We start from the raw sequence: 141,512 nt of genomic DNA on the forward strand, positions 1-141,512 counted from the left end.
AGGGTTAGGGTGAGGGATAGGGTGAAGTTGAGGGTTAGGGTTAGGGTTTGGGTGAGGTTTAGGTTTAAGGTGATGGTTAGCGGTAGTGTGAGGGATAGTGTTAGGGTTAGTGTTAGTTTTAGGGTTATCTTAAGTGTTAGGGTAAGGTATAGTTTTAGGGTGAGGTTTAGGATTAGGGTTAGGGTTTGGGTTATGGTGAGGGTGAGGTTTAGGGTTAGAGTTAAGTTTAGGGTGAGGGTTAGGGTTAGGGTTAGGTTTAGGTTACTGTTAGGTTAGGGATAAGGTGAGGTTTATTGTGGGGGTGAGGGTTAGTGTTAGGGTTAGGATTAGGTTTAGGGTTAAGGTGAGGGTGAGTGTGAGTGTTAGGGTTAGGGTTAGGATTAGGATTAGAGTTAGGGTGAGGGTGAAGGTTACGGTTAGGGTGAGTGTTGGGGTTAGGTTTAGTGTGAGGTTAGGGTGAGGGTTAATCTTAGACTTAGGATTTGGGTGTGGGCTAGGGTGAGGGTGAGGGTGAGGGTTAGGGTTGGGGTGAGGGTTAGGGTGAGGGTTAGTTTCGTGTTAGGTTTAGGGTTGGGATTAGGGTTAGGCAAAATGTTAGGCTGAGGGTGAGGTTGAGGGTGAGGGTTATGGTAAGGGTGAGGGTTAGGGTTAGGGTTAGGGTGAAATTTAGTGTTAGGGTTAGGGTTAGTGTTAATCTTAGGGTTAAGTTGAGAGTTTGGGGGAGGTTTAGGGTTAGGGTGAGACTTAGGTTTAGCATTAGGGTTAGGGTGAGGTTGAGGTTTAGGGATAAATTAGGGTTAGGGTGAAGCTGAGGGTGAGAGTTAATGTTAGGGTTAGTGTTAGGGTTAGGGTTAGGGTGAGGGTGAGGATTAGGGTTAGGGTTAGGATTAGGATTAGCGTTAGGGTTAGTGTGAGAGTTAGGGTTAGGGTTAGCCTTAGGTTTAGGTTGAATGTGAGGGTGAGGGTTAGGGTTAGGTTTAGGTTGAGGGTTAGGTTTAGGGTTAGGGTGAGGTTTAGTGTTAGGGTTAGGGTTAGAATTAGGGTTAGGGTGAGGGTGAAGTTTAAAGGTAGAGTAAGGGATAGGGTGAGGGTTAGGGTGAAGTTTAGGGTTAGGGTGAGGTTTAGGGTGTGGCTGACGGTAAGGGTAAACATGAGGGTTAGGCTGAGGGTGAGAGTTATTGTAAGGGTGAGGGTTAGGTTTAGGGTGAAGTTTAGGATGAGGATGAGTGTAAGGGTTAGGGTGAGTGGTAGGGTGAGGGTGAGGGTTAGGGTTAGGGTTAGGGTGAGGGTGTTAGGTTGAGGGTTGCGGTAAGGTTGAGGGTTATGGTTTGGGTGAGGGATAGGATTAGGGTTAGTGTTATTGTTATGTTTAGGGTTAGGGTTTAGGTTACGGTGAGGGTGAGTGTGAAGGTTAGGGTTAGGCTTAGGTTTAGGCTTAGGGTTAGGGTGAGGTTTAGGGTTACGGTTATGGGGAGGGTTAGGATGAAGGTTAGGGTTAGGATTAGGGTTAGGGTGAGGGCTAGAGTGAGGGTGAGGTTTAGGGTTAGGGTTATGGTGAGGTGTAGGGTTAGGTTTAGGGTTAGGGTTAGGGTGAGGTTGAGATTTTGGGGTTAGAGTTAGGGTTAGGTTGAGCCTGAGGGTGAGGGTTAGGGTTAGGGTTAGTGTTAGGGTGAGGATTAGGTTGAGGGTTAGTGTGAGGGTGAGGGTAAGGGTTAGGTTTAGGATTAGGATTAGGGTTAGTGTCAGGGTTAGGGTTAGGATTAGGGCTAGGGTGAGTTTGAGTGTTACAATTAGGGTTAGGTTTAGGGTTAGGGTTAGGTTTAGGGTTAGGATTAGTGTTATTGTTAGGGTTAGGTTTAGGGTTAGGCTGACCCTTAGGCTGAGTGTGAGGTTTAGGGTGAGGATGAGCGTTAGGGTTAGGGTGAGGGCTAGGTTGAGGGTGAGGGTTAGGATGAGGTTTAGGATTAGGGTGATAGTTAGGGTTAGTGTGAGGGTTAGTGTTAGGGTTAGGGTTCGTGTTAGGTTGAGGGTTAGGGTTAGGGTGAGTGTTATGGTTATGGTTAGTGTGAGTGTTAGGATTAAGGTTAGGGTTATTGTTAGTGTTAGGGTTATGGTTATGTTTAAGGTGAGGGTAAGGGTGTGAGTTAGGTTTGGGGATAGGATGAGGTTTAGGTTTAAGCTTAGAGTTAGAATTAGGGTTAGGGTGAGGGTGAAGTTTAGGGTTAGAGTTAGGTTTAGTGTTAGGGTTAGGGTTAGGGTTAGGGTTAGGCTTAGACTTAAGCTTAGGCTTAGGCCGAGCATGAGGGTGAGGGTTAGAGTTAGGGTTAGGATGAGGGTTAGGGTTAGGGTTAGGATGAGGTTTACGTTTAGGATTAGGGTTGGGGTGAGGGCTAGGGTGAGGCTTAGCGTGAGGGCTTAGGGTTAGGGATAGGGTTAGTTTTAGGATTAGGTTTAGGTTGAGGGTGAGTGTGAGTGTTAGGGTTAGGGTTAGGCTTAGGCTTAGGGATAGGGCTTGGGTTAGTGTGAGGTTGCGGCTGAGGGTTATGGTTAGGTTTAGGGTTAGGGTTAGTGTTAAGTTGAGGGTTACAATGAGGATTAGGGTTACGCCTAGGTTTAGGCTTAGGGTTAGGCTGAGGGTGGGGGTGGGGGTTAGGATTAGGGTTAGGGTTCGGGTTAAAATTAGTGTTATTGTCAGTGTTATGGTTTTGGTTAAGTTTGCGGTGAGGGTGAGGCTGAGGGTGAGGGTTATGGTTAAGTTTAGGCTTAGGCTTAGGGTTAGGCTGAGGGTTAGGTTGGGGGTGAGGAATAGGTTTTGGGTGATGGTTAGGGTTCGGTTTAGGGTGAGGGTTAGGATGAGGGTAAGGGTTAGGATTAGGTTTAGGGTGAGGGCTAGGGTGAGGTTGAGTGTTAGGGTTAGGCTTAGGCTTAGGCTTAGGTTTAGGCTGAGTGTGAGGGTGCGGGTGAGGGTTAGGGTTAGGGTGAGTGTTAGAATGAGGGTTAGGGTTAGTGGGACTGTTAGGGTGAGCGTGATGGTCAGAGTAAAGATGAGTGTTAGGCTGAGGGTGAATGTTCCCCTAAGGGTGAGGGTTAGGATTAGGGTGATTGTTAGGGTAAGGATTAGGGTGAGGGTGAGGGATAGATTGAGGATTAGGGTTAGGGTTAGTGTGAGGTTTAGGGTGAGGATGAGGGTTAGTGTTAGGGTGAGGGTTAGGGTTAGAATTAAGGTTAGGGTGGGGGCTAGGGTGACACTGAGGGTTAGGGTTAGGGTTAAGGTGAGGTTTAGGGTTAGGGTGAGAGTTAGGGTTACTGTGAGGGTTAGTGTGAGAGTTAGGGTTAGTGTTAGGGTGAGGGTAAGTGTTAGGGTGAGGGTTAAGGTTAGGTTAAGGCTTAGGTTTAGGGTGAGGGTTAGGGTTAAGGTTTGGGTTAGGGTGTGGGTGAGGCTGAGGATTAGGGTTAGGTTTAGGGTTAGGGTTAGGGTTGGGTTTAGGGTTAAGTTTAGGATTATGGTGAGGGTTAGGGTTAGGGTTAGGCTTAGGCTAAGGGTTAGGCTGAGGGTGAGGGTGAGGGTGGGGGTGCGGATTAGGTTTAGGGTTACGGTTAGGTTTAGGTTTATTGTTAGTGTTAAGGTTCGGGTTAAGTTTGCGGTGAGGGTGAGGCTGAGGGTGAGGGTTATGGTTATGGTTAGGGTCAGGGTTAGGGTTAGGGTTAGGGTTAGACTTATTGTTAGGGTTAGGGTTAGAGTTACGGTGAGGTTGAGGGTGAGAGTGAGGGTTTTGTTTAGGGTGAGGGTGAAGTTTAGGGTTAGAGTTAGGGTGAGGGGGAGGGTTAGGGTGAGGGTTAGGGTTAGGTTTAGTGTTAGGGTTTGGGGGAGGGGGAGGGTTAGGTTGATGTTTAGGGATAGGGTTAGGTTTAGGATTAGGGTTAGGGTGAGGGTGAGTATGAGGGTTAGTGTGAGGGTGAGGCTTAAGCTGAGGGTTAGGCTGGGGGTGAGGTTGGGTGTGAGGATTAGGGTTAGGGTGATGGTTCAGGTTTGGGTTAGTGTTATTGTTAGGGTTAGGGTTACAGTTACGGTGAGGGTGTGGGTGCGGGTGAGGATTAGGGTTAGGGTTTGGGTGAGGGTTAGGATGAGGATTAGGGTTAGGATTAGGGTTAGGGTGAGTGCTAGGGTTTGGGTGAGGGTTAGAGTTAGTGTTAGGGTGAAGTTTAGGGTTAGGATTAGGGTTAGGGTGAGGGTGAGTGTTAGGATTAGGGTTGAGTTTAGGGTTAGGTTTAGGTTTAGGGTTAGGATTAGTGTTATTGTTAGGGTTAGGGTTAGAGTTATGGTGATGCTGAGGGTACGGGTGAGGGATTGGTTTAGGGTTATGGTGGGGTTTAAGGTTAGGGTTAGGGTTAGGGTTAAGGTGAGGGTGAAGTTTAGGGTTAGATAGAGTTTTAGTGGGAGGGTTAGGGTGAGGGTGAAGTTTAGGGTTAGTGTTAGGGTTAGTGTGAGGGTGAGAGTTAGGTTGAGGTTTAGGGTTGGGATTAGGGTTAGTGTGAGGGTTAGTGTTAAGGTTATGGGTAGTGTTAGGTTGAGGGTATTTTTTAGAGTGAGGGTTTGGGTTAGGGTGAGGGTTATGGTTCAGGTGAGGGTTCGGTTTAGGGTTAGGGTTATTGTTAGGGTTAGGGTTAGATTTACAGTTACGGTGATGGTGAGAGTGAGTGTTATATTTTGGGTTAGGATGAGGTTTAGGTTTAGGGTTAGGGTTAGAGTGAGAGTGAGGTTTAGGGTTAGAGTTAGCCTTAGTGTTACAGTTAGGGTTACGGTGAGGGTTAGGGTTAGGATTAGGCTTAGGCTTAGGCTTAGGCCGAGCATGAAGTTGAGGGTTAAGGCTGGGTTAGGGTGAGGGTTAGGGTTAGGGTTAGGGTGAGGGTGAGGGAGAGGTTTATGGTTAGAGTTAGGGTTAGGGGGAGGTTTAGGCTGAGGGTTAGGGTTAGGATTAGGCTTAGGTTTAGGGTGAGTGTGACAGTGGGGATGAGGATTAGGGTTAGGGTTAGGGTTAGAATTAGGCTTAGGTTTAGGGTGAGTGTGACAGTGGGGGTGAGGATTAGGGTTAGGGTTAGGGTTAGGGATAGGGTTATTGTTAGTGTTATGGTTTGGGTTAATTTTGCGTTGAGGGTGATGCTGATGGTGAGGTTTATGGTTAGGGTTAAGGTTAGGGTTAGGATTAGAGTTAGGTTTAGGATTAGGCTGAGGGTGATGGTGGGGGTGAGGATTAGAGTTAGGGTTAGGGTTATTTTTAGTGTTGTGGTTAGGGTTAAGTTTGCAGTGAGGGTGAGGCTGAGGGTGAGGGTTATGGTGAGGGTTAGGGTTAAGTTTAGGGTTAGTGTTATTGTTAGGGTAAAGGTTAGAGTTATGGTGAGGTTGAGGTTGAGGGTGAGGGTTAGGATTAGGGTTAGGGTGATGGTTAGGTTTAGGTTTAGGTTGAGGTTAGGATGAGGGTTAGGGTTAGGATTAAGGTTAGGGTGATGGCTAGGTTGAGGGTGAGGGTTAGGGTAAGGCTTAGGCTTAGGCTTAGGTTTTGGCTGAGTGTGAGGTTGAGGGTGAGGGTTAGGGTTAGGGTGATAGTTAGGTTTACGGTTGGGGTGAGAGGATGAGGTTTAGTGTTAGGTTGAGTGTTAGGGTGAGGATGATGGTAAAGGCAAAGGTGAGGTTTAGGCTGAGGGTGAGGGATTCGTTAAGGGTGAGGGTTAGGGTTAGTTTTAGGGTTAGGATAAGGGTTAGGGTTAGGGTTAGGATAAGGGTTAGATTGAGGATGAGGGTTAGAATTAGGGTTAGGTTGAGGGCTAGGGTGAGGGTAGGGGTGAGGGATATGCTTAGGGTTAGGCTGAGGTTTAGGGTTTGGGTTAGGGTTAGAGTTAGTTTTAGGATGAGGGTGAGGTTTAGGGTTAGAGTTAGGGTTAGTGTTAGGGTTAGGGTGAGGTTTAGGATTAGGGTGAGGGTTAGGGTTAGTGTGAGGGTGAGTGTTAGGTTTAGGGTTAGTGTTAGGGTGAGGGTAAGCTTTATGGTGAGGGTTAGGGGTAGGGTGAGGGTTCTGGTTAGGATGAGGTTTAGGGTTAGGGTTTTGTTGAGGGTGAGGGTGAGGTTTAGGGTTAGATATAGGTTTAGGGGAGGGTTAGGGTTAGGGGGAGGGTTAGGATTAGGATTAGGATAAGGGTTAAGCTGAGTGTGAGGGTTAGGGTTGGGGTTAGGCTTAGGGTTAGGCTGAGGGTGAGGGTGAGGGTTACGGTTAGGCTTAGGGTGAGAGTTAGGGTTCAGGTTAAGTTTAGGGTTAAGATGAGGGTTAGGGTTAGGTTGAGGGTTAGTGTTAGGGTTCGGGTTAAGGTGAGCGTTAGGGTTACGGTTAGTGTTATTGTTAGGGTTAGGGTTAGAGTTTCGGTGAGGGTGAGGTTGAGGGTGAGGGTTAGGGTCAGGTTTAGGGTGAGGTGTAGGTTTAGGGGTAGGATTAGGGTTAGGATGAGGGTGAGGTTTAGGGTTAGATTTAGGGTTAATGGGAGGGTTAGTTCATGGGTTACGGTTAGTGTTAGTGTTAAAGTTAGGGTGAGGGTTAGGTTGAGGTTAAGGTGTAGGGTTAGGTTTAGGGTTAGGATTAGGGTTAGGGTGAGGGTGAGTGTGAGGGTTAGGGTAGGCTTAGACTTAGGCTTAGGGGTAGTTTGAGGGTGAGGGTGGGGTTGAGGATTAGGATTAGGATGATGGTAGGGTTAGGATTAGGGTAAGGGTTAGGATGAGGGTTAGGGTTAGGATTAGTGTTAGGGTGAGGGCTAGGGTGAGGGTGAGGGTTAGGGTAAGGGTTAGGCTTAGGCTTAGGGTTAGGCTGAACATGAGGTTGAGGGTGAGGTTTAGGTTTAGGGTGATGTTTTGGTTTACCGTTAGGGTGAGGGTTAGAATGAGGTTTATGGTTAGGGGGAGGGTTAGGATGGGGATGATTGTAAGGGTAATGGTGAGGTTTAGGCTGAGGCTGAGGGTTAAAATAAGGGTGAGTGTTAGGGTTATGCTTAGGGTTAGGGTAAGGGTTAGGGTTAGGGTTAGGGTGAGGGTTAGATTGAGGATTAGGATTAGGCTTAGTGTGAGGTTTAGGGTGCGGATGAGGGTTAGGGTTAGGGTGAGCATGAGGGTTAGAATTAGGGTTAGTGTGAGGGCTAGGGTGAGGGTGAGGGTTAGGGTTAGTGTTAGGGTTAGGGTGAGGGTTAGGATTAGGGTGAGGGTTAGGATTAGTGTGAGGCTGAGTGTTTGGTTTAGGGTTAGTGTTAGGGTGTGGGGAAGTGTTATGGTGAGTGTTAGGGTGAGGGTTATGGTTAAGGTGAGGCTTAGGGTTAGGGTTAGGGTGAGGGTGAGGTTTAGGGTTAGATTTAGGGTTAGGGGGAGGGTTAGGGTGAGGTTTAGTGTTAGTGTTAGTGTTAGGGTTAGTGTTAGGGTGAGGGTAAGTGTTAGGGTGAGGGTTTGGGTTAGAGTGAGGTTTATGGTTAGGGTGAGGGTTAGGATTAGGTTTAGAATTATTGTTAGGTTTAGAGTTTTGGTTATGCTGAGGGCAAGGGTGAGGGTTAGGGTTAGGGTTAGGGTGAAGTTTAGTGTTTGCGTTAGGGTTAGTGTTAGGTTTAGGCTGAGGGTGAGGTTTAGGGTTAGAGTTAGGTTTAGAGTGAGAGTTAGGTTGAGGGTTAGGGTTAGGGTTAGTGTTAGGGTTAGGGTTAGGGTGAGATTTAGGGGGAGCATTAGGGTTAGGGATAGGTTTAGGATTAGGGTTAGGGTGAGGGTGAGTGTGTGTGTTAGGGTTAGGTTTAGGTTTAGGCTTAGGGTTAGGCTGAGAGTGAGTTTGAGGGTGAGGGTTAGCGTTAGGGTGAGGGTTAAGGTTAGGGTTAGTGGGAGGGTTAGGATCAGGGTTAGGTTTAGGATTAGGGTTAGGGTGAGGACTATGGTGAGGGTGAGGGTGAGGTTTAGGATTAGGTTTACGGTGAGTTTTAGGTTTAGGGTTAGGGTTAGGGTTAGGGTGAGTGTGAGATTTAGGGTTAGAGTTAGGGTTAGGATGAGGCTGAGAGTGAGGGTTAGAGTTAGGGTTAGTGTTAGGGGTAAGGTGAGGGTTAGGGTGCGGTGAGATTTAGGGTTAGAGTTAGGGTTAGGATTAGGGTTAAGGTTAGGCAGAGTGTAAGGGTTAGGGTTACAGTTAGGCTTAGGCTTAGGGTTAGGTTAGGCTTAGGCTTAGGCTGAGGGTGAGGTTGAGGTTGAAGGTTAGGGTTAGGGTGAGGTTTAGGGTTAGGGTTATGGTGAGAGTTAGGGTTCAGGTTAAGTTTAGGGTTAGGGTGAGGGTTAGGGTAAGGTCTATGTTGAGGGTGAGGGTTAGGATTAGGTTTAGTAATAGGTTTTGGGTTAGGATGAGGGTTAGGTTAGGGTGAGGGCTAGAGTGAGGGTGAGGCTTAGGTTTAGGGTGAGGGTGAGATTGAGATTTAGGTTTAGAGTTAGGTTTACGGTGAGGCTGACTGTGACATTTAGGGTTAGGGTTAGTGTTAGACTTAGGGTTAGGGTGAGGGTTAGGGTGAGGGTGAGGGTAAGGCTTAGGGTTCGGATTAGGATTAGGGTAAGGTTTAGGGTGAGTGTGAGGGTTAAGGTTATGTTTAAGCTTAGGGTTATGCTGAGGGTGAGGGTGAGGGTTAGGGTTAGGGTGAGTGTTAGGGTTAGGTTTAGTTTGAGAGTTAGGGTTCGGGTTAAGTTTAGGGTTAGCCTGAGGGTTAGGCTTATAGTTAGGGTGAGCATGAGGGTTAGGGTTAGATTGAGGTTTAGAGTTAGGTTTAGGGTTAGGGTGAGGGTTTGGGTTAGGGTTAGGGTGAGGGTTAGGTTGAGGATTAGGGTTAGGTTTAGGGTTGGGGTGAGGGCTAGGGTGAGGGTGAGGGTTAGGGTTAGTGTTAGGGTGAGGTTTAGGGTTCGGGTGAGGGTAAGGGTGAGGGTTTGGATGAGGGTTAGTGTTACAGTGAGGGTGAGGGTTAGGGTTCGGGTGAGGGATAGGGTTAGGTTTAGGCTTAGGTTTAGGCTGAGGGTGAGGATGGGAGTGAGGATTAGGGTTAGGGTTTGTGTGAGAGTTAGGGTTCGGGTTATGTTTAGGGTTTGGGTGAGGGTTAGGGTTAGGGTTACTGTGAGTGTGAGGGTTAGGGTTAGGTTGAGGGTTAGGGATAGGTTTAGGGTTAGGGTGTGGGTCAGTGTTAGGTTTAGGGCGAGGGTTAGTAGGAGAATTAGTGTTAGGATTAGGATTAGGTTTAGGGTGAGGGCTAGGGTGAGGGTTAGGGTTAGTGTTAGGGTGAGGTTTAGGGTTAGGGTTAGGGTTAGAATGAGGGTTTGGATGAGGGTTAAAATTATGGTGAGGGTGAGGGTGAGGGTTATGGTTAGGATTAGGGTTAGGGTGAGGGTGTATGTTAGGATTAGGGTTATGGTTAGGGTTAGGGTTATGTTTAGGGTTAGGATAAGTGTTATTGTTAGGGTTAGAGTTAGAGTTAAAGTGAGGGTTCGGGTGAGGGTTAGGGTTAGGATTAGTGTTAGGGTGAGGGTGAGTGTTAGGATTAGGGTTAGGGTTAGGGTTAGGTTTAGGATTAGGGTTAGGATTAGTGTTATTTTAGGGTTATGGTTAGAGTCATGCTGAGGTTAAGGGTGAGGGTGTGGGTTAGGTTTAGGGTTATGGTGAGGATTAGGGTTAGCGTTAGGATTAGGGTTAGGGTGAGGGTGAGGTTTAGGGTTAGATTTGTGTTAGGGGGAGGGTTAGTTCATGGGTTAGGGTTAGGGTTAGTGTTAGGGTTAAGGTTAGGGTGAGGGTTAGGTTGAGGTTAAGGGTTAGGGTTTGGGTTAGGATTAGGGTAAGCGTGAGGGTGAGTGTGAGGGTTAGGGTTAAGGTTAGGTTGAGGCTGACTGTGAGGGTTAGGGTTAGGGTTCGTGTTATAGTTAGGGTTAGGATGAGGGTTAGGTTGAGTGTGAGGGTTTGGATTAGGGTTAGGATTAGGATTAGGATAAGGATTAGGGTGATTGTGAGGGTTAGGGATAGGGTTAGGTTTAGGCTTAGGGTTAGGCTGAGGGTGAGTATGGGAGTGAGGATTAGGGTTAGGGTTATGGTGAGAGCTAATATTCGGGTTATGTTTGGGGTTTGGGTGAGGGTTAGGGTTAGGGTTACTGTGAGTGTGAGGGTTACTGTTAGGTTGAGGGTTAGGGATAGGTTTAGGGTTAGGGTGTGGGTTAGTGTTAGGTTTAGGGTGAGGGTTAGGAGGAGAATTAGGGTTAGGATTAGGGTTAGGGTGAGGGCTAGGGTGAGGGTGACATTTAGGGTTAGGGTTAGGGTTACGGTGAGGGTTAAGATTATGGTGAGGGTGAGGGTTAGGGTTATGGTTAGGATTAGGGTTAGGGTGAGGGTGTGTGTTAGGATTCGGGTTATGGTTAGGGTTAGCGTTAGATTTAGGGTTAGGATTAGTGTTATTGTTAGGGTTTGAGTTAGAGTTAAAGTGAGGGTGAGGGTTATGGTTAGGGTTAGGGTGAGGTTTAGGGATAGGGGTAGGATTAAGGTTAGGGTGAGGGTGAGGTTTATGGTTAGATTTATGGTTAGGGGGAGGGTTAGTTCGTGGGTTAGGGTTAGGGTTAGAGTTAGGGTTAGAGTGAGGCTGAGGGTGAGGGTTAGGGTTAGGGTTAGTGTTAGAATTAGGTTTAGGGTGAGGGTTAGGTTGAGCGTGAGGGTTAGGCTTATGGTTAGGATTAGGATTAGGGTGAGGGTTAGGTTGAGTGTGAGGGTTAGGGTTAAGGTGAGGATAAGCTTTAGGGTGTGGGTTAGGGTTAGGGTGAAGGATATGGTTAGGATGAGGTATAGGGTTTAGGTTAGGGTTATTGTAAGGGTTAGGGTTATGGTTACTGTGAGGGTGAGGGTGAGGGTTAGGATTAGGGTTAGGGTCAGGTTTAGGTTTAGGGTTAGGGTTAGGGTTAGGTTTAGGTTAAGGTTTAGGGTTAGGTTGAGGGTGAGGGTTAGGGTTATTGTTAGTGTTATGGTTTGGGTTAAGTTTGCTGTGAATGTGAGGCTGAGGGTGAGGGTTATGGTTAGGGTTAGGGTGAGGTTTAGGGTGAGGGTTAGGGTTAAGGTTAGGATTAGGTCTAGGGTTAAGGTGACTGTGTGTGTGAGGGTTAAGGTTAGGGTTCAGGTTAGGATTAGAGTTAGGCTGAGGGTGAGGTTGAGGGTTAGGGTTCGGTTGAGGTTTGGGGTTAGGGTGAGAGTGAGAGTTAGGGTGAGGGTTAGGCTTAGGCTTAGGTTTAGGGTGTGGGCTAGGGTGAGGTTTAGGGGTAGGGGTAGGATTAGGATTAGGGTGAGGGTTAGGGTTATTTTTAGTGTTACGGTTTGGGTTATGTTTGCTGTGAATGTGAGGCTGAGGTTGAGGGTTATGATTATGGTTATGGTTAGGGTTAGTGTTAGGGTAAGGGTGAGGGTTAGGGTTAGGGTGAGGGTACGGGTTAGATTGAGGATTAGTGTTAGGGTTAGTGTGAGGTTTAGGGTGAGGGTTTGTGCTATGGTTAGGATTAGGGTTAGGGTGAGGGTGTGTGGTAGGATTAGGTTTAGGGTTAGGGTTAGGGTTAGGTTTAGGTTTAGGATTAGTGTTATTGTTAGGGTTCGAGTTAGAGTTAAAGTGAGGGTGAGGGTGAGGGTGAGGGTTAGGAGTAGGGTTAGGGTGAGGGTTAGGATAAGGTTTAGGGTTAGGATTAGGGTTAGCGTGAGGGCTAGGCTGAGGGTTAATGTGAAGGATAGGTTTAGGGATAGGGTTAGGTTTAGGATTATGGTTATGGTGAGGGTGAGTGTGAGGGTTAGGGTTAGGGTTAGGTTTAGGGTTAGGGTGAGGGTTAGGGTTAGGGTTTGGGTTAGGGTGAGGGTGAGGCTGAGGATTAGGTTTTGGTTCAGGGTTAGGGTTTGGGTTAGGGTTAGGGTTAAGGTGATGGTTAGGGTTAGGGTTAGGGTTAGGCTTAGGGTTAGGCTGAGGGTGAGGGTGTGGGTGAGGATTAGGGTTTGAGTTAGGGTGAGGGTGAGGCTGAGGATTAGGGTGAGGTTTAGTGTTAGGGTTAGCTTTAGAATTACGGTGAGTGTGATGGTTAGGGTTAGGTTTAGGTTTAGGGTTATTGTTAGGTTTAGGGTTAGAGTTAAGTTGAGAGTAAGGGTGAGGGTGAGGATTCGGTTTAGGGTTAGGCTGAGGTTTAGGTTTAGGGTTAGGGTTAGTGTAAGGGTTAAGGTTAGGGTTAGGGTGAGTTTTAGGATGAGGTTTAGAGTTAGGATTAGGGTTAGTTTGAGGGCTAGGGTGAGGGTTAGGTTTAGGGATAGGATTAGGTTTAGGATTAGGGTTAGGGTGAGGGTGAGTGTGAAGGTTAGGGTTAGGGTTAGGCTCAGGGTTAGGGTGAGGGTTAGGGTTATTGTTTGGGTTAGGGTGACATTGAGGTTGAGGATTAGGGTTAGGGTTAGGGTAAGGGTTAGGGTTAGGTTTGGGGTTAGGGTTAGTGTTTCGGTTAGGGTTAGGGTTAAGGTTAGGGTTTGGGTTACGGTGAGGGTTAGGGTTAGTTTTAGGGTTAGGCTTAGATTTAGACTGAGGGTGAGGTTGGGGGTGAGGATTAGGTAAGGGTTAGGGTTAGGGTTAGGGTTAGTGTTAGGGTTAGGTTGAGTGTGAGGTTTAGGCTTAGGGTTAGGATTAGGATTAGGGTTAGGCTTAGGTGAGTGTGAGGGTGATGGTGAGGATTAGGGTTAGGGTGAGGGTTAGGGTTAGGTTTAGGGTGAGAGTTAGGGTTCGGGTTAAATTTAGGGTTAGGGTGAGGGTTAGGGTAAGGGCTATGGTGAGTGTGAGGGTTAGAGTTAGTTTGAGAGTTTGGGTTAGGTTTAGGGTGATGGTGAGGATGAGGTTAGGGTTAGTGATTGGGTGAGGTTTAGGATGAGGGTTAGGGTTGGGATGATCTTTAGGGTGAGGGCTAGGGGGAGGGTGAGCTTTAGGGTTAGGGTTGTGGTGAGTTTTAGGTTTAGGGTTATGGTTAGGTTTAGGGTGAGGGTGAGGTTTAGGTTTTGAGTTAGGGTTAGGTTGAAGCTGATTGTGAGGGTTAGTGTTAGGGTTAGTGTTAGGTTTAGGGTAAAGTTAGGAGGAGAATTAGGGTTAAGATTAGGGTTAGGGTGAGGGTTTGGATGAGGGTTAAGGTTATGGTGAGGGCGAGGGTTAGGGTAATGGTTAGGATTAGGGTTAGGGTGAGGGAGTCTTTTAGGATTAGGGTTAGGGTTAGGCTTAGGGTTAGATTTTGGTTTAGGATTAGTGTTATTGTTAGGGTTAGAGTTAGAGTTAAAGTGAGGGTGAGGGTGAGGGTGAGGGTTAGGGTTAGTGTTAGGGTGAGGTTTAGGGTTAGGGATAGGATTAGGGTTAGGGTGAGTGTCAGGTTTATGGTTATATTAAGGGTTATGGGGAGGGTTAGTTCGTGGTTTAGGTTTAGGGTAAGTGTTAGCGTTAAGGTTAGGGTGAGGGTTAGGTTGATGTTAAGGGTTAGGGGTAGTTTTAGGTTTATGATTAGTGTTAGGGTGAGGGTGAGTGTGAGTTTTCGGGTTATTCTTCGGCTTAGGGTTAGGTTGAGCTTGAGGTTGAGGGTGAGGGTTAGGGTTAGGGTGATGTTTAGGTTTCCGGTTAGGGTGAGGATTAGGATGAGGTTTATGGTTAGGGGGAGGGTTAGGTTGAGGATGATGGTAAGGGTAAAGGTGAGGTTTAGGCTGAGGGTGAGGGTTAAGATAAGGGTGTGGTTTAGGGTTAAGTTTAGGTTTAGGGTTAGGCTTAGAGTTAGGGTGAGGATTAGATTAGGTTGGGATTATCGTTAGGGTGAGGGCTAGGGGGAGGGTGAGCTTTACGGTTAGGGTTAGTGTGAGGTTTAGGGTGAGGATGAGGGTTAGGGTTAGGGTGAGGGTGAGGGTTAGAATTAGGTTTAGGGTGAAGGCTAGGGTGAGGGTGAGGGTTAGGCTTAGGGTGAGGTTTAGGATTAGGGTGATTGCTACGGTTAGTGTGAGGGTTAGTGCTAGTGTTAGGGTTAGGGTTAGTGTGAGGGTAAGTGTTAGTGTGAGGGTTAGGGTTAGAATGAGGGTTAGGGTTAGATTGAGTGTTAGGGTTAGGGTTATTGTTAGGTTAAGGTTAGTGTTACCTGTTCAGTGAGCGTGAAGTTTAGAGTTAGGTTGAGGGGGAGGTTTAGGTTTAGAGTTAGGGTTAGGGTGAGGCTGAGGGTGAGGGTGAGGGTTAGGTTTAGGGTTAGTGTTAGGGTTAGGGTGAGGGTGAGGGTGAGGGTTAGGCTTAGGCTTAGGCTTAGGCTTAGGCTTAGCCTTAGGCTGAGTATGAGGGTGTGGGTTAGGGTTAGGGTGAGGGTTAGGGTTAGGCTGATTGTTAGCATAATGTTTAGGGTTAGGATTAGGATTAGGGTGAGGGCTAGGCTGACGGTTAATGTGAGGGTTAGGTTTAGGGATTGGGTTAGGTTTGGGATTAGGTTTAGGGTGAGTGTGAGTGTGAGGGTTAGATTTAGTGTTTGGGTTAGGGTGAGGGGGAGGCTGAGGATTAGGGTTTGGTTAAAGGTTTGGGTTAGGGTTAGTGTTAGGTTTAAGGTGATGGTTAGGGTTAGGTTTAGGGTTAGGCTTAGGGTTAGGCTGAGGGTGAGGGTGTTGGTTAGGGTTAGGGTTTGGGTTAGGGTAAGGGTGAGGCTGAGGATTAGGGTTACTTTTAGGGTTAGGGTTAGGCTTAGGCTTAGGGTTAGGGTTAGCGTGAGGTTTAGGTTTAGATATAGGTTTAGCAGGAGGGCTAGGGTAAGGGTTAGGAATAGGGTTAGTGTTAGGGTTAGGGTGAGGGTGAGGTTTAGGTTGAGGTTTAGGTTTAGATTTAGGGTTAGGTTTAGTGTGAGGGTTAGTGTTAGTGTTAGGGTTAGTGTTAGGGTGAGGGTAAGTTTAAGGGTGAGGGTTTGGTTTTGGGTGAGTGTTATGGTTAGGGTGAGGGTTAGGATTAGCTTTAGGGTTATTGTTAGGGTTAGGTTTAGGGTTACAGTTACTGTGAGGGTGAGTGTGAGGGTTGGGGTTAGGGTTAGGGTGAGGTTTAGTGTTTGGGTTAGGGTTAGAGTGAGGGTTAGGGTGAGGGTGAGATTTAGGGATAGAGTTAGGGTTAGGGTGAGGTTAGGTTGAGGTTTAGGGTTAGGGTTAGTGTTAGGGTTAGGGTGAGAGTTGGGGGGGTTTAGGGTTAGGGTTATAGTTAGGGTTAGCATTAGGGTTAGGGTGTGGGTGCGGTTCAGTGTTAGAATTAGGGTTAGGGTGAGGCTGAGTGTGAGTGTTAGGGTTAGGGTTAGCATTAGGGTTAGGGTGTGGGTGCAGTTCAGTGTTAGAATTAGGTTTAGGGTGAGGCTGAGTATGAGGGTTAGTTTTAGGTTTAGTGTTAGGGTTACGGTGAGTGTTAGGGTGAGGATGAGGGTTAGGGCTAGGGTTAGGATTAGGATTAGGTTTAGGGTTAGGGTGAGTGTGAGTGTTAGGGTTAGGGTTAGGGTTAGCCTTAGGTTTAGGCTGAGCATGAGGGTGAGGGTGAGGGTTAGGTTTAGGGTGAGGGTTAGCTTTAGGGTTAGGGTGAGTTTTAGTGTTAGGTTTAGGGTTAGGGTGAGGGTGAGGTTTAGGGGTAGAGTTAGGTTTAGGGTGAGGGTGAGTGTGAGGGTTAGGGTTAGGGTTAATGTTAGGCTTAGTTTTCGGCTGAGGCTGAGAGTGAGTGTTAGGTTAGGGTTAGGATGAGGTTTAGGTTTAGGATTAGGTTTAGAATTAGTGTTAGGGTGAGAGTGAGGTTTAGGGTTAGAGTTAGGGTTAGTGTTAGGGTTAGGGTTAGGGTGAGGGTTAGGGTTAGGGTTAGGTTTAGGCTTAGGCTTAGTCCGAGCATGAGCGTGAGGTTTAGGGTTAGGGTTAGGGTGATGGTTCGGGTTAGGGTTAGTGTTATTGATAGGGTTAGGGTTAGAGTTACGGTGAGGGTGAGAGTGTGGGTGAGGGTTAGCTTTAGGGTTAGGGTGAGGGTTAGAGTTAGGACTATGGTTAGGGTGAGGGCTAAGGTGAGTTTGAGGATTAGGTTTAGGTTTAGGCTTAGGCTTAGGGTTAGTCTGAGGGTGAGGTTTAGGGTCAGGGATAGGGTTAGGGTGATGGTTAGGGTTACGATTAGGGTGAGGGTTAGGATGAGGGTTAGGGTTAGGGTGAGGGTTAGCGTGAGGGTGATGGTAAGTGTAAAGGTGAGGATTAGGCTGAGGCCGAGGGTTAAGTTAAGGGAAAGTGTTAGGTTTAGGATGAATGTTAGGGTAAGGGTTACAGTTATTGTTAGGGTTAGGGTTAGGGTTAACCTTACAGTGAGGGTGAGAGTTAGGGTTAGGTTTAGGGTGAGGTTTAGGGTTAGGGTTAGGGTTAGAGTTTGGGTTAGGTTTAGGATTAGTGTTAGGGTGAATGCTAGGGTGACGTTGAGGTTTCAGGTTAGGGTTAGGGTTAGGGTTAGGATTAGGGTTATGGTGAGGGTGAGTGTGTGGGTTAGGGTTAGGTTTAGGGTTAGGCTTCGGGTTAGGCTAAGGATGAGGTTGAGGGTGAGGGTTAGGGTCAGGTTGAGGGTTAGGGTTAGGTTTAGGTTGAGGGTGAGTGTGTGGGTTAGGGTTAGTTTTAGGGTTAGGCTTAGGGTTAGGGTAAGGGTGAATTTAAGAGTGAGGGTTAGGGTTAGGGTGAGGGTTAGGTTCAAGGTTAGGGTAAGGGTTAGGGTGAAGGTTAGGTTGAGGGTTAGAGTTAGGGTTACGGTGAGTTTTAGGTTTTGGATTACTGTTAGAGTTATGTTTTGGGTGAGGTTTAGGTTTAGAGTAGAGTTAGGTTTAGGGTGAGGGTTATGTTGAGGGTTAGGTTTCGTGTTTGTGTTAAGGTTAGGGATAGGGTGAGAATTATGGGAGGGTTAGGGTTAGGGTTAGGATTAGAGTTAGGGTGAGTGTAAGGGTGAGGGTTATAGTTAAGGTGAGTTTTGGGGCTAGGGTTAGAGTGAGGGTTAGGGTGAGGGTTAGGCTTAGGCTTAGGGTTTGGTTATGGGGTAAGGTGAGCGTGAGGGTTAGGGTTAGTGTTAGGGTTAGGGTGAGGGTGAGGGTTAGATTGAGGATTAGTGTTAGGTTTAGTGTGAGGTTTATGGTGAGGATGAGGGTTAGGGTTAGGTTGACGGCTAGGTTGAGGGTGAGGGTTAGGGTTAAGCTGAGGTTTAGGGTTAGGGTTAGGTTTTGGGTTAGTGTGAGGGTTAGTGTTAGGATTAGGGTTAGTGTTAGGGTGAGAGTAAGTTTTAGGGTGATGGTTTGGGTTAGGGTGAGGGTTATGGTTAGGGTAAGGGTTAGGAATAGGTTTAGGGTTATTGTTAGGGTTAGGTTTATTGTTAAGGTTAAGGTGAGGATGAGGATGAGGGTTAGGGTTAGGGTAAGGGTGAGGTTTAGGGTTTGGCTTAGGGTTAGAGTTGGGGTTAGGGTGAGGGTTATGTTGAGGTTTAGGGTTAGTGTTCGTGCTAAGGTTAGGGCTAGGGTGAGAGTTAGGGGGAGGGTTAGGGTTAAGGTTAGGATTAGTGTTAGAGTAAGGGTGAGTGTGTGTTAGGGATAGGTTTAGGTTTAGGCTTAGGGTTAGGCTGACGGTGAGTTTGAGGATGAGTTTTAGGGTTATGGTGAGGGTTAGGGTTAGTGTTAGGGTGAGGTTTAGTGTTAGGGTTAGGGTTAGAGGTAGGGTTAGGGTGAGGTTGAGGTTTAGGGTTAGAGTTAGGGTTAGGGTGAGGGTTAGGGTTAGGATTAGGGTTAGGGTCAGGGCTAGGGTGAGGGTTACGTTGAGTTTTAGGTTTAGGGATACTGTTAGGTTTAGGATTAGGGTTAGGGTAGAGTGAGTGTGAAGGTTAGGGTTAGGGTTTGGGTTAGGCTTAGGGTTAGGGTGAGGGTTCGCGTTCGGGTTTGGGTTAGGGTGAGGGTGAATCTGAGGATTAGGGTTAGGTTTAGGATTATGGTTAGGTTTAGGGTTATGGTTATGGTTAGGGTTTCAGTGATGGTTATTCTGAGGTTTACGGTTAGGCTTAGGGTTAGGCTGAGGATGAGGGTGGGGGTGAGGATTAGGGTTAGGGTTAGGGTTATTGTTAGTGTTATCGTTAGGGTTAAGTTTGCGGTGAAGGTGAGGCTTAGTGTGGGGGTGAGGGTTAGGGTTAGGGTGATGGTTAGGGTTAGGGTTAGTGTTATTGTTAGGGTCAGGGTTAGAGTTATGGTGAGGTTGTGGGTTCGGGTGAGGATTAGGGTTAGGGTTAGAGTGGGGTTTAGGGTTAGGGTTAGGGTTAGGGTGAGGGTGAGGTTTAGGGTTAGTGTTTGGGTTAGGGTGAGTGTGCGGCTGAGGATTCGGGATAGCTTTAGGGTTAGGGTTAGGGTTAGGGTTAGGGTTGGGGTTAGGATTAGGGTTACAGTGAGGTTTAGGGTTAGGTTTAGGGTTAGTGTGAGGGTTAGTGTTAGTTTTAGGGTTAGGGTTAGGCTTAGGCTCAGGGTGAGGCTGAGGGTGAGGGTTAGGGTTAGGGTGAGGGTTAGGGTAAGGTTTAGGGTGAGAGTTAGTGTTCGGGTTAAGTTTAGGGTTAGGTTGAGGGTTAGGGTAAGGGTTATGTGAGGGTGAGGGTTAGGGTTAGGTTGAGGGTTAGGGTTAGGATTAGGGTTAGGGTGAGTGTGAGGGTGAGGTTTAGGATTAGTGTTAGGGTGAGGGTTAGGATGATGGTTAGGGTTAGGATTAGGGTAAGTTTTAGGGTGAGTGTGAGGGTTAGGGTTAGGGTTAGGCTTAGGCTTAGGGTTATTCTGAGGGTGAGGGTGAGGGTGAGGGTTAGTGTTAGGATGAGAGTTAGGGTTCGGGTTAAGTTCAGGGTTAGGTTGAGGGTTAGATTTAGGGTTAGGGTTAGGGTGAGGGTTAGGGTTAGGGTTAGAGTGAGGGTTAGGGTTAGGGTTAGGGAGAGGGTTAGGATGAGGATTAGGTTTAGGATTAGGGTTAGGGTGAGGGCTAGGGTGAGGGTGAGGGTTAGGGTTAGTGTTAGCATGAGGTTTAGGGTTTGGTTGAGGGCTAGGGTGAGGGTGAGGGTTAGTGTTAGGGTTGGGGTTAGTGTTAGGGTGAGGGTAAGTGTTAGGGTTTGGGTTAGTTTGAGAGTTACAGGGAGGTTTAGAGTTAGGATTAGGGTTAGGGTTAGGATTAGTGTTAGGGTTAGGGTGAGTGTGTGTGTTAGGTTTAGGTTTAGGGTTAGGCTTAGGGATAGACTGAGGTTGAGGTTGAGGTTGAGGGTGAGGGTTAGGGTTAGGGTGAGGGTTAGGTTGAGGGTTAGGGTGAGGGTTTGGATGAGCGTTAGGGTTACAGTGAGGGTTCGGGTTCGGGTTAGTGTGAGGTTTATGGTTAGGATTAGGTTTAGGGTGAGTTTAGGTGTTAGGATTAGGGTTAGGGTTAGGGGTAGGGGTAGGATTAGTGTTATTGTTAGGGTTAGGATTAGAGTTACTGTGAGGGTGAGGGTGAGGGTGAGGGTTAGGGTTAGGTTTAGGGTGAGGTTTAGTGTTAGGGTTAGGATTAGAGTTAGGGTAAAGGTGAGGTTTATGGTTAGAATTAGGGTTAGGGGGAAGGTTAGGTCGAGGGTTAGGGTTAGGGTTAGTGTTAGGGTTAGGGTTAGTGTTAGGGTTAGGGTTAAGGTGAGGGTTATGTTGAGGTTTAGGGTTAGGGTTAGTGTGAGGTTTTGGGTTAGTTTTAGGGTTAGGGTTAGGATGAGAGTGGGGTTTAGGTTTAGAGTTAGGGTTAGCGTGAGGCTGAGGGTGAGGTTTAGGGTTAGGGTTAGTGTTAGAGTTAGTGATAGGGTGAGGGTTAGGGTGAGGTTGAGGGTTAGGCTTAGGGTTAAGATTAGGTTTAGGATAAGGGATAGGGTGAGGTTTAGTGTAAGGGTTAGGGTTAGGGTTAGGTTTAGGATTAGGGTTAGGGTGAGGGTGAGTGTGACAGGGTTAGAGTTAGGGTTAGGGTTAGGGTTAGGGTGAGGGTTAGGGTTAGGGATTGGGTTAGGGTGAGGGTGAGGCTGAGGATTATGGTTAGGTTGAGGGTTATGGTTAGGTTTAGGTTTAGGGTTAGTGTTAGTGTTACTGTGAGGGTTAGGGTTAGGTTTAGGGTTAGGATTAGGCTTATGGTTAGGCTGAGTGTGACAGTGTGGGTGAGGATTAGGGTTAGGGTTAGGGGTAGGGGTAGGATTAGTGTTATTGTTAGGGTTAGGATTAGAGTTACTGTGAGGGTGAGGCTGAGGGTGAAGGTTATGGTTAGGGTTAAGTTTAGGATTAGGATTAGGGTTAGGCTTAGGGTTAGGCTGAGTGTGACAGTGGGGGTGAGGATTAGGTTTAGGGTTAGTGTTATTGTTAGTGTTATGGTTAGGTTTAAGTTTGCAGTGAGGGTGAGGGTTAGGGTTAGGGTTAGGGTTAGGGTTAGGGTTAGTGTTATTGTTAGGGTAAGGGTTAGAATTATGGTGAGGTTGAGGGTGAGTGTGAGGGTTAGGGTTAGGGTTACTGTTAGGGTGAAGGTGAGGTTTAGTGTTAGACTTAGGGTTAAGGGGAGAGTTAGTGTGAGGTTTAGGGCTAGGGTTAGTGTTAGGGTTAGGGTGAGGGAAAGGGGTAGGTTGAGGTTTAGGGATAGGGTTAGGTTTAGGATTAGGCTTAGGCTTAGGGTGAGGGTGATTGTGAGGGTTAGGGTGAGGGTTAGGCTTATGCTTAGGGTTAGGCTGAAGGTGAGGGTGGTGACTAGGGTTAGGGTTACGGTGATGGTTAGGTTTAGGGTTAGGTTGAGGGTTAGGATGAGGGTTAGGGTTAGGATTAGTGTTAGGGTGAGGGCTAGGGTGAGGGTGAGGTTTAGGGTAAGGCTTAGGCTTAGGCTTAGGTTTAGGCTGAGTGTGAGTTTTAGGGTGAGGTTTAGGGTTAGGGTGATGGTTAGGTTTATGGTTAGGGTGAGGGTTAGGATGAGGTTTAGGGTTAGGTTTAGGGTTAGGTTGAGGATGATGGTAAGGGTAAAGGTGAGGTTTAGGCTGAGGGTGAGGGTTTCGTTAAGGGTGAGGGTTAGGGTTAGGGTCAGGGTGAGGGTTAGATTGAGGATTAGGGTTAGGGTTAGTGTGAGGTTTAGGGTGAGAATGAGGGTTAGGGTTAGGGTGAGGGTGAAGGTTAGAATTAGCGTTAGGGATGGGGGCTAGGGTGAGGGTGAGGTGAGGGTTTGGTTTAGGGTTAGGGTTAGGTTTAGGGTTTGGGTTAGGGTTAGAGCTAGGGTGAGGGTGAGGTTTAGGGTTAGATTTAGGGATAGGGGGTGGGTTAGTTCATGGTTTAGGGTTAGGGTTAGTGTTAGGGTTAAGGTTAGGGTGACAGTTAGGTTGAGGTTAGGTTAAGGGTTAGGGATAGGGTTAGGTTTAGGATTATGGTTAGGGTGAGGGTGAGTGTGAGGGTTAGGCTTATGGTGAGGCTTAGCCTTAGGGTTAGGCTGAGGGTGATGGTGGGTGTAAGGGTTAGGCTTAGGATGATGGTTAGAGTTAGGTTTACGGTAAGGGTTAGGATGAGGGTTAGGGTTAGGATTAGGGTTAGGGTGAGGGCTAGGGTGAGGGTGAGGGTTAGGGTAAGGGATAGGCTTTGGCTTAGGGTTAGGGTGAGGGTTAGGATGAGTTTTAGGGTTAGGGGTGGGTTAGGGTGAAGATGATGGTAAGGGTAAGGGTGAGGTTTAGGCTGAGGCTGAGGGTTAAAATGAGGGTAAGTGTTAAGTTTAGGTTTAGGGTTAGGGTAAGAGTTAGGGTTAGGGTTATGGTGAGGGTTAGATTGAGGATTAGGGTTAGGGTTAGTGCGAGGTTTAGGGTGAAGATGAGGGTTAAGTTTAGGGTGAGCCTGAGGGTTAGATTTAGGGTTAGGGTGAGGGCTAGGGTGAGGGTGAGCGTTAGGGTTAGTGTTAGGGTTAGGGTGAGGGTTAGGATGAGGTTGAGAGGTAGGGTTAGTGTGGGGGTGAGTGTTAGGTTTAGGGTTACTGTTAGGGTGAGGGGAAGTGTTAAGGTGAGGCTTAGGGTTAGGGTGAGGGTTATGGTTAAGGTGAGGTTTAGGGTTAGTGTTAGGGTGAGGGTGAGGTTGAGGTTTATTGTTAGATATAGGGTTAGGGTGAGGTTTAGTGTTAGGGTTAGTGTTAGCGTTAAGGTGAGGGTTAGGCTTAGGTTGAGGTTTAGTGTTAGGGTTAGGGTTAGTGTGAGGGTTAGTGTTAGGGTTAGGGTTAGTGTTAGGGAGAGTGTATGTGTTAGGGTGAGGGTTTGGGTTAGGATGAGGGTTTTGGTTAGGGTGAGGGTTAGAATTAGAGTTAGGATTATTGTTAGGGTTAGGTTAAGGCTTTTGGCTATCATGAGGGTGAGGGTGAGGGTTAGGTTTAGGGTGAGGTTTAGTGTTTGGGTTAGGGTTAGTTTTAGGTTTAGGCTGAGGGTGAGGTTTAGGGTTAGAGTGAGGGTTAGGTTGAGGGTTAGGGTTAGGGATAGTGTTAGGGTTAGGGTTAGGGTGAGATTTAGGGGGAGTGTTAGGGTTAGGGATAGGGTTAGTATTAGGGTTAGGGTGAGGGTGAGTGTGTGTGTTAGGGTTAGGTTTAGGTTTAGCCTTAGGGTTAGGCTGAGGGTGAGGGTGAGGTTGAGGGTGAGGGTTAGGGTTAGGGTGAGAGCTAAGTTTAAGGTTAGGGGGAGGGTTAGGATGAGGGTTAGGTTTAGGGGTAGGGTGAGGGCTAGGGTGAGGGTGAGGGTTAGGGTTAGAGTTAGGGTTAGGGTGAGGGTTAGGATTAGGGTGAGGGTTAGAGTTATTGTGAGGGTGAGTGTTAGGTCTAGGGTTAGTGTTAGGGTGAGGGGAAGTGTTATGTTGAGGGTGAGGTTTAGGGTTAGGGTTATGGTTAGGGTGAGGTTTAGGGTTAGGGTTAGGGTGAGGGTGAGTTTGAGATTTAGTGTTAGATTTAGCGTTAGAGGGAGGGTTAGGGTGAGGTTTAGTGTTAGGGTTAGTGTTAGGGTTAGGGTGAGGGTTAGGTTTAGGTTGAAGTTTAGGGTTAGGGTTAGGGTTAGGGTTAGCGTTAGTGTGAGTGTTAGTGTTAGGGTTAGGGTTAGTGTTAGGGAGAGTGTATGTGTTAGCGTGAGGGTTTGCGTTAGGGTGAGGGATTCGGTTAGGGTGAGGGTTAGGATTAGGGTTAGGATTATTGTTAGGGTTAGGTTTAGGGTTTTGGTTATCATGAGGGTGAGGGTGAGGGTTAGGGTTAGGGTGAGGTTTAGTGTTTGGTTTAGGGTTAGTGTTAGGTTTAGGCTGAGGGTGAGGTTTAGGGTTAGAGTTAGGGTTAGAGTGAGCGTTAGGTTGAGGGTTAGGGTTAGGGATAGTGTTAGGATTAGGGTTAGGGTGAGATTTAGGGGGAGCGTTAGGGTTAGGGATAGGGTTAGGATTAGGGTTAGGGTGAAGGTGAGTGTGTGTGTTAGGGTTAGGTTTAGGGTTAGGCTTAGGGTTAGGCTGAGGGTGAGGTTGAGGGTGAGGGTTAGGTTTAGGGTGAGGGTTAAGTTTAAGGTTAGTGGGAGGGTTAGGATGAGGGTTAGGGTTAGAATTAGGGATAGGGTGATGTGTAGGGTGAGGTTGAGTTTTAGTGTTAGGGTTAGGGTGAGGTTTAGGGTTAGGGTTAGTGTTGGGGTTAGGGTGAGAGTAAGATTTATTGTTAGAGTTAGGGTTAGGATGAGGCTGAGGGTGAGCGCTAGGGTTAAGTTTAGGGTTAGGGTTAGGTTTAAGGTTAGGGTTAGGGTGAGGGTGAGTGTTAGGGTTAGGTTTAGGATTATGTTTAGGGTTAAGTTTCGGCTGAGTGTAAGGGTTAGGGGTACAGTTAGGGATAGGCTTAGCCTTAGCCTGAGGGTGAGGGTGAGGGTGAGGTTTAGGGTTAGGTTGAGAGTTAGGGTTCGGGTTAAATTTAGGGTTAGGGTGAGCATTAGGGTTATGTTTACGTTTAGGGTGAGAGTTAGGGTTAGGTTTACTGTTAGGGTGAGTGTTACGGTTAGGATTAGTGTTAGGGTGAGGGCTAGAGTGAGGGTGATGTTTAGGGTTAGGGTTAGGGTGAGGTTTAGCTTAGAGCTAGGGTTAGTGTTAGGGTGAGGGTGAGGTTTAGGGTTAGAGTTAAGGTTAGGGTGAGGCTGATTGTGAGGGTTATGGTTAGGGTTAGTGTTAGAGTTAGGGTTAGGTTGATGGTTAGGGTGAGGTTGACTGTTAGGCTTAGGGTTAGGATTAGGGTTAGGGTAAGTTTTGTGGTGAATGTGAGGATTAGGGTTATGGTTAGGCTTAGGGTTATGCTGAGGGTGAGAGTGAGGATTAGGGTTAGAGTGAGTGTTAGGGTTCGGTTTAGGGTTATGTTTAGGGTAAGGGTGAGGGTTTGGATGAGGGTTAGTGTTACGGTGAGGGTGAGGGTTAGGGTTTGGGTGGGGGTTAGGGTTAGGATTAGGGTTAGTGTGAGGGTGTGTTAGGATTAGGGTTAGGGTTAGGGTTAGGTTTAGGGTTAGGATTAGTGTTATTGTTAGGGTTATGGTTAGAGTTATTCTGAGGGTAAGGATGAGGGTGAGGGTTATGGTTAGGGTCAGGGTGAGGATTAGGGTTAGGTTTAGGATTAGGGTTAGGTTGAGGGTGAGGTTTAGGGTTAGATTTAGGGTTAGGGGGAGGGTTTGTTCGTGGGTAAGGGTTAGGGTTAGGGTTAGGGTTAAGGTTAGGGTGAGGGTTAGGTTGAGGTTAAGGGTTAGTGTTAGTGTTAGGATTAGGGTTAGGGTGAGGGTGAGTGTTAGGGTTAGGGCTAGGGTTAGGCTTAGGTTTAAGGTTAGGCTGAGGGTGAGGGTGGGGGTGAGGATTAGATTTAGGGTGTTGGTTAGTGTTAGGGTTAGGGTGATGGTTAGGGTTTGGGTTAGTGTTAGAGTTAGGTTTAGGGTGAGGGTGAGGTTTAAGGTTAGAGTTATGGTTAGGGTGAGGTTTAGGTTGAGGGTTTGGGTTAGGATTTTTGTTATTGTTAGGGTTAGGGTCAGATTTTGGGGGAGGGTTAGGGTTAGGGATAGGGTTAGGATTAGGGTTAGGGTGAGGGTGAGTGTGTGTGTTAGGGTTTGTTTTAGGGTTAGGCTTAGGGTTAGGCTGAGGTTGAGGTTGAGGGTGAGGGTTAGGGTTAACGTAAGGGTAAGGTTTAGGGTTAGGTTGAGAGTTAGGGTTCGGGTTTAATTTAGGGTTAGGGTGAGGGTTAGGGTACGGGTTACGTGAGGGTGAGGGTTAGGGTTAGGTTAGGGTTAGGGTTAGGGTTAGGATTAGGGTTAGGTTGAGGGCTAGGGTGAGGGTGAGGTTTTGGGTTAGGGTTGTGTTGAGGTTTAGGTTTAGGTTTATGGTTAGGTTTAGGGTGAGGGTGAGGTTTAGGGTTCGTTTTAGGGTTAGGGTGAAGCTGATTGTGAGGGTTAGGGTTAGGGATAGTGTTAGATTTAGGGTTAGTGTAAGGGTTAGAGTGAGGGTGAGGTTTAGGCTTAGGGTTAGGATTAGGATTAGGGTAAGGTTTAGGGTGAGTGTGAGGGTTAGTGTTAGGGTTAGGCTTAGGTTTAGTGTTAGGGTTAGGGTTAAGGTGATTGTTAGGGTTAGGCTTAGGGTTAGGCTGAGGGTGAGGGTTTGGTTTAGGGTTAGGGTTTGGGTTAGGGTGAGGGTGAGGCTGAGGATTAGGGTTACATTTAGGGTTAGGGTTCGGGTTAGGTTTAGGGTTAGGGTTAGGGTTAGGATTAGGCTTAGGGTTCGGGTTAGCCTGAGGTTTAGGGTTAGATGTAGGGTTAGGGGGAGGGTTATGGTAAGGATTAGGAATAGGGTTAGTGTTAGGGTTAGGGTGAGGGGGAGGGTTAGGTTGAGGTTTAGGATTAGGGTTAGAGTTAGGGTTAGTGTGAGGGTTAGTGTTAGGGTTAGGGTAAGTGTTAGGGTGAAGGTAAGTGTTAGGTTTAGGGTTTCGGTTAGGGTGAGGGTTATGGTTAGGGTGAGGGTTAGGATTAGCTTTAGGGTTAATGTTAGGGTTAGGTTTAGGGTTACGGTTGCTGTGAGGCGGAGTATGAGAGTAAGGGTTAGGGTGAGGTTTAGTGTTTTGGTTAGGGTTAGAGTGAGGGTTAGGGTGAGGGTGAGGTTTAGGTAGAGTTATGGTTAGGGTGAGGTTAGGTTGAGGTTTAGGGTTAGGGTTAGTGTTAGTGTTAGAGTTAGTGTGAGGGTTATGGGGAGGGTTAGGGTTAGGGTTAGCATTAGGGTTAGGGTGTGAGTGAGGTTTAGTGTTAGAATTAGGGTTAGGGTGAGGCTGAGTGTGATGGTAAATTTTAGGGTTGGTGTTAGGGTTAGTGTTAGGGTGAGGCTTAGGTTGAGGGTGAAGGTTAGGGCTAGGGTTAAGATTAGGATTAGGATTAGGCCTAAGGTGAGTGTGAGGTTTCAGGTTAGGGTGTTAGTCTTAGGTTTAGGCTGAGGGTGAGGATGAGGGTGGGGGTTAGGTTTAGGGAGAGATTTAGGGTTAGGGTTAGGGTGAGGTTTAGTGTTAGGTTTAGGGTTAGAGTTAGGGTTAGGTTGAGGGTGAGGTTTAGCGGTAGAGTTAGATTTAGGGTGAGGGTGAGTGTGAGGGTTAGGGTTAGGGTTAATGTTAGGCTTAGCTTTAGGCTAAGGGTGAGGGTGAGTGTTAGGTTTAGGGTTAGGATGAGGTTTAGGTTTAGGGTTAGGGTTAGAATTAGTGTTAGGGTGAGAGTGAGGTTTAGGATTAGAGTTAGGGTTAGTGTTAGAGTTAGGGTTGGGTGAGGGTGACGGTTAGGGTTAGTGTAAGGGTGATGGTTCGGGATAGGGTTAGTGTTATTGATAGGGTTAGGGTTAGAGTTACAGTGAGGGTGAGGGTGCGCGTGAGGGTTAGGGTTAGTTTTAGGGTGGGGTTTACGAGTAGGGTTAGGGTTAGGGTTAGGGTGAGAGTTAGGGTTAGGGTTTGGGTGAGGGTTAGGTTTAGGGTGAGGGGTAGGGGTAGGTTTAGGCTTAGGCTTAGGATTAGACTGAGGGTGAGGTTGAGAGTGAGGGATAGGGTTAGGTTGATGGTTAGGGTTACGCTTAGGGTGAGGATTAGGATGAGGGTTAGGGTTAGGGTGAGGTTTAGCATGAGGGTGATTGTAAGTGTAAAGGTGAGGATTAGGCTGAGGCTGCGAGTTAAGAAAAGGGTAAGGGTGAAGGTTAGGGTGAGGGTTAGGGCAAGGGTTATAGTTTGGGTTAGGGTGAGGGTGAGGGTTAGATTGAGAATTAGGGTTAGGTTAGTGTGAGGGTTAGGGTGAGGGTTAGGGTTACAATTAGGGTTAGCTTGAGGGTTAGGGTGAGGGTGAGGGTTAGGATTAGGGTTAGTGTGAGGTTTAGGGTTAGGTTGAGTGTTAAGATTAGTGTGAGGGTTAGTGTTAGGGTTAGGCTTACTGTAAGGGTGAGGGTAAGTGTTAGGGTGAGGGTTAGGGTTAGTGTGATTGTTATGGTTAGGGTGAGGGTTAGAGTTAGTTTTAGGGTTATTGTTAGTGTTAGGGTTAGGTTTACCCTTACAGTGAGGGTGAGGGTTAGGGTTAGGTTTAGGGTGAGGTTTAGGGTTAGGGATATGGTTAGAGTTTGGGTTCGGGTTAGGATTAGGGTTAAGGTGAAGGCTAGGGTGAGGGTGAGGGTTAGGGTTAGGTTTATGGTTAGGGTTAGGATTAGGTTTAGGCTGAGGGTGAGTTTGTGGGTTAGGGTTAGGTTTAGGGTTAGGCTTAGGGTTAGGCTAAGGGTGAGGTTGAGGGTGAGGGTTAGGGTTAGGTTGAGGGTTAGGGTAATGGTTAGGTTGAGGGTGAGTGTGTGGGTTAGGATTAGGTTTAGGGTTAGGCTTAGGGTAGGCTAACGGTGAGGTTAAGGGTGAGGGTTAGGGTTAGGGTGAGGGTTAGGTTTAGTGTTAGGGTGAGGGTTAGGATGAGGGTTAAATTTAGGATTAGGATTAGAGTGAGGGCTAGGGTGAGGGTGAGGTTTAGGGTTAGGGTTAGGGTTAGGGTGAGGGTGAGTTTTAGGTTTAGAGTTAAGGTTAGGGTGAGGGATACGGTTTAGTTTTAGGGTTAGGTTTAGTGTTAGGATTAGGGTTAGGGTGAGGGTTAGGGTTAGGATGAGGGTTAGGTTTAGGGTGAGGGTTAGGTTTAGGGTTACGGTAGGGTCAGGGTTAGGGTTAAGGTTGAGGGTTAGAATTAGGTTTACGGTTAGGTTGATGGTTAAGGTTAGGGTTAGGGTGAGGGTTTGGATGAGGGTTAGGGTTACAATTAGGTTTATGGCGAGGGCTAGGGTGAGGGTGAGGGTTATTGTTAGGGTTAGGGTGAGGTTTAGGGTTAGGGTTAGGGTTACGGTGAGGGTGAGGGTTAGGTTTAGGGTGAGGGTTAGGGTTAGGGTTATGGTGAGGTTGAGTGTTAGGATTAGGGTTAGGGTTAGAGTTACAGTGTGGGTGAGGGTGAGGGTGAGGGTTAGGATCAGGTTTAGGGTGAGGTTTAGGGTTAGGGTTATGGTTAGGATGAGGGTGAGGTTTAGGGTTAGAGTTAGGGTTATGGGGAGGGTTAGGGTGAGCGTTAGGGTTAGGGTTAGGCTTAGGTTTGGGGTTAGGCTGAGGGTTACGTTGAGGATTAATGTTAGGGTTAGGGTTATGTTTAGGATTAGGTTTACGGTAAGGGTGAGTGTGAGGGTTAGGGATAGGGTTCGGCTTAGGCTTAGGGTTATGCTGAGGGTATGGGTGTATATGAGGATTAGGTTTAGCAAGATGGTTAGGTTTATGGTTAAGTTAAGGGTTAGGATGAGACTTAGGGTTAGGATTAGGGTTAGGGTGAGGGCTAGGGTGAGGGTGAGGGTTAGGGTTAGTGTTAGGGCGAGGTTTAGGGTTAGGGTTAGGGTGAGAGTGAGGGTTAGGATGAGGGTTAATGTTAGGTTTAGGGTTATGTTTATGATTAGGGTTACGTTTAGGATTAGTTTTACGGTAAGGGTGAGTGTGAGGGTTAGGGTTAGGGTTCGGCTTAGGCTTAGGATTATGCTGAGTGTATGGGTGTATATGAGGATTAGGTTTAGAAAGATGGTTAGGTTTATGGTTAAGTTAAGTGTTAGGATGAGGCTTAGGGTTAGGATTAGGGTTAGGGTGAGGGTTAGGGTGAGGGTGAGGGTTAGGGTTAGGTTTAGTCTTAGGCTTAGTGTTAGGCTGAGGCTAAGGTTGAGGGTGAGGGTTAGGGTTAGGTTGATGGTTGGGGTTACTGTTAGGGTGAGGGTCAGGATGAGGATTAGTGTTAGGGTGAGAGTTAGGGTGAGGGTGACAGTAAGGGTAAAGGTTAGGCTGAGGGTGAGGGTTAGGGTAAGGGTGAGGGTTAGGGCTAGTGTGAGGGTGAGAGTTAGATTGAGGATTAGTGTTATGGTTAGTGTGAGGTTTAGGGTGAGGACGAGGGTTAGGGTTAGGGTGAGATATAGTGTTAGGGTGATGGTTAAGGTTAGTGTGAGGGTTAGTGTTAGGGTTAGCGTTAGTGTTAGGGTGAGGTAAGTGTTAGGGTGAGGCTTAGGGTTAGGGTGAAGGTTATGTTTAGGATGAGTGTTAGGGTTAGGGTTATTGTTAATGTTAGTGTTAGGGTAACGGTTACAGTGAGGGTGAGGGTGAGGGTGAGGGTGAGGTTTAGGGTTAGGATGAGGTTTACGTTTAGGGTTAGGGTTAGAGTTAGGGTTAGGGTGAGGGTGAGGTTTAGGGTTAATGTTAGGTTTAGTGTTATTGTTGGGGTTAGGGTGAGGTTTAGGGTTAGTTTTAGGCTTAGGCTTAGGCTTAGGACAAGCATGAGTGTGAGGGTTAGGGTTAGGGTTAGGGTTAGGGTTAGGGTCAAGTTTAAGGTTGGGGTGATGGTTAGGGTTAGTGTGAAGGTTAGTGTTATTGTTAGGGTTAGTGTTAAGGTGAAGGTAAGTGTTAGGGTGAGTTTTAGGGTTAGGGTGAGGGTTATGTTTAGGGTGAGGGTTAGGTTTAGGGTTAGGGTTATTTTTAGGGTTAGGGTATCGGTTATGGTCACAGTGAGGGTCAGTTTGATGGTTAGGGTTAGGGTTAGGGTGAGGTTTAGGTTTAGGGTTAGGGATAGAGTTAGGGTTAGGGTGAGAGTGAGGTTTAGGGTTAGAGTTAGGGTTAGTGTTTGGGTTAGGGTTAGGGTGAGGGTTACGGTTAGGGTTAGGCTTAGGCTTAGGCTTAGGCTTAGGCTTAGGCCTAGCAGGAAGGTGAGGATTAGGGTTAGGGTGATTTGTAGGTTTAGGCTTAGGGTGAGGGTTAGGATGAGGCTTAGTGTTAAGATTAGGGCTAGGGTGAGGGCTAGGGAGAGGGTGAGGTTTAGGGTAAGGGTTAGGCTTAGGCTTAGGGTTAGGCTGAGCTTGAGGTTGAGGGTGAGGGTTAGGGTTAGGGTGATGGTTAGGTTTACTGTTAGGGTGAGTTTTAGGATGAGGTTTAGGTTTAGGGGGAGGGTTAAGACAAGGGTGTGGTATAGGGTTAAGTTTAGGGTTAGGATAAGGGTTAGGTTTCGGGTTAGCGTGAGGGTTAGATTGAGGATTAGGGTTAGGGTTAGTGTGAGGTTTAGGGGGAAGATGAGGGTGAGGGTTAGGGTGAGGGTGAGGGTTAGAATTAGGGTTAGGGTGAGTGTGATGGTAAGCCTAAAGGTGAGGATTAGGCTAAGGCTGAGGGTTAAGATAAGCGTGAGGGTAAGTGTTAGGGTGAGGGTTAGGGTTAGGGTGAGTGTTAAGTTTAGGGTGAGGATTAGAGTTAGGGTTACGGTTATTGTTAGGGTTAGGGTTAGGGTTACCCTTACAGTGAGGGTGAGGGTTAGTATTAGGTTTAGGGTGAGGTTTAGGGTTAGGGTTATGGTTAGAGTTTGCGTTAGGGTTAGGATTAGGGTTAGGGTGAAGGCTAACGTGAGGGTGAGGGTTAGGGTTAGGGTTAGTTTTAGGTTTAGGTTTAGAGTGAGGGTGAGTGTGTGGGTTAGGGTTAGGTTTAGGGTTAGGCTTAGGGTTAGGCTAAGGGTGAGTTTGAGGTTGGGGGTTAGGGTTAGGGTGAGGGTTAGGGTTAGGGTTAGGTTGAGGGTGAATGTGTGGGTTAGGGTTAGGATTAGGGTTAGGCTTAGAGTTAGGCTAAGGTTGAGGTTAAGGGTGAGGGTTAGGGTTAGGGTGAGGGTTAGGTTTAGGGTTAGGGTGAGTGTTAGGATGAGGGTTAAGGTTAGCATTAGGGTTAGGTTGAGGGCTAGGGTGAGGGGGAGGTTTAAGTTTAGGGTTAGGGTGAGGGTGAGGTTTAGGGTTAGAGTTAGGGTTAGGGTGAGGGATAGTGTGAGGTTTAGGGTTAGGGTTAGTTTTAGGGTTAGGGTTAGGGTGAGGGTTAGGGTTTGGATGAAGGTTCGGGTTACAATTAAGTTTAGGGTGAGGGCTTGGGTGAGGGTGAGTCTTATTGTTAGGGTTAGGGTGAGGTTTAGGGTTAGGGTTAGTGTTAGGTTTACGGTGAGGGTGAGGGTTAGGGTTAGGGTGAGTGTTAGGGTTAGGGTGAGGGTGAGGGTGAAGGTTAGGATTAGGGTTATGTTTAGAGTTACTGTGAGAGTGAGGGTGAGGGTGAGGGTTAGGATCAGGTTTAGGGTGAGGTTTAGGGATAGGGTTATGTTTAGGGTGCGGGTGAGGTTTAGGGTTAGAGTTAGTGTTAGGGGGAGGGTTAGGGTAAGCGTTAGGGTTAGGGTCAGTGTTAGTGTTAGGGTTAGGGTGAAGGTTAAGTTAAGGTTTAATGTTAGGGTTAGCGTTACGTTTAGGATTAGGTTTACGGTGAGGGTGAGTGTGATGGTTAGGGTTAGGGTTCGGCTTAGGCTTAGGGTTTTGCTGAAGGTATGGTATGGGGATGAGGACTAGGTATAGAAAGTTGGTTAGGTTTATGGTTAGGTTAAGGGTAAGGATGAGGGTTAGGGTTAAGATTAGGGTTTGGGTGAGGGTGAGGGTTAGGGTTAGGTTTAGGCTTAGGCTTGGTGTTAGGCTGAGGCTGAGGCTGAGGGTGAGGGTTAGGGTTAGGGTGATGGTTGGGGTTACCGTTAGGGTGAGGGTTAGGATGAGGATTAGGGTTAGGGTACGGGTTATGGTGAGGGTTAGGTTGAGGGTGACGGTAAGGGTAAAGGTGAGGGTTAGGCTGAGGTTGAGGGGTAGGGTAAGGGTGAGGGTTAGGGTTAGCGTGTGGGTGAGGGTTAGATTGAGGATTAGTGTTAGGGTTAGTGTGAGGTTTAGGGTGAGGATGAGGGTTAGCATTAGGTTGAGGGCTAGGTTGAGGGTGAGGGTTAGGATTAGGGTGAGGTTTAGGATTAGTGTGATGGTTAGGGTTAGTGTGAGGGTTAGTGTTAGGGTTAGGGTTAGTGTTAGGGTGAGGGTAAATGTTAGGGTGAGGGTTATTGTTATGGTGAAAGTTATGGTTAGGATGAGGGTTATGGTTATGGTTACGGTTATTGTTAGGGTTAGGATTAGGGTTACGGTTACGGTGAGGGTGAGGGTGAGGGAGAGGTTTAGGGTTAGGGTGAGGTTTAGGTTTAGGGTTAGGGTTAGAGTTAGGGTTAAGGTAAGGGTGAGGATTAGGATTAGAGTTAGGTTTAGTGTTATTGTTGGGGTTAGGGTGAGGTTTAGGTTTAGTTTAGGCTTAGGCTTAGGGTTAGTCTTAGGCTGAGCAAAGGGTGAGGGTTAGCTTTAGGGTTAGGGTGAGGTTTAGTGTTAGGGTTAGGGTCAGAGTTAGGGTTAGGGTGAGGGTGAGGTTTAGGGGTAGAGTTAGGGTTAGGGTGAGGATTAGGGTGAGGGTGAGGGTTAGGGTGAGGGTTAGGATGGGGGTGACTGTAAGGGTAAACATGAGGTTTAGGCTGAGTGCGAGAGTTACGGTAATGGTGAGGGTTAGGGTTAGGGTGAGTGTTAGGGTTAGGGGTAGGGTGAGGGTGAGGGTTAGATTGAGTATTAGTGTTAGGGTTAGGGTGAGGTTTAGAGTGAGGATGAGGGTTAGGGTTAGGTTGAGGCCTGGGGTGAGGGTTCGGGTTAGGGTTAGGCTTAGGCTTAGGCTTAGGCTTGGTGTTAGGCTGAGGCTGAGGCTGAGGGTGAGGGTTAGGGTTAGGGTGATGGTTGGGGTTACCGTTAGGGTGAGGGTTAGGATGAGGATTAGGGTTAGGGTGAGGGTTACGGTGAGGGTTAGGTTGAGGGTGACGGTAAGGGTAAAGGTGAGGGTTAGGCTGAGGTTGAGGGGTAGGGTAAGGGTGAGGGTTAGGGTTAGCGTGTGGGTGAGGGTTAGATTGAGGATTAGTGTTAGGGTTAGTGTGAGGGCTAGGTTGAGAGTGAGGGTTAGGATTAGGGTGAGGTTTAGGATTAGTGTGATGTTTAGGTTTAGTGTGAGGTTTAGTGTTAGGGTTAGGGTTAGTGTTAGGGTGAGGGTAACTGTTAGGGTGAGGGTTATTGTTATGGTGAAAGTTATGGTTAGGATGAGGGTTATGGTTATGGTTACGGTTATTGTTAGGGTTAGGGTTAGGGTTACAGTTACGGTGAGGGTGAGGGTGAGAGTGAGGGTGAGGGTTAGGGTTAGGGTGAGGTTTAGGTTTAGGGTTAGGGTTAGAGTTAGGGTTAAGGTGAGGGTGAGGTTTAGGAATAGAGTTAGGTTTAGTGTTATTGTTGGGGTTAGGGTGAGGTTTAGGTTTAGTTTTAGGCGTAGGCTTAGGTTTAGTCTTAGGCCGAGCAAAGGGTGAGGGTTAGCTTTAGGGTTAGGGTGGGGTTTAGGGTAAGGGTTAGGGTGAGGGTGAGGTTGAGGGTTAGATATAGGGTTAGGGTGAGGGTTAGAGGGAGGGTTAGGGTTAGTGTTAGGGTGAGGGTAAGTGTTAGGGTGAGGAAAGAGTTAGGGTTATTCTTAGGTTTAGGTTTAGGGTTATGGTTACAGTGAGGTTGAGGATGAGGGTTAGGGTTAGGGTTAGGGTGAGTTTTAGGTTTTGGGTTAGTGTTAGAGTTAGGTTTAGGGTGAGGTTTTGGTTAGAGTTAGGGTTAGGGTGAGGGTTAGGTTGAGGGTTAGGGTTAATGTTCGTGTTAAGGTTAGGGTTAGGGTGAGAGTTAAGTTGAGGTTTAGGGTTAGGGTTAGGGTTAGGATTAGTGTTAAGGTGAGGGTGAGTGTGTGTGTTAGGGATATGTTTATGGTGAGGCTTAGGTTTAGGCTGAGGCTGAGGGTGAGGGTGAGGTTTAGGGTTAGGGTGAGGGTTAGGGTTAGGGTTTGGGTGAGGTTTAGTGTTAGTGTTAGGGTTAGAGTTAGGGTTAGGGTGAGGGTGAGGTTTAGGGGTAGAGTTAGGGTTAGGGTGAGGATTATGGTGAGGGTGAGGGTTAGGGTGAGGGTTAGGGTGGGGGTGACGGTAAGGGTAAACATGAGGTTTAGGCTGAGTGCGAGAGTTACGGTAATGGTAAGGGTTAGGGTTAGGGTGAGTGTTAGGGTTAGGGGTAGGGTGAGGGTGAGGGTTAGATTGAGTATTAGTGTTAGGGTTAGGGTGAGGTTTAGAGTGAGGATGAGGGTTAGGGTTAGGTTGAGGGCTGGGGTTAGGGTGAGGGTTCGGGTTAGGGTTAGGCTTAGGTTTAGGCTGAGGATGAGTATGGGGGTGAGGATTACGGTTAGGGTTAGGGTTATTGTTAGTGTTATGGTTAAGTTTGAGGTGAGGGTGAGGCTGAGGGTGGGGATGAGGATTAGGGTTAGAGTGATGGTTAGGGTTAGGGTTAGTGTTATTGGTATGGTTAGGGTTAGAGTTAAGGTGAGGTTGAGGGTGCGGGTGAGGATTAGGGTTATGGTTAGGGTGGGGTTTAGGATTAGGGTGAGGGTGAGGTTTACAGTTAGATATAGGGTTAAGGGGGGGTGACAGTGAGGTTTAGGGTTAGGGTTAGTGTTAGGGTTAGGGTGAGGGTGGGGGTTAGGTTGAAGTATAGGGTTAGGTTTAGGGTTAGGGGTAGTGTCAGGGTTAGTTTTAGTGTTAGGGTAAGTGTTAGGGTGAGGGTTTGGGTTAGGATGAGGTTTATGGTTAGAGTGAGGGTTAGGATTATGTTTAGGGTTATTGTTAGGGTTAGGTTTAGGGTTAAGGTTAAGGTGAGGGTGAGGGTGAGGGTTAGGTTTAGGGTTAAGTTGAGGTTTAGGGTTTCAGTTAGGGTTAGAGTTAGGTTTAGGGTGAGGGTGAGGTTTAGGATTAGAGTTAGGGTTAGGGGAGGGTTAGGTTGAGGGTTAGGGTTAGGGTTTGTGTTAGGGTTATGGTTAGGGTGATAGTTAGGGGGAGGCTTAGGGTTAGGGTTAGGTTTAGGGTTAGGATAAGGGTAAAGCTGAAGGTGATTGTGTGTGTTAGGGTTAGGTTTAGGGTTAGGCTTAGGGTTAGGCTGAGGGTGAGGTTGAGGAGGAGGGTTAGGGTTAGGGTGATGGTTAGGGTTAGGGTTAGGGGGAGGGTTAGGATGAGGGTTAGGTTTAGGATTAGGCTTAGGGTGAGGGCTAGGGTGAGGGTGAGGTTTAGGGTTAGGATTAGGACGAGGTTAAGGTTTATGGTTAGGGTTAGGATGAGCGTGAGGTTTAGGGTTAGAGTTAGGGTTAGGATGTGGCTGAGGGTGAGGGTTAGGGTTAGGTTTAGTGTTAGGGTTAGGGTTAAGGTGAGGGTTAGGGTGAGGTTGAGGCTTTGGGTTATGGTTACTATTAGGATTAAATTTAGGGTTAGGGTGAGGTTTAGGGTTAGGGTGAGGGTAATGTTTAGGGTTAGGGTTATGATTAGGCTGAGGGTGAGGGTTAGGGTTAGGATGAGGGTTAGGGTTAGGGTTAGTGTGAGGGTTAGGGTAAGGGTTTTGGTGAGGGTGACAGTTAGGGTTAGGTTGAGGGTTAGGGTTAGGTTTAGGGTTGGGGTGAAGGTGAGAGTGAGGGTTAAGGTTAGTGTTAGGGTCAGGGTTAGGATGAGGGTTAGGGTGAGAATTCGGTTTAGGGTTAGGGCTAGGGTGAGGGTGAGGTTTATGGTTAGTGTTAGGGTGAGCTTTAGAGTTATGGGTAGGGTTACGGTTATGGTGAGGGTGAGGTTTAGGGTAGAGTCAGGTTTAGGGTGAGGCTGAAGCCTAGCATTAGGGTGAGGGTTAGTGTGAGAGTTAGGGTTAGGGTGAGGGTTTAGGGTGAGGGTGAGGGTTAGGCTTAGGATTAGGATTAGGATTAGGGTAACAGTTAGGGTGAGTGTGAGGTTTAGAGTTTGGGTTAGGGTGAGGGTAAGTGTTAGGATGACGGTTAGGGTTAGGTTCAAGGATATGGTTAGGATGAGGGTTAGGGTTAGGTTAGGGTTATTGTAAGTGTTAGTGTTTGGGTTATGGTTACAGTGAGGGAGAGGGTGAGGGTTAGGATTAAGGATAGGGTGAGTTTTAGATTTAGGGTTAGGGTTGGAGTTAGGGTTTGGTTTAGGGTTAGGGTTAGTGTTAGGGTGAGGGTTACAGTTATTGTTTGTGTTATGGTTAGGGTTAAGTTTGCGGTGAGGTGAGGCTGGGGGTGAGAGTTATGGTTAGGTTTAGGGTTACTGTTAGGGTTAGTGTTAGGGTTAGTGTCAGGGTGAGATTTAGGGTGAAGGTGAGGGTAGGGTTAAGGTTAGGATTGGGACTAGGGTTAAGGTGAGGGTGAGTGTGAGGGTGAGGGTGAGGGTTAGGGTTAGGATTAGGGTTAGGGTGAGGTCTAGCATGAGGGTGAGAGTTAGGGTTAGGGTTAGATGAGGTTTAGTGTTAGGGTTAGGTTTAGGGATAGGGTGAGTGTTAGCGTTAGGGTTATGGTGAGGGTGAGGGTTAGGGTTAGGTTGAGGGTTAGGATTAGGGTTAGGTTTAGTGTGAGGGTTAGGGTTAGGGTGAGGGTTAGCATGAGGGTTAGGGTTAGGATTAGGTTTAGGATGAGGGCTAGGGTGAGGGTGAGGTTTAGGGTAAGGCTTAGGGTGAGGTTTAGTGTTCGGGATAGGTTTAGGGTTAGGGAGAGGGTTAGGGTCAGGTTACGGTGAGGGCTAGTGTTAGGGTTAGGTTGAGGGTTAGAATTAGGTTTAGGGTTAGGTTGAAGATTAAGGTTAGAGTTAGGGTGAGGGTTAGGATGAGGGTTAGGGTAAAAATTAGGTTTAGTGTGAGGGCTAGGTTCAGGGTGAGGGTTAGGGTTAGGGTTAAGGTGAGGTTTAGGTTTAGGGTTAGGCGTAGGGTTAGGGTGAGGGTTTAGGGTTCGTGTTTTGGTGAGGGTGAGGGTTAGGTTTGGGGTGAGGGTTAGGGTGAGGACTAAGGTGAGGGTGGGTGTTAGAGTTAGGGTTAGCATTAGGGTGAGGGTTAGGTTTAGGTTTAGGTTTAGGGTTAGGATTAAGGTTAGGGTGAGGGTGAGTGTGAGGGTTTGGCTTGGGGTTAGGTTTAGGCTTAGGGTTAGGCTGAGGGTGCGTGTGGGGATGAGGATTAGGTTTAGAGTGATGGTTCTGGTTAAGGTTCGGTTGAGGGTTAGGATGAGGGTTACGGTTAGGATTAGGGTTAGGGTGAGGGCTAGGGTGAGTGTGAGGTTTGGGGTTAGGTTTAGGCTTAGGGTTAGGTTTAGGCTGAGGCTGAAGTTGAGGGTGAGGGTTAGGGTTAGGGTGATGGTTAGGGTTACGGTTAGGGTGAGGGATAGGATGAGGGTTATGGTTTAGGGTGAGGGTTAGGATGAGGGTGACTGTAAGAGAAAAGGTGAGGGTTAGGCTGAGGGTGAGGGTTTTGGTAAGGGTGTGGTTTAGGGTTAGCGTGAGGGTGAGGGTTAGACTGAGGATTAGTGTTAGGGTTAGTGTGAGGTTTAGGGTGAGGATGAGGGTTAGGGGTAGTTGAGGGCTAGGGTGAAGTTGAGGGTTAGGGTTAGGGTTAGGGTGAGGTTTAGGTTTAGGGTGATGGTTAGCGTTAGTGTGAGGGTTAGTGTTAGGGTTAGTGTTAGTTTTAAGGTGAGGGTAAGTGTTAGGGTAAGGTTTAGGTTTAGGGTGAGGTTTAGGATTAGGGTTAGGGTTAGGGTTAGGGTGAGGGTGAGGTTTAGGGTTAGAGTTAGGTTTAGGGTGAGGGTTAGGGTTAGGGTTATGGTTAGGGTTAGTGTTAGGATTAGGATTAGGGTTAAGGTGAGGGTGAGTGTTAGGGTTAGGGTTAGGGTTAGGATTAGAGTTAGGGTGAGGGTGAGGGTGAGGGTTATGGTTAGCGTGAGCATTGGGGTTAGGGTTAGAGTGAGGGTTAGGGTGAGGGTTAGGCTTAGGCTTAGGTTTTGGCTATGGGCTATGGTGAGGGTGTGGGTTAGGGTTAGGGTTAGGGTGAGCGTTAGGGTGGGGGTTAGGGTTAGTATTAGGGTTAGTGTTTGGGTTAGGGTTAGGCTTAATGTTAGGCAGAGGGTGAAGGTGAGGGTGAGGTTTAGGGTTAGGGTGAGGGTGAGGTTTAGGGTTAGAGTTAGCATTCGGGTGAGGGTTAGTGTGAGGGTTAGGGTTACGGTTAGGGTTAGGTGACTGTGAGGGTCAGGGTTAGTCTTAGCCTTAGGCTTAGGCTTAGGCCGATCATGAAGGTGAGGGTGAGGTTTAGGGTTAGAATTAGGGTTATGGTGAAGGCTAGAGTGAGTATGAGGGTTAGGATTAGCGTTAAGGGTGAGGTTTAGGGTTAGGGTTACGGTGAGGGTGAGGGTTAGGGTTATGGTTAGGGTTAAGGTGAGGGTTTGGGTTAGGGTTAGGGTTAGGGTGAGGGTCAGGGTTCGGGTTAGGGTTAGTGTAATAGTTAGGGTTAGGGTTAGGGTTAAGGTGAGGGTGAGGGTGAGGGTTCTGATCAGGTTTGGGTGAGGTTTAGGGTTAGCATTAGGTTTAGGGTGAGGGCTAGAGTGAGGATGAGGGTTAGGTTTAGCATTAGGCTGAGGTTTAGTTTTAGGATTACCGTGAGGGTGAGGGTTAGGGTTAGGGTTAGGGTTAAGGTGAGGGTTTGGTTTAGGGTTAGGGTGAGGGTCAGCGTTAGGGTTAGGGTTAGGGTTACTGTAATAGTTAGGGTTAGGTTTAGAGTTACAGTGAGGGTCAGGATCAGCTTTGGGTGAGGTTTAGGGTAAGGGTTATGGTTAGGGTGAGGGTGAGGTTTAGGGTTAGAGTTAGGGTTTCGGGGAGGGTTAGGGTGAGGGTTAGGATTAGAGTTAGTGTTAGGCTTGGGGTTAGGTTGAGGGTTAGGTTGAGGTTAAATATTAAGTTTAGGGTTAGGTTTAGGATTAGGTTTTGGGTGAGGATGAGTGTGAGGGTTAGCGCTAGGGTTCGTTTAGGCTTAGGGTTAGGCTGAGTGTATGGGTGGGGATGAGGATTAGGTTTAGAATGATGGTTAGGGTTCTGGTTAGGTTAAGCGTTAGGATGAGGGTTAGGGTTAGGATTAGGGTTAGGGTGAGGGCTAGGGTGAGGCCTAGGTTGAGTGTGAGGGTTAGGGATAGGGTTAAGCTTAGGCTTAGTGTTAGGCTGAGGCTGAGGGTGAGGGTGAGGGTTAGGGATAGGATGAGGTTTAGGTTTAGGGTCAGTGTTAGAGTTAGGGTTAGGGTGAGGGTGAGGTTTAGGGTTAGAGTTAGGGTTAGTGTTAGTGTAAGGGTTAGGGTGAGGGTTAGGTTTAGGGTTAGGCTTAGGCTTAGGCTTAGGCCGAGCATGAAGGTGAGGGTTAGGGTTAGGGTTAGGGTGGGGTTTACTTTTAGGGTTAGGGTGAGGGTGAGGGTGAGGTTGAGGGTTAGATATAGGGTTAGGGTGAGGGTTAGGTTTAGTGTTAGTGTTAGTGTTAGGGTTCGGGTGAGGGTGTGGGTTAGGTTGAGGTTTAGGTTTAGGGTTAGGGTTTGCGTTAGTGTGAGGGTTAGTGTTAGAGTTAAGGTTAGTGTTAGGGTGAGGGTAAGTGTTAGGGTGAGTGTTTGAGTTAGGGTGAGTGTTATGGGTAGGGTGAGGGTTAGGAATAGGTTTAGGGTTATTGTTAGGGTTAGGTTTAGGTTTACGGTTACGGTGAGGGTGAGGATGAAGGTTAGGGTTAGGGTTAGTGTGAAGTTTAGGATTTGGCTTAGGGTTAGAGTTAGGGTTAAGGTGAGGGTGAGGTTTAGGATTTAGAGTTAGGTTTAGGGTGAGGGTTAGGTTGAGGGTTAGGGTTAGTGTTAGTGTTAGGGTTAGGGTTAGGGTGAGAGTTAGGGGGAGGGTTAGGATTAGGGTTAGTGTTAGGGTGAGGTTTAGGTTTCAGGTTAGGGTTAGGGTTAGTGTGATCGTTAGGGTGAGGGTAAGGTTTAGGTTTAGGGTTAGGGTTAGGCTTAGGGTTAGACTGAGTTTGAGGGTGAGGGTTAGGGTTAGGCTGATAGGGTTTGGGTTATGTTTAGGGTTAGGTTTAGGGTTAGGGTGAAGGTGAGGGTGAGGGTTAGGGTTAGTGTTAGGTTGAGGGTTAGGATGAGGGTTAGCGTTAGGGTTCGGGTTAGGGTGAGGGCTAGGGTGAGGGTGAGGTTTAGTGTTAATATTAGGGTGAGGTTTAGGGTTAGGGTTAGGGTTAGGGTGAGATTGAAGTTTAGGGTTAGAGTTAGGGTTAGGATGAGGCTGAGGGTGAGGGTTAGGGTTAGGGTGACAGTTAGGGTGAGGGTGAGGTTTAGGCTTAGGGTTAGGATTAGGATTAGGGTAAGGTTTAGGGTGAGTGTGACTGTTAGGGTTAGGGTTATGGTGAGGGTATGTGCTATGGTGAGGGTTAGGGTTAGGGTGAAGTATATGGTTAACATGAGAGTTAGGGTTAGGGTTAGGGTTATTGTAAGGGTTAGAGTTAGGGTTATGGTTACTCTGAGGTTGAGGGTGAGGGTTAGGATTAGGGTTAGGGTCTGGTTTAGGTTTAGGTTTAGGGTTAGGGTTAGAGTTAGGGTTAGGGTTAGGGTTATTGTTAGTGTTATGTTTAGGGTTAAGTTTGCGGTTCGGGTGAGGCTGAGGGTGAGGTTTATGTTTAGGGTTATGTTTAGGGTTAGGGTTAGTGTTAGTGTTAGGGTTAGGGTGAGGTTTAGGGTGAGGGTGAGGGTTAGGGTTAAGGTTAGGATTAGGGTTATGTTTACGGTGAGGGTGAGGGTGAGGTTTAGGGATAGCATGAGGGTTGGGGTTAGGGTTAGAGTGAAGATTAGGGTGAGGGTTAGGCTTAGGCTTAGGTTTAGGGTGTGGGCTAGGGTGAGGTTGAGGGTTAGGGTGAGTGTTAGGGTGAGGGTTTGGGTTAGGGTTAGTGTTAGGGTTAGGGTTGGAGTTAGGGTTAGGCTTTGTGTTAGGGGAGGGGGAGGGGGAGGGTTAGGGTTAAATGAGGGTGAGGTTTAGGGTTAGATTTAGCGTTAGGTTGAGGGCTAGTGTGAGGGTTAGTGTTAGGGTTAGTGTTACAGTTATGTTTAGGGTGAAGGTGACTGTGAGGGATAAGGTTAGTCTTAGGCTTAGGCTTAGGCTTAGGCCGAGCATGAGGGTGAGGGTGAGGGTTAAGGTTAGTGTGAGGGTTAGGGTTTTAGGGTTAGGGTGAGGGTTAGGATGAGGTTTAGGGTTAGGATTAGGGTTGAGGTGAGGGCTAGAGTGAGGGTGAGGCTTATGGTTAGCGTTAGGGTGTGGTTTAGGGTTAGGGTTAGGGTTAGAGTTACAGTGAGTTTGAGGGTTAGTCTTAGGTTTTGGGTTAGGGTTATTGTTTTGGTTAGAGTTAAGTTGAGGGTAGGGGTGAGGGTGCAGATTAGGTTTAGGGTTAGGGTGAGGTTTAGATTTATGGTTTGGGTTAGTTTGAGTGTTAAGGTTAGGGTTAGAGTGAGGTTTAGGATGAGGTTTAGGATTAGGATTAGGGTTAGGTTGAGGGGTTGGGTGAGGGTTAGGGTGAGGGTTAGGGTTAGGGATAGGGTTAGGTTTATGATTAGGATTAGGGTGAGGGTGAGTGTGAGGGTTAGGGTTAGGTTTAGGCTTAGGGTTAGGGTTAGGCTTAGGGTAAGGGTGAGGGTTAGGTTTGGGTAAGCATGAGGGTGAGGGTGAGGATTAGGGTTAGGGTTAGGGTTAGGGTTAGGTTTGGGGTTAGGGTTAGTGTTTCGGTTAGGGTTAGGGTTACGGTTAGGGTTTGGGTTACAGTGAGGGTTAGGGTTAGGTTTAGGGTTAGGATTAGGGTTAGGCTGAGGGTGAGGTTGGTGGTGAGGAGTAGATAAGGGTTAGAGTTAGGGTTAGGTTTAGAGTTACGGTTAGGGTTATTGTTAGTGTTATGGGAAGGGTTAAGTTTGCAGTCAGAGTGAAGCTGAGGGTGAGGGTTATGGTTAGTGTTAGGGTTAGGGTTAGGATTAGTGTTAGTCTTATTGTTGGGTTTGGGTTAGAGTTACAGTGAGATTGACGGTGAGGGTGAGGATGAGGGTTAGGGTGAGGTTTATGGTGAGGTTTAGGGTTAGGGTTAGGGTTAGGGTGAAGGTAAGGTTTAAGGTTAGAGTTAGGGTTAGGGGAAGGGTTAGGGTTAGGTTTAGTGTTAGGGTTAGGGTGAGGGTGAGGGTTAGGGCTAGGGTGAGGTTTAGGGTTAGGGTTAGGGTTAGGATGAGGGTGAGGTTTAGGGTTAGAGTTAGGGTTAGGGGAGGGTTAGGGTGAGGTTTACGGTTAGGGTTAATGTTAGGGTTATGGTGAGGCTTAGGATTAGAGTTAGGGTTATTGTTAGGGTAAGGTTTATGTTTACGGTTACTGTGAGAGTGTGGGTTAAGGTTAGGGTTAGGGTGAGGTTTAGGGTTTGGGTTAGGGCTAGAGTTAGGGTTAGGGTGAGCGTGAGGTTTAGGGTTAGAGTCAGGGTGAGGTTGAGGGTTAGGGTTAGGGTTAGTGTTAGGTTCAGGGTTAGGGTGAGAGTTAGGGGGAGGGATAGTGTTAGGGTTAGAGTTAGGATTAGGGTTAGGGTGAGGGTGAGTGTGTGGGTTAGGGTTAGATTTAGGTTTAGGCTTAGGGTTAGTCTGAGGGTGAGTGTGTGTGTTAGGGTTAGGTTTATGTTTAGGCTTAGGGTTAGGCTGAGGGTGAGGTTGAGGGTGAGAAAATTAGGGTTAGGGTGACGGTTAGGCTTAGGGTTAGGGGGAGGGTTAGGATGAGGTTTAGGGTTAGTATTATGGTTAGTGTGAGGGCTAGGGTGAGGGTGAGGGTTAGTGTTAGGGTTAGGGTGAGGTTTAGGGTTAGGGTTAGGGTTTGGGTCAGGGTGAGGTTTATTGTTAGAGTTAGGGTTAGGGTGAGGCTGAGGGTGTGGGTTAGGATTAGGGTTAATGTAAGGGTGAGGGTTAAGATGAGGGTTAGGGTGAGGGTGAGGGTTAGGGTTAGGCTTAGGATTAGGATTAGGGTTAGTGTAAGTGTGAAGGTTAGGGTTAGGGTTAGGCTTAGGCTTAGTTTTAGGCTGAGGGTGAGGGTGAGGGTGAGGGTTAGGGTAAGTGTTAGGGTTAGGTTTAGGGTGAGAGTTAATGTTGGGATAAAGTTTAGCGTTAGGGTGAGGGTTAGGGTAAGGGTTACTATGAGGGTGAGGGTTAGGGTTAGTTTGAGGGTTAGGGTTAGGCTTAGGGTTAGGGTGAGGATGAGGGTTAGGGTTAGGGTGAGGGTGAGTTTTAGAATTAGGATTAGGGTGAGGGCTAGGGTGAGGGTGAGGGTTATGGTTAGTGTTAGGGTTAGGGTGAGGTTAAGGATTAGGGTGAGGGTTAGGGTTAGTGTGAGGGTGAGTGTTTGGGTTAGGGTTAGTGTTAGGGTGAGGGTAAGTGTTATGGTGAGGGTTAGGTTTAGGGTGAGGGTTATGGTTAGGGTGAGGGTTAGGTTTAGGGTTAGGGTGAGAGTGAGGGTAAGGTTTAGGTTTAGATATAGGGTTAGGGGGAGGGTTATGTTTAGGGTTAGTGTTAGGGTAAGGGTGAGGGTGAGGTTGAGGTTGAGGTTTAGGGTTAAGGTTAGGGTTAGGGTGATGGTTAGGTTTATGATTAGGGTGAGGGTTAGGTTGTCGTTTAGGGTTAGGGGGAGCATTAGGGTTATGGTTAGGGTTAGGTTGAGGGTAAGTGTTATGGTGAGGGTTAGGGTGAGGGTGAGGTTTAGAGTTAGAGTTAGGGTTAGGATGAGGGTTAGGTTGAGGGTTAGGTTTAGGGTTAGTGTTAGGGTTAGGGTTAGGGTGAGAGTTAGGGGGAGGGTTAGGGTTAGGGATAGGGTTGGGATTATGGTTAGGGTGAGTGTGAGTGTGTGTGTTAGGGTTAAGTTTAGGGTTAGGCTTAGGGTTAGGCTGAGGGTTAGGTTGAGAGTGAGGGTTAGGGTTAAGGTGTGGGTTAGGGTTAGGTTTAGGGTTTGGGGGAGGGCTAGGGTGAGGGTGAGGTTTAGGGTTAGGGTTAGGGTGAGGTTTTGGGTTAGGGTTAGGGTGAGGGTGAGATTTAGGTTTAGAGTTAGGGTTAGGGTGAGGCTGAGGGTGAGTGTTAAGGTTAGGGTTAGTGTTAGGGTTAGGGTTAAGGTGAGGGTTAGCATGAGGGTGAGGCTTAAGGTTAGGGTTAGGATTAGGATTAGGGTAATAGGGTGAGTGTGAGGGTTAGGGTTAGGGTTAGGTTTAGGCTTAGGGTTAGGATGAGTGTGAAGATGAGGGTGAGGGTTAGGGTTAGGGTTAGGTTTAGGGTTAGGGTGAGGGTGAGAGTTAGGGTTCAGGGTAAGCTTAGGTTTAGGATGAGAGTTAGGGTTAGGGTTATGGTCAGCATGAGGGTTAGGGTTAGGTTGAGGATTATTGTTAGGGTTAGGTTTAGGGTGAGTGTTAGGGTTAGGGTTAGGGTGAGGCTTAGGGGTAGGCTGAGGGTGATTGTGGGGGTGAGGATTAGGGTTAGGTTTAGGGTTAGGGTTAGGGTTAGGGTTATTGTTAGTGTTATGGTTAGGGTTAAGTTTTCGGTGAGGGTGAGGCTGAGGGTGACGATTATGTTTAGCGTTAGGGTTTGGGTTAGGTTTAGGGTTATTGTTAGGTTTAGGGTTAGATTTACAATGAGGTTGAGGGTGAGTGTGAGGGTTAGGGTAAGGGTGAGGGTGAGGTTTAGGGTTAGACTTAGGGTTAGGGGGAGGGTTAGGGTGAGGTTTAGGGCTAGGGTTAGTGTTAGGGTAAAGGTGAGGGAGAGGGTTAGGTTGAGGTTTAGGGATAGTGTTAGGTTTAGGATTAGGGTTAGGGTGACGGTGAGTGTGAGGTTTAGGGTGAGGGTTAGGCTTAGGCTTAGGGTTAGGCTGAGGGTGAGGGTGGGGGTTAGGATTAGGGTTAGGGTGATGGTTAGGTTTAGGGTTAGGTTGAGGTTTAGGATGTGGGTTAGGGTTAGGATTAGGGTTAGGGTGAGGGCTAGGGTTAGGGTGAGGTTTAGGGTAAGGCTTAGGGTGAGGTTTAGTGTTCGGGTTAGGTTTAGGGTTAGGGAAAGCGTTATGGTCAGGTTACGGTGGAGGCCACCCTGCCAAGCTTTTCTTCAGATACCACAGTGTGCGCTACAGTTTAGGCTCGGTTGAATACATGCATAGCATGTGTGAGGCCAGCATCCACAAAAAAAAAGCAATTTTTTAATGACATATTGTATGTAAAATGGAGCCTGTACCATGATTGTTCCTGACCTAGGTCAGATCATTCAAAATATATATTGAAACTCTTTTTCACATCTTCCCTATTGCACTGTGACATCTAAATATCAATGTATTAGATCTATTAACTTTGGGAGGGTTAATATGTACCATTGGAAGTGGGGAGGACTGACAGGGTGAGGGAGGTTAAAAAAAAAAGTACTTTATTTGCCTGTAAGAGAATAAAACTGAAAACCGTTGCAATTGTTCTAAGAGAAGAGGCGAAAGTAAGGAAAGGAGAGAGAGAGATGGTGAGTTTGATCAAGATACATTGTATGCATGTATGGAAATATCACAAAGCCCCTTTGCACAACTAATATGTGCTAATAAAAATTATAAAGAGGGCTGGGAATGTGGCTTAGTGGTAGCGTGCTTGCTAGAGCAAAAGAAGCTCAAGGACAGTGTTCAGGCCCTCAGTTCAAGTTCAGCTCCAGGACCAGAGGGGGGGGAAAACAAAATATATATATATATATATATATATATATATATACATAAAGATAATAAAAAAAACTAGCAATATATAACACTTCTGTAAGGAATAACAGTGTAGAACTGTCATGTCATATGTCATATGTATGAAAGTACACAGCAAGAATTTGTAGATCTAAGACAGCGGGTATATATTTTCATAAATTTCAAAGACATAGCCCTTTATTTTTAGGCCACAAGGAATGTTAAAATTTAAAATATGACTTTATATCTGTATATCACCTTTATAATAATAATTAAAACAGATTTACAAAATTGAAAGTAAACTTAGACATTGCCTTGGTATTCTTTTTTTTGGGGGGGGGGGGTCCGTTCTTGGGGTCTGAATTCTGGGCCTGGGCACTGTCCCTCAGCTCTTCAGCTCAAGGCTAGCGCTCTACCACTTGAGCCACAGCACCACTTCCGGCTTTTTTCTTTTTGCTTATGTGGTGCTGAGGAATCGAACCCAGGGCCTAAGGCATGCAAGGCAAGCGCTCTACCTCTGAGCCACCTTCCCAGCCCATGCCTTGGTATTCTTTAACTTAGAGGTAGAAAAATAGGGAGAGAGACAGATGGGGGTTATGATTTGCACAAAGCTCCAGGCTAGAATTCTTTTTTTTCTTTGTTTTTGTTTTGTTTGTTTTGTTTTTGCCTGTCTTGGGGCTTGAACTCAAGGTCTGGGCACTGTCCCTGAGTTTCTTTTGCTCACGTTTAGCACTCTACCACTTGAGCCAAATCGCCACTTCTGCTTTTTCTGTTCATGTGGTACTGAGAAATGGAACCCAGAGCTTCATACATGCTAGGAAAGCACTTAGTGGTAACTAAGCCACATTCCCAGCCCCTTGTTTTTTGCTTACTTATGAGTGTACTGGAGCTTGGATTGGGAACTAGGTCTTGAACCCAGGGCCTTGCACTCTTGCTTGGCTTTTTGCACCTAACTACTAAGCCAAGTAACCAGTTCAGGATTCTTGCTAGTTAATTGGAGATAAGTTTCTCAGATTTGTCTTCCCTGGCTGGCTTCCAACAGGAATCCTTTCATCTCAGCTCCAGGGTAGCTCAAATTATAGGCATGAGCCAGGAGGTGGGCCCCCAGTTTAGAACTCCAGTTTTATACTTATATATCAATAACCTTGTCGATTACACAGATAGAAAATTTTAAGTATCCTATAACATGAATGTATTTTATCATCATTAACTATGTAATACATTTCCTTCCAATCAAGCCAGAGATTATAGCAATGTTAATTAGTTGACCACTGAACTGAATGAAGGCTTGATTTAAAAGATTTGGAAAGCAGCCAGGTTCTGATGACTCATACCTGTAATCCTAGCTACTCAAGAGGCTGAGGTCTGAAGATTTGGGGTTTTAAAGGCCTGCATGGGGCAGAAAGTCCATGAGATTCTTTTTTTTTTTTTTCGGGGGGGGGGTGTCCGGTCTTTGGGCCTGAACTCTGGGCCTGGGCGCTGTCCCTCAGCTCTTCAGCTCAAGGCTAACGCTCTACCACTTGAGCCACAGCGCCACTTCTGGCTTTTTTCTTTTTGCTTATGTGGTGCTGAGGAATCAAACCCAGGGCCTCAGGCATGTAAGGCAAGCGTTCTACCACTGAGCCACCTTCCCAGCTCTCCATGAGATTCTTTTTTTTTTTTTTGGTTGGTCATGGGGCTTGAATTCTGGGCTTGGGCCCTGTCCCTCAGCTCTTCAGCTCAAGGCGAGCACTCTACCACTTGAGCTACAGCGCCACTTCCGGTTTTCTAGTGGTTTATTGGAGATAGGAGTCTCACGGTCTCTCCTGCCCAGGCTGGCTTTGAACCGCGATCCTCAGATCTCAGCCTCCTGAGTAGCTAGGATTACAGGCGTGAGCCACCAGTGCCCGGCTCCATGAGATTCTTATCCCCAGTAAAAAGCTGGAAGTAGAGATATGGCTCAAGTAGGAGAGTGCCAGCCTTGAGCAAAAAAAAAAAAGCTCAGGGACAATGCCCAGGCCCCAAGTAAACCAAAAAGCCAGAAGTGGAGCTGTGGTTCAAGTCATTGAGAACCAGCCTTAGGTAAAAAAGCTAAGAAAAAGCCAGCACCTAAGCAGTGAGTTCAAGCCCCAGTACTGGCACATAAAAGAAAGAAGAAATAACTTGAAGATACTAGTATTAATTAAAAATGTTATTATTTTTACTGATCTAACCGAAACTCTTCATTTTACAGATGTGGAGACAAGGAGAAGTTAAGGGATTAGCCTAAAGGCTAGAGTTAGTAGAGCAGGAGTCAGATTCAAATCTTCTAGTGTTCTGGATAAAACTGTGCATCTCATTGGATTGCTTTTTGTTGTGCCTTTACTTTTCCTAAATGGAAGTTTTCAGTAATCTGATAAAATTCAGCCTTTTGCTAGTTTGTTTTTGTGCCAGCCCTGGGGCTTGAACTCAGGGACTGGGCAGTGCCTCTGAGCTTTTTTGCTCAGATAGTGCTCTACCACTTGAGCCACAGCTCCACATGTGGCTTTTTTTTTTAAGGTAGAGGGCAGTGATTAGTTGGAGATAAGAGTTACATGGACTTTCCAGGCTGGCTTCAAATGGTGGTCCTCATAGCTCAGCCTTCTGAGTAGCTAGGATTACAGGCATGAGCCACAGGCCCCCAACTAAAATTCAACCAAGGTTAAACCCTATATCCTGAGCTGGGAATGTGGCTTAGTAGCAGAGTGCTTGTCTAGTATATATAAAGCCCTAGATTCGATGTCTCAGTACCACATTAACAGAGAAGGCTGGAGGTGGTGTTGTGGCTCAAGTGGTTGAGTGTAGCCCTGAGCAAAGAACCTCAGGAACAGTGTGTAGGCCCTCAGTTCAAGCCCAGAACTGGTAAATAAGTAAATAAGTCCAATCCAATAGTTCTCAAGCCTCAAACTGTATCCACAGTAGAATTACATTTCCCCCACTATTGAGGCCTCATAGCATTGCTATAAAATTAATGGATAGTATACGAAACTGAATCTTTTCTGAGTGTCACAAGTATGAATCTTGAATTCATGTTTGAAACACAATGTGTTTTTACTCTTTTATTTCTGTTTCTTGTCATATTAAACCTCTCACCATGCTTCCCCCAAAAGGGGACATATTGAAGGGTTAAAAACTAAGAACCCTCACTTCACCATTACTAACTAACTGCTGATTGTGCTTCTGTAAATATGCTTGCATTCAGACCCCCCTTTTCCTGAGAGATAGAACTGGGCAGTGACTCAAGGATATTGGCCGGCCCAGATGCCCGGATGTCAGCGATTATAGATAGTGTATATTTTCCAGTTTTAGTTTATGTTCAGCAATCCCCGGGATGGACCTTGACGACGACCACCTGGCAAGACCACAAGTCAAGCCAAATGTTAACCAATCATAGGCCTGTAACCATGTAAACCCCCCCTTAGACTGACCATGAGCTAATTGTTTGACAGAGTGTTTTATGCTAATTTTGTGGTTTTTCCTTTTAAAAGTGTCTGTAACCTCTGCTCAGGACTCTCCTGTCTACCCGAGACAGAGAGTCCATTTGCGCAAACGCCAAATAAACTCCTCTTGCATATTGCATCTGCTGGTTTGGAGTCTTGGTTCCTGGGGCGCCCTCCCATTGAGGAAAGTATCCCAGTGAGTCTGGGGTCTTTCAATATGTATTAAATAAGAAAATGCTGCCATGTAGAACACAGATGGTAATGAATTTTTTTGGCCAACAGAAAGATTAACAGGCGTTTTACTGATTTACTTGGAAAACTAATATGCATGAATGGCAAAGTTAAGCAATAAAAATTTAAATGCTGTTTTACAATGTTTCTTTCTTTTTTTTTTTTTTGGTCAGTAGTGGGGCTTGAACTCTGGGCCTGAACGCTGTCCCTCAGCTCTTCAGCTCAAGGCTAGTGTTCTACCACTTGAGCTACAGTGCCACTTCTGGTTTTCTGGTAGTTTATTGGAGATTAGAGTTTCACAGACTTTCCTGCCTGGGCTGGCTTTGAACCGTGATCCTCAGATCTCAGCCTCCTGAGTAGCTAGGATTACAGACGTGAGCCAACAGCACCCGGCTCTTTCTTTTGTTTTGTGCCAGTACTGGACCTTGAACTCAGGGCCTGAGCACTGTGCTTCAGCTTTTTCACTCAAGACTGGTGCTCTAAACCACTTAATCCATGGATCTATTTTTGGCTTTTTGGTGGCTAATTAGAGATATGATTCTTACAGACTTTCTTGCCTGGGCTGGCTTCAAACCATGATCCTCAGATCTCAGCCTGAGTAGATAGGATTACAGCCTTGATCACCAATGCATACCTTTCATTTTCCTTTTCTTTTTTTTTTTTTTTTTTTTTTGGGTCTGGTCATGGGGCCTGAACTCTGGGCCTGGGCACTGTCCCTCCGCTCTTCAGCTCAAGGCTAGCGCTCTACCACTTGAGCCACAGCGCCACTTCCGGCTTTTTTCTTTTTGCTTATGTGGTGCTGAGGAATCGAACCCAGGGCCTCTGGCACGCAAGGCATGCGCTCTACCACTGAGCCACCTTCCCAGCCCCCTTTTTTTTTCTTTCCCTTCCTCCCATCTTACCACTCTAGTTTATCTCATTACATCAGAGAAAGGGATTTGAATGTGATTGTAAACAGAACTAGGAGAATCAAAGATAGTACTGAAAGAACTAGAAAGAAGGTGCTGACATTTTGTAGTAACTAAGCATGTTGCTTGTTATCTGCCGATAAAAATCAATACAAAGTGGTAATGACTGTGTAGGGTACATGTGGTTTTAATATGATCCATAGAATCACTAGCTGTGTCAGGTGTAAAAAAACAGGAGGTAATAGCTACTCAGGAGGCTGAGAGCTGAGGATCACAGTTCAAAGCCAGCCTGGGCAGGAAAGTCCATGAGACTCTTATTTCCAATAAGCCACTAGAAAACTGAAAGCGCTGCTGTGGCTCAAGCAGTAGAGCATTCGCCTTGAGGTGAAGAGCTCAGAGACAATGCCCAAGCCCAGAGTTCAAGCCCCAGGACCGACAAAAACAAAAAACAGGAGGAAAAAGTTTATCGAATTTCGGAATTGGCTGATTCAGAGGGTCCACCCATAGGCAACATCTTCTGGACCAGAAAGTACACAGAGATGAACATGAGTATTTTATCAGAATATCAGATTTCTATTTTGTGATAAACAAGCCTTTAAATACATGAAAAATTCTGTATTCTAAAGCTTAACATTTAAAAATGGGAATTTCTAATTAGCTGATCACTGATACAGTGCTGAAAGAAAAATTGATTTGTCTCCTATGATGCCATATGTACTTTAAATAGTTTTGTGTTTCAACAACAAACTGAAAAACAGAACATGTGACAGTTAGGTTGCATGCCTAAGTTATAGACAATTCCAACCTAAAAAAATTTTCCACAATCCAAGCAAGAGTCAGCTTTTTTCTTTTTTTCTTTCCAGTGCCAATCCTGGGGCTTGAACCAAGAACTCAGATGCTAATCCTGAGCTTTTTGTGTATGTGAGTGTGTGTGAGTGTGAGAGTGTGTGTGTGTGTGTGTGTGTGTGTGTGTGTGTGTACTCAAGAGTAATGTTCTGTTCTACCACTTCCAGCTTTTTTAGTAATTAAATGGAGAATAGAGTCTCACACTTTATTGTCCCAGCTAGCTTTGAACCATGATATTCAGATCTCAGCCTCCTGAGTAGCTAGGATTACAGGCATGAGCCACTGGCACCTGGCCATGATTTTTTGTTTGTTCTTCATTCAGTCACAGGTTTTGAACTAAAGGCCTGGGCACTGTCCCTGAGCTTTTTCATTCAAGGCTAGAACTCTACCACTTTGAGCCACAGCACAACTTCTGGTTTTCTGGTTGTTAATTAGGGAACATTCAAGAATGTCTCAGGGACTTTTCTGGCCAGGCTGGCTTCAAACTGAAATCCTCAGATCTCAGGCTCCTGAGTAGCTAGCAGTACAGACATGATGCATCTGTGCCCAGCTCCCTGTCAAGATGTGTGTGTCCTCCCAAACAAGAGGATATACAGGGAGCTCATTTCCTCTTCTGTTTAATTCTACACTTTCAACCTTCATAAAATGCTGGGATTTCTCCAAAAGATTAGAAATCAACCAGAGGCCAATTGGATGGTTCAAAAAGTTTTCCCAGGGGCTGGGAAGGTGGCTCAGTGGTAGAGCACTTGCCTTGCATGCCCGAGGCCCTGGGTTCAATTCCTCAGCACCACATAAGCAAAAAGAAAAAAGCCAGAAGTGGCACTGTGGCTCAAGTGGTAGAGCGCTAGCCTTGAGCTGAAGAGCGGAGGGACAGTGCCCAGGCCCAGAGTTCAGGCCCAATGACTGGACCCCCCCCAAAAAAAGAAGTTTTCCCAGAAAATTGACATTTATAATTTTCTGAATCATTGTAAAAAAAAGCTCTACAGGAAACCAGTTCAGTTTATGATAATGAAAGGAAGCCTAGAGACAACATACATAATAATAATGCTTGTCTGCTGGTTTTTTTGGGGGGTAGGGTGTATCCTGGGGTTTGAATTCTGGGCCTTCTAGGCAGGCTTTACAGTGAACCACACCTCCAGCCTGCTTCCTTTATATTTGCATAACAGGGAAGGAGTACTGGTGAGCCTTTAGCACTAACACAAGTAAAGGATCAGCTTCAGACTACTTACTCCAAGAGCAACCAGCTTTTGGGGAGTGGATGGCTTACCTAGAACTTTTTGTATCCTGAATAAAAGCACATCAAACTCAGCGCTACAGCCATCTTGAGCTCTGTCTGCACCAAAAAGAGTAATTCAGAAGCTTGGAGTTAGAACAAATAAACACATATTTTTGCAGTTCAAATAGTGCACCTTATCCCAATAATATTTAAGCCAGCCATTGCCATACCTACTAGGACTGGTCAAACCACAGCTGGGGGAGGGGGGGTACAGGAGGAATGAAGGAGGGAGGATGATGGGGAAAGGGGTGATTTGATCTGGGAACATTGTATGCATGTATGTTTTACAAGGAAGTGCCTTATAAAACTAATATATGTTAATACAAATATTTTTGAAGGAACCAGAAGGATTATTTTCATGAGGCAAATAAGCAAAATTAAAAAATACAACTGTATTTCTCTCTGTTTTGACATTGGCCTCCGAGTAAATTGGAGAGTGTCCTCCTCTACTGCCCAGTGAGCAAAAACTATTACAGCAATTTTTTTCAGGCAATTTTAGAACAACTGCAGGAATGCAGTGGGATTAAGTATCCATGTCTCCTAAAAAGCATGAATAAAACATCATCTAGGAGTTCAGCTAGGGTGATTAGATTAGAAAAAGACAGCAAACTGGTAAAACAGCAATTAATTTCTTCCTGCTTCACTTGAATATACATATTCACTTTCTAAGTAAATGAGTGAGAGATCGTGTTAGACTTCCTTTCTGTTGAGACCATGTTCTCTTCCCTTCGACCTTGTATCACAAAGTTGAGGATACCAGTACCAGCCATATACTAAGGGCCAGTATGCATCAGGAGAAGATATCTTCCAAAACTTCCTATAGGCTAGAAAATGGATGTGGGATGCTGGAGATGGAACCCAGGGTCTGGATATGTTGGGTGCCCGACCACTGAGCTCCATCTCCACCCCTACATGTCTTCATTGTAATGATGCAAGTAGCTACCATAGGACATCAGTAGATGTTGAAGATTAGTGCCAATTTCTGTATGATAACCAGTTAAAGTGAAATTAATTATGCAAAAAGATTGCCCCTCTTCTTTAATATCTATATGGTTGATACTTGATTGACTTGTTCACCTTTCATTGCAGACACAGCCATACTGCAAGGCTAACAAAAGCCAAAGGTAGATTAGAAAGGGGACCGCACTGGCTATGACAGGATTATGTTTCCAAGTCCTCACTGGTCCAGGAATAATAGGACAAGAAACCTGTGTTATTGGTTTCTTGGGACTCATGACTGTAATGTTATCTACTCTGGAGGCTGAGATCTGAGGATTGCAGTTTAAAGCCAGCCTAAGCAGGAAAGTCTATGAGACTTTTATCTCCAATAAATAACTTAGAAAAAGCCAGAAGTGGTGCTGTGGCTCAAGTTGTAGAGTGCTAGCCTTAAGCACAAAGAAGCTCAAGGACAGTGCCCAGGTCCTGAGTTCAAGCCCCAGGACTGCCAGGAAAAGAAAAGGAAAGGAAGGAAGAAAGGAAGGGAGGGAGGGAGGAAGGGAGGGAGAGAGGAAGGAAGGAAGGAAGAAAAAAAGGAAGGAAGAAAGAATTGAAAGACCCCAGACCCCCTGGGTTGCTTTCTTCAATGGGAGGGCACCCCAAGAACCAAGACTCCAAACCAGCAGCTGCAATAAGCAAGAGGAGTTTATTTGGCGTTTGCACAAACGGGCTCTCTGTCCAGGGCAGACAGGGAGCCCTGAGCAGCGGTTACAGGCACTTTTAAAGACAAAAGCCCAGGATTAGCATAAGACCCCAGGTTCCCCGGGATTGGCTCAGTTTACTACACGGGGAAGTTTATAACACTTTTTGTAATAAGACAATTAGTGCAGACAAAGGTAGGCACTCTGGGAGATAAGGGTTAGGAGATTTACAGTGTTACAGGTTTGTGATTGATTAACAATTTGGCCTAGTCTGCAGAGCCCACCAGATGGCCCTTATCTTGAGCCCCCTAAAGCGGGAATTTCTGCACAGGAATGCCGAGGAACATACTCTTTGTTCCTTATCTTGGATCCCATTTGGCCATTTGGGGAATTTATTTGTTAGCTCTTTATTTACGACTACAGAGCTTGTCCCAGGGCCGACACCTAGACTCCTAGACTCCGAAGCTTTTTATATATCTCCTTGGAGGGGAAGGGTCAGTGCTAGCAAGTTTACAGAAGCAAAACCAGCAGTTAGCATTTGTAAAAATGTAACTCTAATTTTTAATCTTTCAGAATGAAAGAAAGAAAAGGAAGCTGTGTGAATGGATTTATTTGTCCTAACTCCAAATTCATGAAACTCATCTGAGTAGATTGCTGTGGCTCTTTCCAAATGATGATAATCCTGTACTGAGTATGCCACAATGGTGCCGGACCTGGTGACATATACCTGCCATCCCAGCACTGCAGAGGCAGAGTCAGGACAATCAACAGTTTGTAAAATAAGTCTTAAAAAAATGCAAGGCCTTGGTGACTCATGCCTTTAATCTAGCTACTCAGGTAGCTGAGATCTGTGAATCATGGTTCAAAGCCAGCCTACGCAGGAAAGTTCTGGAGAACTCTTATCTATAATTAGCAACAACAAGCCAGATAGAGTGTGGCTCATGTGGTAGAGTGTCAGTATTGAGTGAAAACGCTAAGGGACAGTTATGTGAAACAGAGTTTAAGCCCCAGTACCAGCATAGAAAAGAAAAAAAATGTTATGTCACGATGTTGATCCTCTATGCAAAATACAAGAAGTCAAAATCACAGTGGATCTTCCAAGAAAAGCAGAAAATCAACAAAGCTTGGTGGGCTAGTTCTTCATTTCCTCATCAGTGATCAGTGATTCTGCACTTGGAATGTTTATCTTGGTACAACTTGCCACCTACATACCACAAAGAGGTAGTGTGGGATTACAATTGTTAGGTTTTTAAAAAGAGGTAGTCAAGTTAGAACAGCACCAGCACGCACGTGGTATTCAGATAAGGGGTAGGTTTATTCAGTAGACATGCTTGGACCAGGCAAGGGTGGCACTCCACGTGGCTGGGAAAGGCCTGGGAATGAGAGAGAGCTGGGAAGAGAGGAAAGAGAGAGAAAAGAGCAGAGAGAGGGGTAAGAACAGTAGCACTCACGTGGTATTCAGGTAAGGGGTAGACCTGCTGGGACCAGGCAAGGTTGGCACTCCACGTGGCTGGGAAAGAGAGAGAGCAAGAGAGCAAGAAAAGAGCAGCAAGAGCTAGAAACGAACAGAGAGAGAAAAAAGGGAGAGTCTGGGCCTGGGCTAGCCCTTATGTAGGGTATGGGTGGGGAAAGGTGTGGCCACATCAAATTCAGATGTGACCTCAGCGGATGCAGATGTGACCTCTTCCAGGTGTCCCAGTTGCCTAGGTAACGCAGGTACTGGGTGGAGACTTTGCTGCGAGGAGGGTGGAGTCTGCTCGCCATCCAGGAGCGGACCTTACAACAATAATGTCTTAAAGTGCTTTGAGACAGGGATGAAATGTTTGTTCTCTAACATAGGTACAACCTCATGGGTAGCATTTGCTACTCTCCAAATCACTTTAACTTAGGTAAATACATGATTTCCAAATCACAGCTATTTGTTCTCAGTTGTACTCTAGCTACTCCATCTCCAAGTGCTATTCATGCTGGTTGCCAGAATCCAGTCTCAGGGATCTTACTGCCTATCCATGCAGTACAGGTAGGAGGGGATTTTGTTTCTTTTTGGTCCTGCTGGAATTAGAACCCCAGCCCTCCCAGTATGCTCTAGCATCTAGCACTGAGTGACAAAGGGTTTTGTTTGTTTAGGAGATAGACTCCACTGGTTTGTTTGTTTATGTGATAGAATCTCCCTGTTACTCTTTGGAATTCTTTTATTTTTAATTTTAATTTAATTTAATTTTATTTATTTATTTATTTTTGGTCAGTCATGGGGCATGAATTCTCGGTCTGGACACTGTCCCTCAGCTCTTCAGCCAGCACTCTACTACTTGAGTCACAATGCCACTTCCAGTTTTAAGAATCTTATGGACTTTCCTGCCCAGGCTGGCTTTGAACCTCAATCCTCAGATCTCAGCCTCCTTAGTAGCTAGGATTACAGGCGTGAGCCACTGGCACCTGGCTGATACCTGTTACTCTTTTTTTTTTTTTTTTTTGTCGGTCGTGGGGCTTGAACTCTGGGCCTGGGCACTGTCACTCAGCTCTTCAGTTCAAGGCGAGCGCTCTACCACTTGAGCTACAGCGCCACTTCCGGTTTTCTGGTGGTTTATTGGAGATAGGAGTCTCACGGTCTCTCCTGCCCGGGCTGGCTTTGAACCGCGATCCTCAGATCTCAGCCTCCTGAGTAGCGAGGATTACAGGCGTGAGCCACCAGCACCGGGCACCTGTTACTCTTTGGGGCTCAATCAATCTTTTCATCTCAACCTCCAGGAATAGCTGGGATTATAGGCATACTTGGGCCATTATAGACATATTTTATCATGCCTGGCCAAAAAGGAGTTTTCTAAAAAACATATGGGACTTAACTGAGACTTCTGAATCTTTATTCCACATTCTTTGTGATCTGAGAGAGGAAAGCTTTTTTGCTCGAGGCTAGTACTCTATCTACCACATGAGCTATAGCTCCATTTCTGTCTTTTGGGTATTTAATTAGAGATAAGAGTTTCATGGACTTCCTGCCTTTTGGCTAGCTTTGAACTCAGCCTTGAGAGTAGTTAGGCATAAAGTGCCTACTTCACTGTTCACTTTTTAAATTAGGAAGACTCTTATTGTAAACATTAATTTAAACAAAGCAGAGTACCTAGATGATGAGAGTGTACCCTTAGATTAGTTGTTCTTGGCAGCTGCACTGTAATACCACGTGTCAGCTTATGTGTGTATTTTATACACACCTGAATTCTGTTCAAAGATATACTGATTCTAGGCACTGGTGGCTCATGCCTGTAATTTTAGCTACTCATGAGGCAGAGATATGAGGATCTTGGTTCAAAGACAGCCTGGACAGGAAAATCTGTGAGATGTCTCTGTCCAATTGACCACCATAAAAGATAGAAGTGGAGCTGTGGCTTAAGTCTTAGAGCAATGGCCTTGAACAGAAAGTGCAGGGATAGCATACAGACCCTAAGTTCAAATCCTAGACATCCCCTTGCCCCCCCCCCACACAAAGATATCCCAATGCCACCTTATTGTCACAGTGTAATTAAAATATATAACAAGTGTAGTCACTAATAAACCAAAAATGGAGAACCATGGAAACATTTTTTTTTTGGTCAGTTGTGGGGTTTAAACTATGGGCCTGAATGCTGTCCCTGGGCTCTTCAGCTCAAGGCGAGCGCTCTACCACTTGAGCTACAGCGCCATTTCCGGTTTTCTAGTGGTTTATTGGAGATAGGAGTCTCATGTTCTTTCCTACCCAGGCTGGCTTTGAACTGTGATCCTCAGATCTCAGCCTCCTGGGTAGCTAGGATTACAGGCGTGAGCCACTAGTGCCCGGCCATGGAAACATTTTAAATCAGAAACCTACAGGACCTGAGATTAAACCCAAACAAAAGAAGGTGTTAAATTATACCATCAAGGTAAGAGTTTGTATTGTTCTGTTACTAAAACACACTGAAGTGTGAAAGATGATTTTTTATTTGTTAATTTGGGTTTGGCTTTGGGATTTGGTTAGCAACAGCCTTCTTAGCTACGTTTGGTCATAGATTCTTGAGGTGGTCATACTAGAAGTTATTTTATTTTTATTTTTTATTTTATTTATTTATTTATTTTTGGCCAGTCGTAGGGCCTGAACTCTGGGCCTGGGCGCTGTCCCTCAGCTCTTCAGCTCAAGGATAGCGCTTTACCATTGAGCCACAGCGCCACTTCCAGCTTTTTCTGCTTATCTGGTGCTGAGGAATCGAACCCAGGGCCTCATGTATGCAAGGCAAGCGCTCTACCACTGAGCCACTTTCACAGCCCTGGAAATTATTTTAAACAGGTTCTGATGAAGAAATTTCAGAAGTGGACATGGGTAAAGCTATACTGTTGAGAATCTGGGCCTTTCTTCACTTGGAACTAGATGTCACCTCTTTTCCTGGCAATGCTCATCTCCTTCCACTCCCCTCAGCCACTTTCCTCTTTCTGTCAGTGAGGGGGGGTGGGGGGGTGTTGGAAGAATAGGAGACAAAATCTAGAGAAAGCTTTATTCTTTTTTGTAGGGGTGCCAGTATTGGGACTTGAACTCAGGGTCTAGGCACTGCCCCTTAGCTTCTTTGTGTGGTAGGCTGAAGCTTTGCAACATGAGCCACAGTTCCACTTCCAGCTTCCTAGTGGTTAATCGGAGATAAGAGTCTCACTGGGCTTTCTGCATGGGCTGGCTTTGAACCAAGATCCTCAAATCTCAGCTTTCTGAGTAGCTAGAATGACTGGTGTGAACCACTGGTGCCCAGCTAGAGAAAGCTTTTTATATGTACTCTGCTATTCACCAGTGAGCCACTGCTTCCTCCTTTAAATAGCCCTGGGTGGAACTTAGTGTGGTGCCTCAGCCTGTACTGTGTTAAGTGCTAGATTAGATAGATTCCCATCCCAGGATAGATCCCTAGCTCTGGCATCTGCCTTTAAATCCCTTACATATGTATTCTTATCATATATAAAGTATTATTCTAAATAGTTATATGTATATATACTATTCTAAACACGCACGTATATCTATATACAATGTTAAACTAGTGATATAAAAGATTGTCACTCAACAAAGCAGTTTATGAGTACAATGCATCTTAATGTCACTTTTTCTATCATTCTCTCCCATCCCTCCCAACCCTAACCCTTTCCTCAATTTTCTTCATTTTGTAGGCTATACATTGAATTTTAGGACTGCACTTCCCCACTTTCTTCTCTTCATTCATCTATCTACCTTCTCTTGACCCCATTCCCTACCTTTCTAGTTCCTGGCATTTATTTTACTGCACTATGAGTAGTCTTTCTAAAGAATTGAGTTCTCTGACTAATGTTAGCATGTCTAAGATTTTTACTTTCTTTTTTTTTTTTTTTTTTTTTTTTTGCACAAGGAACCTGCTATTAGCTGAGCTGTCCCCTCCACGTTAAAATATTAAAGTCCTAGCCTTCAGTGACTCACAACTTGGCTGGAGATAAGGCCTTTAACAAAGGGATGAAGTTAAAATGAAATTCTTAGATTGGGTCCTAACCCAATCCAACCGGTATCTTTACAAGAAAATCAAACAGATACAGAAACACCAGAGACATGCCTATACAGATACAGAAAAAGGCCTTGTAAGGACACACATAGAAAATGACCAACTGAAGGCACAATGAGGGGTGCTTTGATCTTAGGCTTACAGACTCCAAAACTATGAGAAAGGAAGTTTCTTTTGCTTCTTTCTTTTCTTGTCTCTCTCTCTCTCTCTCTCTCTCTCTCTCTCTCTCTCTCTCTCTCTCTCTCTCTCTCTCTCTCTCTCTCGCTCTCTCTCTCTCTCTCTCTCTCTCTCTCTCTCTCTCTCTCTCTCTCTCTCTCTCTGCCTGGGTACTATCTCTCAGCTCTTCAGCTCAAGGCTAGTGCTCTACCACTTGAACCACAGTGCCACTTCCTTCTTTTGCATTTATCACTCAGACTTGGACATTTTATGGCTGCTCTAGCAGACTAATACTCTAACCAACTGATCAACTGTCTTTTCAAAGGTTAGGTTAGATTTTTTGGGGGGGGGGGTTGGGGTGAGGTGGTAGTGTCAGTCATAGGGCTTGAACTTGGGGCCCGGGCACTGTCCCTGAGCTCTTTTGCTCAAAGCTAGTATTCTACCACTTTGAGCCACAGTGCCACTTTTGCTTTTCTGGTGGTTAATTGGAGATATGAGTCTCACGGACTTTCCGCCTCCCAAGTTACTAGGATTACAGGCATGAGTCACCCAGTTCACTGGCTTAGATTTTTAACATTTAGTTGAAGAACCAAAGGACTCTAATCCAGAAAGGCAGTTAAACAAATAAAATACTAATTTGACAGTTGAAACAGCACCTAGCACTCTCTCTCTCCCTCTCCCCCCCTCATTACCAAACATTAAAAGTTCTTTTCATAGAGAAAGACACAGAACTAGTACTTACTCTGTGCAAGGTATTATTCTAAACATACAGAAACTCAGGAATCCTTTTCCCTTCCTTCCTTCCTTTCTTCTTTCTTTCTCTCTCCTCTTTCTCTCTCTCCTCCTCATTCTTTCCTTCCTCTTTCTTTCTTTCTTTCGTTTTGGGGAGGGGGTCCGGTCGTGGGGCCTGAACTGGGCTTGGACACTGTCCCTCAGCTCTTCAGCTCAAGGCTAGCGCTCTACCAGTTGAGCCACAGCACCATTTCCAGCTTTTTTTCTTTTTGCTTATGTGGTGCTGAGGAATCAAACCCAGGGCCTCATGCATGCAAGGCAAGAGCTTTATCACTGAGTCAACTTCCCAGCCCCTCTTTCTTTCTTTCTTTCTTTCTTTTTTTTTTTTTAAATTTTATTTTATTTTATTTTATTTGAGAGCATACTGTACAGAGGGGTTACAATTACATTGGCAGGATAATGCATACATTTCTTACCAAGCATTGCAGCCTCCTCCTTTGTTTACCCTTCACCTCCCTTCCCAGCCTCCCCCCTCCCCCCCACCCAATCATACCCCCCTCCCCCCCACACCGACATTGTAAAGCTTGCTTTGACATGACATTTTGTTATTCTCCTTGTTGCAACAGGTCCACCTGAATCCTTAAACGACTTGTTTGTCCCCATCTCCTCCACATAAAGGCTTGGAAAAAATTATATTAAGTGAAGTAAGCCAGGCCCAAAGAAACATAGATCCCATGGTTTCCCTTATTTGCAATATCTAGTATAGGTATGAGTCAAGCGGAAAAGGTCAGATAATGTGATGTTAGGAAAACGAACCCTTAAATATGTATTTTAATGTTTTCGTTTCTTTCATGCATGTGTTTCTTTCTTTCTGCAAGGTTTTAGGCAAGGAAAGAACACAGAGGAGGAGGTGAAGAAAGGAATGTTTATTGGGGTAAGCTCCAGGGTAAACTCCCTGGTTGGGATCAGAGAGGTGGCACTAAGTCTGGTTGTAGCAGGGTTTATATGGCCAGGGTCAGCAGGAACTTTTAGCATGTAACTTGTTTTGCCACTTTGAACAGTTTTTGGCTAGTGCTCCCGAAGGACAGGACGATTGGGACAGGTGGTATATAATTGGGACAGGTGGTGTATAAGGAAGTGGCTTTTCTCAGGGGCTTTTGCCCTCCAGTGGCCTCTCTTTCTTTTTTTCTCTTTCTTTCTCTCTTTTTCTTTCTCTCTTTCTTTCTTTCTTTCTTTCTTTCTTTCTTTCTTTCTTTCTTTCTTTCTTTCTTTCTTTCTTTCTTTCTTTCTTTTCCTTCTTTCTTTCTTCCCTACCACTTGAATAATATTTCCATTTCCAGCTTTTTGTTAGTTAACTGGAGATAGTCTCTGATTTGCCTGGCTGGCTTTGAGCCACTATGCTCAGATCTCAGCCTCCTGAGCAGCTAGGATTACAGGCACATGGCCAGTAGCAACTGGCTTCAGGAATTTCTACAGATGGAAAAAAGTGAGGAGCCTAGAGATGTAGCTTGCTAGAGCATTTGCCTAGCAAATGCAAGGCCCTGGGTTGGACCCCAGCACCACACCCAAAAAGATAGACAGATAGAAAGATAATAAAAAAAAACTCTTAAAGAAAAAAGAAACTGAGGCACAGATTGGTGAAGTTACTTGTACATAGTCAAGTAGCTACCAAATCAGAGCTGAAATCCAAATCCAAACATTTTTGCTTTAAATGGTAAAGACACCAATTCTTCAGAGACTTAATACTTCCTACCCACCCCTCACAACCAAACTCTTTGCAATACCTAGCCAGGGAAATACACCTGGAGTTAAAACCCTAAACTCAGATTCCAACCCTACTTTTATCCACCACCAGGAAGTTTCCTAATCTGATTAATTGACATGTTAATAGATACCTTCTGTGGGGTAGGCAGAGATGCTGGCATAAAAATGCTTGCCAGTGGGATTAGCCCCAGGCATTGCATGTCCTTTTATCTCTAGCTGAAGTGCTTTTTTAAAGGTATTCAGGGGGACTGGCTTCCAGGAAATCCTCTTTGGCTTTACTTCCACTGAAGGGTTCCTGTGAGGGTTGAATCTACTAGTCCTGACAGTTGAACCGGATCCATCCATCAGTGAGATCGGTCCATTATCCCTGGCCTGCTGAAGCCTCGTGAGCACCAAGGAAGAGGAGAATCACAAAAACTCTCAAGCACTTAACAGAAAGACAGGCGCCCACCAGCCATAGGGGATCTGCGAAATGATCAGACCTCCTTTCTACATTCAGTTCTCCAGTTAGGTTCCTGGTCCTCCATGGTTAGCTTAATGCACCCCAATGAAGGAATCAGCCTTCCCCTCAGCTGCCCCCATTGGATCAGAGGGACTGTGTGGATCTAGTCCAACCTGATTGCAAACTGCTCTTCCCTAGGCCCTGTGGCTTTCTTCAAGTCCCTTACAGTTTATCCCTAAGGATTCATGGTTGGCTTTGATTCTGGTCGTTATTGCTTGGGAGGAAGGTTTGTTTGGGCGGTCTGGAGGTCTTCAGCCACTTTTGGCTTTTTCTGCTTATGTGGTATTGAGGAATCAAACCCAGGGCCTCATGCATATAAAACGAGAACAGTCTACCCCTGGGCCACCTTCCCAGCTCCCTCATTGACTATTGGTATGTCTGGTTCGACAGTGCACAGTTGGAGCCACCACACTCCCAGACCTTGAGGAGCAATTATTGATAAAGTGACTGGAATTCTTAAATTCTTAAATTAAACAAAGCAGAGCACCTAGATGATGTGAGTGTGCCCTTATTCTTAGACTAGTTGTTCTTGGCAGCTGCACTGTAAAACCACGTATCAGCTTGTGTGTGTACTTTATACACACCTGGATTCTGTTCAAGGATATCCTGATGCTAGGCACTGGTGGTCCATGCCTGTAATTTTAGCTACTCATAAGGCAGAGATATGAGGATTTTGGTTAACTTTGGTTAACTTTGACTCTGGTCATTATTATTTGGGAGGAAGGTTTGTTTGGGCCATCCTGGAGGTGAAACTCAGGGCCTCATTGACTATTGGTATGTCTGGTTCGACAGTGCACAGTTAGAGCCACCACACCCCAGCCCTTGAGGAGCAATTATTGATAAAGTGACTGGAATTGTCTTTGCCTCTGTCATCCACCTTTTCAGCTGGTGACAGCAGGTCTGATAACAGCACACAGAGAGGGAGTGGGAACCACCCTTGAAGAACTCACTCTTGTAATCAGCACTCCCCAGGGCAGTCCCATTCCCCTCAGCCCACATTACTGCAGCTGGGCCTGAGTCTCATTAGCTCTGTCTCTAGTGTCTCTGTGTGGGAAGTCACTGTGAAGAGGTCCAGTCGAGTCTCCCCACTGGATCCTGGCTTTGGTTTCAGTGCCTGTCCTAAGGCTTGAACTTGGGGCCTGGATGCTGTCCTGAGCTCTTTTTGCTCAGGGCTAGTTCTCTACCACTAGAGCCATCAGCTTTTGGTAATTAATTGGAAACAAGAGTCTCAAAGCCTTTTCCTGTTCAGACTGGCTTTGAACCACAATCTTCAGATCCCAGCATCCTGAGTAGCCAGGCTAGGGCCCTGGTTTTGATATATATCTGAACATATTCAGAGCCATAGGATTTGGTTATCTTGTGCTGATGAATTCTATCCTTGCTAGTAAAATTTGCAAAACAAATTTAAAAAAAAATTGCACCAGGCCAGGCTAAAATCCAGAGTATATTCTTTAACTGTGCTATGCAACCTACTAAACATGCATGAGCTTGCTTTTCCTTCTCTTTCCCGTGAAAATAAACAATCCAGTCAGGTGCCCGTGCTCATGCCTATAATCCTAGCAACTCAGGAGGCTGAGATCTGATGATCACAGTTCAAAGCCAGCATGCAGGAAAGTCCATGACACTCAACTCCAATTAACTACCAGAAAACCAGAAGTGGCACTGTGGCTCAAGTGGTAGAACACTCACCTTGAGCTGAAGAGCTGAGGGACAGCGCCCATGCCCAGAGTTCAAGCTTCATGACCAAAAAAAAAAAAAAAAGAAAAGAAAAGAAAAGAAACAATCAAAGAAACAGACCCTGGGCCTTTTCAGAGCCAGATGCTTACTGACTCACTGGGTTGGCTGTTTCTGCTAGTTGATGAGCATGGCACCCAATATTCCAGCCGGACCAGGTGAATGCAACACACCAACACCCCAGATGTACTTGGCTTAATTATGTACCCATACCACACATACTGCAGTGGATGGCTCAATAATGTGTGTTCAAACTACAACCAGTCTGGAAGCTATTACAGTCCCTATTTTTAAAAAGTATTCATTTCTCTTAAGTAATTACAAAGAGGTTTCAATTCCAGAAGTCAAGTACAATGCATCATGATCAATGTCACCGCTTCCATCATTCCCACCTATCTTTCCCCACTCAGTCCCTACACTCAAGTTATGTAATTCAATTTTTGCATAATGAATCCTAAATGCATCATTTTTAAAAAGTTATATATTGTTGGTCATCTGTGTAGCTGACCATACATAATTGAGTTTTTTCTTTGTTTCAGACAGGATTTCCATACATAATTGCCCACTGAAGTTATGGACTATCCATGAGGCAGTCATCAAAATTAAAAATACTCTTCCAGCGGTTCTTACAAAGAAAACAAATCTCTTGTCTGCAAATTTATGTTGTAGTAACTAGTTTTTACTTTTCAGTGAACTGCTCCTTTTCCTTGTCACTTTTGTAAATGCATAAAAGCAATGTTCTATTGCTATCTGTTGCTACAAGATATTAGTAGCCATTTACAAAAACAAAACCAAAAACCATTATGCATAAGTGTAACCCCTCTGTACAGCATCTTTACAATAAAATAAAATACAAAACAAAACAAAAAACCATTACAGGAACTTTTGATAAAAGGTAATCTAATTCTCCAAATTTCAGAAAGATCTTGTTATGCCTGGGCATCAATGGCTTGTGCCTGGAATCCTAGCTCCTCCAGGAGATGATCTGAAGCTTACAGTTCAAAGCCAGAAGATCTCCAAATTAATCATAAAAAAGCTGGAAGTAGAGCTGTGGCTCCGATGGTAGAGTACTACTTTTGAGTAAAAAAAGCTCAGAGTCAGCACCCAGGTCCTGAGTTGAAGCCACAAGAAGGACACAAAAGATCTTCTGTATATTTACAGTTTCCAGACAGTTTTAGTGGTACAGGCAGGCCTGTAATCTCAGCTATTCAGGAGGTAGAGGTAGGAGGATCTTGAGTTCAAACCAGCCTAGTCTAAAAGTTGTTGAGATCCTATCTCAAACATAAAATACAAACAAAAGAAAGAACAGACAGGATGGTTCAAGTGACAGAGTGCTTGGCTAATAGCTAGGAGGCCTGTTCACGTTGTTGTTGTTTTTTTTTTTTTTAAGTAAAAGCTCAAGAGTAACGCAAATGTCATTTTCACTTTTCATTATAAAGACATATTTTAACATTAAATATCTGACCTGTCTACACTGTCTGCACTGTAAAATCTATGTAGTAGTTGCTTGGGTAGAAAGCAAAAACAACCAAATACCTGTCTACACTGTCTGCACTGTAAAATCTATGTAGTAGTTGCTTGGGTAGAAAGCAAAAACAACCAAATACCTGTCTACACTGTCTGCACTGTAAAATCTATGTAGTAGTTGCTTGGGTAGAAAGCAAAAACAACCAAATACCTATCAGTTACTTTTTTTAAAGTTCTGATAATAGAACTCAGTACTTTTCCTATGTTAGGCAGGTGCCCACCACTGAGCTACATTCCCAGTCCCTTAAGATACTTAAGAGACAGTTTAGCCTTGTCTCCATATCCTCTCTGAAGCAACTTTATTTCGCCTAAAAATGTAATCTTCATTGAGATAAAGAAGTGGACATTGAGAATGAATCAACTTTGCTTTGTTGTTTGCTTGGGTTTTGAATTCAGGACCTTGCACTTGTTTGGCTGGTGCTCTGCCATTTGAACCACACTGCCAACCTGGCTTTTTGTTGCTTATTTTGGATCTGGAGCTTGATAGACTTTTCTGCCTATGATAGTATTGAACTGTGATCATCTGGATCTCAGTCTCCTGAGTAGCTAGGACTACAAATGAATGTACTCAGGGTTTTGTGGGTTTGGATTTTTTTCCCCCACACCTGGCTGGATCCATTTTTTAAATAACAATCCTGCCTTGGAGTTTCTTGACCAATTATAACGATTACTGAAATCAACTTCCTATAAAGATAAGACAAACAAGGCTGTCTACATGAGCTGAGTAGATGGCAAGGTTTACAAGAACAGGAGCTAAATAATGTTGCGGTGTAGGAGACTAGGAAGCAGAATGACCTTGAATTAAGAGTGGAGAAGGGCTTTGTCTCTAATAGGCAAACCCTGTTTCAGATGGTAAAACAATTTTATAGTATCAATTCACACATGACAGTAACTTTTTTTGTTACATTTGGATAGAATGCAAAAGAGCACAAGGTAGCTGGATAGGCAAACGTCCTCTCTCTTACACAGAGAAATGTCCTTCACCCACTACAGCCTCCCTTCAGGGAGTGGTCCCAGAGGTTAGGGGGGAACACAGCATCAGTGACTCAGTGTCTTCCAGTGCAGTGATGGGTGCGCCCATTTTCCCAAAGCCAAAGGGAAACCAGACATATAGATTCAAATAAAATATAAACCAAGGGAAGCAAGTTTCCTTATAATCTTGACAGATTTGAAAGATTAGCCTTGACATTAAATATATCCTTGGTGTATTACTATTTCAATACATGCAAAGCTTCCAAGGAAATTCAAATTGCCTAAAACACTCTTCTGTTAGCCCCGGAAGGACTACCATTATTATTACTTGTGTCAGTACTACGGCTTGAACTCAGGGCCTGAGCCCTATCCCTTAAGCTTTTTAACTCAAGGTTATCATTCTATTACCTGAGCCATAACTCTGCTTCCAGTGTGTGTGTGTGTGTGTGTGTGTGTGAATATGTGTGTGTGTGTGTGTGTGTGTGTGTGTGTGTGTGTGTGTGATTAATTGGATATATAAGAGTTTCACAGACTTTCCTTCCAGGCTGGCTTCAAACAGTGATCCTCATATCTCAGCCTACTGAGTAGTTATGATTATAGATGTGAGTGCCATCAGCACCTGGCTCTGAAGCTTTTTTTTTTTTCAGTTGTCGATCTTGAATTCGGGGCCTTGATACTGTCCCTGAGCCTCTTTGTCTTCAAGGCTAGCACTCTACCACTTGAGCTACAGCACCACTTCTGGCTTTTCAGTGATTAATTGGAGATAAGAGTCTCATGGGGATTTTTCTGCCCAGGCTGGCTTTGAATTGCAATCCTAAGATCTCAGCCTCTTGAGTAGCTAGGATTATAGACATGAGTCACCAATGTTTGGCAATAATAGAAAGTTTTGAAGACATACACAATACAGAAATGCTGAGCTCATTACCCAGCAGTCCCCACTGGCCACATTGCATAGTTACCAATCCATGGCCATTCTCCTCACATCTCTATCTCTGCCCTTTGCCCTTCCCAGGTTATTTTGAAGCAAATTCCAGACTTCATTTATAAATCAAGCATGGATCTGAAGTCCTTATGTAACCACCTCTAGAAAATGAATTTCTGATTAGGGTACTTCAATTGCTCACTAATTCCCCTACAGTGTGAGTGCTTAATTAGAGTTCTTCAAATGGGAACAGCCCCTAGGGTGTAGATTAAAGCTAATCTATGTGTCCACATATTGGGGACTAGTCATACTAAAGTAGTTGAAAGTGAATCACCATACAGACCCCCTAAACACTGTGAAACTCAAATGACTGAGAACTACTGGGTTTTGTTGTATGACTAGCAGAGGCTTAATAGAGAAAGCACTCAAGAGTTGATACTTAGGTTTTGTTCTTGGAAGAAGAGAGTTATGGAGGGGGCAAAGGTATTTTGTGGAGAAAGATGGAGACTTGAAGATGGTGTTGACTTGTGGACTTTAACTGCGCATTCATTTTAATGGCTGTTCTTGTGGAAATGTGTTCAATGCTTTTGTGCTCACCTAAGAGAATTCTCTCAATGTGGGAAGAGTTCAGAATGACCTCGGGGGGATAGAGAGAGGAAAAGGTGACACAAGTTGACAGAGAGAGGGTCAGGCCTTCACTCCTGCCATTAAGTCACAATCCTCTTTCACATAAGAGGTAAAAGAAAAGCAGTGTCTGCTACTCTCTTGGGCAGGGGAGGTTTTAAATCCCTTGTACCACTGAATCTTTTCATACTCTGAAATTTATGGATTCCCTCTCAGAATAATGTAGTGTTTTTTGTTTTTTGTTTTTTTTTTTTTTTGACAGTCCTGCGGCTTAGGGCCTGTGCCTTTCCCTGAGCTTCTTTTGCTCAAGGCTGGTATTCTACCATTTGAGCCACAGGGTCACTTCTGCCTTTTTCTGTTTATGTGGTGTTGAGGAATCAAACTCAGGGTTTCATGCATGATAGGCAAACACTCTACCACTAAGCCACATTCCCAGCATCCTTTTTTCTTTGTGTATTGGTTCTAGGACTTGAACTCAGGGCCTGGGTGCTGTCCTTGAGCTTTTTAGCTCAAGGCTAGCACTCTAACCACTTTGTGCCACAGCTGCAGTTCTGGTTTTTAAGTGGTTAAATTGGAAATAAGAGTCTCATGGGGTATTTCTGCCTGGTCTGGCTTTAAACCACATCCTCAGATCTCAGTCTCTTAAGTAGCTAGGTTTACAGTTGTGAGCCAGAAAAGCCTGGCATTGAAATCATTTTCTTAAATACATAAAATATACAGGATTACAAAAGAAGCAATACAGTTGCAATACAGTTGCAATACAGTTACCAAAGTATTTTAAACATGTGGTGCAATAATAAAAATTGTTAATCTTAATAAGATCTTGTGGAATGTATAATTACTATAATTTTGAAGTGGGAATGAATATAAACTATATTTTGAGATTTGAGATATCTGTAACGACTCTAAGGTGATATAAAAATAAGTAACTTCTTCTTTTTTTTTTTGTCCCTTGAACTCTGGGCCTGGGCGCTGTCCCTGTGCTCTTCAGCTCAAGGCGAGTGCTCTACTACTTGAGCCACAGCGCCATTTCTGGTTTTCTAGTGGTTTATTGGAGATAAGAGTCTCAATGCCTCTTGTGACTAGTCTGGCCACATTGGGCAGGTACAATGACAAATTACTGTGCTCAGGAGTCCAGGAGAGAGACAGAGGTCTCTTGGAAGAGGGATGCCTGAAATACAAATGTATATAGATAGAGATATGTGTATATATATTTGATTTGAAATCAAAGTGAACTTGGATCTTAGTATGGTCGTGCACAATGGAGATTGTGGGCAAACTGTCCCTATTATTCTCTCCATCTTGCCTTGGGGTCAATCTATGTTACAGCATGAGATGCCCTTCACTCCTCAACACAAGTACACTCAGTTCTTTCCTATGAGCCTCTTTCTGGGGTTTGAACTCAGGGCTTTAGGTACTCTGGTAGAACCATACCTCCAAGTTCTTTATTGGGGTATGTGTATGCAGGTCCTGGAGCTTGAACTCGAGGCCTGAGCATACATTATAAAGTAAGTAGAGGAAGTGGCTCTGTGACTCAAAGTGGTAGAGTACTAGCCTTAATCACAAAAGGTCAGGGACAGCACTCAGGCCCTTAGATCAAGCCCCATGATTGACAAAAAAAAAAAAAAGTTTTGTAAGTATAGATTGTATTCTATTAAGTACTTTTATATATTTATTTACTCAATTCTGGAAACATGTTAGTCTACTTCTCTACATGAAAGGATGATTTTATACTGTGACTCAGGTTTCTTCAAAATTAATAATTTAATTTGAGTGACAATAATAAAAATACTTTGAAATCTATTGAATTTTTCTTCATAAATATAGAAATAATACAAGCAATTAATGGAGAGTATCTTTCAGATATATGAGAGAAAGTCTTAGGAGCACTTAGAGTTCAATCATATACGTACTTATAGAATTGAATTCTTTTTCTTGTGCTCATTGTTGTACTGAATGTACCGAAGAGTATATATCCATATGCTTGTTGAAAACCTCACTGATAAAAGAAAAATCTTTCTGGTCCAAGTGGTACTGGAGGGCTGGGATGTAGCTCAGTAGCAAAGCATTTGCCTAGCAAGTGCAACGTCCTATATCCTGGGTTTGATTCCCAGTAAGTGGTATTGTAGTTTGGTATTGGGGCCTCATGCTGGCTGGGCAGGCACTCTACTACCTGAACCACACTGCCAGCACTTCTTGCTTTGGGTTTTTGACTTTTTTCTCTGACTGGCCTGGGCTTCACTCTTCCAAGTGAGGTTTCCTGATATAGCTGGGAGAACAGGCACACCCAGCTTGCTCTGTTGAAATGGGTCTTGAACCCAAAAATGAACCCACAAACCTGTCACCACCTAATCTTCAATAAGGGAGCTAAAAACAAATAGAATGGAAGAAAGACAGCCTCTTCAGTAAATGGTGCTGGCAAAATTGGCTAACCACCTGTAGAATCAACTGCACCAGAATCAACTCCAAACGGATCAAAGACCTGAAAACATTACAAGAAGGAATAGGAGAAACTATAGGGCTCCTTGGCAGTGGCCAAAATTTTCTTAATAAAGACCCAGAAACACAGCACATCAAAAGAAAGGTTGGAAAAATGGGATTGCATGAAACTGCAGAGCTTCTGTATGGTAAAGGACATAGCTAGCAAGATCAATAGAAAAAATAGAAGATCTTCACTAGCCATACAACAGACAAGGGTCTCATATCTAAAATATTCTGAAATGGAAGGTAGGAAGAAGAGTTGGACCAACTGATTTCTAATGTTGTTTCAGCTCTAAATTTAGTTCCAAGTCCTTGGCATGGCTTTATTTTTTTGTTGTTTTGAGTAACTCTGACCAGTAATTGATGATTGGAGGGTGAACTGTGGCTGTATTGTCTTCTTTTCTGCAGGAAAGTCTGGCATGGTTTGAAACTGAAGAACACACAAAAGTCTAGGCTAGAAATTTCAAAGTGTAGAAATCCCCTCACAAGTAAGTTTTCTCTTTTGAAAGGAAAGTTTTCTCTTTGTTTGGTTTTGTTTTTATGGGGAGTGATTAGTGACACCATTAATTTGGTTGCATTTGAAAGCCTTCTCTAACAATCAGATGGCAGCACTTGTGCCTTGTAACAGTTGCCTAATCCCTTCCAAGTACCAAAGCCATGCCTCTGGGGCTGCCTGGGCAGGCATCTCCCCAGAGAATCCAAATTTTCCCTCCTCAACAGGAAGGTCAAATGCCTAATGTTTTCCTGCCTCCTGAAGATTCTCTCTAATCTACTGGCATTTTCTCTGGAAAGAAGGATTGATCTTTCACAAACCCCTACTAAGACAAGGTGCAATTCAACCTCTGTAGAACATCAAAAGAATTGTTTCTTGATGACGCCTCATTGCCCTTCTAACTCCCACCCCATGTGGGAGACAGGAAGATAGAGATGCAGAACAATGAGACAGAGAATGAGAAATAAAGGTAGAAAAAAAGAGAGAAGGAGAATATGACAAAATAAAAGAACCGACTGGCGGTGACTCTCGCCTTTAATCAGAACTACTCAGGGGACTGAGATCTAAGGATCGAAGTTCAAAGCCAGTCTGGGCAGGAAAGTCAGTGAGACTCTTATCTCCAATAAACCTCCCAGAAAACCTGAAGTGGTGGTGTGACTCAAGTGGTAGAATTTTATGCTTGAGCTAAAAACCAGTGGGACAGCACCCAAGCCAAGAGTATAAGCCCCAGGACTGACAAAAAAAAATTTTTTTTAAAGAATTAGAATAAAAAGGATAAATAAATATTTCAAATCCTATTATAGCCACCACTATCATACTTTTTAATATTTCACATTCTATATTTGTAACATTCATGTGAATTATTATTTTACCCTATTTTTTCCTTAAAAATGTGTTATGAAAACATAAAAATTTCCAAATATGTTGGATTAGACTGTTGGTTTCCATGACAAATACCTGACAAAAGGACTTAAAAGTGGGAAAGAATTATTTTGGCTTACACTTGATCACATTGCTTTGGCCCTGAGGTGAGACTGAAAACTCAATCCAAGAAAGGTATAGTGGAGCTGGGCTGCTCACCTCAAGGTGACCAGGAAGCAGCGAGAAGCAGGAAGGGGCAGGAACAAGATCCATCCTTGCCAGCGACTTCCTTTCTTCAACAACTCCTCACCTCTTACTAGTGCTATGAACTTATGAAGCCCTGAATGGATTGGTCTATGGATGAACTCAGAAGCCTCAGGAGACAATTAACTTCCCAAAGCCCTGCCTTTGAACACTGGTACTTTTGGGACCCACCCTTTCACACATGAGCTTTTTAAGAGCACATCCCCTATCCAAACCCAAGCACACAAAGATGGAATCATACAGTGTATTCGTCAGTTTTCATCTCAACCCACAACCAATCATGCTTCATTCCTTCCCTCCCCACTCTCCTCAAACACTGGATGCCCCTTCCTATTCTTTCTTTCCTAAACCAAGATTGCTTTGAAGGAAATTCCAGTCATCAGATTCTTTTATCTCACAAGTAGTTTGGGATGTGACCCAATATATACACTCTTACCAAAAAACAAACAAAACAAAATACCACACACACAAAGAAAACACATAACCAGGCCCTGATGGCTCACATCTGTAATCGTAGCTTGTCAGGAGGCTGTGGCTGGAGGATAGGAGTTTGAAGCCAGCCAGGGCAAGAAAGTCTGTGAGACTCTTATCTCCAATTAAGTATCAAAACATCAAGGGTTGGACCAGTGACTCCAGTGGTAGAGCACTAGCCTTGAGCAAACACAAAACAAAACAACTGCTGGTTACCAGTGGCATCCTAGCTATTTGATGGGTGAGACCTGAGAGTCACTGAGACACTCATCTCCAATTAACCACCCAAAAGCCAGACATGGAGCTGCAGATCAAGTGTTAGAGCACCAGCCTTGAGCAAAAGAGCTCAGGGACAGGGCACGAGCCCTAAACTCAAGGCCTAGGACCAACAGACACATACCACACTGATAATATTGATTATATATAAACATATTATAATACCTGTATAGTATCAATTTCTAAATCATATGTAACTCTATATAATGGTCTGAAGTCCTCTTTCAGTTTTGTTCATTTCAATCAAGTACTAAACAAGACTATGTATTTCATTGATTACTATAGCTCTTCAGTTAAAGTTTATTGGTTTCTCACTTATTTTTCATAATTTACTTACTGTAGAAACCAAGATATTTATCTCATTGATTTGACATCCCAAACTCTTAAATCTTCTAATGACTTCCTATTCATTCTCTCATTTAATCTTGTTAAATTAGAGTGGGCACTTTGATGTAAATTGGGAAGTTGAGGCTTTTCTGTATTTCCCTTCAGACTGTGTGGCAGCAAATGGGGGATTTGTAGCTGTGGATGTGGCTGCAAATGTCAAGTTCTCTTTCAGAGAAGTGCTGGAGTTGAACAGCAGCTCCGCCTTGTAGCAGAACACTGTATAACTAGTGGTCTCCAGATTGAGCAACAAAATCACAGACTTATCCATGGATAGATTTTCTCTTTGTTCAAGTCACCCCCACCTACACACACATGCAAACAAGGTATCTGTAGAAAGCTAAACATAACACATGAACTTAGCAAATCATGCTGTTTCCACACCCACATCCACAATGGCTTCCTGCTGCAACCAACTAAATGTTCTGAGCTGAACCTCGGGAGGTCTTCTACAATAGGAGGTTTCCAGTCTTTTCTCCCACTCTGTGTTTATACATCCTGTGCTCTACACATTTAGGAGGTTTGCTATTTCCCAGCATGTCAACACTTCATACTCTCTAAGTCTTTGTTCACATGGGCCCATTTTCCTGCAGTCCCTTTCCCTCCCCAGCCTGAAGTAGTCTCTTACCATTTCAGGCCTTTGAGGGTTTGTTAGGAACTATGACATTTATTCTGTGGCTGTGTCAAGTGCAATGTATGAGGATGTGGTGGCAGGAGCCAAGGGGGATGTTCCCTGGGTCTCCTGTGGAGGTCTGCAGACATCTCCCCTTCCTCTAGGAAAAAGAAGGTTAAGCCAGGCCTAATGGCTTGTACCTATATTCATTCCCAGCATGCAGGAGGCTGAGGTGGTTCATGTTCAGGAGTTTGAAACTAGCTTGAGAAATAGTAATACTTGTCTCAAAAAAAACCAAAAATAGTTACTAGTGACATTTTTTAGCCTTACATTTTATTTTAATTTTTATTATAACTGTAGAGTTAATAGTTGAAGAATCGTACTATAAATTCAGTTCTTCTGTGTCATATTTTACCGGTTACTTATTTCTATGATAAATCTAATAGTAATGAAAATTAACAACACTAGTTTAATAATGTATTGTTTGTTTAACCTGAAACAAACTTGTATTTCTCATCATAAACTACAATAAGAATGGAATCAATTTGGTGGTGTAAACAAAATACTCTTTATAGCTTTTACATGTTTTAAATTAATGGATTTCTCAAAATAGAGAAATAAAGACTTATTTTAAATTTTAGTTAACTACATAAAATTTACTAGCGATAGTAATTTTGTTTTACTTGCTTGGCATAAAGTGTTGGTTGCAGATTTCTTAGAACAAAATTATGACACTGTAAGTATAAATCATTTTTAAGACTATACATCTTTCTTTCTTCCTTTTGTTATTAAGGAGTTGGCTGGGGTCCTTTTGTTACACTCGGATAGAAATTGTGAGTATGTGATGTAGAGTTCTTATAGTGTCTCTTATTCTTTTTTATTTTTAAATTTTATTTTATTGTAAAGATTCTGTACAGAGGGGTTACAGTTACAGGAGTACATTTCTTGTCAAGCATTGTTAACCCCCTTCTTTGTTTTTCTCCCACTATCCCTTCCCTCCCCCCGCACCCAGAAGTTGTAAAGTTCATTTCCAACATAGTTTCTTGTGAGTATCATTGTTGCAATGGATCATCCTGTGCCCTTGTTTCAGCATTTTGTTATTCCCCTTCCCCTTCCCAAATTAGATAACTGTATATACAAGATGTACCAAAATCAAGTACAAGTATGTTTTCTCCCCATAGTGGGGAAAACATACAAAGGAAACAAAAAAAATCACATAGTACATTAAAAACAACAACAACAACAACAACAAAGACCTCTTGTGTCCATATCTTGGGGTTCATTTCCCTTCGCATCATTTTATATGGTCATACGTACATAGCTTTTGAGTTTTCTGCTCATCTGATAAAATTATCCTAGACATATTATTTCCCTCATTATTGCAAATGAGGGAAACCATAGTACCTATATTTCTTTGGGTCTGGCTTACTTCACTTAATATGATTTTTTTTCAAAGTTTTTCCATTTTCTAATGCTGTGTCATTCTTTCTGATGGAAGCACAGAATTCCATCATACATTAGTGTCTCCTATTCTGAGTCTTGGTGTGCCAAAGGCTTATGGACTGTTTTGACAGACACAGAGGCTTGCAAGAGCTTCAAGCCCCAAAAGCTAGAGAATTAGGACTCCAGACCTTATAAGCAGAGAACTACAGATCTATGTGATCAGAAGCTTACTGCTTTTGGTTTGAATTGCCAGAGACTCAGTACTCAATAGCTAGCAAAATCCTCAGCTCTGAGCAGCAGCTAACACAGCGGCATTTAGCAAAACTCAGGGTAGCTAGTGTTACAGTTCTCAAGCTTTGGGCATTTGCAATTTCCCAGCATTCAAGGCATGGCAAATCTTGGGAACTCATCCAGTGACCAGGACCTTCGCTATACTTCCACTGTCCTTCAACATCTGCCACACTCTCCACTACTGCCACTTTTGCTGCCATCTTCTTTGTATTATCAGGTTAGCATATTCTATTTATGACTAAAGCCACAAACAGGCAAGAAAAGACCATTTGGGCCTAATATTACAATGATATAACAATATTACATGAGGCAATCGGGTGTTTCCCTTTTTCTTTTCTTCTTCTTCTTCTTCTTCTTCTTCTTCTTCTTCTTCTTCTTCTTCTTCTTCTTCTTCTTCTTCTTCTTCTTTCTTCTTCTTCTTCTTCTTCTTCTTCCTCTTCTTCTTCTTCTTCTTCTTCTTCTTCTTCTTCTTCTTCTTCTTCTTCTTCTTCTTCTTCTTCTTCTTCTTCTTCTTCTTCTTCTTCTTTCTTCTTCTTCTTCTTTGTCAGTCATGGGGCCTGAACTCTGGGCCTGTCCCTAGCTCTTCAGCTTAAGGCTAGTGCTCTACCACCTGAGCCACTTCTAGCTTTTTCTGCTTATGTGGTGCTGAGGAATCAAACCCAGGGCCTCATGCATGCAAAGCAACACTCTAACACTGAGCCACCTTCCCAGCCCCAGTGTTTCCCTTTTGAATCGAGTTGAATATCCAGCTTATTAGCCAGATTTGGGGGGATGGGTGTGGCATGCAAATTAAGGAATATATTTGTACCAATCTCAGCACTGCTTCAAGTTCTACTAATCATAGGCTTCTTGCTGTGTAACTACCAAGTAACGTCCTCTCCCATCTTGAGTAAGAATAGCTGTAGGGTCATTTAAGTTTCATTGAGGCTTGTCTTGCCTGGGATGCTACCTTTCAAAGCCATTGAAAGTGGTCTGGTGTGGTTGTGACTGAAACAAGGACTCCTGGAGCAGGAAGTCCTAGCATCAATTATAGTGGTCCTTACTGGTAAAGTGTTCTCAGAGTGTAAAGAATCTAAATCAGCCATGCTGCCATGATAGCACTCTGACTAGTTGCCCCAGGAAAAACTTCTCAGCTCACAGTTCCTCACTCCAGGCTGCCAGGCACAAGTGAAGGATCTTCCCACTGCCATTCAAAGGCCTGAACTTAACCACAGGTGGTGGGCTGGGGATTGTAGGATGCTTACAGTGGAGACTTTTGAAAAAAAGAAAAAAAAGCTCAACATAAAAAACATTCTGAACAGCATTTAACAATGCCTCATAGCATTTGACAATATTTAACAATGGTTAGGGGCTAGGAAGGTGGCTCACTGGTAGAGCGCTTGCCTTGCATGCAGGAGGCCCTGGGTTTGATTCCTCAGCACCACATAAGCAAAAAGAAAAAAGCCAGAAGTGGCTCTGTGGCTCAAGTGGTAGAGCACTAGCCTTGAGCTGAAGAGCTGAGGGACAGCGCCCAGGCCCAGAGTCAGGCCTCACAACCGGACCCCCACCCAAAAAAAAAACAAGAAGAAGAAGAAGAAGAAGAAGAAACAATAGTTAGCCACTGCTTTAGTCTCTAGGGAGAACTAGATCCTATCTGTCTCACTTTCTCATCTTAAATATTTAAGCAATCATTCTTATAATGCATAAGTGAAATAAACCATACTCAGCCATATACCTGATAATTTAGGAAAATTGAGGTTGGTAGGAGGTCAGGGTTCTCATCTTTCACATCTCTATCTGTTGTGCTGCGGAGCTTCCAGTAATGACTTGCTTACTTTGATCTTGAATAGAAAAACTCAGGAGTATAAGTCAGTGATAGTGTTTGCTGGTCATATAGAAGATCTGCCCTAGTACAATTAAAAAGTAGTAATAAGATGGGCACTGGTGGCTCATACCTTTAATCCTAGCTACTCAGGAGGCTGAGATGTAAGGATTTTGTTTTAAAGCCAGCCTGAGCAGCAAGGTCTGTTAAACTCTTATCCAATTAATCATGAAAAAGCCAGAAGTAGCTCAAGTGGAAGAGTACTAGCCTTGAGCAAAAGAAGGTTAGGGACAGTGCCCAGGCCCTGAGGGGATGATAATAGATCCTTCAAAGACATGCCCCTGGTGACCTACTTCCTCTAACTAGGCTCCACCTCCTAACTGTCTACTCAGCCATTTGAGTTCACCAAAGGATTAATCTGTTGATAATGTTAAGAGTCGCCATAATCCAATTACCTATCAATAATAACACTAGCTAGAGATCAAATCTTAGACATATGAGCCTTTTTTAATGCAAACCATAACATCCCTTTGTATCTGAGAACTGAACAAATGTCATTTATAAGAAAGAGTATACCATGATTTTAATGTGAGCTACATATTTTAGCTTTTATTTTCACTGCACACACACACACACACACACACACACACACACACACACACACACACACACACCCTCATGCTCAGCTCTCAGAAGCTGGGACTACTCTTCCTTTCTTGAATTCTCTTACCTTCATCCAGACTGCTTGCTCCTCCAGGCAGTGTCTCTGATCAGTATGCCCCAGTTTGCCTAGGGATGCCGTTTCCCTAGCTGCTGTGCTCTGTGTTAAAGTAAAGGATTTAGAGCATAATTGGTGACCACATAAGGACACAGGAGCACATAGTGACACCTAATGTGTCAATGTCCATAGCTTCTGATCAGAAGTTCTCCAGATAGGCCAAATGGGGTTAGCATGGTCAATTTCTCAGCTGTTCACACTGTGGCCTTGACAGTGTGACCCTTCATGAATTGCTGAGTGAACCTTGAAGTGTATTTATTCTTTTCCCAAATTGTTTTTGGGCTCTCAATATCAGGCTTAATAAACAGATTTTTTAAGTATCATAAAATGAATTATCTCATCTTTTTTAATGTTTAATCCAAACATTCTGAGAGAACTCAAAATTATGTTTTTTGAGTTAATTTCTAATTCACAGAACTAAACTAGAACACTATGTCTCCTGTATTCCTTGGCCTTCTCATCCTATAGAAGCTTCCTGTGTAGAGAAGGAGGGTGAGAAAGTGAGCCTCCAGCAGACAGCAATAACTGGCCGGGGGATCAGAACACAGAACAATAAACACAGCCTCCTGAAGATCAGAGCAACTGAGCCTATGAGAACTCACTGCTGCTTTACATGCTTCTATTTTCTTCCCATTAGATTTTTGAAGACTATGAAAAACTGCTGCTGTCTGAAAATTATGTGACTAAGAGACAATCTTTAAAGGTAATACCAAATTCCTTTCTGTCCTTGTTAATTGTTATCTTCTTAGCAAATTGTATCTATTACTGATAAGTAAACACAGACCAATTAATGAATCCTTTTTTGTGTAACCTGAAAAGTATATTTTATATTATGACTGTACTTTGTGGCAAAATAATGTGAAGTGTCATGACTCAGATACTGTTTTTGTGTTTGGGCCAGTCCTGGGGCTTAAACTCAGGGCCTGTCCCTGAGCTTTTTCATTCAAGGCTAACACTCTACTATTTGAGCCACAGTTCCACTTCTGGCTTTTCTGGTGTTAACTGAAGATAAGAGTCTCACAGATGTTTCTGCCTAGGCTGGATCTGAACGATGGTCCTCAGATTTCAGCCTCCTGAGTAGCTAGTATAATAGGCCCTTGCCTCAGATACTATTTTTTTTGGGGGGGGGGAGGGGTCGGTCGTGGGGCTTGAACTCTGGGCTTGGGCCCTGTCCCTGCGCTCTTCAGCTCAAGGCGAGTGCTCTACTTCGTGAGCCACAGCGCCACTTCCAGTTTTCAAGTGGTTTTTATTTAAGAGTCTCACACAAAAAAAAAGTCTCACAGACTTTCCTGCCCGGGCTGGCTTTGAATCATAATCCTCAGATCTCAGCCTCCGAGTAGCTAGGATTACAGGCATGAGCCACTGGCACCCAGCCTCAGATACTATTTTTATTTTTGTTATTATAAAGGTGATGTACAGAGGGGTTATAGTTACATAATTAAAATTTTAAAGTAACAATATATATAGTAAGTGAATTTGATGTTAAAGTAGATTTGGAATTTTTCTGCTAAGAAAGAAGACAAAGCCTAAAGTAGCTTGTGTAGAACCATAGTTCTCTCCTAGGGAGTATTTTTTTAGTTGAAAAGAACTACTTGGATGAAGATGGGAATGACTGTCAGAAAGAAGTTCTGTGAGGCTCCTATATAAATCTCTTACAGAAAATAGACTCAAAACAGACCAGGAAGAAAGAAGAGATCCTGTGTCTCCCAATTTTCTCTGTAATCTTAGAGATATCTTGGAGAGTTAAAAAAAAAAAAAGACAAAATATGATACATAAAAGTAAAAACTTGAAATTCTTCTCCAAGTTGTAAGCTTAGTAACTGGTTAAACTCTTCATCTATTTTATTATGAAATGAGGTTTATCTCCCAGAATATAGCCTCCTATTTATGCCTGGGTTGTCCTGTACTATTAGCCTCCTGGTTATGCTTCCCATGTAGTTGGAATAACAGGCACGCAGTTGAGATGGGGACTCCCTAATTCCCTAACTTTTGGCCAGGTGGGTCTCCAATTCCCATCCTCCTAATCTCAATCTAACTCTCCTAGGAATCTGGGCATGAAAGGTACTTGGCCTGGCCAAGAGTATTTTCTTAATCACATTTTATTACCAGATCCAATTCTCTCAGTACTCTAGTCAGCCAGTATTTACTGTAGATTTCTTTATATGTCTACTCTTGAACATGTAACATGCTTAAATTATATTTATAACAAAGGCTCTGAAATATGAAACAGCATTCCCTAAGAATTAAAAGAGTTATGTTTTTAAAAGTCAGCTGGCCTGAGGGTATAGCTCAGTTGTAGAGCACTTGCCTACTATGCAAAAATCCCTGGGTTTAGTCCCCAGCGCCATAAAAGAAAGAAACTGAAGAAATACATATGTGAGACTACATAATCAAATACAGAAAACTTTATTTTATTTTATTTTTTTAAAAGGCAGCATTACACTGAAAAATAATCTGGAAAAGGGGGTAAAAGATGATATAAGCTGGGTGGTAGTGGTCCACATCTGTATTCCTAGTATACACACAAAAAGATCTCTTATCTAACTACTTAGGATCTTGAGATCTGGAGGATTAGGATTCAAAGCCATCCCATAATTCCTGTCATCCTCAGTGAATGATGAGGTAGCCATGTGGCCAAGGGGAGATGGGGATCTCCTGAGTGGTAGGGCATGGGCCAGAGCTGTAACTCTGCCCTTCAGATCGTATTTTGATATTCACAAGAAATTTTTGGAAGATAATATTGACCATTGTAGTCAAGCAATTTGATCTTCTAGCTTGTTAAAAGTACTTGTGTATTATTTACATGTCAGGATGATGACATTCATGACAATCCATTTATTTCTAAATATTGAATACAATTTTTGTTGTTGTTGTTGGTCATGGAGCTTGAACTCTGGGCCTGGGTGCTGTCCCTAAGAAGCTCTTCAGCCCAAGTCTAGCACTCTACCACCTGAGGTGGTTAATTAGAGATAAGAGTCTCACAGACTTTCCTGCTGGGGTTGGCTTTGAACTGTGATCCTCACATCTCAGCTTCCTGAGTAGCTAGGATTACAGGTGTGAGCCACTGGCACCCAGCCCAAATACAATTTTAAGCTAAGGTAATTCTTTGTCTGTGTTCCAGTACTAGGGCTTGAAATTCGGGCCTCATTCTCTCAGATTTTTCACTCATGTGACTCCAGTCCTGGCTTTTTGCTGGTCAACTGAAGATAAGAGCCTTGTGGATTGTCTGCTTGGGCTGGCTTCAAACCTGGATCCTCAGATCTCAGCCTCCTGAGTAGCTAGGATTACAGGCACCAGCCACCAGCTCCCAGCTAGGCCACATTTTTTAGCATTTACTTTATCTGTGATTTCACATTAACTGTGGCCCACTTCCCCATGTGTCTTTTTCCTTGCTGGTCTAGTGTTTCTCGTAACCAGCAGATCACTTTTCAGCCGGTCGATCAGCACAGTTTATTGAGCCAGTCTGTCAGCATGGTTTATTGTCCTTCTGTACAAATATGCACAAGGTGACCCACCTAGGGCAGTCTTGCAGGTGCTGCTGTCTATACCACAACTTGTAGTTAGGAGGCCAAACTGTCCAAGGAACTCACCTCCAGACAGAGGCAGTGCCTCAGCACCATACCCTCCCACATCTACAGGGCATGCTAAGACCATGCGACAGAATGGTGCATCCTGGTTCCACAGCTGCCTACCTACAGAATGGAATTCACTTACAAGAGTAAGTGAGCTGATTGTGATGGCACATGCCACAGGAGACAGAGGCTAGAGAATCAAGAGTTCAGGACAGCCTGGGATTCATAGGGATACCCTGTCTCTAAATAAATAATAGTGGTTCTAGGGGGAAGGTGGTAACTGGTCTAGTAAACAAAGGTCTACTGGGTAAAAAAGAGCTCATAAACTTCTTAAATCCCTCTTCTTTTTAGTCCAAGTCTGTCAAATATTGGACCAGATCACCTTCCTGCCTTTTCTTATCATTACCAACTAAACACTTATTACTTGTTAACTAGTTGAAATAGAATCCCACTTGTGGTAAGAACTGTGGGCCTTTTATTTATTTGTTTTAGTTTAGGGGTGTGGGGGGGACCATAGAGAGAGAGATGGTAGGGATCAAACCCAGGACCTCATACATGCTAGCAAGTCCTCTACACTGAGCTATATACCCCTATCCTGGAACTATATGTATTTGTTCAATAAATCAAGCTAAATTCTACAAATACTCCTAGTCATTATTCCTATGAGGCATTATCTCTGGAAGAGATTGAATATTCTCAATAAACATGGGCTTGGGGTATGAATGAGACTGAGTTCTACCAGCAGCATGTATATGTGTTTAGAAACAATAGCCTGTCAACCTAAAGCATATACAATTGGTATATGTCATGGCTCAAGCGTTAGAGCACTTGCCTAGCAAGCTCAAGGCTTAGAATTCAAGCCCCAGTAGTGCAAAATAAAATAAAACCAAGCAGGAGAAAAGCCAGGATCCAGTGGTTTAATCCTGTAATTCTAGATAGCCCAGAGGTGAGGTTAAGATCTGAAGATCAAGGTTCAAAGCTAGCTTGGGCAGATGAATACCCAAGACTCTTATCTCCAATTAACCAACAATAGATAGAAATAGAGGTGTGACTCAAGTGGTAGAGTGCCCTCCTTGAATGAGAAAGCTAAGCAAGAGCACAAGACCCTGTGTTCAAGCCTCAGTACCAGCACACACACATTTCCCTAGTTCCTACTCCCCCCCCCAAAAAAAAACAAACTCATACAAACGTGAGGAGTAGCAAATTATAGCAAGATGTACTCCATTTCTGCTATCTGCTCAGTTCTACCATCCAGCCTCTCTTTCCCTTTCCTGTGGTTTCCCAGCTCCAAACTGGAGCAGACACACTTGGTACAGAAATTTCTTGTATCCCTCCCTTTCCAAACTGTTTACTTTATACAAATGCCTTTCTAGTTTTGAGGCATCTTTCCTGTTCTTTAACCATTCAGAACTGTGACACTGGTTACTTTTCCTGTCCTTAATCCTTAACAGTTAAATGTCTCACACCACATATATTTGATTTATAATGTGGTAAAAACCAAGGACTAGCTAAATAGTAAAAACAACAACAACAAAAACAGATAAAGCGGGCTGAGACAGTGGCTCAGTGGTGGAGAGCTTGCCTTGCATGCCTGAGGCCCTGGGTTCAATTCCCCAGCACCACATAAGCAAAAAGAAAAAGCTGGAAGTGGCACTGTGGCTCAAGTGGTGGAGCACTAGCCTTGAGCTGAAGAGCTGACGGAGAGCGCCCAGGCCCAGAGTTTAGGCCCCACGACTGGACCCCCCTCCCAAAAAAAAAAAAAAAAAGATAAAGCATAGGTAAAACATGTAGAAACTGATAAAGATGGTTACTTCAGGAATAGCTGCCTTTTTTTGAATGCCGGATTGATTATAGACAGTGATGTTGTTCAAATGAACTGATGCCACTCAAGAGAATAAAAAGGTAAGAACACTGTAAAATACGTTTATACATGAACATCAGGTTCTTTTCTCTGATAGAGATATGTTCTGGGGAGTTCTGCTGATGCAATTTTGATTTTTCCTTTTGGGAATTAGATCTGTATAACAGCATATTCTAATCTGATGTAATCATATTTGCATGTGAAGATTCTATAAGATTTTGTATATAGACATTTCATAATTGTAGAAAATGGGAGGAGTTAGGTTATTATAGTTATCAACTTTGTAAGTAATAAACTGGCTAGAGTTCTACTTTATTTTTTGATCCCAAAGTATTTGCCACCTGCTACTTACATTAATCATATTCTAAGTTTTCTTAGTCTTGGTATTGGGGTGCTTTGGTACCTGGTATCAATAAAAAGTAATTAACAGAAATGTTTTTACCTCATGTGACAGAGTTTAGGAACATCTTGTCTTCTCAGAGGTCTAGCATTTAATTAATAGCAAGAAACATTATAATTTCAAAGAAGCTTGGTGGAATATTTTATTTCATTGTTGGTATTAGTATAACTGGAAGTTCCATATGTTGGGTCCAGCCACTCATCCCAGTATGCTAAATAAACACCCAAGCAAGGCAAGTGCCAATGGCTCTTGCCAGTAACGCCAGTACTACTCAAGAGATCTTGAGGATTGCAGTTCAAAGTCAGCTCAGGCATAAAATGTCCAGGAGATTCTAATTAACTACTAGAAATGGAGCTGTGGCTCAAGGTAGGACCCTAGTTGAGTGTATCTACTATTGTATCTTCTATGTTTCAGTCATCTGATTGCTGTAGCTTTAGGAACTACTTATAGCAGTGCATTCAGCCACACTATTAGAGGGTCTTCAGACATTATTAAACCTTGTGGGGTGTTTTTGTGGTGAGTTTATTTCCAGTCCCAGGCGCTGTCCCTAAGTTTTCCTGCTCAAGGCTGGCACTCTACCAGTTGAGCCATAGCTCTGCTTCTGGTTTTTTAGTGGTTAACTGAAGATACAATCTCATGGGCATTCCTGCCCAGGCTGGCCAGATCGCAGCCTCCTGTTTACTCAGGAGGGTTATAGGTATGAGCACCAGCACTGATTTTAGAATAATGTTGCATTTTGGAAACTATTCATCCATCACTATAAAATGTTTTGCTTTATTTTTTTATCTTGGCAGAACCTGGGGTGGTTGTTTTATTTTCTGTGTGTTATATGTGTGTGTGTGTGTGTGTGTGTGTGTGTGTGTGTGTGTGTGTGTGTGTGTGTGTGCTCACGTGTGCACGTGCATCTCCCAGTACTGGGGGCTGAACTCAGGGCCTTGGCTTAGGTGCTATTCCTTAGCTTTTTTTTTTTTAATTTTTTTATTGTAAAGATACTATACAGAGGGTTACAGTTACATGGGTGAGGTAATGAGTACACTTCCTCTTGAACATTGTTACCCCCTCCACTGTTTTCCCCCTACCATCCCCTCCCTCCCTCCCTTCCCCAAGGTTCTTTTTTTTTTTTTGATTGTGATTAAGTGATTACTTAATTTCCGGAAATTCACAGTATTGTGGAATAATGATGCTCATTTAAAGTCACAAGTTCATTTTAACTTTCCTGGAGCAAATTGTCTATCACAGTCTGTAATATATAACGGTGTTCATATGTTATATACCATATATGTGATCAGCAGCATGGGGATATTTAGTAGTGGTTCAACCAGATGAGTGGGAGTTCTTTGTTTCTTAAGTCCTGTTAGTTTTGTCGTATCACCTAACATTTTGGATTTAGCATCCACTTATCAGGGAGACCAGGTACTGTTTGTCTCTTCATTCTTGGCTTATCTCGCTCAACATGATTCCTTCTAGCTCCATCCATTTCCCTGCAAATGCCATTATTTTGTCATTTCTAATGGCTGCATAATATTCCATTGTGTATAGATACCACAATTTTTGGATCCATTCATCTGTGGTGGGGCATCTAGGTTGTTTCCATATCCTACCTATTGCGAACAGTGCTGCAATAAACATGGAGGTGCACGTGTCCTTGTATATTGGTTCCTGTTGTTCAGGGTAGATGCCTAGAAGTGGTATGACTGGGTCGTAAGGGAGGTCAATCTTTAGCTTTCTAAGGACCCTCCAGACTGCTTTCCAAAGTGGTTGTATGAGTGTACATTCCCACCAGCAGTGTAATAGCGTTCCTCTTTCTCCACATCCCCTCCAGCATTTGTCGTTGGCTGATTTGTGGATGTGGGACATTCTGACTGGGGTAAGGTGGTATCTCAGGGTTGTCTTTATTTGCATATCCTTCACCACCAGGGATGATGAACATTTCCTCATGTGTTTCTTTGCCATTTTTATTTCTTCATTTGAGAAGTCCCTCTTTAGTTCCCTTGCCCATTTAGTAATTGGTTTGTTAGGTTTGGGAGGGATTAGTTTTCTTGAGTTCCCTGTATATACAGGATGTTAACCCCTTGTCTGATATATTGCTGGTAAATATTTTTTTCCCAATTAGTTGGTTGTCTTTCTAGCTTAGTTGCGATAGATTTAGCTGTGCAGAAGCTTTTTATTTTAAGGTAGTCCCATTTGTTGAGTCTCTCTCCAACTTGTTGTGACCCTGGGACTCTGTTCAGGAAGTTCCTTCCTGTGCCTATTAGTTCAAGTGTCTCTCCTACTCTGTCCTGCAGTAGTTTCAGAGATTCAGGTTTAATGTTAAGGTCTTTAATCCATTTTGAGTTGATGTTGGTGCATGGTGATAGGCTGGGGTCCACTTTTAGTTTTCTGCATGTGGCCGCCCAGTTTTCCTAGCATGAGCAGTTGAAGAGGCTGTGTTTCTTCCATTGTATGTCTTTGGCTCCTTTGTCGAATATCAGCTGGCTGTAGGCCTGTGGATTTATTTCTGGATCTTCTATTCTGTTCCATTGGTCTTCGGGTCTGTTTTTGTGCCAGTACCATGCTGTCTTTGTTATTATAGCTCTGTAGTAGAGTTTGAAGTTCGGCATGGATTGCCCTCCCATATTGTCTTTATCCCCTAGAATTGTTTTGGCTATTCTAGGTCTTTTGTTGTTCCATATGAATTTTTGGACTGTTTTCTGTATTTCAGTGATGTACGTCATTGGGATTTTAATAGGAATTGCATTGAATTTGTATATTAGTTTTGGAAGTATTACCATCTTTACTATATTAAGTCGGCCTATCCAGGAGCATGGGAGGTCTTTCCATTTCCTAGTGTCTTCTGCAATTTCTTTCTTTAACTTTTTATAGTTCTCATTAAATAGTTCTTTTACATCTTTGGTTAGGTTAATTCCTAAATATTTTATTTTTGGGGAGGTTATTGTGAATGGGGTTGCTCCCTTTATTTCCCTCTCTTCCTGTACATTATCAGTGTATAGGAAGGCAACTGATTTTTGTGGGTTTATTTTGTATCCTGCTATTTTGCCAAAGTGATTTATGATTTCTAAGAGTTTGGGGATGGAGTTTTTGGGATCGTGGAGGTATAGTATCATGTCATCTGCAAAAAGGGATAGTTTAACTTCTTCTTTCCCTATGCGGATCCCTTTAATGTCTTTTTCTTGCCTTATTGCCCTGGCTAAGGGTTCTAGGACTATATTGAAGAGGAGTGGAGACAGTGGGCATCCTTGCCTTGTTCCTGATTTTAGGACAATTGCTTGTAGCTTTTCCCCATTAAGTATAATATTGCCTATTGGTCTGTCATAAATGGCTTTTATTGTTTTTAGAACTGTTCCTTCTATTCCTATTTTTTCCAGAGCTTTTAGCATGAATGAATGTTGAATTTTGTCAAAGGCTTTTTCTGCATCTGTAGCGATAATCATGTGATTCTTGACCTTGGCTCTGTTGATATGTTGGATTACATTTATTGACTTACATATGTTAAACCATCCCTGTGTCTCTGGGATGAAGCCTACCTGGTCATAGTGAATTATTTTTTTTAATGTGTTTCTGGATTCTGTTAGCTAGAATCTTGTTAAGGATCTTTGCATCTGTGTTCATCAAGGAGATTGGCCTGTAATTCTCCTTTTTGGTTGGGTCTTTGCCTGGTTTGGGGATGAGTGTGATATTGGCTTCGTAGAATGAGTTTGGGATAGCTCCTTCCTTCTCTGTTTCTCTGAAGAGCTTGAGGAGTATGGGTATTAGTTCTTGTTTAAAGGTCTTATAGAATTCTGCTGTGAATCCATCTGGTCCTGGGCTTTTTTTTGTTGGAAGATTTTTGATAGCTTCCTGTATCTCATTATAGGATATTGGCTTATTTAATTGGTTAACTTCTTCTTTGCTCAGTTTGGGCAACTTGTATTTCTCTAAAAATGCATCCATTTCTGCCTGATTTTCTTCCTTTAGAGAGTATAGCTTTTGAAAGTAGTCTGTTAGAATTGTTTGGATATCTTGGGTACGTGTTGTGATGTTTCCCGTGGCATCCCTAATCCTATTAATATGGGTTTCCTCTTTTCTTTTTTTAATTAATCTAGCCAATGGGCCATCAATTTTGTTTATTTTTTCAAAGAACCAGCTTTTTGTTCGGTTTATTTTGGTTATGGTTTTCTGATTTTCTAATTGGTTAATCTCTGCTTTTAATTTGGTTATCTGGCTTCGTCTAGTAGCTTTAGGTCCCATTTTTTCTTGTTTTTCTAGCTGTTTTAATTGCAACATGAGATTATTTACTTGGTCTGTCTCCATTCTCTTGATGTGGGCACTGAGGGCAATAAATTTGCCCCTCAGGACTGCTTTTGCTGTGTCCCACAAGTTTCTTTGTGAGGTGTTTTCATTTTCATTGAGTTGTAGGAAATGCTTTATTTCTTCTCTGATCTCTTCTGTTATCCAGGCATTGTTAAGGAGTGTGCTGTTCAATTTCCATGTATTAGAGAAATTTCTGCGGTATGCTTTGTTATTGAGAGCTAGCTTGATTCCACTGTGGTCAGATAGGATACAGGGGATTATGTCGATCCCTTTGTATTTGCTTAAGTTCCTTGCATAAACTATGATATGGTCTATTTTGGAGAAAGTTCCGTGAGCTGCTGAGAAGAATGTGTACTGTGTTGTTTTAGGGTGAAATACTCGGTAGATGTCAGTTAATTCCGCTTGCAGTATGGCCTCTCTTAATTTGGTAGCTTCTTTGCCAATCCTCTGGTTGGTAGACCTGTCCTTTGGTGAGAGTGGTGTGTTAAAGTCTCCTAGTATTATCGTATTGGGATCTATTTTATTCTGTAAGTTTGAGAGCATTTGTTTGACATATCTGGGTGCACCAATATTTGGGGCATATAAGTTGATGATGGTTATATCCTCCTCTTGGATTGTTCCCTTTATTAATATGTAGTGTCCGACCTTGTCTTTCTGTACTGATTTTAATGAAAAGTTTATTTTGTCAGATATCAGGATAGCTACACCTGCTTTCTTACTGGGGGCGTTTGATTGGTAGATCCTTTTCCACCCCTTCACTCTGAGTTTGTTTGTATGTTTGGCTGAGAGGTGGGTCTCCTGAAGGCAACAGATGGATGGGTCTTGTTTTCTCATCCAGTCCTCAGTTCGTTTTCTTTTAATTGGCGAATTCAGCCCATTTATATTAAGAGAAAGTATAGAGAGATGCATTGTTCTCCCTGCCATTCCATTTTCCTAAGGTTTTCTTCTTTCCTTTCCTTCTGTGCTTGCTCAGTTAGACTTTGAGTAACGCCTGTTTGGGGCAGGCCCCAGTTCCTGGCTGCTTTCTTCAGGTTGTGTCCCCCCTCTTAGAATTCTTTGTAATGCTGGCTTAATGTTTATGTATTCATTTAGTTTTTCTTTGCTATTAAAAGTTTTCAGTTCTCCATCGAATGTGAATGCTAGCTTTGCCGGGTAGATCAGTCTGGGTTGGCAGTTATTGGCTCTCAGGGCTCGTATGGTGCTTTCCCTGGCTTTTCTTGCATTCATTGTTTGTGTGGAGAGATCTGCAGTAATTCTTATTTTTTTCCCATTGTAGTATAGCTCCTTCTTCATTTTTGCTGCATGCAGGATTGTTTCCTTATTATTCAGATCTATCATTTTTACTATAATGTGTCTAGAAGTGTTTCTCCTGGGGTCTTGCTTGTTGGGTGTTCGATAAGCTTTTGTGATGTAGTTAAGATGGTCGTTTTTGAGGTGGGGAAAATTTTCATTGATTATATTGTTAAATAGGTGTTGCATTCCCTTGCTCTGGAATTCCTCACCTTCGTCCACTCCAATTATGCGAAGGTTAAATTTTTTAGCATTATCTGCTTGCTCTTGAATATCCCTTTGGTTTAATTTGAGTGATTTTTCCATATCTGTCACTTTTTGGTCCAGTTGGTGTATTCTGTCTTCTGTATCTGACACTCTACCTTCCATTTCATTCACTCTGTTGACAGTGGCTTCTATTGTGGTTTGCATGGAGGAAATGGGTCCCTTTATGGATTCAATGTTGGTTCTCAGAGTACTGATCTCACCTCTCAATGAGGTATGCATTACCTCTAATTTGGCGTTTATCTCACTTCTTACTGAGGTTTGTGCAGCTTCTATTTTTGCATGCATCTCTTGTTTGATACCCTGTATCTCTTTGGATAGTTCATCCTTGTGCTCTTTCAATTTCTGATCAATTTCTCGCTTTATTTCTTGAGTCATTGCCTCCAGCAACCCTTGGAAGTAGCCTTTGTCTTCCATTCCTGCTTTGCTCCCACTGGGGCTCTCCCCTGTGTGGCTGCTGGCTTTTGAGGTGAGCTTGCTGTCCTGGGTGGTAGTAAACCTTGTGATTTTTCTCTGTGATTTTCGCATGGAGGTTCAGGAGACTGCTCTTCAATTTTGTTTTGGTGTGTCTGTCTTTGCTTGGTTGCTGATTCTGTATTGGTAGAGAGAGTCTGTGCCTGATCTGGGTTCTGTTGGGAGCCTATTTCCAGCTGCTATTCTGACTTACTTAGGATTCTCAGCTCTCTGCTGTAGATTGCTGGCAGTTCCCGCCTTTGGAAGGGTTGAGCAGCCTAGACTGCTTGTGTTTGCTCCTACGGGTGCTCTTGTGAAGAACAGATGCTCTGGATGCACTCTCCCAAATACTGGAGTCTGCTATGGGCTCCTGATGTGTTTTTGTTTGTTTGTTTGGGGCTGGTTGTGGGCTTGAACTCTAGGTTTGGGTGCTGTCCCTCAGCTTTTCAGCTCAAGGCTGGCACCCTACCGTTTGAGCCACAGCACCACTTCTGACCCTTTTTGCTTTTATGATGCTGAGGAATCAGATCCAGGGCCTCATACATCCAAGACTATCACTCTATTGCTGAGCCGCCTTAACAGTCTGAGATCCTGCTTACTATCAGGTGCTGGCAGCCTGTGTTGCCCAATTCCCAGTCTAGGGTATATGGGTGGAGTTTTGATGGGGTTTGGGCTTCTCTTGTCCTGGGCCTCCAGGTCTTTTGTTGTCACAGGCGTGCTTCCCGGGGGAGTGTTGTTTCCTGGTTTTCTCCCCTCTGTTGAGGCGTATGCTCAGCTTTTTACTTCAATTGGGAGGAGTTGGTTGTGTTGTTCAGGCACCGGATCCCGGGCCTGGTTCCGGCCCCAGCCTGGAGCGCGCTTGTTAGGCCTGTGCTAATGTGTATACCACCTAGGTTATGCAGCCTGGAGCGCACTCGTTAGGCCTGTGCTGATGTGTATACCACCTAGGTTATACAGCCTGGGGGACACAGTTCAAATTTCTTCTACTGTTGGTAGTCTTGACCCAGGGTCGCTGTTCCTGGCTTGGGCATTTAAGCTCCCTTCCAGGGGTGCTCTTGCTCTAGCCTGGCCAGCTGAGTGTGCTCCACGGGCTGGTGGAGCTCTCAAACAATTCCCAGTTTTAGTGGGTCCTGTGGTCCGGGTGTTGGGGTAGGGAGTCTAGGTCAGGGTCTGGGGATTCCCTCCAGCTCTGGTCTCCCTTGAGGGATACACTTCCCCTGTGGGGTACTCACCCTGGAGCTGGTTGTTTCTGTGTGGTGTAGGTCATCAGTTGTTGTTGCAATCCGGGCTGGGTTGGGCGGTGGTGGCTCTGTGTGATTCTTTTCTGTCTCTGCCTCTGTCGAAGCTGTCGGGTCAGGAGTGTCCACGCTCAGGCAGCTTCTTCGCGGTACCTCTGGGGCCCGAGTGGCCCCGCCGGGTCGTTGCGATGGTGATTGGGCGGGTGGGTGGTCTGCAGACAGGTCCCTTTGTCGCGCTGCTGGCGCTGGCGCCGAGCGGCTTTGGCGGGATGGAACCTCTCTGCTCGGGTGGAAAGTGCCGGATCGTTGCGATCGCGATCAGGCGGGCCGCGTGGTCTGCCGACAGGTCCTTTTGTCACGCTGCTGATGCCGAGTGGCTTTGGCGGGATGGAGCCTCTCTGCTCGGGTGGAGAGTGAGGGGTGGGGGTGGGATCCTCGTGGAGACTCCCGGCTGGTAGGTTTCTCTGTTCCTGGAGATCTGCTGTTCTGCAAACCAGTGCCTGATGATCTGAAAGCGGCCCCCTGTGTCTCTGCTGTGTCTCTGGGGCTCCCGCAGCCCCCGCCGGGCCGGCTGGCCGGCGGCTTGGCCCACTGCCGAGCGGCCAGTAAAGGTTGGGGGAGGGGTCTTCGCTTTTCTCTGTTCTGAAATTCTTCTTTTCCTCTTTCTTTTTTTGTTATTCTCTGCCTCTGGTTTTTCTCTGAGTGTTCGTCTTTTTGTTGTTGTCGGTCTCTTGGGGAGATTAAGCGTTGGAACTCGAACTCTCTTTTTGGTTGGAGAGAGCTGTGGCGTTTCCCTACTGCCCCGTCACCATCTTGGTCCCCCCCACTCATTCCTTAGCTTTTTTGCTCTACTACTTGCCACAGCTCCACTTGCAGGGTTTTTTTGTTTTTTGTTTTTTTGTAGTTAGTTGGAGATAAGAGTTTCACAGACTTTCCTGCTCTGGCTGGCTTCTTTTTGGTTGGTCATGGGGCTTGACCTCTGGGCCTGGGTGCTGTCTTGAGCTCTTCAGTTCAAGGCTAGCTCTCTACAACTTGAGCCACAGTGTCACTTCCAGTTTTCTGATGGTTTATCAGAGATAAGAGTCTCACAGACTTTCCTGCTGGACTGGCTTTGAACTATGATCCCCAGATCTCAGACTCGTGAGTAAGTAATGTTAAAGGCATGAGCCACTGGTACTCAGCCTCATTACTGATGTTTAAACTTTGGGTTTCACAGTTGATAGTTACTACTGCCACTTGAACTACGACCCCTAGCCCTAGCTTCCCCCCCCCGCCAATTTATTTATTTATTTATTTATTTATTTATTTATTTATTTATTTATTTAACAAAAACTTCCTATACACTAGGCTTATAATCCTACCTACTTGAGGGGCAAAGATTGGAGGATCATGGTTCAAGGCCAGACTGGGCATGAAAGTTCATAAGAGTCCATATATATCAACTAATGACTGAGCATGGTGGTACATGCCTGTTACCACAGTTACTGGGGAAGCATAAGCAGGAGTATCGCAGCCTAGGCTTAGTTTGTGCATAGGCATAAACTAAGATTGAACTTTGAAAATAATTGATGCAAAAGGGGCTGTAGGTTTAGCTCAGGTGATAGAGCATCTGTTTGCCAAATATGAGGACCTAATTAACACCCAAAGAAAGAAGGAAAAGGAAAGGAGAAGAAAAAAGATTTCCTACACTTAAATATGGATATGGTCAGGCACAGTGGTACATACCCATATTCCCAACACTTAGGAGGCAAAAGCAGGAGGATTTTAGTTTAAGGCCAGCCTGAGCTAAGTCTCAAAAACAAACAAAAAGGACTGGGAAGGTAGCTCAGTGGTAGAGTGCTTGCCTTGCATGCATGAGGCCCTGGGTTCGATTCCTCAGCACCACATAAGCAAAAAGGAAAAAAGCTGGAAGTGGTGCTGTGGCTCAAGTGGTAGAGCTCTAGCCTTGGGCTGAAGAACTGAGGGATAGTGCCAGGCCCAGAGTTCCAGCCCCACAACTGGACTCAAAAACAATAACAACAAACAAACAAACAAACAAACAAACAAAAATCTTGATATGGATTCAGGTCAGTGATTTCTCCCCCTCCCTGTGTTAGATCAGCTTTTATACTTAGTCAAGGAAGTGATGGGTAATTGTAGAGTCAGTATTGTTATCCCCATCCTGCCTGAATGCCTATGGAGTAACATATTGTTGTGAAGCAAGATAATTCAAAGAAGAGATAAAAAAGTTTATTTCTAGTTATCTCTTCAGCAGCAATGACTGGCTAAACACTTGCATTAAGCTTAAAGCTTAAACTAATAAGAACTACAGTTTTTATACCTGTTCTTTTTGTTTCTGGCATTTGGCTTTGTATTGCCCAGACTGGTCTGGGCTCTTGGGCTCTTGTGATCCTCTCGCCTCAATCTGTCGAATAGCTAGGGCCATAGTTATATACTCTACCCTGGCTTATACCTGTTCTTTAAATAGATACTTAAGGACTCTCCCTAAGCTTTTTTTTTCTTCCTGATACCATTGTTACATTTCTTTGTTATGGTTGAGTGAGAAAAGAGTGAGGTGTATTGAGTAATAAAAGTGATTATAAGATAATGGCTCTGACCTTGAGTTTTCTTGTAGCTGCTAGGTGAACTGATCCTAGATCGTCACAACTTCGCCATTATGACCAAATACATCAGCAAGCCAGAGAACCTGAAACTCATGATGAACCTCCTTCGTGACAAAAGCCCCAACATCCAGTTTGAAGCTTTTCATGTCTTTAAGGTAAAGTATAAGGCATTTTCTTCCCCCAGTTGCAAATGATAAGCTTTCCCTACTTTGTACATTCCTTTAGGCATGAGTGGAGAATAAATAGGTGATCTTTGTGATATGGATGACTTGGATGAAATTCTAGAACTATTTCACATCTCCAAAAATTTTTTCTTTTAAATATTTATTTACTGATTATTATCTTGCACTGGTTTAATTGCATAAATTCACTAATTCACATCTCTAAAGTTTTCTCTTTTTAGATATTTATTTACTGATTGTATTCTTGCACTAGTTTAATTGCATAAATTCACTACTTAAGTACTGCCATTAGGTTAATTTGCCTCTTACCATTACATATGTATTATAAATTCAGAGAAATTTCCTATGCAGTGACCTGATCTCAAGGAGCCTACGAAAATTAAGTGATGGCTTTCAAATTGAAAATCACTGAAAGAAATGAGGCTGTGTCTGCTGTTGAAGGTCTCCAGTACTCACCACACCAGCTAGATGGAAATACCAGTAAAGCTGACCTTTGTGTCTTATACTGAGCTCAGGGCTTCTTTTGCTTCTAAGAAAAAAACTTCAGGATTTCCCTCTGAGAGAAATAAGTCACCATCTTCCCAAAGTTGCTGAAACTACCAGAGATTAAGGTAGAGTCTAGGTCCAGAGTACAGGCTTAGAACACTGCTTAAGACTGGTACTCAACCACTTGAGCCACACCTTCATTTCTAGCCTTTTGCTGGTTAATTGGAAATGAGTCTCACACACTTCTCAGGCTGGCTTTGAACTGCCTTCCTCAGAAGCCTCCTGAGTAGCTAGGATTACAGGTATGAGCCATCAGCACCTACCCCTCAACACTTTTTTTTTTGTAAGTGGGGCTTGAACACAGAGCCTGGATGCTGTCTCTGAGCTCTTTTGCTCAAGGCTAGCACTCTGCCACTTTGAGCCACGGCACCACTTCTGGTTTTCTGGTAGTTAACTGGAGATAGAGAGTCTCACAGACTTTCTTGCTTGGGCTTGCTTTGAACCATAACCCTCAGATCTCAGCCTCCTTAGTAGCTAGGATTACAGGAATGAGCCACCAATGCCCAACCTCAACACCTTTCTAATGAAGGGACTGTAGAAGGAAGGCTGTGGGCCATGTCATCTAATCTCCACAGAAGTGACCCTGTCATTTGAGATAAGAGCAAGCTTCATATAATACTGTGCAAAACTACAGTGTTATGGAAGGATTCAGTGGGTGGTTAAAATAGAAGTAACCTGCTTCCATATTCAGATCAGAATTCGGATCCCCTAGTCACTGGACAGCACAGGAACATTTAAAAATAATGGATCACTTGTTTCTTTGAATGTGCGTGTAAATTGGTCCTACCCTGTACCCTAACAGTGTTCCTTCCACTGAAGCATGACAACTCAGTTGTCTACATTCCAAAAATAATATTTTGCAATTTTAAAAAAGTAACAGCTGAGCCCTAGAATTTTTCAGTTCTTTATTAATAGTTTTTCTCCCAAAGTACCTCTTATAAAGGTGCTAAAAATGTGGTACATAGTACAAAGACAGTACTGTGTTTGCTGTGTTATTAGTAGCTCGTTTTCATTAGCTTGCCATTAAGGTGAGGAATTCCAGTAAGATGCCATGTCATGTGCTCTGTAGCTCCACCAGCAGGGTAGGGTATGATGCGAAAGGCCTCCATAGAAATCAGAAGACCTATATTGTCTTGCCTCAGTTGCTCAGAGAGTATCTGTCTAGAGCTATTTCCTCACTTGTAGAAACAGCAGTAAAATCTAAAGTCTAGTTTTAAATAGTGGTGATGAGACCTGTGTCACTGTCAACTGGATTGCCCAGAGATGACTTAGACCAGCTATTAGCTGATGTTCCCCCATTCTTTGCCCTAATACCCTCTGTAAGTAGCCAAGGATCATGTGTCTTTTTCCATCAAGCCCTGTAGGGGGTAGCCAGTGGAATGAGGCTCACACTCAGAGCTACTAGACCCCAGGCATAGCCAATGCCAGGAATGGTCCTGAGTATACAGCACCATTTTCTCAGATCTCAGCCATTGCCACAAAAGCCTTTAGCATGGAAGCAAGAACCCCTGTCCAGTTTCTTTGAAATACGAAAGCCAGCCTAAAACTTCAGCTAAAAAAAATATGTGGTGCAGGATCAGTCCTAAACCACTGCAGTGGTTTGTGCTTATAATCCCAGCTACTTGCAAGCATTATCTTTTTTAATCCTCTCAACTCAATGAAGTTTTGGCACTGAAGAAGATGAAATACTAGTACATGTTGCATCATTGGCTGAGCTTTGAAGACATGCTGCAAGGCCAAAGACTGTCACACATAGGATTTCATCAGCATGAAATTTCTAGACTAGGCAAAATTCTGGGGGTAGAAAATAGATTAATAGTTGCCAGTGTTGGGGAATGAGTTGGGGCCTTTCTCTCATCATGCTTGAGGACTCCCTAAATCACATTCTGAAGCATGTTATATAAACTTAGGGATGCAGGCAATTTAGAAAGGACTCACATGCAGTTCTAGTAGTTAATCTTGTTTGGGGCTTTGCAAAGACTTTTCTGAGTAACTGAAGACAGCACAGCACCAAGAAACAGTTCTGGACCAGAAATCTAGTTCCCACAGCTGAGTGGAAGTGTGTCCCATGGTCCATAGCAAGCTCTGGCTGATTTCCAGCAGCCCACTACTCACAGGCAAGCACTCTGCACCTGGGCATAGCTGGCTTTAGTGAGCAGCTGTCTTTACCTTCAGAGTTCAAGAGTTCAGAAGAATAGAATATTTCAGAACTTGAGAACAAACAGCATTGTCTGATGTGGATACTCCAGGGTATAGGCTTAAGTAGAGTTAATCTAATGAGGCTAGTCTAAAACTCCACAGAGGCCTGTTTCCATTAGGAAACAGGCAGGCCTAGTTGTCCAATATAGCTCCTTTTTTTCTTTTTAAGAAGTATTGTTGTGAGTTATTTATGTAGTTACCACAAAATGCCAGGCAATTTTTAGACAGAACTTCATGGCAACTCCCTTGTAAACAAATGCTAACCAGAAGAGGCTGCTTGGCCCTGTGTATGATTTCCTAACATACTAATAGGTATTATGTAAATACCAGGCATTTGGGATAGCAGTGTAAACAAGCCTGAATACTCTTTTCTTAGTAAGTAATAATTTTAGTTTATTGCAATAAAAGTTATATAAGAAAATTCACTATATTATTAATTGCACATCTTGAATTGCACAATTCAGTAACATTTAGTATACTTAGAATAGCATGTAACCATCTATACTATGTAGTGCCAGAATATTTATCACCCCAAAAGGAACTTCTGTACTCATTAGGCAATCCCTCTCCATTTTCCCTTAGCCCCACCAGCCCCTGGCAGCCACAATCTGCTTCCTGTGTCTATGGATCTACCTGTTTAGGATAACTTTGTATAACACAACCAACTCCACCATAATCAGTATATCATCCCTTTTAATGGCTATATAATATTCTCTAATAGAACTCTAGTCATCACTTGATGAATATTTAGGGTACAGAATAATTAGAGTACAGAGTTTTTATTAGAACAAATAGTTTCATTTTTCTAGAAAGAGAATTGTTCAAATGTTTTACAATCCAATGTTTAACTTCTTTTTTTTTTAAATTTTATTTTATTTTATTTGAGAACATACTGTACAGAGGGGCTACAATTACATGGGCAGGATAATGCATACATTTCTTACCAAGCATTGCAGCCTCCTCCTTTGTTTACCCTTCACCTCCCTTCCCCGCCTCCCCCCTCCCCCCACCCAATTATACCCCCCTCCCCCCCCCACACCGACATTGTAAAGCTGGTTTTGACATGACATTTTGTACTTCTCATTGTTGCAACAGGTCCACCTGAATCCTTAAATGACTTGTTTGTCCCTATCTCCTCCACATGTTATACTGACATCAAATATAGTGAAAGCGGGGGTTACACTGTGGGGGAGGGACATACAAAGCAACAAAGAAATCATCTTATAAATGCCTTAGAAACACATGCATGAAAGAAACGAAAACATTAAAATACATATTTAAGGGTTCGTTTTCCTAACATCACATTATCTGACCTTTTCCGCTTGACTCATACCTATACTAGATATTGCAAATAAGGGAAACCATGGGACCTATGCTTCTTTGGGCCTGGCTTACTTCACTTAATATAATTTTTTCCAAACCTTTCCATTTCCTAACAAATGGGGAAATGTCATTCTTTCTGATGGAGGCATAGAATTCCATTGTGTATAGATACCACATTTTCTTGATCCATTCATCTACTGAGGGGCATCTGGGTTGGTTCCATATCTTAGCTATGGTAAATAATGCTGCAATAAACATAGTTGTGCTGGTAGCTTTAGTGTGGTCTTGTTTGTAAACATTTGGGTAAATGCCCAAAAGTGGGATTGCTGGATCATAGGGGAGATCTATGTGAAGTCTTTTGAGGAACCTCCATACTGCTTTCCAAAGTGGTTGAACAAGTTTACATTCCCACCAACAATGAAGTAAGGTTCCTTTCTGTCCACATCCCCTCCAGCATCTGTTGTTGTTAGAGTTCTTGATTTTTGCTGTTCTAACTGGAGTGAGGTGATATCTCAATGTTGTTTTGATTTGCATTTCTTTTATGGCTAGGGATACAATAAAGGCTGTATATGACAAACCTACAGCCAGCATTATACTCAATGGTGAAAAACTAAAGCCATTTCCTCTTAACTCAGGAACAAGACAAGGATGCCCACTCTCTCCACTTCTCTTCAATCTAGTATTAGAATGCCTAGCTACAGCAATAAGACAAGATGCAGACATAAAGGGGATCCAAATAGGGAAAGAAGAAATAAAACTCTCCCTCTTTGCAGATGACATGATCTTGTATTTAAAGAATCCCATAGACTCCACTCCCAAATTACTCAAGCTGATTCAAAACTCTGGCAAAGTAGCAGGTTATAAAATTAACCCCCCAAAATCAATGGCTTTTCTATATGCCAACAATGAGAAAAGTGTGGCTGAAATTAGGAAAGCAACTCCATTTGTAATAGCCCCACAAAAAATAAAATACCTAGGAATTAACTTAACCAAAGAAGTGAAGGACCTCTATGATGAAAACTTTAAAATCTTGAAAAAGGAAATCAACACAGAACTTAAAAAATGGCAAAACCTCCCATGCTCCTGGATTGGAAAGATTAACATCGTGAAAATGGCAATACTTCCCAAGGCTATCTACAAATTCAACGCGATACCTATCAAAATTCCACCCTCATTCTTCAAGGAAATAGAAGAGGCAATCCAAAAATTCATATGGAACAATAAAAGACCCCGAATAGCAAAAACGCTCCTCAACGGAAAGAACACTGCTGGAGGAATATCAATACCAAATTTCAAACTCTACTATAAAGCCATAGTAATCAAAACAGCTTGGTATTGGCATAAGAACAGACCTCAGGACCAATGGAATAGAATTGAAAACCCAGAAATGAACCTACAGACCTATAGCCATCTAATCTTCGATAAGGAAGCTAAAACAATAGAATGGAAGAAAGACAGCCTCTTCAGTAAATGGTGCTGGCAAAATTGGTTAACTACATGTAGAAAACTAAAGCTAGATCCTTATATATCACCCTGCACCAGAATCAACTCCAAATGGATCAAAGACCTTGAAGTCAAAGCAGACACTCTGAAAACATTACAGGATGGAATAGGAGAAACCCTAGGTCTCCTTGGCTCAGGCCGAAATTTTCTGAATAGAGACCCGGAAGCTCAACAAATCAAAGAAAGGTTGGACAAATGGGATTGCATAAGATTGCAGAGCTTCTGCAGGGCAAATGACGTAGCTGGCAAGATCAATAGAAAGCCCACCGATTGGGAGAAGATCTTTACTAGCCATACAACGGACAAGGGTCTCATATCTAAAATATACTTGGAACTCAAAAAATTAAACCCCCCAACAACAAATCCTCAAAGAAACAACTGCCCAATAAATAAGTGGGCGAAAGACTTAAAGAGAAGCTTCTCTGAAGAAGAAAGAAGGATGGCCAATAGACACATGAAGAAATGTTCAACATCCCTAGCCAATGTTTAACTTCTAAGGAAATGCTAGACCTTTTCACCAGGAGGTACACTATTGTACATTCACCCCATCAAAGTAGAGATTCAAATTTTTTCTCATCCTCACACTTGTTGTTCTCAGGTTGTTTTTTAAAAGTGTAACAATCCAAGTGTAGTTCTTTTTTGTTTGTTTTTTGTTTTCAGTCCTTGAACTCAGGGCCTGGACAGTGTCCCTGAGCTTCTTTTGCTCAAGGCTAGCACTCTACCACTTGAGCCACACCACCAATTCTGGCTTTTTCTGTGTTTGTGGTACTGAGGAATTGAATCCAGGGCTTCATGCATGCTAGGCAAGCACTCTACCACTAAGCCACATTCTCACCCCTTCAGTGCAGTTTTCATTTACATTTCCCTTATGACTAATGATCTGAGCATTAGTCCATGCTCATTGGCTATTTGTGTATCTTCTTTGGAGAATTTTTATCCTAGTCCTCTGCCCCTTGGATAGGTGGATTGGTCTTTCTGTTGTTGTCAGAGTTATAGATAAAAGACACTGATCACATGTGTAATTGACAAATATTTTCTCACATTCTCTGGATTTTTCTTATTATTCTAGTATCCTTTGATACATAAAAGTTTTAAATAGTGAAGTTGAATTTATTATGCTTGTGCTTTTGATGTTTTATCTAAGAAGTCATTACAAAGTCCAAGTTTATGAATAGTAATATTTTTCTCTAAAAGTTTATTAGCTGTTATATTTATGCCTCTGAGGCATAATAATATAGTCTGTAGACTATATTATGCCTATGAGGCATAAATATGAGGTAAAGTCCCAGCTTCATTTTTTTTCCCCTCTTTCCCACTTTTTTTAAACTGGTTCTTTTGTGTTATTGTTTGTTTATTTTGTTTTCTTTTGATTTTGTGTTTTCTTTTTTGGTACTGTGGACCAAACCCAGGATGTTGTACTTTCTAGGCAAGCACTTTGCCACTGAGTTACATTCCAACCCTCCCACTTTTTTTATTAGCATCAACTAGTTATGCAAGGGGGGTTCATTTTGATGTCCTTATATATAGTATACCTTGATCAGACTCACCCCCTTCATTATTCTCCCTCAAACTCCCTTCCCCCAACTTTTTTTTTTGCATGTGGATTTCCAAGTGTCCAGTGTTTATACTTTTATCATAAAAGGATGTTGAATTTTTCCAAGGAAACTCTGAATTGAGATGAAAGTGTAGTTTTTATTCAATTAATAGACTATATAAGTTTCCTGGGTGGCCATAACAGAGTACCACAGACTCAGTGGCTTAACTCAACAGAAATTTATTCTCTCACAGTTCAGAGGCCAGAAGACCAAGGCTAAGGTGTTAGCAGGGTTGGTTTATTTAGGAGGCTGAGAAAGAATCTTTCCTTGCTCTTTCTTAGCTTCTGAAGGTTGACAACAATCTTTGACATTCCTTGGCTTGTGGATAAATTACTCAGTTCTCTACCTCCATCTTCATGTGATTTTTCTCCTCTTTACAGCCCTATATGTCCCTATGCACAAAGTTTTCGATCATGTGTGTGTACCAGTGGTTGGATTGGGGCTCCCTAAGTCAGTATGACCTCAGCTTGACTACATCTATAAAGCTACTATTTGCATAGGAGGTACTGAAAGGGTTAGGATTTAAACATTTATTTTAAGGAATATGACACTAGTACTTGTGGTGTTACACTGATTTTCTTATGTGGCCACCTTTATATTTCTGAAGTAAACCCCACCTGGTCATGGTATATAATCTAACATGCAACTGGCTTAGTTTACTAGTATTTTACTGAGAATTGTGCTGAGGATTTTAGTATGGCAGGACTAAAATAGAAAGAAATGAAAACGAAAAGAGAAACATTTCCTGCTTCCCATTCAGGAAGTGGGAGTAAATAGATGCTGGGTTTTGCATTTTTATTCATAAAGGATATCACACTGTAGTTTTCCCTTGTCGAACTTCACTATCAGGGTACAGCTTGCCTCCCAGAGAATAAGCTAGGCAATGTTCCTTCTTTGAGGATGAATTCAAGAACATTAGTGTTAATGTTTCTTTGTGTTCAATAGAAATTTACTGATGAAAGTCATCTTGGTCCTGGGTTTTCTCAGTTAGGAGTTTTTGATTACCAATTTGATCACTTCTCATAGGTCTATTCAGATTTTCTATTTCTTCTTGAAAAGTTTGGCCATTCCAACAGGTTATCTAATATGATGGCTTACAGTTGTTCATTGTGTTCTCTCATAATCCTTTTTTGTTTCTGTGAGATTCTTCAGTTCTGCTTTTAGTAATAGGAATCTTCTTTCATTTTTTTCTAAATCAATCTAGCTAGAGGCTTGTTGAACTGATGATGTGGCTCAAAGGGTAAAGCACCCAGCTTAGAAAGGAGAAGCCCCGAGTTCAAGCCTCAGTACTCTAAACAAGTAAAAGAAAAAAGATTTGTCAATTTGTTAATATTTTTTAAAAAGATAAACTCTTAGTTTCATTTCACTCATTCCATAGTTTTTATCTCCTCTAATTTGTTTGTCTCTGCTCTAATCTTTCTGTTCCCTTGTCTCTCTGTGTTTTTATTTCATTTTCCTTTCTTTTTTTCCCCATTCCATTAAGTTGTAAAGCTAGCTTTTAGATCTGTGCATTTACAGCTTTAAGCTTTCCCTCCTGTCTTTGTACATCTCTTCAGTTCTATGTTATTATTTTTATTTTCATCTGTCTCCAAGTATTTTCTAATTTCCCTTGTGACTCATTTGTCCAAAGGTTGTTTAAGAGGACTCAGGCTGTTTAGAAGCTTTATAGTTCAAAAGATGAGAAGTCAGTTCCTTTTTGTCCTTTCATAGTTCTAGACCTGCTAGTCAGAAATCTTCAGATTCCTTTCTTTCCCTGCCCGACTTGGCCTGGCTTCAGGTTGGGTTTAGCCTAAGTAAGCAGCAAGGACTGCTGGAGATTATTCCATTGTGAGTCGTTAAAAACCACAGAGACACACAGCCTTCCTAGGGAGTTCTCAGTACTCCTCAGCATTTACTGAGTGAAAGCCCCAAGGCTTTGAGGAGAAAAACAGAAACAACACGAATTAACAGACAGTATTCATATCAGAAAGAAACTGGCTAGAAGTACATTAATTAAACAAATTGAGCATGAGAGAGTTGGAGGGTTTTATTCCCAATTCACTAGCTCATTTGGCAGATGCCATGGTTTTTGTGTGTCATCCTGGGGCATGGACTCCGAGTCTCAAGCTCTTGCTTGGTATTTGTGCTCAAGACTGGCCCTCTACCACTTGAGCCATACCTCCATTTTAGGCTTTTTGCTGATTACTTGGAGATAGGACTCTCAGAGATTTTTATGCCCTAGCAAGCGATCCTCAGATCTCAGCCTCCTGGGTAGCTAGGATGAGAGGTGTGAGTCACAGAGCCTGTGCCCAGCAAATGACATGGTTTCTCAGAGTGCATAAATGCAAACAAGCATACTGGGGGTGGTCCCATTTTCAGGCCTCATTAGTTCTGGGAGCCAAGCTAGGTCACCTAACTCCTACTCACAAGCCCTGTGTCTGGCACAACAATAATACACATATGAGAATGCATGTAGTGTTCTCATGAAGCCTCCTCATAGTTAGCTGGTAGGTTTTTTGTTTGTTTGTTTTTTGCCTTGAACTATTGGCTTGAACTCAGGGCCTGGGCGCTATCCCTGAGCTTCTTTTGCTCAAGGCTAGCTCTCTACCACATAAGCCACAGAGCACTTCCAGCTTTTTTTCTGTTTGTGTGGTTCTGAGGAATCAAACCCAGGCCTTCATGAATGCTCTATTCCCAGCCTCCTAGCTGGTTGCATCTTAAACCCATTTTCCAGATGAAGAAACTGCGGTACAGAGAGAAGAGGTTTATAGGGTTATACAGCTAATAAGCAATCATGCCGGGGTTTGGACCCATGAAGTATGCCGCAGATTCCATACTTCAACCATAATGTCATTCAGTCAAGTCTCTTGACTTCATTATGCTATGGTTTCCTCTGTGTGTGCACGTACATGCACACACACACAGACACACAGACACACAGACACACACACACACACACACAGTACTAGGGCTTGAACTCAGAACCCCTTGCTTTTTTTGCTGAAGGCTGGTGCTCTACCACTTGAGCCACAGCTCCACTTCTGGCTTTCTGATGGGCAGGAATCTCGCAGACTTTCCTGCCTGGGCTGGCTTCACATCTTGATCCTCAGATCTAAGCTTAATGAGTAGGTACGATTACAGGCATAAACCTCTGGTGCCCGGCAATTTCCCTATTTATTTACAAGGGCAATTGTTACTATACCTCAGGGCTGATGAAAGTGATTTCCTAAGATCAGTGAGTGAGACCTATGAATAGGCAGCACAAGGCCATGTACACAGTTGATGAGGACTGTGTGGTGGAGTTGTGACTAGATCAAGATCAGTTGCTTCACCTCAGTGCCACACATCTGCATACATCAGTGACAGCAGGCCTTAGGAGACTGTGGGATGTGATGCTGAGACATTGTATCCCCCAGCACATCCTCAGCCAGTGAGATAGAGGTCCTCTTGTTTCTGACTAGTGAAGCTTGAGCTCAGAAGTTGAAAGGATTTACCACTAATAAGCTAGATAGGTGCAGTCCGGAAGCTCGTAAGCCCCATATGTTTTAAACTAGAGCTTGAGAACCTAGGCTGCAGTTTCTAAGCTCCCACACTCCCTGCAGCTGTGTTCCCAAGGCCCCTGTCTATGCCCATCTTGGGACTTCCATTGGTGCAATTTCATGGTCCTGGAATACTTTCTATTTTGCCACATGTAAAAATGTTCTCCATGGCTGGGCATCTAGTGGCTCATGTCTGTAATCCTAGCTACTCAGGAGGCTGAGATCTGAGTATCATGGTTCAAAGCCAGGCAGGGGAGGAAAGTCTCTTTTAAGTCTCTAATCTCCAATTAACTACCAGAAAACCGGAAGCAGCACTGTGGCTCAAAGTGGTAGAATGCTAGCCTTGAGCAAAAAAAGCTCAGGGACAGCACCCAGGCCCCGAGTTAGTTCAAGACAACAACAAAAGGCTCTCCATAACTCATAGACTATCTCTTGCATACCACCTACCTTATGAGCCCTCCTTTTCCAAACCTGCAAGCTTACACCCTGGCCAGCACCTGGGAGCCTCACACCTCCCTCATTGATACTTTGTCCTTTTGGAGTATTCTTCACACATACTAGGGTGGAAGAACCCTGAGGACTCAACCTCACAGGCCCCAGCACCCCATAGATCATCCCCATCACAATGGGTTCTCCATAGACTGTGAATTGCTGTCTGGAAGAGGAGCTAGGGCACTAGGAGCCAAGGTACCTTTGATGTTTACATTGGTAATGGTAATTAGGGAATGTGTCCATCACAAACTAGTGCATCAATCCACCCTACAGTTTGAGTTCTTATGTCCTATTATAGTTCTTACTGTCTTTTATAGTGTAGCAAGGTTATTTTGTTTGCAATGTTGGAAATTGAACCCAGCACCTCACACATGTTAGTCAAGTACTCTGCTGCTGACCCTACATCCCTGGACCTTAGCTTATTAGTCTTAAGATTGTGGTTTCAACCACAAGTAAACATACAATCTTATGACACATTATTACTGAGTAGGGCTCAGGTGAGCTGACTAGTTGTTATTATTATAGTCCATAAATCTAAGAAAAAAGAAAATAGAACCATTTGTGGAGAGAGGGAAGGTAAGAGGGAGACCATTCACTTGAGAATATCACCCATTCAAAACAATAAATTATGGAAAGATAGGCAATAATGCTATATGCTGTTCATGTCTACATGCATATTAAGTGGGAGGACGGTCAAAACTGCCAGATGATAGCTGGCAATGGGGGGGGGGTGAGGGGGGATAGGGCAAGAAAGGTAGAAAGCAAAAGTTTCATTTCATTTATGATGCTTTATTTCATTAAGAAGAGAGGCAGGCAGCAAAATCTGTTCCCAGTTTCTGTGGTGAGTATATTGGTATCTGTTATTTTCTGTGTAAAAGATTTTATAGTTAAAAACAATTATTTAAAATGAAAACAAGGTAAAAGGTAAATAGGTTCACAGATGACTCTGCTATGCTCCTGGCACACTATCAAGGAGGTGTGTAGGTGAGGTGGTAGACTGTCAGGGCTTTCTGTGCATGTGTAATCTGTGTATGCATGGAACGTAAGTGATCCCTGTGTGGGGTCCTATGCTAGGAGTTGTTTTCCTCTTGTTGCAGGTGTTTGTGGTCAGTCCTCACAAAACACAGCCAATTGTGGAGATTCTGCTGAAAAATCAACCCAAACTCATTGAGTTTCTAAGCAGCTTCCAAAAAGAAAGGACAGACAATGAGCAGTTCACAGACGAGAAGAACTACTTGATTAAACAGATTCGCGACTTGAAGAAAGCAGCCCCATGAAGCCCCACCACTGCCTGCCACAGCCATTTGTCTCTCTCACTCTGTTTGTGTAATATCATTTTAGAAAGTCATTGTTCTTAGGAAGGCTTGGGAGGTGCCTGGTTTTTCTCAATTAATTGTTTGGGTAGATGGGATATAAACATTTGAATGAAGAAAATTAATCTAGAATAATATATTCATTTTAATCAAATGATTATGTGAAATCAGAGCTATTAGGCATTTGACAAAAGCAACTTTGAAGTCATAGAGCTGAACCCTGGGCCACTAGGTGCTACCAAAGGGTAGTGGTGGCACTCTGCGTCCTGAGGACTAGGGTACAGAGTGAAGAGGTGAGGAACGTCTACGCCCATCTGCACTTCCACAGATAGATTTCTTAAGGCACTGACTATCCTGTGTATCCTTTTGCTCCCTACCCGATACCTTCTGACTATAATTAGTCATTCCTAATTTCCTGAATTCACTTCCTAGCTCACTTTCTACTCACCATCCCACATTCCATCCCACCCAGACAGGCCCACGGTCTCTACACTGCAGTGGATTCAATGGGAACAACTGAGGAGGACAAGAATGGGTTATCATGGCCACAGGGCCATAGAAGAACATGAGGTATAACCTGCTCATGAGAGAACCAGGCAGGTGGTTTAACATAGTCATTGTGTTTGACATCAACTTCCGGATAATTGTAATAATCTCTCATAATTGTGTAGGGATCGTGTGTTTTAGGAGTAGGAATTATTGCATTGTGTGGCAGCAGGCACAGACAGGCCGAGGCAGATACAGTAGGGGATTTCTACCAATATGGTGACGCGGACCTGGAAGGGATAATGACTTGTACATGAAAAAGTTCTCAACAAGCTGTCATTCTATAGCTGTTCATCAAAATCTTCAGTAAAAAGTTGTTAAAAATCTAAAAAAAAAATAAAATTGGTACATTCTGAATATACTCTTGCATACTAGGATAATTAAGGAATTAATTTGTGTTGCTTTAAACTACATGAGAGAACCAAAAATCAAATTTTAAAAGGTCATGGCTTGTTTTCAGACAGGAAATACACATAAAATGAAATTTTAAATCTTTTTATAAGACCTTAAAGGTATGGTTCCAAGTCTTTTTTTTACTTTTTTTTTTTTTTTTTTTTTTTTTTTTTTTTTTTAGTAATTATCTATAAATCATGGGTTGTTGCCTTATGTTGCCTCAGTTTTTACTATACTTTGGTACTATGTTCTTTTTCCCAGCCATTTCTCTATCCAGAGACAAATGTGTTCCCCAGGATCAATGCCCTTTGTAGGTTTTGTACCCTTTGGTTTTGTTGGTAGGTTTGTTCCCTGGTAGGGTGTCTCTTTAGGCTGGGACACAGGAGTGTGGCATCTGGGTCCAGTATAGAGCCTACAGCAGAAGACGAGAGTGGGCCATAACTCACCTCACAGCTCTGGGCAGGGCCAGCTAAGGAGGATCAGCTTCAGCCCCTAATGACCTGCATTCTTCAGTGCTAATGTCAGATTATCTTTATGACATTTCCCATAGCCTACTTATTTGATGAAAAGAGATGAATGTAAACACTAAAAACCAAAGTGAAATAACCACTTGAAATGGATTCGGTGGCTTCACAGGGTTCCATAAGATGAAATACATGTTTTCAATTGGAAATGAAGGCCTTGTTCTAATTTTTTTTTAAATAAAACACTTTATTAGCTGGGCACCAGTGGCTCGCGCCTATAATCATAGCTACTCAAGAGGCTGAGATCTGAGATCTGAGCATGACAGTTCAAAGCCAGCCTGGGCAGCAAAGTCTGTTAAGACTTATCTCCAATTATCCACCAGAAAACTAGAAGTGGTGCTGTGGCCAAAGTGGTAGAGCACTTGCCTTAAGGTGAAGAACTCAGGGACAGCATCCAGGCCCAGAGTTCAAGCTCCACAACCAGTTAAAACAACAAAAATACTTTATTTCCTCTAAGCTTGAATCAGCTCTTCCTAGCATCCCCTTTACCTAGCTCCTATACCTGTCAAACAGAAAATCAGAGTCTCAGACACACTAGTTGAAGTAGCTGGGAGCTTTGTGTAATATTTGTATATTAACTCAAGAGGGAGTAGGAAATTCTAAATTTATTTGCACAAAGATCACTGTAAATATTGTGAGAACTGAATTCTAAAAAGGTCATATTTAATAAGGTATTTCAAAGCACACATTTAAATAAAGACTGACTAAATAAAGCAGGTATCATATACTCCAGTTGGTTTCATTCCTCTGTCTGGGTTGTGGGGCTGTGTCCTGTCATTGTGTCACGTACGTAAGACCCCAGGTTGGAGGGCCTGGTGCTGAGGCCCCCTGAGGCCTCAGGAACACCAGCCGTGGATGTCACATCTAAGCTATAACTGCTCAGAACCTCCATGTCACAGCTGAGGACATGGAGAGTCTGAGTAGTTTACTCCAGATCTAGGGTAGGACACACTGCATAGAAACCCATGCTGGCCTAAGGCCCAATTCCTGCTCTTTTTCCTCCACCATCACAGGCCTGTGAACTGGAAAAGGTCAGGGTGTTGGGAGCTATGTGGTGCTCTCCCTTGTTGCTGCCTGAAAGGTTCCAGGCCGTCAGGGTGCCAGAATAAAGCCAGTAAGGAACTGAGATCATAATGTTCTTGGACAAAGCTCTTGCCCTTAAAGCCAGGCATCTGCACTTGGAGAAGAGGCTGTGAGTACACCTCTCTTGAAAATGCCAGGCTCCCAGCCTCGAGTCTTCTCATCCTTTGTTGGCTCTTGGGAGCAAGTATATACCCAGGGAAGGCCTCCATAACTAGCCATGCTGGTTATACTGAACCTTTCCCATGAGATGCAGCTGCTGTGAGCCACAGTACCCTCTGGAAATTACACAGGAATTTCATTAGAAAAAATACACAGGGAATGAAATTTAAAACCACTAGAACTGTTTGTAATGTGAAAAGACAATTGTTTCATTTACAGACCTTGCTAGTATAAGGATACGATTTTATGAGTTTTGTATCTTTTACTGTTTTGTCCAAAAGAATACTAAATGTGGACATGAATAATCATCTTTTTGTGAGTGTTCTATCAGAAGGTTTTAAATATTTTAGAATTGACGGATAAAGGTCTGAAATATGCATCATAAAGAGGAGATCCAGAAAAACTAGAGTTCATGCGCCTATGAAAATTGAAAAGATTGAAGATGGATATGTTTTTTTGGGGGGTAGTGTTGGTATAAGTTTGAACACCATAATTTCAGACCTTTTTGCTTTCATCATTTTTTTATACTTTGGGGCTGTCCTTGGACTACACTTTTCCTACCCATTCCTCCTTCATAGCTGGAATGACAAGCTTCTTGGCTGATCTTAAACCCGGATCTGATCCTTGCATCTCAAGTAGCTGGAATCATAGGCATGAGCCAACCATGCCCATCTATGATTTGTTTTTGCAATATAGAAAATGCTAATATGTCGCTGCCATGATTAAAGCAAAGCAGCATGGAACAATGAGCCTGGCCTGTGCTGAGCCTGAGCAAACATCTCAGTCAAGTCTCCTGTTGGTGGAGATTGAGAAGCCTCTGAAGGGCTGAGTAGCTAGCTTGTCCTGACCAAAAAAGCCTGCAAGAGAGGCAAGACTTAGGGTCAAAATGCAAGTTCTGGGATCCAGGTTGCAAGTCCAGGCTATGGTTCTCCAACCTTCTCCACTCTTCCCCCTAAGGGAGGCCAATTCCTCACAGCCTGAGAAAAAAGAGGGAATCCTGGATGCCAGTTGTAGAGAAAAATCTCCAAATGGAAATATTTCAGAATGCTGGAGGAGTTGACTTTGTTGTTGTCTGATGTTTAGAGATTAAATTTGACCTCTGTATAGGGTGGATCATTTGAGCTTGAACTTCTCCGTCATCTCTACAGAGGCAGGAATTTCAGGCTGTAATTCTGCACCTGCTGTATTTCCTTGACCTGCTTTGTCAGTCAGCAAGCATATCAGTGGCTTCAATTTCCTGATAGAACAAATGACACACAGCCAGCTTCTCCTCATTTCATGTTCAAGCAGCCCAGGGCGGCTGAACACACATGCAACCAGTTCCTCCCTAGTACTCCCTCCTGTTGGCCAGACTAAAGTCTTGGTCACAACTCTCCACCATCAGTAATTCAATGCAATATAACCAGCACGAGATAAATCACCTATAAAACGTAGTGACTGGGTCACACGGGCCTTTTAGGAAATGTGTGTAAATGACATAATTTGTCTTTCAGGAAAGACTGGAAAAAATAAGATTGCCTAGTTTTAGTTCTTAAGTTTAAAACTAAAAATAGCCAAAATAAGTGCCACTCATTTATTCACTTATCTACTTATTCACTTATTCACTTACCCCATATCACCCCCATCCCCTCCAACTCCCCTTGCGGTTGGCACTCTGAGTGTCAATGGCACACCCAGAATTCCAGGTCTTGGAAGACTGAAGCACAAAGATCACACGTTCAAAGTCAGCTTGGGCTATATAGTGACACACACACAAAAAATCACACACACACACACACACCAACCCTAACTCACTATAGAGCATAAGGAGTTATATAAATGTTCTCCACTCAGTACTATGTCACACATACTCTGCACAGAAGAGAGCATGTGGACAAGTCCTCCAATTGTCCCTACCTTTTTACCTTCTATAGGACATCTGCTCATAAGAAATTTATGCCAACAGAAGGAGCAGCATGGGCAACAGGCACACCAAGACTTAAGTCCCAGCTCCTCTTGAAAACCATGAAGCTTTGGTTTTCTACCTGAAAAGGAGGCAACAGGAAACCGAGCCTCACCAGGCAGTAAGAATAAACAAGCTGGGCCTAGTTCAGTGCTGACAGACCAGAGAGAGAATTCACCATACACTGGGGACTTATGCAGGAAACATGGCCTGGGCAGAAAATGTGAGACATGGACTCCCTGTGGGGAACATGTGATGTGAAAGAGGGCAGACAGCTGAAAGTCCAGTAGGAGTTTAACTGCTTCAGCTGGCCTTTAATTAGCAAGTGATATGAACACTACACATCTGAACAGAAGGCTCTGGAGATGGTCCTGGGTCTTGAAGTCAAAAAGGAGAGATGTGAGGCAATGAGGACCTTCTGGAACCACTTGGCAAATGCTGTCAGACCTGCTAGATGCTTTACTGGCCTTTATAAAGTATCAACGATTACAATGATGCAAAAATGGGCAGAAAGGGCACTTACACAAGACTGTACAATGAACAGACTATGCAATGGCTGTACAAACTCCATACCCTGGAGTTTGTAACTGGGTAAGGTGTGCAAAGCTGAGGACTTGTTGATTGGCCACTTCTAGAAGAGATAGGCCAGCAGGCTGGTGACCTATTCAGTTGAGATATGGAGCTGGAGGCATACAAGTACCCAGCTCTTAAGAAACTATGTGGAGATATCCAGTCAGCCATTCAACAAATGAGTCTAGAGCTCAAGAAAGCCAAATCAGGCCAGGAGCAGGAGTTCATGTCTATCTATAATCTCAGCTATTCAGGAGCAGATATGAACAGGATTGCAATTTGAGATCAACCCACGTGAAAAGTTAGTAAGATTTCCTTTCTTAGCAGATAAGCTGGGCTTGGTGGTATACCTCTGAAATCCCATTTATGTGAAAGGTATGGGTGGGATCATGGTCCAGGTCAGCCTCAGACAAAGTTGTGAGAAACTAGCTGAAAAAGTTCAGGGCATAGCTCAAGTGGTAGAACACCTGCCTCATAAATCCCAGTACTGTCAAAAATAAAGTCAAACCAGGTACTGGGGACTCATGCCTGTAATCTTACCTATTCAGGAAGCTGAGTTCAGAGGATGGCAGTTTGAAGCTAGTCCAGAAAGTCCATGAGATTCTTATCTCCAATAAACTATTCAGAAAAAGCCAGAAGTGGTTCTGTAGTTCAAATGGTAGAGCATTAGCCCTGAGCAAAAAGAACTTCAGGGATAGCATAGAGGCCCAGAGTTCAAGCCCCGGGACCAGCAAAAAAAAAAAAAAGTGTCATCAAACCAGGTGCCAGTGGCTCATACCTGTAATCCTAGCTAATCAGGAGGCTGAAATCTGAAGATCACAGTTGGAAGCCAGCCCAGACAGAAAAAAATGAGCCTCTAGTCTCCAACTGATCAACAAATAATTGGAAGTAGAAATGTGGCTCAAATGGTAGAGTGCCAGCTTTGAGCAAAGACGCTAAGCAAGAGTGTGAAGACTTGAGTTCAAGCTCCAGCATGAGCACTAAAACCAAGAACATAAACAATGTCATTAAATCCAGCACAGTGGTACACCTCTAATCCCAGCTACTCAGGAGGCTAAGGGAAAGATCACTTAAACTCAAGAGGCTGAGACCACCTGGGACTACACAGAAACACTCTTCTCAAGACATAAAAAGTTAGCCGGGCGCTGGTGGCTCACGCCTGTAATCCTAGCTACTCAGGAGGCTGAGATCTGAGGATCACGGTTCAAAGCCAGCCCGGGCAGGAGAGACCGTGAGACTCCTATCTCCAATAAACCACCAGGAAACCGGAAGTGGCGCTGTAGCTCAAGTGGTAGAGCGCTCGCCTCGAGCTGAAGAGCTGAGGGACAGCGCCCAGGCCCAGAGTTCAAGCCCCACGACCGACAAAAAAAAAAAAAAAAAGTTCCCTCAGAACAAGGTAGATGACATCAGGACAGAGCTTCCTCACTAGCAGGACAGGGACAACAGGACCATGTGATGCTTCTATAATCCTGGGACTCAGGGTAGGGGAGGAAGAAAGCCTCTCCTTTCTGCAGGTGCAAAGTATGACATTCACATGGCCGTGACCTGTGGGATGAATGAGCGCCTGTGTGCCCTCAGCCAGTTTGTGACATCTGCCAGCATGAACTGTGCCTTTCACCTTAACCAGAGACTGTACCCAAGCACAGCAGCTTTACTCAGCTGTCAGCTTGCTGGGCTCATCTAAATCCATGCATAGCATGTGACCAAGTGCCAGGAAGCTGGCACAGAAAGGAACAAGACAGCACAAGGAAGGGGAGTCTGGAAGGACCCCTTGTACCTCCACTAAAGGAGCAGCTGGGAACAGGCCCAGCATATCCAGGCTCTGTCCCCACAGATCCAGCTCCTCATGCCTTGGCTCTGTCCATTTCCTCCTGGCAAGGTCCTGAGAAAGGAGTTCTTCCTTGGGGAAGAATCGGGCCCAGGAAACAAGTCCACCAATTTGCCACAGGAGACCTGCTAGAGGAGATCAGACCTGTGAGCACTAGCAGCTGCCTGTAAGGGTCTAAAAGCTGCACCAACCAGGCCAACCCAGTGGGATGAGACCTCTGCCTTATACTCAGTGTCTTGTCTCTTCCTAAACTTCCAGGCCAGATTCAGGCCTCTATGGGGCTAAAGGGAACAGTGTCCCAGCACTCAGGGACATTCACTGCCCTGTCAAGTGCACAGATGAAGAGCTGTATCTCTGCTGCCACCTGCTGGGTACAGGTGAGGACACTTGGCCCACTCCATATATGATACCTCCTGCTTAAGGTGTTCAAAATATAGCTCAGAGAAATGGCCTACATCAAAAAGAAAGGCTGGTAGGGGGCTGGGAAGGTGGCTCAGTGGTAGAGTGCTTGCCTTGCACGCATGAGGCCCTCGGTTCGATTCCTCAGCACCACATAAGCAGAAAAAGCCGGAAGTGGGGCTGAAGCTCAAGTGGTACAGCGATAGTCTACAGCTGAAGAGCTGAGGAAGAGCGCCCAGGCCCAGAGTTCAGGCCCCACGACTGACAAAAAAAAAAAAAAAAAAGGCTAGTGGTTCTGAGAAATGACTAAGGAGCCACAGAAGGGACCACAGGGGGTATTGGGAACTTGGAGGGGTTGGGGAAGACAGTAACAGGAACAGTTTTGATGAGACAATCTTTGGAGGTAGGATTTTGAGGTTTTTTTTTTGTGCCTGCACTGAGGCATGACCTCAGCCTAGGTGCTGTCCCTTAGCTTTTTTGTTCAAGGCTAGCCCTCTACCACTTGAGCTACAGCTCCCTTCTTGGCTTTTTGCTGGTTAATTGGAGGTTTAAAAAAAGTCTCAGACTTTACTACATGAGCTAGCTTTGAACTCTGATCCTTAGCTCTCAGCCTCTTGAGTAGCTAGGATTACTGGGATGAGCCACCAATTCATGGTTGTCTTATTTGTTTGCCTATTTTCCTGGTCAAGCTCCTACATGACCCTCAGCCACCTTCTTAAGAGATAGTATGTCTGGGTTCCACAAAGGACTGTGGAGGTCAAAGCCATGTACATGGCTACCCTCCTCTTCCCGCTCTGACACATGCCATATGTCTGTCTCTCTTCTCCTCCAGGCTCAGAGAAGAGAACTCCCAACATTTCCAAGATTAGCTCATCTATTTGCCTTGAACACTTTTCCTTCATCTCTGTCCTGAAAAACATATTGTTCAGCTTTTTGCAGCTCCCCATCTTCAGCTAGCCTTCCTCCACCACCAGCTCTACATCCCACCTGCGGTAACCTTTCCTAGCCACAGTCTTCCTTTCCTCTCCATTTTTTGCAACTTATGCATGTACTCTAACTCACTTTAAAGCAATCACTTCACTCAGCTCCATATACGAAATCATAGGTGTGGAAGATAAATCAAGACCATTTCAAATTGCAAGGGATAGAAACACATTTCAAATTAATTTCATATATACATATACACAAACTTACACTTATGTGTGTGTGTGTGTGTGTGTGTGTGTGTGTTCATCCTGTTGTTGGAGACCAAATCCACTGACAGAGTTAGTGTGTGTGTGTGTGTGTGTGTGTGTGTGTGTGTGTGTGTGTGTGTGTGTTAATCCTGTTGTACACTCTTTGGGGGAAATTTTTTTTTGGGGGGGTCTGGTCGTGGGGCCTGAACTCTGGGCCTGGGTGCTGTCCCTCAGCTCTTCAGCTCAAGGCTAGCGCTCTACCACTTGAGCCACAGCGCCACTTCCAGCCTTTTTCTTTTTGTTTATGTGGTGCTGAGGAATCAAACCCAGGGCTTCAGGCATGCAAGGCAAGCGCTCTACCACGGAGCCACCTTCCCAGCCCCAGTAGCATAGTATTCTATTGTACCATTGTACTATACCAATCCCCACTGGCTCCTAGTGTGTCATTTTTACAAAATGAATCCTCTCTAAGTATTATAATAACAAAAATTGTTTGTGCCCATCCATGATTATTTCCCTCTATGCAAGCCTTTCCCTTCACTCATCTTTCTGAAGTTTACTGTTACCCCCATGCCATCCTGGCAGCACTGTAGAGAGTGTCTTGCCTCCAGGTTATTCCATTGCTTCTCTACCCTCTTACTTCAAACTGGTAAACCCCCAGTCCTCCTCTTCTTGGCTTCTCTTTCTGTTTTCAGGTAGTTCTTCATGTACCTCATATGTGTTTTAACCACTCGCTCAATTTCCAACATTATTATATGCTCCATAATCCCAAACTCATCACAATTCCTACCAAATGGACTCGCCCCAAAACAGATTCCCCTTGATCTTGCTGTTACTCAGTTTTTAAAAAATTATTATTGTGACAAAATACCCGAGCAAAACAATTAATAGAGGATAAAAGTTATTGTGGCTCACAGTTTGAACAGTCTCAGTCCAAGGTCAACTGACTCCATTGCCCTTAGGCTGGTGGCAAGACAGAAACATCACAGAAAAAGGACTTGACAGAGGAAAGCTGGTCCCTTCCTGGTAACCAGGAGGGAGAGGAAGAGAGGAAGCAGAGAAAGGAGGATAGGGGGAGAGAGAGAATGTGCCTGGCCACAATGGCTCCCCCCCCAGCCTCCACCACCCGCACACATTTTTTATTCCATCTAAGCCCCTATGGGATGGCAAGGCTTCCATTAGCCTCTTGTCCCAGTCCTTTCTTCTCCTGGCTTCTCATCCTCTGTGGGCTGCTCCAACGGTCTCATCACCCTCCTCGTTTCTCACTTTGAGCCAACCACTAGCCAGTCATTTCCCCTTTGCTCCCTCCACTCACTATGCTGAAGGACTGTCCACAGTAGTGCTGGAGGCTAGTTTCCCCCAAAGACCCCCGTGGTATCACCCTTCCAGGCAACCTGCTTTTCCCTCTCTCTGCCTGTCGATGCTCCCACCACCCATCTCCAGCTCCCAAATGAATACCACTTCTTTGCTCTCCCATCCGCCCTTCCTTCCCTCCCCATTTCTGTGTCCCAATCCATGGAACCCAAAATGGATTTAGTTCTCATTTGAAACACCTCTGCACCAATTCCTGCATCAATGCCGCCCTCTGATGGCTAATAATGTTCCTTAGTGCGGGCCTTTCTTTAATGGGATTCCTTACTTGGATGGGACAGAAGTAATGCACTGAGCTGATGATTGAGACAGACATCACTAGCGGGTAAAATAAAGTCCTGAGACAGGCCACAGCCTGGGCTAAATCTAACTAGGGTTAAATGTGATCTCAAGCCAGAATCTCAAAACTGGCCGACTAGTAGTGAGCTAGTCTGGCATGTTCCAGGCCCTGGATTTGGTCTCCAACAACAGGATGAACACACACACACACACACACACACACACACACACACACACACACACACACACACACACACACACACACACACACACACACACACACACACACACACACACACACACACACACACACACACACACCTAACTGCCAGTGGACGCACGGGTTCAGGCATTCCATCTCCACAAAGGCCTTTACCGGCAATGGGCGCATGCGCAGTGGACACTTTGGCAGGCCTTGAGGTCACAGGAAGACACGAGGGCCCTGAGCGAAGCAAAGCACGAGGCGGAGGAGGAAGGACCCCACGGAGGGTCAGGGAGAGTCAAAGGACACGGGGCCAGAGAGACAGAGTGGACAAAGGGACCCACAGAGGTGCGCGGAGAGGCGTGGAGTACAGGGCCCAGGTCAAGACAGACAAACCTCAGGGGAACCATCCTGCGAGCTGAGGACGAAGGAATCTCAGAGCCCCGGATGGATGTCTCTCGCGAAGGATGTTGGGATAGAGAAGGGCGTGGCCCCCGGGAGTGGAGGGGCTTCCGGCAGGGTGTTGGTTAGGAAGATGGCTTCCTTTGATTGGGGGAGTCCACGTCAAATGAGGACACAGAGGCCCCACAGGCTTTGAAGTAATGAAATCAATGGAACACAGGAGGCTGGGGGTGGGGGTGGGGGTGGGCTCTGCTTTTTTGAGTGCTGGAGAAATCCATGGCTTAGCAAATGTCACCTAAATTCTCCTTAACTCAATAATTTAGAAACAATTAACTATTTTTTCCCCCTCTCACATGTGTAAAGGTCACCTAACCTATGCTGAGGGTCCAACGGGAAATATTCAGGTTTCCTGGGCCTGAGGTCAGAGATGGACCAAGGACATTTTTATCTTATTCTACTGAACCTGACATCAAGAATGGAGTGGCACCAGCCACCTGTTGATGAGAGGGACTTGCAAAGCCATTTGGTGATGGATGTAACTACAGGGAAAATGAAAACTTGTGAGCATTGATGCCCTACCATAGGAAACAAGCAGAGTGGTAGATGGTAAGACATCAAGAGAGGGAAAGACAGGACAAAAGTTAGGGAATATTGTAGAAAAAAAAAAAAGACCCTGACTTTGGAGCAGGAAGTAGGTTTGTATAATAGTGCCACCTTGAGTAAGTCATTTTAACCTGTTATTCTATCTCCCAATCTGTACAATGGACATACCTCTACTTTGTAGCATGCCAAGTGCATTACTACTGTGGTATGGAAATTAAAGATAAAGTATAATATTTGATTTAGGTACTTAGGCCATATAAAACTTAAAAGTCTCTGTTTTTAATAATGGATGATTTTGTAACTTTGTTTTTGTAATTGTAAAATCAAACTATAACTCTGCTTCTGCTACTAACTGAACAAGTCACTCCCATCTTTTGTTCTATTCCCTAAGCTTCCCATCAACAAAAGACCCTGCAGACCATTGGCCAAAATGGACAAAGAGCCCAACTGCGCAGGCTTGAGTCCTCTCCCTCTCCCCTTTCTGGCCAAAAATGCTTAAAAGCTGATACGGATTGGCACTCAAGGCAGTGCCCTGAGATCCCAACCTCGGGTACAGTCCTGACACATCAGCTGTTTGTTCTCTCACTCAAAATTTTGTTTTAACCACAGCTCATCAGTGGTTTTGGGGTCCTACTGTCTATTGATTCCTGGACAATACAATACTATAATATGCAAACCTGTGCTCATTGCACAGCCAGCTTTCAAGAGAGGTGAGAGGTTGTCATGGGACGGTGGAAACAGTGGCCAGTTTCAAATACTGAAGGACATTCATGTGATAGAGGATGCTACACAAAGAGCTCTGTGTTCCAGTTGAAGGACCAAGGATGGAAAGAGGGGAGTAAGGGGGGAAGGGCTGTTCCACAAAAATATTTAATAATGAGAACAATGTAGTTTTAGGAGATAGTGATTTCTTCCTTGCTGGGGCATTAGAGCCCAGCTGACTGACCTTTTGCATTTGAGGGGAGATAAAAAGATACCCCCACCAATGGGGGTGAGTGGATTGATCAGCTGCCCTTGACCAAGAGCCGTCTACCAAGTGACACCCTCTCCCACCCCTGTGAGATTTCTGTTGCTGTTGGAATTTTTAGGTGGTTCCAATGACATTCAATAGCATGAGATATGGATATTAAACCTCTGGTAATGCTCAGGACATCTGTAATAATGGAACATGATTGTACCTGAAATTGAAATATCCTTAGAATTGAGAAATCCACGGAGGCACCATCAAAGGTGACAAATGAGTCTTACTAGCCGGCCCGCGACTACCTCAGAACTAAGAGCAGCTGTGATCTTCCATGGGGCAAAACTGGCCAGAACCACATGCAGGTGACAGTTTAGCAAGCAAGCAAGGTGATTTACAGAAGCTCAGAGATCATTGGAGTGGGGATATTCTTCAGCTCTGGTCAGGACCTAGCAGATAACATTCTGCCAACACAGCTGGAGACTTGAGATTTGGGACTGGTCGGGGAGGGAGGTTGACAAGAAATGGAAAACTGGGTTCTTACAAAATGCCTATAAGTGACCCTGCAGATAAACACCTAAACTAGGTGATCTGTGAGTTGCAATCATTAGGGTCCAAATGCCTGTTCCTTTTTTTTCTTTTTCTTTTTTCTTTTTGATTTGTCTTGCTTGAACTTAGGGCCTGGGTGCTGTCCCTGAGTCTCTGTGCTCAAGGCTGGTACTGCACTCTGTCCCCTGAACCATAATACCACATCTGGCTTTTTCTGAGTAGTTTATTAGAGATGAGAGTCTCTCAGACTTTCCTGCCTGTGATGGCTTTGAATTGTGATCCTCAGATCTCAGCCTGCTGAGTAGCTAGGATTACAGGCATGAGCCACCAGCCCAGCTCGCCTGTTCCATTTTTAATCGAACCTTTTTCTTTATCTGCCTAACTGAAAAAGTACTTGATTTCCAACTAAACCAGCAGTCACAGCACCTAATATTATTATCTAAATAGTAAAATTATATTCAAAGTTTTATGAAAGTCTTACAAGCACATGATGAATCTGTAAAGGGTTTTCAGGTACATCAATCCATTATTCTACTAAAGAAAGTGAGCCAATTATCCTTCATGGAGACATATTAGCTATGTGGTTAATAGGTCTAATGCTGCCAAGGTTCAGGTCAGTGCCATAGCCCTTGCTTAGAATGCAGAAGCCCTGGGATACCTATTGATGACTGAAAAGGTTTGTTAGAGAAAACCAAGCAGTAGTGTTTTCTCTCCCCTCCCCATCACCAGTATTCATGTCTTCTTGATTCATACAAGTCATGGCGACTTTTCTTCTAGCACATAAAAGATAAATCTTAACATTTTCAGAAACACACGTTTGAGCAGCAAAGACATTTTCCAAAACACCTCAGATTGATCAACTAAAATATAGACAACTACAACTTCTTAGAAGACACCACCAACTTCAAGGTGAAAGCCCTGGGCTGCCATTACAGCAATAAGTATGAGGAAGACGAAAACTTCTATGGCCTCAGAGACATTCTATCACTATGTATCCTTTCTCAGGAATCTCCCAAAAGAAGAATCTAGAAAAAAGTGAGAAGACATGGATCCTGGGAAGGAGAGGATGAGAAATGAAGAGATGCATAAGAAGAGAGAAGGCCCTCCCCAGTGGTTTCTAAGAGACTCCCAGAAGACATGACTAGACACAGTGACTGCCTAGTAACTGTGTAACCAGTTCAGCCTAGGGATGATAGGAGGAATCAGCAAGGAGACTCTCAAGGGGAATCATTTCATCACTCAAGGCTACACTTGTGTCTTCTAGTGGCCTGTGAGCATCTTGAGATGAGAGGTACTCATACAGCTTATCTTTAGGATCTAGCCAGAGTCTAGCAGTCACCCACGAGTCAAAAAATGTTTGTTGAGTGCCTATTCTGTGACAGTTCCCGAGAAATACTAACTTACCACTTCCTCATTATAGTTTTCTACAAGTGTGTATTTCTTCTAATATTCCATTCAAGAGCCAACCCACAAATCCATAAATGTGGATATATATGTGTGTGTGTGTGTGTGTGTGTGTGTGTGTGTGTGTGTGTGTGTGTGTGTGTGTGTGTGTGTGTGTGTGTGTGTGTGTGTGTGTGTGTGTATCTCAGGCTTTGGAGTCTTATAAAATATTTTCTGATTTATAAACTATTTGGCATAAACAAAATATTAAAATCAACAGATTCAAGCATATATGGCCACAATAATAAAGCAATATCAGAGCTGGGGGTTGTGGATCAAGTGATAGAGTGTCTGCCTAGCAAGCAATCTCAGAGATGTTTTTCTTTCTTTTGTTTTGGGCAGTACTGGGATTTGAAGTCAAGACTTCAAACTTGCTAGGCAGTAACTCTTCCATGAGTCATGCCCCTAACCTTTTTAGTTTTAGTTATTTTTCAGGTAGAGTCATTTTTGTGAGGGACTAGCCTCAGACCTTGATCCTCCTAACTATAGCTTCCAGCACCCCACATAGCTGAGGGCTCAAACATGAATGACCATACTTGGTTTCTTGTTGAGATAAGGATCTTGCTTTTTACACAGGCAACCTTGAACCATGTTTCTCCTGATGTCTGACTCCTGAGTAGTTGGGATTCCTGAAAAGTTGCTGAGAATCTCAGTCTTTATATTGACAAATATTATATTGACAAATATTAAAGAGTAGCTTAAGTATTGTTTAACAAATTATCTGTAAAGTCATCTGTAAAGGTACACATACACCTCCTTAGTTCATTTCCTATACAAAGTCAAGTTATCTGTAAAGGTACACATACACCTCCTTAGTTCATTTCCTATACAAGTGTGTTTATAGTTTCACTCAGCTTTGCAGTTTGAAAATCTGTGCCTTCGATAGAACATGTTGATTGCCCTGAGTGTAAGTCTAAAAACTGGTAGGAGGCCCAGTGAGGCTAGATTAGGCTGTGAGAAATTGGGGGACAGAAGTTAAGGCAAACCTAACTACCTTAGGGGTATTTCTCATGATGAGACATTCCTCAGACCCACAGGCTTCCCTCCTTCCCTAGCAAAGTACAAAACATATTCTTCATATGTGGACTAATTGTCTGAATGTTCCTCAGCAAATAAAAGAGAAACCACAAAGGACAACTTGAGATGGATCTGTTCACTTTCAAAACTGAGTATTCTTGGGGTTTGCAAATGTTCTTATTAAAGGCCTTCCTTTTGAAGGTCAAAATCACAAGACACACAGTGTTAATCAAATGGAAGGCAAAGTTATGGGGGGTACCATAAAAGTTTATTAGTGGAACTATAAAACGTCTGGTTTCAATATTCTGCACTAAAATATTTCTTTTCTGTTTATATCATGACTAAATTTGAGGCTTATCATTAGTCATCTCAATTGTTGGATGCAATGTGATGGCCTAGGCTTGTAATGCTAGCTACTTAAGACTAAGAACAGAAGGATTGAGGTTTGAGGACAGCTTGGGTAGAAAAGTGTTTTGAGACTCCATCTAAAAAATAACCAGCAATAATGCAAGGATGGAAGTACGGTTCAGATGGTAGAACACCAGCCCAGGAAGTGGAAGGCCCTGGGTTCAAACCCCAGTACCAAAAGTAATATCAAATAGTAATATTGTCTATGGCTCCTCCTCTAGCTCCTTCTCCCCAAAGCAGTGACAAAGCTGGACGTCAATGAGAGTATATATCAAAATAGTTCAGAGAAGATGTATACCACCACAGTATTTGGAAGGCTGAGTAACCCTGGAGGGTGAGAATTGAAACTTTATATAGGAATAGTCCCTATCTTCATGTCTGTAAAAATAAAATGGTTCACACTTAGAAAAAGTAATAGATCTGCATGGGGCATTTATTAAAATTCTATTTTAAGGAGCTTGGCAATGTACAGGATCTTTGACACTCTATCTAAATCTAAAGAGAGATCTGTAGAAAATTTAAAGTTTTTTCTTTGAGTCTACGATGGATTAGACCAAAGGACAAAACTGTTTTGAGTAATAAGTAATAAATAACAGACAGAGCCCTGAGCATCAATGATAAGAGATCATGAATATGTCCTTCATTATCCGGAGCTCTGTCACTATGTGAAGCTAGTACCTAAATCCTCATTATACAGAGGTCTGTTACCATGAAAGGCTGTCTCTCAACCCACACCTGCCACACATTTTTCATGGCCCCTGCTTCAGGTCTGATTCTGTTTAACTTGTTTTAGAGCAGAAAAGACATTTATGATGGTGGACATAGGGAATGAGTTCTGGAACTATCAAGAACTTAGTATAGAAGAGCTAAGGTGTTGAACAACTGATGAATAAGTACAAAAAGACACACACATTGGAATATTACTCAGCCATAAAGAAAAGTGAAATATAGCCATTTGGAGACAAATGGAACTAGAAATCATTAAATTGAATGAGATAAGCCAAACACACAGGCGCGCGCGCACACACACACACACACACACACACCAAGTTCTTTCTTATTTGCAAAACCCAGACCTAAAATAATGATGATGATCATAATACTATAAAAGGTACTGTTGGGAAGGGGAAGAGACTGAGGTTGAAGAGGATAAAGATACTCTCTGATTATGAAGACAGCATAATGAATCCCACCAACATTGAATGGAAAAGGAGACAGTGAACTTGCTCAAAGAACATTGCTCACACACATGACATTTCCACAATGAAACTCTCTCAAGTTATTAACATTCTTGCTCAAAAGAACATGCTGGAGTCCACCCCAAGCTAGGATACAGATATGAAGTTAGGTAAAAGCTGCTGGTAAGCAGCCACATAGGTCTTCCTCAAAGCACAACAGCACAGCCAATCCATCCTCCAAGACTCTTCTTCAATTGACAGCCCACAGCAGGGGAGCACTTTGGTAAGGGAAGCTGCTGAGTGCCCCCGCTGCTTTCCAGAGGCCAGTTTAACTAGGCCACTTTCTGTAATCCAGTCAAGATTGCAGACTACATTCAGAACCCTTCTAGAAAATGAATAGCACTTTTTTTTTTTTTTGGCCAGTTCTTGGGCTTGACCTCTGGGCCTGGATGCTGTTCCTGAGCTGCTTTTGCTCAAGGCTATGGCTCTACCACTTGAGCCATAGAGCCACTTCTGTTTTGTTTTTTGTCCTGAGGAGTTTTACTGGAAATAAGAGTCTCATGGACTTTTCTGCCTGGACTGTCTTCAAACCGTGATTCTCAGATCTCTGCCTCCTGAGTAGTTAAGGTTACAGGCATGAGCCACCGGTGCCTGGCTGACTGGCACTATTTGAAGAGTACAACATCTGGGGGAAAAATCCAGTATGCTTACTCTGAAACTTCATCAACAATCTAGAAGATACACTAAATGTGTAAATATATTCTCTCAAAAATAGAGATGAATTTTTTATTTTTCAAGTTTCATTAGAAAAACTTAAGCCTCTTTAGTGCATAGGTTTAGGAGACTTAAAAAAAAAAAGAACCGTACATCTAGAAGCAAACATTTATAACCATCTCTGGGTTTTATGCTATTAATCTTCTTGCAATGAAACATTGAACAAATGGTGATTCTCTCACTACAGAATGATCCAAATTGCATTTTTGTATTATGTAGCTTTATGAAGAAATTGCACTCTAATGTGTATTTGGCTTTTCAATTTAGGTGGATAAGGCCACCAGACAGAGTCCATCAAGGGCAACAAAAGCAGCAAGTTTTCTCTTTTAGTACAATCATGGTTACAAATTATGTAAAATAGAGGTTCATCATAAAGTTTTAAGGTACAAGAAGGGAGGCCACAGACAAATTCACAAGACATCAAATTAATTCTACATTGTTATTGAACTCTGTGAAACCCTGAGAAACCCAGAGATGAAGTTGTTCTTTATTTTTTTAATTTTTTTTACTGTAAAGGTAATGTACAGAGGGGTTACAGTTACATAAGTCAGATAATGAGTATATTTCTTTTTTGAAGTATCATCCCTCCCTTATTTTCTCCCAACTTTCTTCCTCCCAACCCTTCTTCCCCAAATTGTATAATTCATTTCCTACATAGTGTCTAATGAGTCTCAGTACTGAATTAGTTCACCCTTTGTCCCACCGTTTCAGTGTTTTCCCTTCCTCTCCTCAAATCAGAGAAACTTATATAGAAGACAAAGGGTACAGAGATCAAAAACAGAGACAAAAAGGAAACAATCCAAAAAACAACAAAACAATAAAAAACCCCAAACAACAAATAAAGAATAAAAAAAGAATTGCAAACAGTACAAAAAACAAAAACAAAAACAAAAAAACAAAAAACAACAACAAAAGAAAACCATAGTGCTTCCCTATGACCCACCAATCCCATTCCTGGGCACTTATCTAAATGACTACAAACCAGGCAGGCTGCACTAAAGCCACCAGCACAACCCTGTTCACTGCAGCATAATTTACCATAGTTAAGAAATATCGATCCATATGCTCCTCAGTGGATGAATAGATCTAGAAAATGTAGTGTATGTGCACAATGGAATTCTATGCTTCCATCAGAAAGAATAGCATGGCCCCATGAAGGAAATGGAAAGACTTGGAAAAAAAATTATATTAAGCAAAGTAATCCAGACACAAAGAAACACAGGCTACCTCCTTTCCCCCTTTTTAATAATGAAAATGTGCCTATAAATCTACAAGTAAACCTAATGGATAGTAAAAAAAACAAATAATTACACTTGGATATGATTAACTATATAGCACTCCAAACATTCACACAGTGAGACCACAGAAGGATATTCTTAGGAGAGGATCAGCTGGGCTCAGTAGCTATGAGCGTATGATCTTATAAAATAATGCTTATTGAAATGAACAGTAGTTCTTAAATACCTGTGCTTGGATCCAGGTTCACTAGGACACTTCAGTATGCTTCCAACTGGCTCATCATCAACTTCCCATTGTGTTCATAGGCCCAAAATAGTGAGCTATTGGAGGCGAATGTTTCAATCATAGTAGGTTTCAATCCAGAATATAGGGCTATTATTCTAGAAGACAAAAGGGCAATTGAAGACTGTGACAATCCCCTTCTTAGGGATAACCATACACAGAGTAGAAACGTGTATATATAAATCCAGACAACAGTGCTATAAAAACCCAAAAGGTGAAGGAATTTATTTCCAGGTACCCATAAGTAAAATAGTCAAAACAAGACCAGTATCAGGCCTTTTGGCAAAGGTGATTCATGCTAGGGCAATACAGATCATTTCCATGCCTGGCTAATTCCTGGAAAATGGATGGGGCAGTACCAAGGCCTACCATGGCCAGAAAAAGGTAACTGTGGAAATGACAGCAAGAAGGTGGAGCCGTTTCTAGTGTTAGTGCTGCCCAACAGGGCTATGAGGATGATTTGGATAAGGGAAGCATGCATATTTTGTAAAGTTTTAAAACATAACACATGTTTATGGAAGACAGGGTTACTAGTTATATACAGATATTTATGTTCTATTGTGAGCATGAATTAAACAACTTTGTAGCTGCTCTTATGTTCTGTTTTATAAACCAAAATGAAGATGCTCCCCTCCCCCATTAGCATGGGGGGATTTTTTGTTGTTGTTGTTGTTGTGTTGTTCCACTACTGGGGCTTCAATTTAGGGCTTGGTTGCTCTCCCTGAGCTTTTGTGTTCAAAGTTAGCACTCTACCACCTTGAGCCACAGTTCTACTTTCTGCACTTTGATGGTAAGGTGTAGATAAGAATCTCAGGAACGGGGCTGGGAAGGTGGCTCAGTGGTAGAGCGCTTGCCTTGTATGCTCGAAGCCCTGGGTTCGATTCTTCAGCACCACATAAGCAAAAAGAAAAAAGCCAGAAGTGGCAGTGTGGCTCAAGTGGTAGAGCGCTAGCCTTGAGCTGAAGAGCTGAGGGACAGTGCCCAGGCCCAGAGTTCAGGCCCCACGACCGGACTAAAAAAAAAAAAAAAAGAATCTCAGGAACTTTACTGCCCAGGCTGGCTTTGAGTTAAATTCCTCAGTTCTCAGACTTCTAAGTAGCTAGGATTACAAGTGTGAGCCACCAGTGCCCAGCCTTAACCCAATTTTTAAAATGTATAAGCTGCAAGATGAAGAGGTTTTCAGATTCCATAAGGTTGGTTTCTACACAAACATCATTTGAAAGCTATTAACCTCCTGCCTGCCTAATTCTAAAAGTTAGAAGTGAGTTACCTTCAGAAGCTACTTGCTCATTTCTGACTCCAGACATACCATCAGTAAGGATGCTGAATGTTCTTTGAAACCCTTATTGGATATCTTAGAGATCATCTTCTGATAGAATCTCTAATTTCTAAGGGCAAGTGATGATACTGTAAATCACATGAAGCCCACACCTTCAACAATCCTTTTAGGATATTTAGAACAGAAGATCGTGCCAGGTACCTGGCCCAAGTGTTAAGGGTCAGTTGACAGGACCAACAACAAAATAACCAATCAACTGGGTACACCTAATCTGCTTCTGCACTCAGCACACTCACCTTCAGTTTTCAAAACACTAAGAAAGGTTCCAACAAATCCTCCCTGAAAGCACTTGAATTCTCTATTTGATACAATCCACTGGGTAGACAGCCATCAAAGACAGAGCCTAAGGGAGAAAAATAGTAAATGATGTTTTATCTTAAGTGGTATTTGCAGAGGTCAGTGGAGCAATGGTACAGACAATACAATTCTTTGAGAAAACTGTTGAAGGTCACAAGGAAAAAGTTCCATGGGACAAAAAGCCTCAGGAACAGTTGTTTAGTGTATTGCATTATGCTACATTTTTACACACACATAGTCATGCATATATGTGGTTTCAATTCCTGAAGTCAGGTATTGAATACAATGCATCTTGATTATTGTCAACCTTTCCATTATTCTCCTTCCTTCTCCCTTCCATCTCTACCTTGTAATTAGTTCAACTTTTACATAATATATATTGAATATAATGACTGCATTTGCTCACTCTTTCTCTCTCCATTCATGCATGCTTACTGCTTTTGTCTTTCCCCTAAACATGGTTCAGCTTCCTAATATTCAGCCTATCAGAGGATTTGCTATTAACTGACATTAAAAAAAACCAACAACAAAACCCAAAACCAAACACACACACACTCACACACACACACACACACACGTAGGGAATGCTGGAGTCAAGTTGTGAGATATAAAAAGGGTTAAGAGATTGGTAAGCCATTGCAACAGCAATCAGAAGACTGAGAACTGGGTCTCGGGAAAGATCAAACAGTCTAGGCAAAACGGAAGCTCAAGTTTCTACCCTAAGTGTGAGCTGCTTGGGTACCAAAAGTTTAAGACCTTGGAGATAAAAGTCTATATTAATGTTGGACTGTTTATTGCTTCCCTTCTTCCTAAGATACTGGAATCAATTAACATTTGTATGCATACTATGTCTCATGCTAACAAAGATAGATTGATACCCTCATCTCTACAGGTACCTGTAGTCACTTCCCTGACTCAACTGAATAAAAAGATTTGTTACCGGGATCTCAGGACTCAAAAGTTGCTGATGAGCTTTGGGTCCCCTGATGCTACCCTTTTCTATTTCTTCTCCTTTCTCAGTGTAGTGTGATGTATTATAGCCTTTTCTTTCCTTCCTTTTGAAAAGGATGATCTCAATGGGAGCTTGACTGGCCTTTTCTTCATCTTGGCAGTTTCACACTGTGGTGCTTATAGTCTAACTTCCAACTCGCTCCTGTGCCCCTGCTTTGTGTGGGATTTGTGTGAATGTGCTCTGGGAGGTTGCCTCCCCCAGCTCACCCTGGGGCAGGGCCAATATCTTGGATGGGACCAATGCCAGGGTGTGTGTATCAATGTCTGGGGGTGGGGCCTATGGTGGGGCTGGGCTATGCTTAATATAGACTCTAAGCAGGGCCTGAGCCTATGCTAGGGGCCCATTTACTTTGGAGGCGAGCCTAGAAGGGGGCAGGACCTATGGTGGAGTGGCCTTGAGCTGGGGGTGGAGCTTACACTGGGGCATGGCCTGAAGGAAGGTTTACTCAGTGTTTTTGATGGCGGTCTCCTCCAACTTCTCTCAAGGAGACTCAGTTCTGTCTCCAGCGCTTTCCTGGGGCAAGATGTGGGGTCCTTCTCAAAGAGCTCCTGAAAGCCTAGGAGACCTTTAGGCCTGCCGGGTTGCCCCTCAGCCCTGTTCATCTGTGGAGCCCGCCGTCCTCTAAGCAGCCTGGGAAGCCTCAGGACAGGAGGCAACTGCTTGGGAGGCTTGGCCTCCAGGCCCGGATCGCTCTCCGTTGGAGGGAGGCAGAGCAAATCGGGTCATCTTCACTGCTGTTTATGGACCTCTGCCTCCTGTCATCTGCCAGGCTTGGCCGAGTGGTGGAGCTGAGGGCCCCGGCTTAATAGGGCTTGCGTGTTTTTCAACATATTTATTGAGATCCAGTTCATAGAACCTACAATTCACTCTTTTTGAGGTATCCAATTCAGTATACTTTATTTGCATTTACAGAGTTGGGAAGCTACCATTTAACATTAGATAAAACATTAGTTTTAGATATCTTTCCTCATTCCAGAAAGAAACCCGATACTCAGTACTAGTCATTTTCTTATTCTCTTCCTGACTTCCGGCCAGAATTTTAGGACAAACGCTGAGGTATTTTTCTATGTCCTTCTGTGTTCTTATTCTGGACATTTCATGTAGCTATGGCATGGCTTGCTTTATGTAGCGTATTTTCAAAGTTCACCCACCTTAAAGTATATATCTATCTATATATACTTCATTGCTTTTTATTGTCATATAATATTCTATTGTATAGGTATGCCTGTAGTATTAACAACTAATATTAGTATGAACTCTGCCAAACTACCTTTCCATCTTCTAATGCCTTCATCCATGTTTCTTTTAAGATGTTACAGTTGCAAGGAAAACTGGTCTTTATTTAGGGTTATCCTAGGTAATTTTTTTTTTTTTGTCAGTCGTGGGGATTGAACTTTGGGCCTGGGCATTGTCCCTCAGCTCTTCAGCTCAAGAGTGATAACTCTACCACTTGAGCCACAGCTCCACTTCCGGTTTTCTGAGTGGTTTATTGGAGATAAGAGTCTCATGGCCTTTCCTGACTGGGCTGGCTTTGAACCCTGATCCTCAGATCTCAACCTCCTGAGTAGCTAATATTATAGGCAATTCTAGGTAATTTTTATTTGAGGCTATTGTGAATTGAAGTTCCTATTTAAACTTTTTAGTTATTAACTGTAACAAGTGGTATAGTGTTGGGAGCCAACTATCTCACTGGAACATCTTGAGGCTGTCCGACCTTTCCACCTTTTCACCTTGCCCTAAGCAAGCACCCTGGAGCTGCTTCGGCCAATGAAAAAGCTTCCTTATTCCAAGCATATAAATACCTTTGTGTGAAAAATAAAAATTGGCAGCTTGATCAGAATCCTTGTCTTGCTGTCATTCTTCGTGTCTCTTGTCCCTTCATTCCTTCTCGCTTAGGTTCACTGCCCTCATTGAAGTCCTGTGGGTCGGGACAACTGGCACCCAACGTGGGGCACGAGCCTCTGACTAAGGAAGGAACGCCATCCTCGGGAAAACTTGGCCAAGTACAGTCCGAGATCGCATCCACAGACCTCGCCGAGAGACAGATCCAGGAGAGTGAGGACGACGCAAGGTGAGTGACCCACTATGGGACAAGCAATATCGTCACATGATCTATTTCTGTCAGACCTCAAGGAGGCCCTCAAGACACGGGGAACATGGGTTAAGAAAAAGGATTTAGAATTATTTTTCTCATTCATAGAGGACTTGTGTCCTTGGTTCTCCTTTGAAGGAATCATAGATGCAAAAAGATGGCAAAGAGTAGGAGATTGTTTAACAGATTATTATGAAATCTTTGGTTTGGAAAAGGTTCCTGCTACCACCTTTTCCTATTGGAATTTGATTAATGATATTTTTAAATGTTCTCTATTTGATAGTGGAATTTTAAAACTTGTAAAAACAGGAGAGGAGGTTCGCCAACATGCCTCTCGGCCCCCTGCGGCTTGCCCATCGGTTGTATTAGATATACCTGCTGGTCAATTTACTGAAAATCCTGTTCAAAAATCTAAAACCTCCCTAAAATATCTTGAAACTCCCTCTCAAAAGGTGGTTGAACATTTTTATCCTGTACTCCAGGCTGCCCGATCCCCTCAGGATAATTTAAATCCCGAGGAGGAGGCCACCCTGGAAGAGGAGGCGGCCCAATACCATCAGCCTGATTGGCCCCCCCTTACTCAATCACCCCCTACCTCAGAATAAACCCTCTACCTTAAATATTCCGCATCCCTTATATGCGCCCCCTCCCTTTTGTGGCCCAGCCCTTCAAGGGCTCACTGCCTCTCCAGATCTAGATGTTTTTTCTCTCCCTGCTTTACCTAACCTGGCCCCTTTACGGGAGGCCCTTCAACATAGGCGAGAACACCTTCAACTTTTAAAAGAACTGCGGTCCCTTGATTATGAACTACGCACACTGGCCTTGGCTGATACGCTGAAACCGCCTAATAAAATTAAGGTTAGATCACGCCATCAATCAGTCCTCGTCTTTCCAGTAACTCCGAGCCAGACAGATAGGACCTCAGAGGGTGAGGAGGATGAATCAGAAGAGGAGGAAAAGGAGGATGAGGAACAGGATACTGGGGATGAAGAGGAACAACCCACCCAGGGAAAAGGCCAACAAGAGTATAAGAGGCTTAGCCTCCGGTTTGTTGAACAGCTTAAAAATGCATGTGCCCAATATGGCCCGACTGCCCCTTATACGTTAGCCTTGTTAGAAAACCAAAGTGCGCACTGGCTCACCCCTAATGATTGGAAGTTTCTGGCTCGCGCCACCCTTAGTGGGGGTGATTTTGTTTTATGGAATGCGGACTTTAAGGAACAATGTAGAGAGACCGCGCAAAAAAAATTGGCTAAAACATCTTCAAAAACCTGGACCTATACTAAACTTTTGGGTAATGTGCCCTTTGATACCAATGCTAAACAGGTGCGCTTTCCTGCCGGACTTTTGGCACAAATTCAAAACGCTGGCCTTTATGCTTGGAAGTGTCTCCCTCAAAAGGGATCAGCTACTACTTCCCTGGCAAAAGTTAGACAGGGGCCAGATGAACCCTACAGTGACTTTGTCTCGCGGCTTAACTTGGCTGAGGAAAGGCTTCTTGGGCCTAGTGAAAGTGAAAGTGCCTTTGTTAAACATCTTGCCTTTGAAAATGCTAACCCTGCATGTCAAGATGTCCTCCGGCCACATAAAAACAAGGGTGACCTCTCTGAGTTTGTCAGGCTTTGTGCTGGAGTAGGAACCGCCCATGCCATGGGACTCGCCATAGGCGCTGCTTTTACCAACGCATTTCAAAGTTCAGTCCCTGGCTCCCATACTTGTTTTAATTGTAAACAACCTGGCCATTTTGCACGGGAATGTCTTGTCTGCAAACAAAGCCAAGGGGCGATGCCCTCCCAAGCTACAGGTAGACCACTCCCTGCCACTCTTTGTCCCAAATGTGGTAAGGGCCGTCATTGGGCCAACGAATGTAGATCCAAAACAAATGCCCTTGGACAGCCCATTCTCTCTCATTTTTGGGGAAACTTCCCTCGGGGCCAGCCCCTGGCCCAGACTATCCCAAGACAAGCCCAGGGACGATAGGGTTTGTCCCCTCCCAAACTCCCAGTCCAACACAAGCCCCCCACCTCTCTCCACGATTGCCTCCCTCCAGCAGGCAACCCCAGGCAGTGCAAGACTGGACCTCTGTGCCGCCGCCACCACCAACACAGTACTAGACTCTATACAAGGACCTCAAATAATAGCCACTGGGACCCTGGGACCCCCTCCATCTCATATGTGTGCCCTTATTCTTGGAAGAGCCTCTGCTACCTTACAAGGTGTCCAAGTTTTTCCTGGTATTATTGATAATGATTTTGCAGGAGAAATAAAAATTTTGGCCACAGCCATTAATGGGATTGCAGCTATTCCAGCTGGAACTAGGCTTGCACAATTGATACTGCTCCCATTAAATTCAGGGGGTTCTTCCACTGCTCAGACCACACCGCGAGGAACTGCTTCTTTGGGGTCTTCTGATGCATATTGGGTTCAGCCTATCACTCAAAAAAGACCCACCCTCACCCTGCGAATTGAAGGAGTTTCAGGGAATTTTGGATACTGGTGCAGATGCCACAGTTATTTCCCAAAAATATTGGCCACCAAGTTGGCCCCTTACCTCGTCCCTAACTGACCTTAAAGGCATAGGGCAGTCAAAAAACCCTTTGGTCAGCTCCAGGGTTCTTAATTGGACTGACAAAGAGGGCAATAGGGGAACTGTTACTCCTTTTGTTGTTCCTGACCTCCCTGTTAACCTATGGGGCCGGGATATCTTGACCCAGATGGAAGTTATCCTTGCTAGTCCCAATTCTGTGGTTACACATCAAATGCTCCGTATGGATTTTGTCCCTGGTACGGGTCTTGGAAAATCAGAACAAGGAATCATTGAGCCCATCCAAGCTACCCAAAAAACAGATAAACATGGGCTTGGGTATTCAGATATTTAGTATCGGCCCCTGACCCTCCTGTGCCCCATGCAGATAAAATCATTTGGGAATCCCAAACCCCTGTGTGGGTGGATCAGTGGCCCCTTACCCAAGAAAAATTGGAGGCTGCCTCCATGTTAGTACAGGAACAGTTGGTGGCAGGCCATATAGAGCCCTCTACTTCACCATGGAATACTCCTATTTTTGTTATCAATAAAAAATCAGGCAAATGGCGCCTTTTCAAGATCTACCTGCCGTTAATAAAGCTATGCGCCCAATGGGAGCGCTACAGCCAGGCATTCCCACACGGGTGGCTGTTCCCAGGGACTATTACAAAATGGTTATTGATTTAAAAGATTGGTTTTTTTTGTTTTTTTTTTTTTTGTTTTTTTGTTTTTTTTGTTTTTTACCATTCCCCTACATCCTGAGGACAGACCCTATTTTGCCTTTAGCCTTCCTCGCATTAACTTTCAAGGCCCCATGCAAAGATTTCAATGGAAGGTACTCCCCCAAGGTATGGCTAATAGCTCTAGCCTTTGTCAAAAATATGTTGCCCAGGCAGTGGACCCTGTGAGAAAACGATGGCAGCGCATCTATATATTACATTATATGGATGACGTGTTGCTTGCTGCACCTGACACTCACGAACTTAGAAACTGCTATTTAGACCTTTATAAAGCCCTTACTACCCTGGGACTACAGGTTGCCCCCGATGAAGTTCAAACACAGGACCCCTATACTTATTTGGGTCTAGAACTCCAAAATAATCAAATTTGTATTCCTCAAATTCAACTTCGTTTAGACCATCTTCACACCTTAATGATTTTCAAAAGTTGCTTGGAGATATTCAATAGCTTAGGCCATACCTAAGGTTGCCCACCAGCATGCTTTTGCCTCTTAATGAGATTTTAAAAGGTAATTCTGACCCCCTCCTCTCCTCGAGAGCTTACTCCCAATGCACGGAATGCTTTAACTCAAGTTACTGAGGCCATCGCCCAGCAATTTGTTACACAGATTTCCTATAATCTTCCTCTGGTCTTAATTATTTTACATACCCCTCATACACCCACAGGATTGTTTTGGCAATGGATTCCCCACTCCAATAATAAGGGCAGCCCCCTGCTTTGGGTCCATTTACCCACCACATCCCCCAAGGTTATTGCTGTTTACCCTGCCCAGGTAACCTCTATCATTATCAAAGGTCGCTTGCTTTCTCGACAATATTTCGGCAAGAACCCTGATACCATTTTAATTCCATACAACAAAGACCAGACTCAATTTTTACTTCAGACTGGGGATGAATGGGGCATCGCCCTGTCAGGATTTTTAGGACTAATTGACAATCATCTCCCCAATGATCCCCTTTTACACTTCGCCCAGCTACATCTATTTGTTTTTCCCAAGGTTACTCAAAAGGCTCCCATTCCTCAAGCCCTCACTGTCTTTACAGATGGCTCAAGCAATGGCCGTGCAGCCTTCGTTGTTAACAACCATACCACCACCTTTGATGCCCCTTACCAATCAGCCCAGCTGGTGGAGTTATTTTCTATAACACAGGTTTTTATGACGTTTTTTGATAAGCCTATTAATATTTATACAGATAGTGCTTACATTGCTCATTCTGTTCCCTTGCTAGAATTTCACCTGCTATTAAAGCTTCCTCCAATGTGGCATTTTTATTTACTCAGCTTCAACAGCTAATTCAGGCCAGGAGACAACCGTTTTTTCTGGGACACATTAGGGTGCATTCTGATCTCCCTGGCCCTCTTACACAGGGTAACGCTCAAGCTGATGCGGCCACTCGTTCCATTTTTCCGGTTTTTGTTGGGTCTGTCCAAAAGGCTACAGAATTACATAATCTCCACCATCTAAATTCCCAGAGTCTTCAGTTGCTTTGTAAAATTACTAGACAACAAGCACGGGAGATAGTAAAGGCATGCCCTGCCTGTGTTGTCTCCCTTCCTGTACAACACCTGGGTGTTAACCCCCATGGACTGCTACCTAATCAAATCTGGCAAATGGATGTTACCCATTTTCCTGAATTTGGAAAAACAAGATATATACATGTCTCCATAGACACATTTAGCGGGTTCGTTTTTGCTTCACCACACTCAGGAGAAACTGCCAAAGATGTTCTCTCTCACCTTGTTTTAGCCTTTTCTGTAATGGGAAAACCAGCCCACATAAAGACAGACAACGGCCCTGCCTATACCAGTGCCAAGTTTAAATGGTTTTGTGCTATTTTTCAGATTTGTCATACTACTGGGATTCCCTATAACCCCCAAGGTCAGGGCATCGTGGAACAAGCCCACCACACCCTAAAAACCTGGCTTACCTGCCTCAAAGCCTCTGCCTTTTCATTTTCCACTCCTAGGGATCGCCTTAGTCACACATTGTTCGCCCTTAATTTTCTAACTCTGGACAATGAAGGCCACTTGGCAGCTGACAGGCATTGGCACCCATCTTCCAGTTCTGCTCGCCCGTCTGTCATGTGGCGAGACCCCCTGACAGGCAAATGGAAGGGCCCAGATCCTGTTCTTATCTGGGGGCGAGGTTCAGCCTGTATTTTAGATCAAGAACAAGCAGCCCCAAGGTGGCTGCCAGAACACTTGATAAAACAGGTGAATGGCTTACCACAACCCAGGGGAAACCTTCCCCCCGAGGATGATTCCTTTTCTCTTACAGATGCAGCTAGAACTCCAGACTTGGACCTTCCTGTTTGAATTTATTAAATAACAGATTAATCTCTTGGCTTCTAAGCCCATACAGGTTCATCACCATCACCTTGATATGGCAGACCGCAGCATTGAGATCTAGGATTTACCCCATGCTTTTAATTAGTGCTTTGCCATGAGCTTGTTCCAGTGGGAACCCCCCCTTCTTTTTTCTTATTTAGAAAACCCTTCTCCTTATTCATAACCCCTGACCATTCAACGGGCAAGACCTATTGCGCCCTTGCCATAAGGGATAGGTTCGCCCCTCCTCCTATAGGCCCCTCCGCTTGGGGGAGGATGCACCTATGGGAGGAAGAAAAAATGCTCAAATCAAGGGTGCAGGTAAGACTGCAGGGGGATGGATCTGCGAGAACCCAAAACCCAAGACCCCTGAGTGGCAAGCTCTGGTGCATGATGGTTGGCATGCATACCCACAAGCCGTCTCCTCAAAAAACATGCCAAGGCCTGTAAAACTCCCCTCCCTAAGTGAGGACGCTCGCTCAGTAGTGGAGAAAAACCCTGGGCCCTTAGAGGAACAGAGCCTCTGTCACCCCCTTAAAAAGAGCGGCCAACAATTGATGGTCAATTTTCTAAATAAGAAAGGGGGAGATGTTGGGAGCCAACTATCTCACTGGAACATCTTGAGGCAGTCCGACCTTTCCACCTTTTCACCTTGCCCTAAGCAAGCACCCTGGAGCTGCTTCAGCCAATGAAAAAGCTTCCTTATTCCAAGCATATAAATACCCTTGTGTGAAAAATAAAAATTGGCAGCTTGATCAGAATCCTTGTCTTGCTGTCATTCTTCATGTCTCTTGTCCCTTCATTTCTTCTTGCTTAGGTTCACTGTCCTTGTTGAAGTCCTGCGGGTCGGGACAGTATAGCCATGTTACTCATGCACAAGCATTCCATTTTAATGAGAATCTCCTCTTCTTGCTCTTTCCCATCTCCCACCCCTCTACTGTTAGCAGCCTTCAGTGAGATTACCACCTCATACATAGCTTCACTGTATTTTGGTATCATTTACCTTCCATTATTCTCTTTCCCTTTACCCTTGTTTATCTCCCCACACAGTCCCATAAGTTCTATGTGTGTATATATACTTTTTTGACCTGAAATCCTACAGTACCAAGAGTCTCTCTGCCTTCCAAAATGTGTGACTGCTTTTCTGTGTGTGTGTTTTTTTTTCACTTTGTACCAGTATTATAAATGCTTCTACTGATATTTCAGTAACATCTCCAGAGAATGAACAAACAAGTTCACTTGACTAATATACGTTGTAAAAGGCATGGGAGTCCATGACAGATTTTTATTTAAAGATAACCAGTTTCTGTGAGTAAAGTGTAGAGCACTAGGCTTCAGCAAAAAAGCTCAAGGACAGCCCCCAGGCCCTAAGTTCAAGCCTGGACCACTGACAAAACCAAAACCCAAACCAAAATAGCACACAGACTTTATCTCACAGCGCTAGGGATAAAAATGTCAAGTCAAAGTGCTTGCAGGTTTGGCTTTTTTTTTCCCAGGACTTTGAATAATTTTTCTATACCCTTTCCCCCTGTTTTGCTGTTGGTCCACCATTCTATGATGTGTATACTCATCCTATAGATCTGCCTTATTTTTTATTTATTTTTGCCAGTTCTGCGGCTTGAACTCAGGGCTGGGTGCTGTACATGAGCTTCTTTTGCTCAAGGCTAGCACTCTACCATTTCAGCTACAGCACCCCTTCTGGCTTTTTCTGTTTATATGGTACTGAGGACTCAAACCCAAAGCTTCATGCATGTTAGGAAAGCACTCTACCACTAAGTCACATTCCCAGCCTTGTTTTATAGAGGACATTTTTTTTTCTGCACCTTGAAAGGCAGTTTCTTATCAGCCTGAGTCCAAGGTTTCTGACAACATGAACAATGTAAAGACATGTCTTACCTTGAATAAAGGGTTTAGTCCCTGGCACTGTGAAAAGATTGTACCTGCTTGAATCTGCAGTTACTTCATTTCCTAATAAAATCATGTTGCAAATTAGTGTGTGTGTGTGTGTGTGTGTTGGTATGGCTAAGACTCAGAACCTTGTACTTATTCTACTTTATTATTCATAGCTGATATGTTAACTGTTTAACCCATTTTTCAGATCACCATTTTGCTGGTTATTTGCAGATGAACTGTCCAAGACATTACTAATCTGGGTGGCTTCAAATTGCTATCCTCTAGTCTCAGCCTCTGAATATATAGATCTGTTAGACAGTGCTATGCGCATCCATCCCAGATCATGCTGAAAGCACAAACAGGGAGATCACTGAATAAGCCACCATAGAGAGAGTGAGACTTAAAGTTGAGCAACTAGCTAGCTATTACCGGGCTTTGAGTTCAGACTGAGTACTTGACACAGGTAGTTTTGGGATAGAAGAGCTGGAGATTTAGCTCAAGAGACTGAGCATGCCTAACTGCCTAGTATGCCCAGGCCATGTTTTCAATAGCACTGTAATAAAGCATTGTGATTTCATCTAAACTGTCCAAATTAACTTTCTGTTTGTTTCTCATTTGTTCACAGTGATGACAACAACATACTTACAGAGGTTGTCATCAGTTCCAATGAAAATGTCATTACTTGGTGAGTTGTTTTCTTTTGTCATCTGCATGGTAAACCATTTTGGAATATGATGACAATCGACAGAATACATGATGACCTATCAAAAACTGTATGGAATAATTTTCAGTTTTGAAGCTAAATAGAAAATGATAGAGCAGGTCAAAAGAGCCTTGGTCATATTCTGTGTAACAGATCCCATTCAAACGTGTTAAGTTTTCTACAACTGTAGTAATGAATTATCATAAGCAAAATAGCTCATGCATAAACAATCTATCTCACACCTGTAATGTTTAGAAGGCTCATATCAGGGCTATGAAGAAGAATCTTTCTATATAATATATAATTTGTTGACTATTCTATGTTACCCTAGACTCATCCTCTAGGACAATGTGTTATTTGTTTATTTATTTCATGCAGGTCCTGTAGCTTGAATTCAGGACTTGGACATTCTCTCTCAGTGGTTGTTCTCAAGGCTAGTACTCTCTACCATTTGAGCCATCGATCTACTTCTGAATTTCTAGGTAGTTTGTTGGAGATTAGAGTCTCAGGAACATCCCTTCTTGGGCTGGCTTCTTACCATGATCCTTAGATCTCAACCTCCTGAGTAGCTAGACTTGCATGTATGAGTCACCAGCTCTGCTAATGTTTTAAAATAATATTCCAAGGTTTCTAACAGTCTGAATAGTGTAAGGACATACTTTACTTAGGCCAAAGGGAATAATCCCTGGCACTGTGACAGGTTTGTAACTGCTTTAATGTGCAGTGATTGGACTTCCTTATAAAATGCTGGTCCACGTGACAAGGATTAAGGTCTGTGTGTGTGTGTGTGTGTGTGTGTGTGTGTGTGTGTGTGTGTGTGTGTGTGTGTGTGTGTTGTTTTGGATAAAACTTAGAGACTTTTATCTATTCTGCTCAGTTTTATTTTTTAAGTTTTTTTTTTCTTTTTTGCAATTCTATTGCTGGACCTCTCAGATCCTGGTCATTTTCCCTGAGCTTTTTTTGCTACCTCTTGAGCCACAGCACCACTTCTGGCTTTTTCTATTTATGTGGTACTGAGGAATCGAACCCAGGGCTTCCTGCATGCCAGGCAAACACTCTACCACTAAGCCACACTCCCCAAGTCCCCATTCTACTTTTTTTGTTCATGGCTAATGTGTTAACGCTTAAACCCAATTTCAGCCCAGCATTTTGCTGGTTAATTGCAGTTGAACTCTCCAAGATATCTCCACCTGGGTAGCTTCAAATTGTTATCCTTTGTTGTCAGCCTCTGAAGAGATAGGGTTATAGATGTGAGAAAGAGGCATGCCCATCCATCCCAGATTATATTGAAAGCACAAACAACTGAATAAGCCATCATAGACAGATCTCAGATCTCAGCCTCCTGAGTAGCTAGGATTACAAGTGTGAGCCACTGATGCCCATTTCTACATCATTGTTCCATGTATCAAGTCTCTAATGATATAGTTTGACTTTTGTTGATGTATAATATATAACCCAACAGCTCAGAGTGGCTGATATGAATATGTTGCTTTCCAAGAAAATATGAATAAATCAGTCTGGTGTTAGAGGGAGAGAAGCCATTAATGGATCCCATATCTTAGGA

General features: G+C 43.9%; 1 protein-coding gene across 1 annotated transcript; it reads left to right on the top strand.

Annotated features, from left to right (window-relative positions):
* The first annotated feature begins 55,495 nt into the window (after window positions 1-55,495).
* LOC138814313 (calcium-binding protein 39-like) lies at window positions 55,496-107,684 on the top strand. Its single transcript, XM_070003311.1, has 5 exons — window positions 55,496-55,575; window positions 75,401-75,473; window positions 79,688-79,753; window positions 95,033-95,176; window positions 107,477-107,684. Exons 1-5 carry the CDS (start codon window positions 55,496-55,498, stop codon window positions 107,654-107,656), a joined length of 543 nt encoding a protein of 180 aa, XP_069859412.1. The 3' UTR covers window positions 107,657-107,684.
* The last annotated feature ends 33,828 nt before the right edge of the window (window positions 107,685-141,512 follow it).

This window comes from Dipodomys merriami, unplaced genomic scaffold, assembly GCF_024711535.1.
Source record: "Dipodomys merriami isolate MVZ:Mamm:240054 unplaced genomic scaffold, mDipMer1.0.p SCAF_6, whole genome shotgun sequence".
In the NCBI taxonomy this organism is placed as follows: Eukaryota; Metazoa; Chordata; class Mammalia; order Rodentia; family Heteromyidae; genus Dipodomys; species Dipodomys merriami.

Coding starts and splice junctions, on each gene's coding strand:
- LOC138814313 (XM_070003311.1), top strand. CDS start 55,496: ATGTTGATCCTCTATGCAAAATACAAGAAGTCAAAATCACAGTGGATC. Junction 75,474..79,687: donor TAGAACAAAATTATGACACT/GTAAGTATAAAT, acceptor TCTTCCCATTAG/ATTTTTGAAGACTATGAAAA. Junction 79,754..95,032: donor CTAAGAGACAATCTTTAAAG/GTAATACCAAAT, acceptor GTTTTCTTGTAG/CTGCTAGGTGAACTGATCCT.